This window comes from Pseudochaenichthys georgianus, chromosome 4 (assembly GCF_902827115.2).
Source record: "Pseudochaenichthys georgianus chromosome 4, fPseGeo1.2, whole genome shotgun sequence".
NCBI lineage: Eukaryota > Metazoa > Chordata > Actinopteri > Perciformes > Channichthyidae > Pseudochaenichthys > Pseudochaenichthys georgianus.
In genome coordinates, this window is record NC_047506.1 from 31707628 (window position 1) to 31833042 (window position 125415).

A 125415-nucleotide genomic window follows, 5' to 3' on the forward strand; every position below is an offset into this window, starting at 1 on the left:
CCTTAGGAACAGCTGACTGGCAATTCCACAAGCCGCCTGAAAGTAGATGTTGGATATCAGTGGAGCATGTGAGATAGACGAGAGCAGGCCGGTTATATCGATTACGAGATACACGGGGCCAGTGATAATTACGAGAAGACACATAAACAGGAATGGAGAAAATACACATGATTATAGCCTGAGGGGCTAAACAACCAAATAAAATAAAACACCAGCGATACTTAGCTCAATCAAAGTAGGATTTGCCTCCTCTTTGCCACCCTCGTGACTCCAGCAGGACTCCTTTGTCTTTGTCAGTCTTTGTCAAGCTGACGCTCCAGGAAAGTGCTACCTAAAATGGACACCTGATTGCTGAGTTCTCACAGCTGTGGGGCCACGTCCCTTTAATTAGTTAACTCTCTGCAGCTGGTGGCCCTCAAAAGGAAATCTAGACTGGCTCCCTCCTGAGTTGTTATTGTCTTTTCAGTGGCCCAATGGTTCTATTTCGTCCCTACTGACCGCCAGAGGCGGTGCTTTAAGCACTGGATATGTCCATCGCGAGCATGCGCAGCTCGAGTACCAATAACAACAAAGTCACCTGTGACCCACGTGACACCGGCTATATCAGGTGTCGTCAGAGGATCTGTTATTTTCATCTTCTCGCTGCGCGAGGGTACCGTGGCTACATTTTTGTAGCCTACAGCGTTCAGGTTTGAATGTTTGATCTGAGGGATTTCTCTGCAAGCAGCTGGCCGCGTGCAGCTTCGCGACTGACAGTCGGAGTTACGGGTTGTTAACGCGTCCTCCAGGAGCTGTGGCCGGCTGTGCGCTGTGCACAGTGATGTACCTGAACGCGTCACAGTGATGTACATGAACGATCGTTCATGAACGCGTTCATATTTTGGGCGAACGTGAACTGAACGTACTGTATTTCCGCTAGATGAACGTAATTGAGAACGCGTTCATTCTCAGCACTGTATAACGGCGTTCAAAAGTGCATTCATTCTCAGCACTGTATTATAACGGCAAGGCAAGGCAAGTTTATTTATATAGCACTTTTCGACGCAGGGTAATTCAAAGTGCTTTACAAAAAAAAAAAAAATGAAAGACATTAAGCATTAAAAAAGAAAAGCTAATAAAATTAACATTAAGGAAAAATACATGGATAAAAGTTACAGTGCAGTCTAAAATATGAATAGTTCAATTAAACATTGCAAGAAAAAGTACATGGATAAAAGTTACAGTGCAGTTTAAGATATGAATAGTTCAATTAAAAGCAGCGACAAAAAGAAAAGTCTTCAGCCTGGATTTAAAAGTAGTAAGAGTTGCAGCGGACCTGCAGGTTTCTGGGAGTTTGTTCCAGATATTTGGAGCATAATAACTGAACGCTGCTTTACCATGTTTAGTTCTGACTCTGGGGACAGAAAGCTGACCAGTCCCTGAAGACCTGAGAGATCTGGATGGTTCATAGTTTAGCAGGAGGTCAGTAATGTATTTTGGGCCTAAACCATTCAGTGCTTTATAAACCAGCAGCAGTATTTTGAAATCTATTCTTTGACACACAGGAAGCCAGTGTAAAGACTTCAGAACAGGAGTGATGTGATCCACTTTCTTAGTGTTAGTGAGGACTCGAGCAGCGGCGTTCTGAATCAGCTGCAGCTTTCTAATAGATTTTTTAGTGAGACCTGTGAAGACACCATTGCAGTAGTTTAGCATGTGAATGCTAAACCAATCCAGAGTTATTCATCAAAAACCAAAAGACCTAACACAGAACACACTGAACTATTTGGGGCCAAAAGGACGTCAGTGCACTTACGCCCTTTTGGCCCTGAGAAATGTATTATGGGTAAAGCCTTTGGATTGCACTTGAGTCAAAATGGCTGACACCATATGTAAGCAAGCTAGGTCAACCATGAGAAGAAAGCTTTTCACTGCTGAAGAAGTGTTACTAAGCTTATTTCAAGATGCAGAAGAGCTTGATGAAGAGAATGAAATAATCCAGGAATCAAAGTCAATGCTGAGTGACAAAGGAAACTTAGTTTCTACAGATACATCTTCAACAGAGAATTCAACTCATCAGAGATCAGCACATGCATGTTCCAGTATCTGTCAACTCTTTCAGGTACTGAGCATGTGGTGCTGTACTCTGACACATGTGGTGGGCAGAACAGGAATGCTGGTTTTAGTGCCATGTGTCTCCATGCAGTTAAAACCTTGCCCATCTCCATTATTGACCATACATTCATGGAGTCTGGACACAGCAAGATGGAATGTGACAGTGTTCATGCAGCCATTGAGATCGACAGAAAAAAGGCCCTTTGTATAGTTCGGAGGGGTACACTCTTGTGAGGATGGCAAGGAAGAACAGGCCATAGAAGGTGATTCCAAGTCCTTCTCACAACACATAGGGACGGGTGGCGCAGTGGTCTGTGCATCTGATCATCAGATCAAGTGGGGTGCTGGGGAACTCCAGTTTGAAACCCGCTCCTGCCGCCACTGTGTCAGGCCGTTGTGTCCTTGGGCAATCAATCAATCAATCAATCAATGTTTATTTATATAGCCCAATATCACAAATGTTACATTTGTCTCAGTGGTTTTCACAGTGTGTACAGAATATCAGTATGACAATACGACACCCTCTGTCCTTAGACCCTCACATCGTACAAGGAAAAACTTCCAGAGAAAACTTCCAGAGAAAACCCACTTCAAGACACTTCACCCGGATTTGCTCCTGTGGATATTGTCCACAGTACATGTATGATATCAATGTGTACTTGTAAAAGTGCCTCGATGACTTCGAGGCGTGAAGATGGATGGTGTGGCGCAGTGCGCTGTGCAATGATCATCAGATCATCATCAGGTGAAACCTGCCGCTGCTGCGTCGTCTGTAAAGCCGTTGTGTCCTTGGGCAAGACACTTCACCTGAACTTGCTCCTGTGGGTATTGTCCACAGTGACCATTGCATGTATAACAAATATGTGTAAAGCGCTTTGAGCTATAATAAATGCAAGGAATTATTATTATTATTATTAACACACTAGGGATGCTCAATTATGGCAAAAATCATAATCACGATTATTTTGGTCAATATTGCTATCACGATTATTAAATATGATTATTCATTGACTTTGAAAACATCCATTTATTGAACTTAAAAAAGAATAATAATAATTTGAACAGTATCTTTTTAACAGTTGATTACCCTGAACTTTAAGTATAACTCAACTGCAAAGTATTCAGCTAAAGCCACATCTTTTTTAACTTCCCCACGACATTTGTCATATAGGGCAGGCAGTGCAGATCTGGTGAAATGATGCCGAGATGGCATCACGTAACGCTTGTCCATAGTGTTAGCTAGTTGCTTAAACCCCTGGTTGCTAACCATGCTAACTGGGCACATGTCTTTAGCTATGTAGAATGTGATGGCATGTGTTATATCTTTGTGTCCTTGCGAGCTGCTTGAGTAGGCCGTTGCACTGTAAAGCGCGTCCTTAATTGATGACTGTGATGTGGTGAATGAAGTTGAGGGGGCACGCTCGTGAACTGTCAACAGGGGGGCGGGGGGGGGGCCTCGCTGCGGGGAAACTGTGGACCTCGTTGCAAGCCAACATCGTAATCGAGATTAAAATACGATTAATTGCACAGCCCTACAACACACGGTCCGAAACAGAACCAAAGACACAGAGGGACAAACAGTTATTTGGCAGAAAAGGAAATGGCTGCGCCTGTGCTACACAAAAGAGGATCCGAAAAGGACTCAGTTCAAATATGAGCTGTCCGACCAAGCTGCAAGTTGGAAAGCAGGAGACCAGAGGTGCTCATGTAATTGAACCAAAGAAGATGCACACAGGTCCACCTGGGACCACTGCTGTGAAAAAGAAAGACGTACTCACACAAATGGGAGTATCCCTCACTCTTATGTGGACTTCTACCATTCTTTGCAAGTCATTCAGGCAGAGTAGGCTAGTATGTCCTTTCAAATCAATCTGAAACGTACATGATCTGCATGAAATATGCTGTTGTCGTATATTATATTGCTATATTTGACATTCCCAATGTTCTAAAGTAGTTTTTGATTTGCCAAACAGTTATTAGGCCAGGTTTAATGTAATTGATTGTTATTCAGTGAACTAATGTGATATTGATATGTTATATGATCACAATGGACTCTGTAGCCTATTTTCAATCGGTTATTTGGGGAAATGGCTAAATAATTAACTATTTGGCATAGGGCCGGGACTTTAACGCGTTAATTACGATTAATTAATTACAAAAAAATTAACGCATTTTAATCGCACTTTAATCGCACTTATTTTTGCACAGCGGAACGTTTCTCACTGGATGAGTTTCAGGCGTACCGATTATACTGGAGCACCAACTAACGTTCATGACTTCAGCATGGGACTTCAAACAACAACAAACCACGGTGAACAATAGTCAAACATGAACGAACAAGCTGATGAGACCGCTTTGGTCGGCCCCGTGGATGGGACATTTTGTTTTAAAAAACGGACGGATGGAAGCGTCGATAAGAGCACGGTTGTGTGCAAATTATGCAAAAAAGAATGTGCATATCACCGCAGCACATCAAGCCTAAAGTATCACCTAAATGCAAAGCATGTAGCAGCTAGCGTGGACGTTAGCCCGACTCCGAGTGCAAGGAACCACACCCTGACCCAACCCACACTCAGCCAGATGACTGGTTTCAGGGCCAGGATAAGTAAGTCCACGTCTGAGAAAATAACCAACTCACTAGCTCACTGGATGGGCTCGACATTAAGGACTGCCCGATGGCCCGGGGCCATCTAGTATTTAGCTCGGGCAATGAAGCCTCACCTGCTGGTTGCCCGATCGGGCAACCTATTATGCCAGTATCATGCAGCTCGCGGATCCAGTAATGAGTGACCCGACAGTAAAACTAAACATATCTACAGTATAACTAGTTTAGGTAGTTTGAGAGGTAATTAAAATAGCTACGTGTGATATTCTAACCTGAAGTGTGTGTTACTTTTGTTCCGCTCACCGCTGCAGCTGATCTCTCTCTCCCGTCAGATTAGACTTCACTCGCGTTTATGTCCATATCGATCAGATCCAGCTAGTTCTAGCTAATGATAGACTACCTGCTTATTAAAAGACAACTACACAATAAGTGTCGCTATGCAACTGGATGAGGCCACAAAGTATAGCACAGCATTATGCATTTGTTTACATGCCCACCGGAGCCCCGAGGCATTACCAACAGATCAACGCACAATCAACCCACACAGGACATCTCTCTCTCCACATTAAGTGTTAGACATTAGAGTTGACTATTCTTGTCTGTCACATACTCTTCTTGTCTCTCACATAAGTGGCGCAACTGAAGCGGTATTGCTCTAAAGGGAAATGATTTTGAAGGAAGATATTTAGATTTGCCGGCTAACGGGAACTCTGACGTGTGCTTCGCGGATGCGCTCGGCTCCTCTCGACTGCTGCTCGGGTCTGCTCGGTCAGCTTCCGGATGAGGAGGCATTCGTTCGACCAACTTACAGTAGTTAACATTACAAACATTTTTAACAGGGGCCATAATAGTGTAAATAATGTTTGTTTTGGCAGTTATAACTGAATGTAATGTTTTCTACTTTTTTCCATCTGGGAAGGCATTTGCCTTCATCAGATAGAAAGTGTTTTGACCAACAACTTAAGTGTTTCTTATAGCTATGCAGGAAGCGAGCAAACACAAACAAGAACAAACAAACAAGTGAAATGAAGAATACAATTGAAATTGTACAATATAATATTGTGGTGGTTCATCTTATAATTCAGTCTAGAGAATGCACCAGACAGCATCTAAGACCTGCAAAAATAAAAAAATGTCTAGGGGGAGGCCCCCCAAACCCTTCGTGCCATTTCGTCCGCATGCATTTTTCAGGGCAATCTCTATTGGGCTCAGGGCCATCTGTAAATTAGCTTAGATGGCCCTGTGCTTAAAAATGCGATTTTAAAAAATGCGATTAAAAATGCGATTAATTTCGATTAATTAATTACAAAGCCTCTAATTAATTAGATTAATTTTTTTAATCGAGTCCCGGCTCTAATTTGGCAAAATGGTTATTAATGTTTTTTTTTTTTTAAATAATTACATTCAATGAACTAATATGATAAGGATATTTTCATATAATATTGTTATTATAACAATTGATTACTGTTACTTTTGACCTCATTAATATAAAGCCTTTTTCCTATTTTTATCAGATACGCCCTTTTTCTTAGTTCATATGAGATAAAATCTTAGTTCCAAAAAGGCGCATGTGACTTTATTCCGAATAAAAAAAAAATAGAAGAATATTTTTTTCAATGAAAGTCAAAATATTGTTCATTAAGTATATTGTCATCCACATGTTTATGAAGTTTTCATATTAAAGATTGAATTTAATAAACAAAGTCAGGACAAAGTATTGTCATTTTTTGTTTTGGCTCTCCTGTAAAGTTGGTCAAATGTCACTTACGCCCCTCTGGTTCTCACCCCTCGAAATTATCTTTCTGTTTTGGTGGTCACGCCACACCCTGCACGTGCATGCATACGCGAGTCATGGTGAGATATCTGGATGAAGAGGTTGCTTTTTCTTTGCACAGAATGAAATGAATGGGCTGTGATTTTAGTTTTTTTAAGCAGAGGTCAATAACTTGTACGGCCCTCTGAGGATATTGTAAGAATTGAAATGGCCCATTAACATCGTACAGGAGACAAATAATAGCTCGCAGCAACGTATTGAAAAAAGAACTATGAACTATAAATTAGTTCATTTTTGAAACCATGAACTTTAGTTCAACATTTTGAATTATGAACTATGAACTGAACTAGTTCATTTTAAAATGTGTGAACTGTGAACTGAACTAGTTCATGTAGAAAGTGAACTTTCCCAACACTGGCTGTGCAGAGCCTCGACAGACAGATTTGTGTCAGCTTGTTGCTGGTGATGGCTGTGTCCCCGCACCCTCTCCCAGCCAAGTTGTCCTGATTGCCGTCTTATTTTTTGTTTGGCTTAGACTTTCTGGTGACGACAGTGTTCCCGCTTCCTCTCCCATAAAGTTGACCTTATGCTCTTTTGAAAGTTCTGCTTGTGGCATTGTGCCCGAGCTATCATTAGCATTTGAGTCCCAGCTTTGGCTGTGTCCCTCATTCAATTTACTATGGAAAGCCCAGAGTATCATACTTTAAACCCGTTTTTCGTTTAGATGCAGAGAGTAAGGTAAGTACTTTCTATTTCTTAGAAGCTATTATCTGGTCTTAACATTTGTGTTCTGACTTGGTCGCTTGATTGTTAGCAGCAGCCGCTTGGCTAACACCTTGCTGTTGAGCTTAACTATTAACTCAGGGCAGTGCTCCCGCTCCCGGTAACATAGGGTTTGATTGCAGTAGCGCTAGATCGTTGTATTACTGCTCCTAGTACTAGACTCCTAGCACTAGGATGATATGCAGAGAACATCTTCACTGCGGGTGCTGTGTGCTCTGCATGTGCGGAGCATGGTACTGTAACCATGGCGGTTCTATGCGGGCTGTTCTCTTTCTTATAAGCTAATTATCTGGTCTTAACATTGTGTTCTGACTTGGTTGCTTGATTGTTAGCAGCAGCCGCTTGGCTAACACCTTGCATGTACTGTTAAGCTTCATTATTTAACTCAGCCGGTGAGGGCAGTGCTCTCGCTCCCGCTCCCGGTAAACGCATGGTATGGTTGCAGTAGCGCTATATCGTTGTATTTACTGCTCCTAGTACTAGACTCCTAGCACTAGGACGATATGCAGAGAACAATCTTCACTGTGTGTGCTGTGTGCTCTGCATGTATGGCCATTAAGGAGGATTTCATCCTCCCAATATTATATTGTCTAGTGGGCACTTTTAGGCACCGGCCACAGTTACTACTGTAACTAAGGTTCTAAGCCGTAAGTACTGGCCATAGTCAATACCGTAACTACGGCTCTAGGCTGTGTAAGTACTGGCCATAGTTACTACTGTAACTACGGGTTTAAGCCGTAAGTACTGGATATAGTTACTACTGTAACTACGGTTCCAAGCCTTGCAAGTACTGGCCATAGTCAATACCGTAACTACGGCTCTATGCTGTGTAAGTACTGGCCATAGTTACTACTGTAACTACGGTTCTAAGCCATGTAAGTACTGGCCATAGTTACTACTGTAACTACGGTTCCAAGCCGTGCAAGTACTGGCCAGAGTTACTACTGTAACTACGCTGTGTAAGTTCTGGCCATAGTTATCATGGCTATCATCTACATGCTCCACAGAGCCTACACACAGCTGGAGAAGCCGCACAGCTCACTGAGAATTATGTTCTTCGACTTCTCCAGCGCCTTCAACACGATCCGGCCACATGCAGGTGGATCGCAGCCTGGTGGCCTGGATCACAGACTATCTCACCAGCAGACCTCAGTATGTCAGACTGCAGGGCAGCGTGTCTGACGTGCTGCTGAGCAACACCGGGGCCCCCCAGGGAACTGTGCTGTCACCTTTTCTGTTCACCCTCTACACCTCCGACTTCCGCTTCAACTCCGGCTCGTGCCACCTACAGAAGTTCTCTGACGACTCCTCCATTGTCAGCTGCATCACAGATGACGATGAGGAGGAGTACAGGGCCCTGGTGGAGAACTTCATAGGCTGGTGTGACAACAATCACCTCCAGCTCAACATCAGCAAGACTAAGGAGCTGGTGGTGGACTTCAGGCGGAGCAGCAAGAGGCCTCTGACCCCCATCACCATCAGGGGGGAGGATGTGGAGGTGGTGAGCAGCTACAAGTTCCTGGGAGTGCACTTGAATCACAAACTGGACTGGACAGACAACACTGATGCTCTCTTCAGGAAGGGACAGAGCAAGCTGTTCTTCCTGAGGAGGCTCAGGTCCTTCAGCGTGTGCACGAGGCTGCTGCAGATGTTCTACCAGTCTGTGGTGGCCAGTGTGCTCTTCTTTGCCGTGGTGTGCTGGGGTGGAAACACAAACACTAGGGACACTGGCAGGCTGAACAAGCTGGTGAGGAAGGCTAGCTCTGTAGTTGGAGTACAACTGGACAATCTGGAGGAGGTGGCAGAGGGGAGGATGTGGAGGAAGCTCGACAGCATCCTAGAGAACCCCTCCCACCCACTCCACGCAGAGCTAGTGAAGACTAGGAGTACGTTCAGCCACAGACTCATCCCTCCACCACAACGCACCAAGCGCCTCGGACAGTCCTTTGTGCCTGTAGCCATCAAGCTGCACAATAAGGGGTTAATGATGAAAAAGAAATCAAATTAAATCACTGGTCCATAAATATACACTGTTTTCACAACCCATGCTAACTTGTCACTTTAACTTATTATGCACTTTATAACTTAGATGATGACGAAATATGTATATATGCTGACAGTTATTTTACTCTTATTTATCTCCTATTTTTATAGTCTTTTATTATTATTATCATTATTTCCTTGATTTTATGTTATTGATTTTAGATTTTATTGATCTGTGTGAATCTTTGCTGTACTGTTTTTTTTCACGCTTACTCTGTTGCTGCTTTGTACAACTGAATTTCCCCTCGGGGATTAATAAAGGTTCATCTTATCTTATCTTATCTTAGTTACGACTGTAACTATGGTTCTAGCCGTGTAAGTACTGGCCATAGTTACTACTGTAACTACGGTTATATGCCGTGTGAGCCCTGGCCATGGTTACTGCTGTAACTACGGCTCTGTGCTGTTCTCTTCTTTAGAAGCTAGTTATCTGGTCTTAAACATGTGTGTTATTTGACTTGATCTCGCTTGATCGTTAGCAGCAGCCGCTCAGCTAACGTCTTGCATACTGTTAAGCTTCTTTATTTTACCCAGCTAGGTGAAGGCAGTGCTCTCGCTCCCTCTACCGGTAATGCAGATGTAGCTACACCACTTTCTCTGTTCGGCGAGTAGTAGCACCGCTCTACTCTTCCCGTTCAGCAGGTAGCTGGTGAAGGCTGTGTTCCCGCTCCCGGTTACGCTGCATCTGGCATTCGTCTCTAACTCAACCAGTGAAGGCAGTGTTCTCGCCCCGGCTCCTGGTAGACGCTGAACTGCCTTGTTTTTCCGTTAAGCAGGTAGCCGGTGTAGGCTGTGTTCCCGCTCGCGGTTAGGCTGCATCTGGCGTTCGTCTCTGAATCAACCAGTGAAGGCAGTTCTCGCCCCCACTCCTGGTAGACGCCAAACGGCCTCGTTTTTCCGTTAAGCAGGTAGCCGGTGAAGGCTGTGTTCCCGCACCCGCTCCCGGTTACACTGCATCTGGCATTCGTCTCTAACTCAACCAGTGAAGGCAGTTCTCGCCCCCGCTCCTGGTAGACGCCAAACGGCCTCGTTTTTCAGTTAAGCAGGTAGCCGGTGAAGGCTGTGTTCCCGCACCCGCTCCCGGTTACACTGCATCTGGCATTCGTCTCTAACTCAACCAGTGAAGGCAGTTCTCGCCCCCGCTCCTGGTAGACGCCAAACCGCCTCGTTTTTCCATTAAGCAGGTAGCCGGTGAAGGCTGTGTTCCCGCTCCCGGTTACGCTGCATCTGGCATTCATCTCTAACTCAACCAGTGAAGGCAGTGTTCTCGCCCCCCACTCCTAGTAGACGCGGAACTGCCTTGTTTCTCCGTTAAGCAGGTAGCTGGTGAAGGCTGTGTTGCCGCACCCGCTCCCGGTTACGCTGCATCTGGCATTCGTCTCTAACTCAACCAGTGAAGGCAGTGTTCTCACCCCTGCTCCTGGTAGGCGCTGAACTGCCTCGTTTTTCTGTTAAGCAGATAGATGGTGAAGGCTGTGTTCCCGCACCCGCTCCCGGTTACGCTGCATCTGGCATTCATCTCTAACTCAACCAGTGAAGGTAGTGTTCCTGCCCCCGCTCCTGGTAGACGCGGAACTGCCCTGTTTTTCCGTTAAGCAGGTGGCTGGTGCAGGCTGTGTTCCCGCACCCGCTCCCGGTTATGCTGCATCTGGCATTCGTCTCTAACTCAGCCGTGTTTATTAATCCAGCCAGGTGAAGGCAGTGCTCTCGCTCCCGCTCCCTCTGCCGGTAACGTGGGTATAATTACATCCCTCTTTCTGTTTGGCGAGTAGCAGCAACGCTCTACTCTTTCCCTTAAGCAGGTAGCTGGTGAAGGCTGTGTTCCCGCACCCGCTCCCGGCTACGCTGCATCTGGCTACCTACAGAATGGTTTATTCATGTAGCGCCTGTATGGCTTCTCTTGAGCCCGAGGACGGCCACGACCGCTGCCCCTCCTTCCTCGGCCGCCTCTGGCGGTCAGTGGGGACGAAATTCGAGCATCTGAGGGAGGTTCTCACGGTAAACGCCTGCATGAGCTGTAGCTGCATGCCTCGGGCGCTCAGAGTGGCTAGAATCACTGAGGTGGAACGTCTGGCAGCAGCCAACAGACACCTCTCCTTGTCATATCCTCCTCCAGATCAATTTGGCCGTTCCCGGCGACTTGAGGGAGCGATGGCTATGTGTGCTCCCCCCAATAGAAGGACTAGAAACAGGCTGTCCTCTAAAGTGGATCGGCTAGCTGCCGATAGGGGCATGATGAAGTCGGTTGGCGCACCTCCTTCGGCTGACGCACCCGCAATATGTAATATTTAATGCATCTGAACTGTGTATTACAATGCCGTTATGTGATGACTTTCAAAGAGAAAAGCAAGCACACTCGGAATAAAGTGTTTTCGGTCTGTTTCCGGTATTTGTTTATGACGATGTGATGTGAGATGTGAGACTGGAATTGCACAGGGGAAAATAACAGACTGCGGATTTTGTTAAACTAATACTTTGCGCTGTGGACCAACACTATACATTGACGGGGAAGGGGGTAGCAATAAAGATTACACCATTAAACTGTTACACAACATAACAGAAATAATATCGATAGCAGCGTCCCTAGCAACCACCTTGGTAACAATGAAAACGTTGTATCGACACAATTTCCTGAAGTAATCTTCGTAATAACTAACAAACTAAAGATCATGTGCATCAACTGCACACATAATCTGAAATAACAACTCATATTTCTCGCATCAAATGACATCAAAACGCATTTTAATGGCCAAACTAACTTTAAAATAGGCATTTTACACCGAGAATAAAACGAAGTTCGGCCATGTTTTTTTTTTCTGCAGGGAAAAATGTGAAGATCACGTGACAGACGCCAGCCATTGGAATGAATGGTGAAAAAAAACGTAGGGATCTTACAATTTCAGAGGCGTTTTTGTAGAAATACTACGTCCTACGTTGTGGACCAACGTAGTTATTACACGTTTTTTATGAGACTGGGTTGGACTCCATTTGTCTTTGCTGCAGCTCAAAAGACTAACCACTCTAATCAGACTGCCTGCTGGAGGTCCTGTTGGAGCGCAGTGGCAAACCACTTTCACATTTTCTGGAATCGTCCCTCCTTGGCTTCATGTAGGTCAACAGTGTCCTTGAGGCAGATTTTAAAACGAAAATCTATTTTAATTTCAAAATGAAGTACCTTGGTGATCCAGAAGGGCTTCACTGTGCAAAGCGAGATAAATACTTGTATCGGTGTTGATGGAAAAAGGATTTGACTGACAACATATACACAAGAGAAACAGATATTTAAAAAACTTGCTTTACGTCTCTGATGACAATTGGTCAAAATGACTTACCAATGTGGCCTAATGCAGGTAATTGTTAGCAGTAACATACAGTGCATACATTAAGGGCTTATTGTATAGGTCAAAAGTATTAAAACAATTATATAAATAGGTATGTGACAGCACTTTGCCAAGACATATCAGCTTAACTAGACAGCATTAAAACATGTTTCATGCATGTGTTTTAAGTTTTGTACTGCCTGATTTTAACGTATTCCAGCTTAAGCCTTACACGACGAGAGATAGATTTCAATTAAGATAATTATTTGTATTTGTTTTGCCTATGTTTGTGTGGCATGTTCAATCTGAAACCAATTTATTATGCAAGGCTGAATATGTGCAATCCTTTTTGTTGAAGTATATTTAACACCTTCCCCTTGTAACCCCTGTGCGCTAATAAGCTATTCATTGTGGGTAATTTTCTCAGACAAATTTGACAGGAATGCGAATTTACGGAGGGGGCTACAAATGTATGTGAGAAGCACTTGATTGACAATTAGACAGTGGTCAGCAATATATTTCACGGACTTTGCGGAAATGCACCTCTGACAATGGATCTATGTTCTTAAAAGGAAAACTTTATAATTGTAAATAACCAACACATATATATTATTTGAAGATAAGGTTAACCTTTGTTCAAGTTTGTATTAAAACAATACTCGCATGCAGATCTGTACATTAAAACAACAAAATAAGTGGTACATTTGAGGCCCTATGGAAAGAACAGCACGTTCCTGATATCACTGATGAAAAATGTGATAAATGAATTAACCTAAATTATGTAATGAAAAAATCTACTTTTAATATTTTCGAATTAGATCTGAATCACTGGCGGACACACGAATAGCAAGAATCTGCTAAACCAATTTGTGGATCATTCATATTGTTTTCAATTAGCTTAGCTTCTCCACAAGCTGTCCATGTAGCCCCTGGTAATCAGCTCAGGGTAACCACAGAGTACCACTGGTTGGGAATCCCCGCAATACATTAAAGTCCCACAATGCACCTTCCCATCTTCAGCAAGCAGAACAACGCCTACAACAGAGAACATAAAGAGGACTTAACATTAATAAACACTCCTACACTTCTGCCATCACCACCACACTGAAGTGTTAAACTCTGATCCTTTGTGATTCAGACATGCAGATTCAGAGGAAGCTCTGCAGAGACACTCCTCGGTTTTCAAGACTGCATATTTATTCATTTCATATGCATATGTGGTTTGAATCAACTCCAAACCTCAACATACATGTGACAAATCGTCTCCTCATGACTCAGGGAGTGCACAGTCACTGGTCTCCCTGGTTTTACTGGAGCGTACTCACGCCCACTGGAAGGCATCATATAGTTTTCACCACGGTCCATCAATTCAGACAACACTGAATTAATACACACACACACACACACACACACACACACACACACACACACACACACACACACACACACACACACACACACACACACACACACACACACACACACACACACACACACACACACACACACACACACACACACACACACACACACACACACACACACACACACATCCTTCAGAAATATTCTTTTTTTCCCTCCTAAATGTAGGTGTAATGGCTTTCAAAGCAGAAGCTAAACACTGCCCCCTACAGTCTGATATGCAGTATTCATTCAATGAAAAAGGATTGATTCAGTTGTCCAACAAGTGTTCACATTTAATCCATAGCTTTTACTATCTATTAATGTCACTCTTTAACATGTCCTTTTATAAACAGCACAGTTAATCATTATGCTAGGAGTCAAGTTTCACAATTATAACTCTTAAACCAAATTCTGCACATGTCAGCACAAACCACTAGTAGTGGGATTCAGCATTTTAGCATCATTTGCTCCATTATTGAACATTCAATGCTGGAAAACATGTCCTCCAATCAGTTTAATCTTTCCAATTTGTTTTTACTTAAAGGAAAGAAGCAATGATACAGGAGTAAAAGTAATCATTATGCAATATGGCCCATTTCGGAATACAATATTAAATAATTATATTATAAATATTGATGATTTAATGTGTTCATCACTTTAATGTGTTCATCACAACTGAATCTGCAAAGTAACTAGTATTTAAAACTATAAAAGAAATGTAGTGGATTAAAAATGTCACTTCTGCCCACAAAATGTAGTGAAGTAAAAGCAAAAAGTAACATCATGTGAATTCAAAACTTTACTAAAGTACAGTACTTGCGTAAATGTACTGTACTTGTGTTACAATCGACCACTTTATGTGTAACTGTTTACAATATAGCCCACTTACTCTTTATTGTATATTCTATCAATTTATCAGCAGAAACAAATCTTTGTCTTGAACCCCGTCTCCTCACATTATATTATTATTTTTGGTACCAATAAAGTCCTCCAGTGTTAGACAGTCTGGTCTGTGTGCAGCTGATGTCCGGGACTCATTTTAGTTCAGTCTCGTGGCGTTCCAGCGCGGGGGGCAACGTGGTCCCACAGGGGCCGTGGAAATGGAACCTTAAACAGACAGAGAAAAAGAAACTTGCTGTGAATTAAATCAGTGATTATTAATGATGTGAGTGTCTGAGTTGGTGACAGTAAATGAAACACACTTGAAGCGCATGGTGGCCGGCGTGTCCTCCATGTTGAATTCGGCCACAGGGACACCTCTGGCTGCCACCTGAGGAGCAAACATGGCGGCTGGATACACAACGGATGAAGTGCCAACCTGCAGGGGCAGATTTTATTGAAAAAGTATCAAGAAAGTGAATAACTGCTTTTTTTTAAGGACACAGCTTTTATCATTTTCAAAAGACTCTGAGAGTCTCGGAACAACCAGTCATGTTTTCAAAGCATTTTTATGACATATATAAAACATTTAATAATTACATTAGTGATTTTGGCAGGAGTATGTGATGCACATTAGTTTTTGGTTGTCTGCACGCACGCGCACACACACACGCACGCGCGCGCACACACACACACACACACACACACACACACACACACACACACACACACACACACACACACACACACACACACACACACACACACACACACACACACACACACACACACACACACACACACACACACACACACACACACACACACACACACACACACACACACACACACACACACACACACACACACACACACACACACACACACACACACACACACCACACACACACACACACACACACACACACACACACACACACACACACACACACACACACACACACACACACACACCACGAGGCAGAGGTCACAGCTGTCCAACACTTCCTCTGCACGGGAGAGGATGTCTGAGTCCAGAGTCTCTCCAAACCAAACCACAGCTGGTCTCAGGAGACCGTGACAACCTTTCTGCTCACACCTGAAACACACACACACTTTGTCAAGACAAATAACCTCATTTGAAAAGAGCACAGCATGAGAAAAAAAAACATGAGTGTATCTCTTACCTGGGCAGCTGCTGAACAGGGATCTGAGCGTCCTCTGTGTCGGGGTCTGGTGCTCTGAGGAGGCCGATTGGTAAAAAGAAAGGGTGATTACATCAAAATACACCTTAAAATTCTTCCAGGCAAAGCATGTTTCTGTATAATGAGAGCATTGCTACTAGTACGACGGCTGTCTTTTCAAATGTTTTCCCTTAGTTATTGACACAATAGCAACAAAAATATCGGAAGGTATCATAAAAAATACTTGAAAAACTGAGAAAAATAAGTATAGCCTGAAAATGTTATTACTTACATTTATTACATATTCATCGCTTCGATACATGCGTACGTCACTTATATGATCCAAAATATACATATCAGTTTTAACATGATCTGCTATGATAATTATGTTGAATTGTAGCCCAGCACTTGCGTCATTGTATCCACAAAAAAGACTAAATTGATTGGTCGAACATTTCAGCTTTTAAAAAACATCCATTTTAAATGTCAGATAAGTGACAAGTGACATTTCATAGCGTTCACAGATTTCCCTTTCAACGCCTCATCAGGTGTTATTTAGCTGCTGACATCTGACAGGCTGAAATGGGCCTTTTTTCCCCTCTGGCATTTAGTGCTCAAATGATTATGATCAATATCTCTTCTAACACATTTTTCATATTGTTGAGGAAAACAATCCAATGATCCAAACAACACGAGATAAAGCTCTTACCCTTTGCCCTTCAGAGCGCCACAGATGGGGCTATGGTAATTGGCGGCTTCATGACCGCAGCTCATACAGCGTGTTTTAAACAGACTTCCTGGATTAACAAAACAAGAGACAACAGATCAACGCCGAAACAAATTGTCAATGGATTACTCAAAAGACAGCAAATTACCAAACACATTTTTTTAATTAATAGTTATTACTAATATGTCAACTAAAAATGCCACATATGTGTGAGTCCAGCTTCCCCAGTCTATTCATCTTTAAAACCTAAGCTATGTTTTTTCCCCTAATTTGTTGACATTTTAGGGACTCGTAAACATTATGTCTTTTTTTAAAATAATAACCGGATATACTATTATTGACAATAATCAAGTGAACAGATGGAAGGACAAATAATTATTCTCTTAATTTGTTAATTAGCCAATAAAATGTCAGATTACAGTAAATACATGAACATTTTCCAACAGGGGATCAAATGTCCTGTTTATCGTCTGTCAGACAGGAAAAGCAAAAAATCCTCAAAACTTAGAAGCTGAAACCAGTTAATGCTTGCCATTAGAAAATGTTTGCAGTAAAAAATACATACATTTTAAGTTAAGCAGTTAGTATAGATTACTGAATCCATGCTGGCATTCGGTGTCTTGAGGGTTTTCTACTTGCCGTGGAGCTCCAGGATGTTTTTGGATCCGGCACGGCGGTGGAGCTCGTCAATATTTTGAGTGATGACTGTAACGTTGCGTCCCTGTTTGATCAGTCGCTCCTCACACTCTGCGATGGCCAGGTGGGCGGGGTTGGGATCTTTTGTCAGCATGACCTCACGGCGGTAATGGTAAAACTCCCAAACACGGGAGGGGTTCCTGGAGAAGGCCTCTGGAGTGGCAAGTTGCTTAAACATAAGAATAAACTGAATGTTAATAAAGGTTTAATAGTACTGACAAAAACTATGTGCTGATCGATCGTCCCTGGGAAAAAATATTCCCACCAAAAGTACTTTAAATTGTTTTTGCTTGTTGAACATTAATGCTAAATAATGGAAAGTCGAAGTTGTGATGTGACAGATTTAAGATTATTGACAACTTTACAAATTGTACAAAGAATGTCTTCTATATGCTGCAATTTAAGCTAGATTGATATACACAACGTGATGCGGAGGGATACAAAAAAGTGATAACCTCAGGTGGGCTGTCAGCTGCATAATGGGTAAAAACATTGGGGGCTAGTTGGTCACATATTTGAATACGAGATTACATTTTTTCCCCATGTCTCCTACCCTACTTTTGCCGGTAGTGGACTCAGAAACATAAAAACTGATGGAGGACATTTCAAATAACAGTTGTAGAGTATGCTCGTTTGCAAATTAATATGCACACTTCGCTAAAACTAATGCAGTCTAATACAAGAGTTCTGCATTGAATCACCCCTTCATGAAGATAAGTTTTCAGTTTTGGATGAAAAAGAGTTTCAACTTGCTGACATAATGATTTGCATTATGACGTTAGGTGTGTCATCCCAGTTTATATCAATAAAGGAGGGCTAAATAGCAAACACCTATAACTTAATAGTATACTTGCATACCTGTGCTTCCCATGTTCTCCAGTAGCCTCCTGCTCCTCTGAAGGTGGGGACTCCGCTCTCTGCACTCACCCCTGCTCCGGTGAGGATGGCTATATTCTTGGCCTTGGAGAAAGTCTTCCTGAAAGCTGCCAGGTCTGCACAAAACAAGCACAGAAATATAATATATAAATGCAAAACGCACTAAACTACTGTTACATAGATTTGTGGATGACTATATAAATAACACATCAGGATAAGAATGTTAATAAAGACTACCTGAACTGGGTCTGGCCATATTTTGCATGGCCCTGGGTATTTTCAGGTGGCCATGCAGTTGAGAGTTTATCAAACCTCTGCAGGTGAGCTGGAGCACAATCATTCGGTTTGGCTTCTAAGAAAGACAAGGATGACAATATTCACAATATAAATTGAGCCTCATGTTATCAAAATGTAAACTTTTGCAATAAACGCTTTATACTTCAAATCCTTTCAAATTTAGCAAACTTTGACAAACGAGCAATGGGCTATAGGCTATATCAGATATGTCACTTCAACACATCCTCACTCCCAGGTCGGCCTATGTTGACGTTATGTCAAGTCCCCTGTGTCGGCTTTTTCCAACGCAAGGGGGGGGGGGCCTTAGCGTCCATTTTCAGCTTTCCGGGATGTCCATATGCTTCTATGGACGCTGGAAGCATTCGTTTATGCCGGCTGCCCTTAAAGGCAATGTGAGCGTCCATTCTCATTGGATAACGGAGAATTGTACACCCGGAAGTAAGTATTCCCCTTACTGTCGATTGATTTTACAGTGATATCTGCACTACTCATCGACTAGAAAACACCAGATTATCCTTGTTAATTACACAACATTGATTGGTTTAAATTGTGTGCAATGCATGGCTCAGCGAGCGGGCCTGACGCCGTGGAGTCAGCACTCATGGCCTCCATCCACGACGACGCACGGGAGCTCGGAGCCGTCTCTTGGCCCCTCCTCGCACGGGAGACAGCGGCTGACGGATGCCTCGGCCACCTCCTCCAACTCATCGAGCAGGAGGGTGGGATTGACGTAAATGACCCTGCCCTGGCGAGTCTGTCATCGGTCTGTGAGTCCATCTATGCACAGGACGGCGTTCTGCTCTATCGGGACCGCGTCGTGGTCCCCCCATCCCTCCGTGGGAGAGTCCTTCAGCATCTCCATGCCGCCCACCAGGGAACCTCAGCGATGGGGCAGCATGCCCGAGCCATAGTTTACTGGCCCGGGATATCCGGGGACATTCAGGCCACCAGGGACGGATGTACAGACTGCAACCGCAATGCTCCGTCACAGGCGGCTACACCCCCCTGCCGTCCTCACCCCCGTCCACGCCATTCGAGGCGGTGTTTGCTGACTTCTTCGACTATGGGGGCCACCACTACCTAGTTGTCGGGGACCGTCTCTCGGGCTGGGTAGAGGTCCTGAGCTCTACGGCGGGTACTGCCCTGGCGGGCTCAGCTGGCCTGGTCCAACACCTCCGTTCATTCTTCGCCACCTTCGGCGTACCGGAGGAGCTCTCGAGCGACGGTGGTCCGGAATTCATGGTCCGCTTATGGCACGTCAAACACCGTGTGTCGTCCGTTAGCTTCCCGCAGTCGAATGGGAGGGCAGAAGTTAAGACCGCTAAGCGCCTCCTGTAGTCCAACACCGGCCCGTCGGGCGGCCTTGATCAGGACCGCTTCCTGCGTGCTATGCTGCAGCTGCGAAACACGCCTGACCCCGACTGCAACCTCTCGCCAGCGCAGATCATCTTCGGCCGCCCCCTTCGTGGCTCGCTCTCCTTCGTGGCTCGCTCTCCTTCGTGGCTCGCTCTCCTTCGTGAACCGCCTCGAGAAGTTCTCGAACCCGAACATCCGCCTGCTATGGCGCGAGGCATGGGCGGTGAAGGAGGACGCCCTTTCGGACCCGTTTGTCCCGTACCACCGAATCCCTGGGGACTCACTCAAGACCGCTCCGCCCATTGGCACTCGGCGAAAGGGTATTCCTCCAGAACCAGCAAGGCCCGAGCCCCCATAAATGGGACAGGTCAGGGATCGTGGTGGAGTCGCCGGGCCACGACCAGTATCGGATTAGGGTTGACGGTTCGGGACGTTTGACACTGCGCAACCGGCGCTTCCTCCGTGCCTATATGCCGGCCACACCCTGCGCCCGTGAGCAGCCGGCTGCGCCCTTGCCGCCGCCCGCTGCTCTGGACCATCAGCCCCCACCTATCCACCCGGGCTGGGCGACGCCCCAGGGGATCGCTCAGCAGCCGGCTGTTGGACCCCGCGATTCGGCTATGGGCGCTTCCCCACCGGCACCTGCTGGTGAGGCGTCCTCTGACCTCACCGTTCCTACGGGTGCCTTCCTGGGCGCACCGGTGCCGCAGTCGCCGCCGATGCTGCCCCAGCCTACTCGGCCAGGCCGCGTGAGGAGGCCGCCTGCACGTTACGAGCCCGAATCCGGCAGCTGGATTTAGACCGTTAACCTATTCCGGCCCATAGTTTTCCGGTCTGGGGGGGATGAAGAGTTTATCGCCGGCCACTAGAGGGCAGCGTCACTGCTGTCGCTGCCCGGATATGCCGTGCTTTGACCCGATAGTGCCTAGCGGCCATTTTAGTTCACATGTTGTTCATTCACTCCGCCTCGAGTTGAGACGTTCATCCACTCACTCATGCAAGACTGTTTCCACTACTGTTTAGTGTGTCTTTAATATATGTAATTGAATATATGTGTATTGGTCATGACATGCATGTATGTAATACTTTGTCAGCTTATCCTGCGGCATTGCTCTGTTTCAGGGTGTCGTGATCTTTGTCATTAAAGTACCAAGACTGACATTGAGGAGTGTGTTTCTTCATTAGCAACCTCATGATTACCTCATATGTTTTTAACTTAGGATCAAACCTGTGTTTAATATAGAAAAAGGTAAATGTGTGCATTTTATTATAAAGCTGTGTATATTGACAGACCGTTGCAAAAACTAAGAAGCTTATAAACATCAGGTTTAAAACTAAAAGAACTTTGAAACACAATGAAAGATGTTTGGAGTTTTATTTGAGTTATTCATTTAAACTTTTTGTCTAAGGGTAATTTTGTCTAATTTTGTCTAATTTTGTCTAATTTTGTCTAAGGGTCACACCTAATAGTCCGCTCTCTGGTGCGCACCAGACTACAGTTTGTTACATTGTTTCATTTTTCAGAAGGTTCGGTTTGCGTTCACACGGGCAAAACTCAAACGGACTATACACTTTAAACACAAGTCATGTGCTCGGGAAATGCTGTTCAACCATTGGTCAGACATTAAGGGGGTACAAACGCAAATCCCGGCAATTTCTAGCGGAGCCTCCGCCATGGAGCATCGGCACTTTCGGCAGGTTATTCTCATACTTCTGTTAGTCTGGAGATCAACAGACATATGATTATATAATCAGACAACGTCCGTTAAAAAACATTATTACATGGCTTTGTTGACTGTATACAGTTTGGCTGAAACTAACTGACAAGACAAGAGCGACAAGAAAACAGCGGAGAAGTAACGGGCTGAAACCCTCCTTTTTACGCAGCGGTCCAGACATATTCAGTTCAGGGTTTCCGTTAGCCGGTAATTACCGGTTTTTAGCTGGTAACATTTATTTTAAACCGGTAAATTCAAAACCTGACGGTCAAAATGTCTGGTAATAATTAGGGAGGCTCCGATCGATCGGCCGCCGGTCATTATCGGCCGATATTCACTCTTAATAGTTTGATCGGTGCTCTCTATAAAGGCCGATCAGGAGAGCTGGATCTGATCGATATGGACATAAACGCGAGTGAAGTATAACCGGACGCGAGAGAGAGATCAGATCAGCTGCTGAGTCTGACCGAGACACGCAGCTCTGCATAATCACCTGAAGCCCCGCCCTCTGTTTAACGAGCTGCAGGAGCTGCATGAGAAACTGACGGGCTGTCAGGAGAGAGAGAGGGGAAAAGAGAGGATCCGTTTCTCCCGCGTTATTATTCAAATGTAATGTAAACTTTTGAATAATGTACGTTATCTACTACAAGTAGTTTGTTTGAATGTAATAATTATGTTGTTTGTTGTTTGTGGAATAATTTATTGAAAAATGAATCTGAATTTTTCGATCTGTTACGATTATAAACTGAAGCAATATAAAAATGAGCCCCGTGAACTGAGTTTTAAACTGAAGCATATCTGCTTCTGCCGGTAATTACCTGCTAACGGAAACTCTGCTACACAACTCTTATTATTATTATTGAAATATGACCGGTACGTTTCAAATTTGTCCGGTAAAATAAATTCTGCCCGGACATTTGACCGGCGAGAAAAAAATCCTAGCGGAAACCCTGATTCAGTTGCCAGTTACTTTGGCATTAGGGCAGGGATATCTAAATACTTCCTAAGGTTTGACATAATGAATTGTGCTACTTTTAAAGCAAGCAACGATGTTTTTCAAATTTGTAATCATGAAGCTCCTCAAAAACGCTATCGAAGCAGTTCCTGCCGTGAGATGGGTCTGGCTGCAGACCGCAGCAAGGAGGCGGATCCTATAGGGGCGTTTCCTATAGGGGCGTTTCCTAACTTTTTTTATCCAAAAGCAATTTAAGGGATTCCAGCTGCTTTTATAAATCCTCGCAGAAGAAGTCATTGTTCTAGTGATGGGAATTCCGGCTCTTCTTGGTGAGCCGGATCATTTGGCTCACCAAGAAGAGCCGGCTCTTTCGGCTCCCAAAGGGCTCTTCAGTTTACCACATATTATACCTTTTAATTAAATCAAATGTAGCCCTGTTTTGACTAATGATTTATATGTCTACACATATATCACTTAAATTATTCAAGACATCCTTTGTACTAAAGTATTCAAAAGTAAAAATTACATGTTTAATATAAATTATTTGCTGTGGCCAATTGTTTTCATTGCATTTACAGACCTGTGTAACTCTCTGATACCACCCAATGAATGCATTGACTTGCTTGTAGAACCACGCTACACAAAACAAATGGCAACACCTATAAAAACTATTTTAAAAAAGGGGCTACTGTATCAACCTATATAAAGTATATAAATATAGTTTTTCTCCCTGCAGGAGAGGGGAGCGTGCTTTGAGATCAACTGCTAGGCTGCAGCGGGGAGAATAGGGGGACAAAAAGAGATCTCCGTCCTCCGTGTTTTATTCTTATAGAAGTAAGAAGAGAAGTAATGGGTCAGAAACCCTCCTTTTTACGCAGCGGTCCAGACATAGACATCATAGCTACGGCGACACATATTCAGTTGCCAGTTACTTTTGGCATTAGGGCAGGGATATCTTTCAAGGTTTGACATAATGAATTGTGCTACTTTTAAAGCAAGCAACGATGTTTTCAAATCTGTAATCAAAAAGCTCCTCAAAAACACTATAGAAGCAGTTCCTGCCGTTGTTACGTTAGTTCAAACAGTAACAACGGACTACTTTTCTTAGCGGATGCATGTCAATTTAAATCAATACATAAAACTATTTTTTAAATCAATAAAATCTTTTTCTAAATCCATAAAAGCATTTCAATTATTATTGGGAGTCATGTCGTTACTTTGTTGAGAATGTGGCCATGTGTAATAAGCGGGATAATGTCCACATTGCACATTGCATAATGTGCCTTCATGCCGATCTAGATCCCTCCGCAAAAACAAAACAAAAAACGGCTCGTTCTCGGGCGAGAGCCGGCTCCCGTCGTTCACTATAGGAAACGCCCCTATAGGTAACGCCCCTATAGGATCCGCCTCCTTGCTGCGGTCTGCAGCCAGACTCTATTGCCTGCCGTTGCTACGTTAGTTCAAACAGTAACAACGGACTATTTTTCTTAGCGGATGCATGTAAATGTAAATACATGCAACTATTTTTTAAATCAATAAAATAATTTTCTAAATCCACAAAAGCATTTCAATTAATATTGGGAGTCATGTCGTTACTTTGTTGGGAATGTGGCCATGTAATAAGCGGGATAATGTGCAGCAGCGCGGTCATTATGGGGAAAAGAACACCTTCATGCCGATCTAGATCCCTCCGCTTCGCGTCGGGCTCCTGATCAGCCTGTCGGTGTTCTTTTCCTGCTTATCCATGAGAGACGTTCTGCAGAGGAGGGGCGTTTCACCGACGACAGGTGTTCTTACTTTTATGTAGCTGACGGAGAATTTTTACTTTACACGACACTATTCAACACTTAATTCTGCTTTACGCTTTAACTAAACAACCGCGGATGTCTTGAAAGACTCTTTCGCTAAAGATTTTTGAAGATATCCGCGTTCTTGTGACACGTAAATACTGCTCTTCCTATGTTTTGGTGCGGACTGCGTTCACACCAGCAATGAACCGCTCCAGAGTTCGCAAGCAAGCGCTCCGAGACCACCTATTTTAGCGGACCAGAGTCCGGTTGTTTAGTTCACTTAAGAGGTCTCGGACTGCGTTCACACCGACCCAAATGAACCGCACCAAGCGGCTAAACGCACCAGGGTTAGATTCAACCGGACTATACAAGGCAGGTGTGAACGCACCCTTACTATACCCTTACTATACAAGGCAGGTGTGAACGCACCCTGGTGCGTTTAGCTTGGTGCGGAGGGAGCCTCGTTGAGCTGCGAGTGTGGCTTCAGACGGAGTTCACTCCTGAGTTCACTCCGTCACGGAGGGGTAGGGTCGAGGGAGTGGTTTGGGATTGGGCCGTCCTTCAACATGGCGCGCTGAAATTCATTTCCGGGTCACTACCGGAGGACCGAGGAGTCGAGGAGGGGGATTTGATGAAATGAGAAAGGGCCAGGCCCGGACTGGCCATCGGGAGGACCGGGTGGTTTCCCGATGGCCTGGCCTGCTAAGTGGCCTGCTGGCCTGAGGATTTTTTTGTTTGGATGTATGTATTGTGAATGCAACGCTGCACAAATGTGAGTCTGACTCTGCCTCACAGAGGGTGACTGGCTGTCTACATGATGTGGCCTGCCGACATGGCCACGATCATACACTATGCCCTCGATTGGTCTCTGTCTGTGTGTCATTCAAGCTCGGGAGGGTGTGTATGTGTGGCGCGAGCGAGAGAGAGAAAGTGCGCGCACCGGTTACGTGTATTGTTGTTAGCATCTGGTGCTAGTTAGCTCCGCTAACGGATATAATGAGCTGTCAACAAGGTGGAGGAGAGTCCTCTCCAGTCAGACTGAGAGACTGATAACTACAGGTGAGGTAAAGGACTCTCTGAGTGTTTAGATAATTAACTTAGTCTAAGTTATCTCAGTGGGTCTCAAACGGTTTGGTCACCATGTTATGTAAACACATAGTTCCATTTGAACGGGGAGTGATTAGTAAAATATGCATGAATAATAAAATATGCAAATAACTTGTTGAGAGCTAAAACTAGTCTTTGCTTCTGCCTCAAAGATGAGCAGGGGGCAGAGGGGGGAGACAGGAGAGGCTGGTTCAAGAGCCCAGACACACTCACAATTATAAATGAACCAAAAACAAATAAATAAAGAAGTTTCAATATTTTTTCATATTGGATATGGTATGTTATTGGTTATGGCCATGTTCTTATGATTTTATGATTATTTAAATGTATACAGTTCTGTTTCATATGGGTGTAGTCTCTTTATTTCCCCCTCAAAGTGCACCAGATTGATGCATTTAAGTCCAACAGTTAAAAAAAAAAAAATCTTACCGGGGGAGCATGCCCCCGGACCCCCCTAGAGGATTTGAGGTCCACCTCCACTTAAAATATGTTAACATGGATAGGTTAGGTTCCTAAATAGATTTGCAATTTTTTTTTAAATAGTAACCCATGTCCATATGTTTATTCTGGGGTAGTAGATTTAAAGTTTAGGGCTATCACTATGGGCAGCAACGCTGTAAATATTGACAAATAAATCCAGCAAAATGGCACAAAAGAAAACTGGTAGTGGCCTGGCTGGGTGTATAATTCCCGGCCTGACTTATTGTCCCAGTCCGGCCCTGGAAAGGGCCGAAGTGTGACTACCGTAAACAACATGTTTGTTGTGCAGCTGCTGTTTCAATTTAATAGAGGATCATTCGGTCAAGCTTGAAATGCATTTAAAACTAATGTAAGTTTCATCAACTGGCAACATGAAGGGTTTCTTCAGAGTTTGGCTAGTTTTATCTTTGACTAAAACATTTGCTTACGTCTGCCAACTCAAATGTACAAACGATCAGTGGCTAGTTTACACAACGCTGAAGTTGGCTTCCGATTCAGAGCATCCGATTCGGCAGTTAAGGGGAAAGTCAAGGGACATTTAATTTACAGCGAAGAGCGATCAATCCTCCGTGTTTGAACCTCTTAAATCGCTGCGTAGCCGATTTATTTGGACTGGATTATCCCAGAGGGTCTAAAGATTCTTTATAACCCAGTTTGAGATTTGTGAAACCTTTATTCTATTTGTGAAAATACAAAAAAGGGAGATTTCAGTGCTTTTTTCACATGTAGACCACATTAGACCAGGTCCTGATCTAAAACCACTAGTCCTAGACTCATCAAATCTGGACTGGATTATCCCAGAGACTCTAAAGATTCTTTATAATACAGTTTGAGATTTGTGAAACCTTTATTCTATTTGTGAAAAATACAAGAAGGCATAAAGGCTTGCCCAGCTGGGAGGTTCACTCTCTGATTCTGATCCTGGCCTGCTGCAGCAACCTCAGCCTTCCACCTGTGTTTGTATTTTCAGAAATAGAATAAAGGTTTCACAAATCTGAAACTGTGTTATAAAGAATCTTTAGACCCTCTGGGATAATCCAGTCCAGAGTTGATCAGTCTAGGTCTAGTGGTTTTAGATCAGGACCTGGTCTAATGTGGTCAGGATGCGAACAAAGCACTGAAATCTCCCTTGTTTCTATTTTCACAAATAGAATAAAGGTTTCACAAATCTCAAACTGTGTTATAAAGAATCTTTAGCCTCTCTGGGATAATCCAGTACAAATAAATCGACTATGCAGCGATTTAAGAGGTTAAAACACGGAGGATTGTTCGCTCAGCGCTGTAAATTAAATGTCCCTTAACTTTCCCCTTAACTGCCGAATCGGAAGCCAACTTCAACGTCGTCATATACAGCTAGCCTGCTACTTAATTGTATTATGACAATACGTGTAGCCCTACTACATGTCGCAATACTATACGAAAGAAGTCATGCACTATAAGCATGGACCCTCCTGAGTCTGTTATTAGCTGGCATTACGTTATGCTAGCTAAACTAACAGCCTGTCAGCATGTACAATGGTAGTTAGCTAGCAGGCTAACGGGCTAGCAGTAGTATCCAAGGAAACAGCAAAAGCTTCCCAAGCTTGACAATACGCTGTGAAGACAAAGTGGCGTGCACATGGTTTTATATTTCCCTGAACAAGTTTTGCAACATCCTGTTAGATCTGTAGGTTGCTAACTAACTAGCTACCTGAATCCAGAACCATCAGCTGGAGGAAGCAGGAACTCAGTCGGTGTTTTGTCAGCAGCTGAAGTTATTGGATTGGTTTGGCTATGAGGGAACGAGCCCATGAGAAGGGACAGCGAGGTAAATAACAACCCACCTCGACAGGAAATGACCAACAGAGGGAGCATTTGTACCACAGTAGAACTTAACTGTAGGCATATGCCTATTTATGTTTTGAAGCTGAAAAGTCATGCATTGAAATGTTCGAAAGTTTAAAGTAAGGGAAAAAAATAAAAATACTGGCCCATTGTTGTTTATTATATCGTTGTTTTGATTATAACTTTGATATTGTAGCTGGTAAGGCTTGGCCTATATATATTTAAGTTGGCTAACCATTGTTATACATTTATATGAATATTTTTGTTTAATGAATCAGTCAATTATTCTGTCAAATAATAATGATACAATGCTATTCCAAGTTCCCAGACTCATAATTGACATCACATTTCTAAAACCTAAAGGTATTATTGAGGAAATAATATAGAACGGAGACAATAACACAATCCAAACATTCAAGAAGCTGAAATTGTTTTGCTTCATTATTGCCATTTTAATCAAACATTCATATTCATTACATGTCTGTAATTTACTTGTATTAATTAATTGTATGTCATTATGTTATGTCATGTTACGTCATATCTCCTATGAGACGCACAGAAGAGTTTACATTTAGTTTTAAATACATAGTATCAGAACACCTTCATTATCCTCGGGGAAATTGGGTTTTGTGACAGTTGCTCCTTTTTAGAATGAAACAAATACGAATTGATTTTTGTGAATGTGTTTGTTATAGGACAGTGTGCTCTTATTTGGAACTTGATCAGGTGAAGCATGTCCTCCTACCTAGACCTAGAGGAAAATAAAAGAGAAAGATGCTCAACCATCCTCCCACCTCTCATTCTCTCTCCTCCCTTCTCCCCCTCCCTCCTCACCCACACAACAGCCCGCCCCCCTCCCACACCGTCTACCCGGGCGGGTGCACGAGTGGCTGCTGCTGCGGCGCCGTCTCTCTCGCAGTCCCGCCGGTCGCCAGTGGACGCTGCCCGGCTGGCCTAACATGGCAGCGGCCCCGGAGGAGGAGGTAGACCGCAGAGCGATACGGAGGGTCCGCTCCAAGAGTGACACGCCTTACATCAACGAGGCGAGGATCTCTCTGCACCTGGAGACAGGTAGGCAGCCACGGATGTTGTTCTCTCCTTGTCTGGGTGTGTTAGCAGGGGGGGGGGTAATGTAAGGACTCGGTGTGAGAAATTGCTTCATCGAGTGTAGTGACAGTTCCCACGCAGCAGCATGACTTTGGGCTTTCATTGTGCAGCTCTGACCGTGTACCCATGGTGCTTAGCTGCACCTTGACGGTAACCCCACTGTGACTCAAGCACTGGGAGATTAGCCGTGAAGAACGTTCCACATAGGCTGTCTTTCAGTATGCATGTGTGGTAGGCTATGTGAAAGCTAATTAACCCTTTATTGGACTATTGATGGCTATTACTCCAACCAGACTCCGCCTTGATCGTCAGCTGCAGTGAAATGCATGCGAACTTGGACGCCTCTGGCTACTCATTTAAAATGCAATTATTGATGGTATTGCATTTTGGAGAAGGGGTTAGGAATGGCAAGCGAACATCCTTGCCAAATGTGGTGGCCTTATACAATCCCAGTTTGTGTGCACGCAAACACGGTCAGATAAGTTATTGTTTCCTTTGTTGCCATGGTCACAATGGTATGCTGTCACGAAGCATTGGATGATTTGAATGGATTTACTGCTAGATCTATTCATTAAATTGTGTTCCTTTTTGTGTATAATAAGATGATCCTGCTATGACAATCCCTCCTCGTCCCTGAGGGAGGTTTCTTTAATATCGCATCAGTGCGGAGCTGTCCACTGCCCCTCGGTGCTGAAAATGCCACCGAGCAGAACACGCGCACAGAACCCAGAGGATCTGCATGGAATCGACATTCCTCTATTACTGATCATCCATGTTACATATATCAGTGACGTTTCTCTTTTTCTTTAATGAGCTACTGCATTTGGATTGTGGTCGACCCTCCCCCAGAATTGGCCGATGTGACACATCCCAGTCACATGGTAGCCTGGCTGGCTAGGCTAGACTCGAGTATACATTTCCCATATCCGGCTGCTCTTTTGCTTTACTTAAAATCCCACAAATGTCAACAAAAAAAGTTTGCATCTACTCTGTTTTTAGCACTACATTGCAGGTTAATGTGTGCAATATTCAGATTGTATTTAAAGCTACTCTTGTTTTTGCCTGCACATTTGAGAAGTGTATGAGAACAAAATCGCCTAACATAGATCCTAATGAGCTCAGGAATGTGCTCACATGCTTCCTCCTTTGTTTGTTGCCGGCTTAGACCTTTATGACTCATGGTACAGACCCACCTACTTATAATCTCTCTCAGCTGCCCTCTCCTTGGCCTTCAACATTTCCCCTCTCCATTTTGTTTCCTTTAAATGCAGCTCCTTCTCTTAGCAGAGTATCAGAGCCGGCCTGATTTGAGTAACATTATTCTTTCTTGGAGCTTTGTGTCAGGCATGGCTTGAATCTGAAGGAGGTGGTGGGTGGGTGGATGGGGGGGGGACTCTGCTGTGTCTTGCTCACAGTGCTGCTCCTGGCTACTTGCTGAAAACAGAGGCAGGTTGCTCACGGCTGATGTGGCATCGTGCAGAATGCAGTGGGCTCTGCCAGCTTTGCTAAGAGAGGGATATTTGTCGTCAAACCTTCTATGTCATTGCTTTTGGCCTTCCCCCCCAAAACAAATAGGTCTAATCTTGCATTTTCCCTTCAGCCATCTGCCCGCCCACTCCCTTGATTCCCCTTGACTTTACGTGTGTGTGTTTGGCTGCTGTTGTTTTGCATAAATCCAGCCCACACTTTTCTTAGACGCGTGTCACCATTTATATGTGACACATATCCATGCCATCCTCAGTGTGCATGTGTTAATATGCATGCTTGCCTGGTGTACGTGTGTGTGGGAGGCTGTTTGCATATGAGTCTTGGATTTAGTAAACAAGAGTTTATCACCAGGCTTTTGGCAGCTCTCTTGAGCTCGACCTTCTTCGGCCACTTTCAGATCCGAACCGTCATGAGATCATTTTACTCCAGTTTGTTTATTTGCCATGAGTGAAAAATAATCCCTCTTCTACTTGCTCTTGTTGTACATTACCTGATATTTTGTATTACGAACAGCCAGGCGAGAATAATTGGACATTTATTGGCACTGCTAGAAGTTGCATTTGTTACCCTCTCAAACCCACATTTAGTATTCACATTTTCCCTTAAGTGGCTTTGAAGATAAGAAAAAGAAAAAAGTTATTATTTATCTGCTTGTAACATTATTTCATATGATCTATATTTAGACCTTTAACTTAAAAATACTGTTTATTTTTCTGTTTTGTACCTACAGTCAACATCTTTTTATTTTCACCCCAACCTCTATTCTCCCTAACCTTACCAAACATAATGTTCTGCCTCAGGTTTTGCAACAGAACGTAACCAGACTCACATACTCCCAACACAGTAATATGAATCCCTCTCAAAGCAGATGGTGATGGATGGGGTGTCTGATCAGAGGCACTGTCAAATCAAATGAGATTTAGGTAGAGATTGTTAAGCTGTGACAATCTATTTGTATACAAGATGAATGTTTAATTTGTTGGCAAAGCCTACTACCACACAACATGAGTCTGATTCTCACCTTACTTCTGGCGCTGTCCTCCACCAAAAAAAGACCTGTCTCTTTAGCTGTTAGACATTCCACGTTCTCCCCCAGAGAGTCTCTAATGTTGTTTGTCCACTGTGTGTTGCCGGGCAGGCACACTGTGTGAGAGCTTGTTTTCGAATAAAGATATTCTTCCTGTTGTTAAATGTGTTAATGAAAAAATACCAGCCATTTGATCTGCCCAGAGAACTAACCAACATTTTTTAGTTTGTGTACATTGTTACTTTTGCCCCCAAAAAAAAATGAAATTCAGGAATTACACTACTGTATGCTTCTGGTCTTCTTCGTCGTGTTTTTAGTTTGAAGCATGACGGCCCGTCCACACGACGGCCCGTCCACACGACGGCCCGTCCACACGACGGCCCGTCCACACGACGGCCCGTCCACACGGCGGCCCGTCCACACGACGGCCCGTCCACACGGCGGCGTGCGTTGAAGCTTCAACGCTTCTGCCCATTCACTTTGAATGGGGTGACGTCATGCTTTGCCGAACTGCATCGTGGGAGCGTCGCTTCGCTTTGCTCGCTTCAAAAGTTGAGCAATGTTCAACTTTTGAAGCTTCGGCGGAAGCGTCAGCCAATCGAATCATATGCCAGTACAAGCTCTAGCCAATCAAACCGCGTGCTTGTGTGTCCGGGGCGGGGGATTCATGTGATTAGTTGTTGGTAATAAGACTGTTAAACACCTGAACTGTTGTAACAACATCCATAACATTCATCTGCTACTTAGTAATTATTTATCTATTATCTAATTTATCATTCCAATAACTTGTATATAGACTCGTATTGCACTATTCCACTTTTCTTTTCTCACTTTTAAAAAAAACTATTTGTCTTTTTGTATTACTTTTAATATAGTATATTTTAATATTGCTTTAATCTGCTTATCTGTATTATTGTGTTGCATAGTTGGAGAAGCCTGTGACCTAAGATTTTCAACGACATAATTACTCTGTAGCTATGTTAGTTTGACAATAAAGAACCTTGAACCTTGGTCGAGCCTCAGACACGCCCGCCGGCAAGCTTCAACGCACGCCGCCGTGTGGACGCTGCGTAATGGACTCAGCTACAACAACATTTGGTTGTGTAACTCTGTGTTGCATAACGGCAATTAATGATCATTGAGTCCTTGAAAACATCTGCCTGCTTCTGAAAACAAAGCTGATGAGATGGGCTGACTGATGTGAAACCAAAAAAAAGAGCTCAAAGAGGCTAACAAGCTCAGTAGTGCTCACAGGTGGGAGAAAAGACTATGGGTTTGAAAGTATGCAGTTCATGCCAATTCATGAGACCAGATCCATTCCTGTTGCGCTCCGTTGTTTAAAGCCAGTCCAGATCCCAGGCAGCACCGCTCTGCTCCTGCAGTGTACATCCAGGTCAGCTCAGTTAGAGCTGAGCCCTTCTCACAAAGACCAAGACGCAGGCATTACCACGCTCTCATTCAAACACGGAGAACTCTAATAAAGACCTGAATGAGAGGCAGAGACAGAGGAGGTGGAGAAGGAGCAGGAAGAAGCTAGGGAGGAGGACAGGGTGAAGGATTTGAAATGATGGCAACATGAAGACTGAGGTGTTGTGCTTAGAATATGGTGGCAACGCTGCACAAACACACCACCTCTCACTATCTGAGTGATACTCTTTTGTCTCTCTCTGATACACATAACAATGCTTTCTGCATACATAAGCCGAGGCCTTGAGCAGCAGGAAGGTAGAAATACCTGGGCAGAATACAAAAAGGGAGACAGGGAGGACACTTTAAATGCAGAGGAGTACTTCCTGTCTCGCTGCCACCCAACAAAAACTCCCTCACTCTTCCTCCGCTGGCACACACAGGTTCATCCATTCAGCTCAGACAAGCTAACCATTGTGCCAAAGAGAAAAGCTGATCCAGGGAAGAAAGTGACAATGAAGACAGTGGGAAAGTCTCCCTGCTGGTGTGATGTCACAGGACAGAAGTGTATATAAGCGGGGGTTAAAAGGAAAACACTTGGCACAGTTTAGTTTTAGTGGTCAGTTTCTGTATATTGATCTGGTTTATCCACTCCATGGAAGTGTATTCTTATGTATCATTTGGTTGTACACACTTTCCCTCTCACAAAGTGTTTACAAACCTACTAGGAAATAGTATGTAATATACACTATATTTTAATAGTCCACTGCATTGACTGCTTGTATGAAAGAAATAATAGTTTAACGTCTGGATAATGATGCAATGTTTGTGCTAACAGATGGCAATGAAGTCAATGGATTTTTCTAGCAAACAAAGTTTCTGTTTACATTGAGTCTTACTCACCAAAACGCACTTTATCCGATGCAATTCCTTCCACTATACGCATGCATTGTTTACAGCCACGTTAGTAAGCCAGCAGTCTTCCTCATCTTTTTTTTTTTTTGGCACATTTGTTTGCCGTTTGCGCTCTTCCCCCACATGCCAGAGAGGGTAATACAACCAGTGGCATATGAAGAGAGGACATCATTACTTTAACATTGCTGAAATGTCCTAACAGCGAGGTTTAAGTGAAGACTTGTTTTTAATAGGAGTGAGATCCTCATATTTGTCAGTAATAGATACCAAATACCTAAATGTATCCCAACTCAGTGTTGATCGGCTGTGACAGCTGATACCAGTACAGCTACTGTAGCTAACTTCAGCCAACTTGGCTCGAGGGTTAGCCCGGCTGTTTAATCTATTCTTAAAACAATATATTTTTAAAATAACTTTATTAGCATGTTAAACGCTAATGCGTGTTTTGAACGCATTAGCTTGGTGGCTGGCATGTGCCACAGGTCGTAGTACAACTCACAGTAGCAAGCTTGATCGATACTGAAATATCCAACACACTCTCACTCCCTAAGCGTCCAATAGCGACGTTTGGTCAGTGTCCGTGGCGTCCAATTGTGACGCTCCTATGCTCCTTCAGCATCATAAAGGGACGCAAATAGCTTTCAACTGATTGCAATGTATTCCCATCTGCGTCGGGATTTGACGCTCATGGAAGCACGGCATTCGTTTATGTCGGCTGCCCTTAAAGGCAATGTGAGCGTCCATTCCCAGGAGTAAAGGATGGCAGAAGACACTACACTACCCAGAATCCCCAGCTATCGTTTGGACTACACCATGTGCTCTTGACAAACCCCGTGATAGTCCTCAAGCTCTGTGATTGGAGAGTGTGCTCCGAGGGTTAAGCCGATTCTCGAACAGCACTTGAAATGGGATGGAACCACGGCAGACTGTCCAAAACTGGATTTGAACGGGTCCACCGCGTCCCCCCTCCCCCACCCCGTCCCCAGAACTACACATGCTGGCTATTCTGTTTCGCAACTTGTTCTCTATGGCACGTCTCTACTGGGAGTTGTAGTTTTAAAAGACGTTTTCGTATTTCCCATAATAAGAAGTTGCCAGTATTAAACTGTGTACATCCCTGGAGGTTAAGGGGATAGGAAACACTCACATTTAAAACATATAATTAATAAATGGGTGAAAATTGCTTGTGCCCATTATGGGCAGTATTAATATATATACACACATGCCAGCTAAGGTCAGAAGAGCTTTATTTAACAGCTGGTCTTATGTGTGTGACCCCTGTGATAACATTACATTACATTAATTGATAAGCCTGAAACATGTTTTTATTATATATATATTATATATTATATAATATATATACTTTATAGGGATCGTATTAATATCTAATAATAAAAATATTGAAATTCAATAACATGCTTTAACCACCAGGTGTCCCTTTATATCAGCTGTGCACCTTTATGGTGTAAATACAGCCTATCTACCAATTGGATCAAATATAAAAGTGAGCCGAATTAGTGTTGATACTGCAAGGAGACGTATTGTGTGAAAATAAATGTAAGATGTTGTTTAATGGCTGATATATTTATGATCCACGTCACGTTTTCAGTTCCTCATGTTTGTCTTCTCATCAGGGCTCAATACATACAGAACTACGGCAGATATGTAATATGTAATGCAGCCGAACCGTGTATTACAATGCCGTTATGTGATGACTTTCAAAGAGAAAAGCAAGCACACTCGGAATAAGGTATTATTATTATTTTGGTCTGTTTCCGGTATTTGTTAATGACGATGTGCTCTGTGAGACTGGAATTGCACAGGGGGGAAATAACGTAGGCTATCTTTAGATGCGGATTTTGTTAAACTAATATGTTTAGGCTGTGGACCAACACTATACATTGACGGGGAAGGGGGTAGCAATACAGATAACACCATTAAACAGTTACACAACATAACAGAAATAATATCGATAGCAGCGTCCCTAGCAACCACCTTGGTAACAATGAAAACGTCGCGATTTCCTGAAGTAATCTTCGTAATAACTAGCAAACTAAAGATCATGTACATCCACTGCACACATAATCTGAAATAACAACTCATATTTCTCGCATCAAATGACATCAAAACGCATTTTAATGGCCAAACTAACTTTAAAATAGGCATTTTCCACCAAGAATAAAACGAATTTCGGCCATGTTTTCTTTTTCTGCAGGGAGAAATTTGAAGATCACGTGACATAGACGCCAGCCATCGGAATGAATGGTGAAAAAAACGGGGTTTGTCAAACAGAGCACATGGTGTAGGCCAAACGATAGCTGGGGATTCTGGGTAGTGTAGTGTCTTCTGCCATCCTTTACTCAGAAAACATATTTGTTTCTCTGAATCGAAGGGGAAAAATACAAAAGCATTGCACACAATTTAAACCAATCAATGTTGTGTAATTAACAAGGATAATCTGGTGTTTTTTAGTCGATGAGTAGTGTAGATATCACTGTAAAATCAATCGACAGTAAGAGGAGTACTTACTTCCGGGTGTAAAATTCTCCGTTATCCAATGGGAATGGATGCTCACATTGCCTTTAAGGGCAGCCGGCATAAACGAATGCCGTGCTTCCATGAGCGTCAAATCCCGACGCAGATGGGAATACATTGCAATCAGTTGAAAGCTATTTGCGTCCCTTTATGACGCTGAAGGAGACTAGGAGCGTCAAAATTGGACGCCACGGACACTGACCAAACGTCGCTATTGGACGCTTAGGGAGTGAGAGTGTGTTGAAATATCATATATCTACTTTGTGACATCTGTCGCCTTCATGGTCGTCTTAACTGTGTTAACCTGTGTTGTATGTAGAGATTTCCCGATCCGATCACGTGATCGGGGATCGGAGCCGATCACGTGATTTTAAAAAGATCGGAATCGGGAGAAAAAAATCGGGGATGGGGAATTTTCTTTTTTTTTTTTTTTATAAAATATTTTTATTATTTTAATGTTACAAAACAAAAATGACCATGTTCACGTCTTAAAGTCATCCTGAGGCCTTAGTTTTGGTCATCACATCATGTATGTGTTGCTTCTTTTGGGCTTGTTTTCATAGACCTGGGGGGTATACTGCGAAGCAGGATTTTCGCTTAGCCGGCTAAATTCAGGGAAAACTCCGGCTTTCCGGTCATCCGAAGCTGGTTCTCTTTTTAGCAGGCTAGATCTCCATGGTAATATATGCTAAGCAGCTAACCTGGTCGGGACCAGGTTAGGTTGCAGGCTAAGAGCTCAACTCAGTGAAAGCACCGCCTGCTGACCAATCAGAGCTCAGTGTGCGGAGTTTAAAGCGATCAAGTCATATTACAGGAGAAAGGAAATACAGAAAAACTGCCGTCGCAGGAAAGACGGCCGGCAAAAATCACCGACTGTGTGAACGTGAACATGAATAGAATATCACCTCCATCTTCAGAGCAATCTGACTATTATAACATTAGCGTTAAGAAAGCTTACTTAAATATCGGCCACAACATAAGTAACCGGATCAGAGTACATTAAGTACAGTCCGCGACATATCACTTCTTAATGTATCATATATCTCCTTATCTGAGTCAGCTGAGCCGTATCTGGCCGTGCAACACTCACAGTGTCACATACTGTATGCAGAAATATTATTTTAAGCAACACATAAGTTGACGAAACACTCGAGACAAATGTAATTGAAGTCAGATCGTGTTTTAGACGGGGCAGTGATATCATAAACCTGTTAATGTATGCATTCAAACACTTTTTCTTTTGCCAGCTGTATTCACCTTGCAGGTGCAGCTATGTGGCTTTGATCCTGGATCAAGTGTTTAAGTCATGGATGTTTAAAGTTTAACTTCTTCATTTTTGACTAGTATTAAAGTTCACTTTTCATTCAGGAAGTATGACGCTGCGCTGTCAGTATGCTTGTCCATGTTTGTGATTGGTCGAATGCTCCAAATACCACCCCTTTCATGTGAACGCGCACCTAACTAGATAGGAAACGGCTGGCTTGAGCGATCCACTTGATAACCAGCGTCGTAGTACAGTTTAGCGAGAGCGCGTATGTTTTGGATTAGGCCAACCGGCTAACTCAAACATATCCAGGTTAGGTTGAACCAGGTTCATAGTATAGGCCCCTGGTTGCTTATTTCTCTCAAATCTGGCAACAGAGTGGGCGCGGCGCAGTGTCTAATAGTATGGGCTCAGAACAGTCTCCTAATACACACATGCACACAGAAGGATTCAAACTTGTATTTCCGGATCCATACTTGTGTTTTTCAATGCACACACAAATGTATTCCGTTTCATAATACATGTAAATAAAATCCAAATACAGAAAAAAGTTTTACATATGTATTTTTGATCCTCACTTATTAGTTTCCCGTTTAAATCCCCTGAACCTGCAAACACAAACCGCTTTCTGTGCACGGATCGCTTTGCATTCGTGTGTGGGTTTTTTGAGACTCCCCTGACGGTCAGCCGATTCGTACTTGTAATGTTTTCTATCTATAGCCAATCAGATGTCTCCTTCATTCTAAGCCAATCACATGAGGGGAAGATTACTTCATATACGCATTTTGCGCAGTCCGGTCAGCTCGCTAAACAGAGGGCGCAGCTTCAGGTGATCATGCAGAGCAGCGTGTCTCCGTCAGACTCAGCAGCTGATCTGATCTCTCTCTCGCGTCCGGTTACACTTCACTCGCATTTATGTCCATATCGATCAGATCCAGCTCTCCTGATCGGCCTTTATAGAGAGCACCGATCAAACTATTAAGAGTGAATATCGGCCGATAATGACCGGCAGGGCTCCCCCCCGTTGACAGGTCACTGTCTAGCACTGGCTTCGTAGTGCACTGATCGATTAGGCTAAGCTAACCTGTAGCTGCTCCCGCCACACTCACAACAACTTCATACAGACATAAATAAAGCAGCTGTATTCGCCACACAGGAAACACACATTTAAAACCGGTTTTCCTGCCGTTTTTGTGTACACAAGCATGAGATTAGCGCCTGCAGGCAGGCTCCATGGAGCTGGCAGCTCCGGACTGCGCAAAATGCGTACATGAAGCGCTACGTCATGAACGCAAGAAATCTACCCTCGTGGGGGCGCGCTCATGTGATTGGCTTAGAATTGAGGAGACATCTGATTGGCTATAGATAGAAATAATTACAAGTACGAATCGGCTGACCGTCAGGGGAGTCTCAAAAAACCCACACACGAATGCACAGCGATCCGTGCACAGAAAGCTGTTTGTGTTTGCAGGTTCAGCGGTTTTAAACGGAAAACAAATATGTGAGGATCAAAAATACACATGTAAAACTTTTTTCTGTATTTGGATTTTATTTACATGTATATGAAACGGAATACATTTGTGTGTGCATTGAAAAACACAAGTGTGGATCCGGAAATACAAGTTTGAATCCTTTTGCGGATCATGAAATACAAGTGTGAATCCTTCTGTGCGCATGTGTGTATTATGAGACTGTTCTGAGCCCATAAATAGTAGCAGTAAGCTAACGAGAGGCTACGTTCAGCTGGTGACTCGGGAGTCGGGACAGAGCAAATGTCAGGAGTTTGGAAGTATTATAAAATTGAAAGCGAAGGCAGTGTAACAGCCATATGCAATGTTTGCAAGGCAGAGGTTCCGCGTGGTGGAAAGAACAGAGCTACGTTCAACACGACCAATCTAATATGCCACAGAAACACACATCAACAACAACAACGACGAGTACACAGCGGCCACTCAGGCAACGGCACTGAAACAACCAACACTTTCAGAGACTTCTAAAAGGAAAGAGAAACTGCCCCAGAACAGTGAAAAGGCCAACACAATAACAGCCAAGATAGCTGAATTCATCGCGTTGGATGACCAGCCGTTATCTGTTACCTTTTTTTCTCTTAACGCATTGCATAAAGATCGGTTCGGGAAAAAATCGGTATCGGCAGATTGTCAAAATCAAATGATCGGATCGGGAGCAAAAAAAGGTGATCGCTACAGTTGTGCGGTTGCTCTGACGTGATTGGCTGCCATCTCCTGGTCCGCCCCCTGAAGATTGTGATTGGAGCACGCCGGGCCCGACGCACTCCAATCGCAGCGCACAACCGGCGCACACCTGCTGGAGATACAAAGCCTGGGGACACTTATCACTCTGGAGGCTCTGACATGTGGACAGACGCCTCTCGCTACTTGCTCTTAGAGAATTATGTTAACTGTGGTTAAACTCGTGTGATTAGTCGTGTCTAGAGTAGCTTAGTTAGAGTGTAGAGTAGCTTAGTTAGTGTTTAGAGTAGTTTAGGATTTTGTGACTGTTGCCTTTTAGTTTAGCTGTGTTTTTGTACAGTCTCTTTTTGTTAGTTGTACCACTTTTAAAGTGAGGTTTTGTTTTGTTTCTTATTTAGTGTAATAGTGTTTATTCCCCTGTATGCAAAGACTCCTTTTTTAGAGTCCTCCTTTTGTTGGTACTTTATTTAATTCTGCGCCCTTTTTGGCCGTTGTTTGTGCCAGGCTGCCTTTCCTATTATTGTGTTACCCTGCTATCTAGAAATAAACCCATTATACCAATTCCAACTGGTGTGTGTTGTTTTCCTCTACCACTAGAGGGGGATGTAACAACTTGAATAAGTGATCGTTTTAAATAAAGATAATTTTTCTTCTGTATAATTGTGTGACATTGTTTAATTAGCGCTTATCATAGGACAGGGGTGTCAAACTCAAGGCCCGGGGGCCACATTCGGCCCGCGACTTCATTTCATGTGGCCCCACAAGAGCTTGCAAAGAATATAAAATGTTTATTATACGGTTACATGCTACAGAAGCACGTTGCCCATAAACTACATGTCCCACAATGCATCTCAAATATGACTTTTTTCTCAGAATTTGCCTTTTTTTCTTCAAAAATATGCATTTTTTCATAGAATTCCTTTTTCTCAGAATTAGATTTTTATTTCAAAATGATTCTTTTTTTTTCTCCAGAATTTGGCTTTTCTTTTTAAATCATTTTGGGACATAGGCACTGAAGAGACTTGCAATTATTTGCCCTAGAATTCTGCTTTCAGACGTAGTTAATTATGAAGTTATTACCCTATCCGATGATAATCCGATGCAGAGGCAATGATGTAATATAAAACATTATTTTATATATATGATATATTTATATATGTATTTTTATATAGTCTTAAAGTTACAACCGGCCCTTTGAGTGCAACCATAATGCTGATGTGGCCTGCGATGAAATTGAGTTTGACACCCCTGTCATAGGACATGCGTAGCTAGTCTAATCCATTCATATCATCCTGTGTTTCCCTTTGTTTAGAGCAAATAGAAGGCGATATGACAACAACAAATGAAATGCACCAATACCTTGATTAATATAACATATTTTCTGGGTTGGAAAATAGTTTGAAATATTTGGAATAATGTGGATCTTGTCGTTTTTAGACATTGTAAGGCGGAAATGTTACATATTATACCTTTTAAAGTACGCAGTATGTCTGTATGGCGAAGGCGACATACAGGAGACAGAGAGAGAGGAGAGGGGTGAGTCATTTCCCGGTGATATGCCAAGTCTCATATTCACACATTTGCAGGAAGGTACACACACACACACACACACACACACACACACACACACACACACACACACACACACACACACACACACACACACACACACACACACACACACACACACACACACACACACACACACACACACACACACACACACACACACACACACACACATATAAACACACGCACAAACAAGCAGACGCACAAACAAGCACACACACAAGCTCCTACAGGCTCTACTGTTCTGTCGCATTGTATTAAGGACAGTACACAGCGGCTCCAATCACTGAGACGAGGGGGGGGGAATAAAAGGAGGGAGGGTGTTGAAAAGTGAATGGCAGTGAGCAAAAAGTAGATAAAAAACGGTATGAAGATGAGAAAACCTTGAACTTTGTGTTGCCTTCAAACTCCTAGACTTGTTGTGTCTTTCCTCATCTCTTCATAATTCATTCAGCGCTGTAGCTGTGTGTTTGATGCTGCTTTCATACTAAAAATATCTCCAAACAGGCAGAGAAAGTAAAGAGAGCATGTTGTCATAAGACACATTTCAAATGTTTACTTAACCTGTTCAGTTGTATTTATATTGCCCTAAATAGCATTGTTCCCTCTGTCCATAGCCCCTTGATTTGGACAAGGGAACACGGTTTTTTTTACATAAAAAAAAAGCAGTACAGAGGATGAAGGGTAGTAAAATGTCTTTGATTTCACTCAAGTATTTTCACTCTTCAGCCCTAGACTTTAACGCAAGATGTACATTCTGTGTGTATAAGGTCGAGGGCTGTCAGGAGACCTTATACACATTACATCTACAAGTGAGTACTACAGTCAGCACTTTCAGACCTGTAGCAAGCACTGTTGCTTCTGCAGCCCACTGTCCTAACGGGCAAGTGTCAATCATAGCAACACATCAAATGAACCAAATTGGATTAGTCAGTTGTTAATTGGTTAATCCATCCATAACTGTTCCGCCGCTTATCTGGGTCCGGAACATGTAAATGTATTGAGTAAAACACAAGGAAGTCTTGTTGTATATGGCTGTGAAATATTGATAAATAATGTTAGGCCTCTTTGTCCCTACTGGTTTCCCATCAGTCTTTGAACTCTATAACTGTGAAAAGGGATGACATTATATTAATAGGTGTTAGGAAAGAAGCTACATCGCTGAGACAGTTTTGATGTTTATGTAATTTACCTCTTCTGAAGTGACGATAATAATGATTATCGAATGATAATTTTGTCAATTTTAGTGAAGTTAGAAAGCACTGCATCATGTTAAGACTCTTCCATCCACTCGAAACAATGAACTTCTGTCACCCAGAAACACCCAGAGCTTCAGATTTGCCGAAGCAAGTCCTTGGGCAGTGAAGCCTGCCAGCATCTTAATCAGGGAGTGAGTGGGTGGACAGACGAGCTAATGGGAAAACAGAGGTTAAAGTAGCAGAGTGATGAAGATTAAATGGAGAAGGGAGCCTGTTTTGGACTCCAAACAGCTGGTCTCCACCTCTCCCGTCTCAGTGGCAGAGTAGCACATTCACTTTGAACACTAAATCTTTGTCAGGACTGTAGTCTCAGTTCGGGGCCAAAATTAGCAGCATCATCATCAGAGGCCGGAGGATGATTCATATGTTTTCACTAATGGAGATAGAAGCGCAGATGGAAAGAGGTGGTGAGGTAATGGATGGTCATCAGATATAGAGAAGAGGGGGGGTTATTGTCCATTATGACATTAATCAAGCAGACACTAATGACCAGGAATTAAACCTCTTAACACAAGAGGAGCATAGTTAGAGCTTGAGATGGAATTTCATATTTAAACCCTAAAGTGTCTTTGGGTTCAAGAAATAGAAATAAAATATATTATTAATATTATTACAAATAAAAGTGAATATTGAACAAACAGTGATGTGGTCTCTCAGGATACTTGAAAGACTAGTGTTTTGGTAGGTAGTTGTTTCTTTGAAAACGATCAAGCAATGGGTTTTTCTAATAACTGCGATCTTGTTTCAAAAGTCCCAAATCTAAAAGTAGATATAGGTCCCCTAACGTCAGCCATTATTTTTGTAAAATGTTGTTTAGGAGCCTTGAGTATGACAATGTGAGTATGACAATCTTCATCTTGGTTTTCTTTATTGCAGCAACAAAAAACATATTTGGGTGAAGCTTGGGAGGATCGAGGCCCAGCGTGGTTAGGTACCAGCTAACACTAATGCTAACTAGCTAGCTAGCTAGCTCATCTTGATTAGCAGTGTGCATCCGCAATTCACGCTAGCTGTGATATTAGCGAGTGTGGTTAGGGAAAAACATATTTAAAACAAAGAATTCTTACAGGAAAAAAGAGCTACATGTTTTGATACTACTTATACTCTGATAGTTGTAGTAACACCAGGGTAGCAAATTGTCAATCACAGGGTAGGCACGCAATGAAACATGTCCTCCTTCATCGTCAATTCAACTCTAAATGACACCATGATTTTGTATAAGTGATCATCATGCTGGAGACTGACTTGAAATGAAAACCCTTTACTCTTTAGGAACATTTTTACTGAGGTAATTACGAGGATAAGTGAGAAGTCGTGTCATTTTCTCAATAACTAATAAAATGCAAAAATATGTCCATCCTTAAAAACAATCCCATGCTGTACACATATTCAACTCTGTCATGCATTGTTTACATCCTTCTCATAGTATAAGAGTTAGTGGACACATTTGGTGTGTGAGTTTTCAGGCTGACTTTAACCACCATGGAGATGTGACTCGTTGCTCAGGCAGATGAGATTGATTCTTTCAAGCCATCTCCGATAAGAAACTCTGAGGGTTTGCTGTGTGCAGCTGTGATAAGCTGAGAAGTGGACGCTTCATGAGAAAGACACGCCTAGAAGATAGATACTGTTGGACAGGATGATTTATGGTGAGACAAACGTAAGGAGCTCAGTTGCTCACAGATAGAAAATAATGTGACAGCTGTGCCACACACCACAGGCCGTCTCCGTGACGATGAGCTGACATCTTTGATGTGACAAGCACACCTGTGGTCTCATGCGAGTGCTTGCCTTCACACATGTATTTGTGTGTGTGTGTGTGTGTGTGTGTGTGTGTGTGTGTGTGTGTGTGTGTGTGTGTGTGTGTGTGTGTGTGTGTGTGTGTGTGTGTGTGTGTGTGTGTGTGTGTGTGTGTGTGTGTGTGTGTGTGTGTGTGTGTGTGTGTGTGTGTGTGTGTGTGTGTGTGTGTGTGTGTGTGTGTGTGTGTGTGTGTGAGGTCACCAGCACATTGAGCTGTAACCTGCCAACCCTTGTGCCCCCACTTAAAGAAACAGCCTTTCTGGGTTTCATAATCAGATTAACAAAGCAGAGGCTGGGATCAAATGAGACAGAGTTATCGTGGTATGAACGAATATGACAAAGTACAACAAAAACAACTTCATCTAATTGTACTGCCATGTAAGCCTTTTTATTTTAAATAATGTGATGGTTTGAAACACTGGTGCTGATTTCCTAAGGATATAAGTTTGACATTCCCTCAGTCATGACTGCATTGATTTATGCTCCAGCATTTAAATGAATCATCTTGTGTGCCACTTACCTATAAACTCACCCTGGATATTATTATTTGAAGACATATTGTACATAACAAGTTATCGCTTCACGAGACATTTAAGGAATAACTGCAGTATGCATACTGGGAGCTTAAACCTTAGACCTTAATGTTGCAGTCTATGTGAACAAAACTCTAAAGTGATTTTAAATAAAGGGGCTCTATAAATGCAGTCCATTTACCTACATATTTACATTGACAGTTGTAAATTGACTTTATTTATAAAGTGCTTTTCTAGTTAACCGACCACTGAAAGTGCTCATTAAAGGTATCTCAGATTGGGCCTTTTGTCACCAATTGGGTGTGTGGTAATTAAAACTCAGGAAGTCTCTGATGAGAAAATGCCAACAGATCCAAAAGTATGGGTATCTCGGCCTCTGCTGCTTTGATGCAAGTAGTCTTTTACATACAATTGGTTGATAGATATATATATATATTATATATTATATATGTATTTCCAAGTCACTTCCTTCAGAAACGAAGCAAGTATGCTTCCAAGCCACGGCTTCGGAAAACGAAGAAGAATGGAACAGGCTAACAAGTGTGCCACTCTCTCTAACGGTTTCAACATAAACTGTACCGAAAATAAATACGTCACGATGTCTATCTAATTATGAACTTGCTTTACTTTCACAGAACACATTTTTGGTGATAACAAACAAATGTAACAAAGTAACATATTTACCAACACATGTTCTACTCCACTACATACTTACATTTAAATGTGTGCTGCGTCGGTTCAGCCATTCTCCGCAAGGGTTTTTGAAATTGGTCCGTGCGCAAAGCATTGTGGGGACTTTAAGGACGCAAAGTCTACCCATGTGCAGCCTCGAAATTTCCCCCAAACCAAGGACGCGGCCTCGGTGGAATTCCAAGTATGCTGGAGATTGGAACAGCCCTTCGGCGGCACTCGATGACGTAGCATCCTTGAAATATTGGCTTGGAAGCCAGAATCCTCGAGATTGAGAAACGGCCACATACTCCTCCTCACCAGTCTGCACCCTGTGGCTCAGTCTGTCCCTGTTTGGAGACACTGGCCATTTCTCAATCTCGAGGATACTGGCTTCCAAGCCAATATTTCAAGGATGCTACGGCATCAGGACCTCACCGTTCCAATGTCCAGCATACTTGGAATTCCACCGAGGCCGCGTCCTTGGTTTGGGGGAAATGTCGAGGCTGCACATGGCCCATGGGTAGACTTTGCGTCCTTAAAATCCCCACAATGCTTTACGGACCAATTTCCCCAAATCTGTGGCGGAAAATGTATGACATATGACGCACACCTGCACACTTGCTAGCCTGTTCCACTCTTCGTTTTCCGAATGCCAGGAAGGATTCTTGCCTAGCTTCTGAAGGAAGTGACTCGGAAGACATGTGCTACCAAGCAAGCGTACTCGCGATTGAGAAACACTCACTGACTAATTAATTCCCTTCTTATTTCTTGTGAGTGAGCTCCACCTGCTGTCAGAAACATCTAACTGCAAACTCTGACCCTTTGTTGGCCTCCGCAGAAAATAACCAACAATGTCTCACTAGCATATTGGCTTGTTCAGTCTGTTGTTCTTTTTATGACTTTCCAAATTTGACTTGCTTTTATCCCTCAAGAATCTAGAAGCTGCTTTCCATGCCCTCTGACATCTTTTAATTTTTTTTTTTGCATTTTTGATTTAGCAGACGTACAAACATGATTCAATATGTGGATTTAAGGTGGATGAAGGATGTTAACATTGTCAAGTATTATATTAAGAGTACTGCAAAACAAATGAATCCACTATGTTTTACCCTTGCCTTTCTGTAGTAAAAGAGTGTATGTCCTCTTTTTCATGGAGCACATAATAGTAAACTCAAAACACATGTCAGACTGCTTACTCCTCGGAAGTGTGAGATCATTGCTTCAGCTGATCCTCATTGATTTCCAATAAAGCTCAGACTTGATTTTAAGATCCTATTGATTCCTTTTAAGACTTTCTGTTTGCTTGTGATCTCGTTATATAATTGAGCTTTTAACCCGACATGAGTCAGAGTACAATTTAAAGGAAAGTGTCCTTAACTCATTTTAATCAATCCCTTTTTTTTTAAAGATATTTGTGCCATTCTTTCAATATTATCCTTCCATCCATCTTCTCCCGCTTATCCGTGGTCGGGTCGCGGGGGTAGCAGTTCCAGCAGAGAGCCCCAAACTTTATTTTCCCTGGCGACATCAACCAGCTCTGACTGGGGGATCCCAAGGCGCTCCCAGGCCAGCGAAGAGATATAATCCCTCCACCTGGTCCTAGGTCTACCCCTTGGTCTCTTCCCAACTGGACGTGCCTGGAACACCTCCTAGGGAGGCGCCCAGGTGGCATCCTAACTAGGTGCCCGAACCACCTCAACTGGCTCCTTTCGATGCGAAGGAGGAGCGGCTCAACTCCGAGTCCCTCCCTGATGACCGAACTTCTCACCTTATCCCTAAGGGAGACACCAGCCACCCTGCGGAGAAAACCCATCTCGGCCGCTTGTATCCGCGATCTCGTTCTTTCGGTCATGACCCATCCTTCGTGACCATAGGTGAGAGAAGGAACGAAAATGGCCCGGTAGACAGAGAGCTTTGCCTTCTGGCTCAGCTCCCTTTTTGTCACAACGGTGCGGTAAAGCGACTGCAGTACCGCTCCCGCTGCTCCGATTCTCCGGCCCATCTCACGCTCCATTGTTCCCTCACTCGAGAACTGTTTCCGACTTCCACGCAACGTTGATGAGACGTGTCAACCATGACAGTCCCTCAACACCCAGAGCCTTCAGCATTTCCGGGCGGATCTCATCCACCCCCGGGGCTTTGCCACTGTGGAGTTGTTTGACGACCTCAGTGACCTCCCCCCGGGAGATTGGTGTTGATCCCCCGTCATACTCCAGCTCTCCCACACCCGCTGCTTTGCCTCGACCACGGATGAGGCTGCTGCCCTTCGGGTCTGTCGGTACCTTGCAACTGCCTCGGGAATCCCCCGGGATAACAAATCCCTGAAGGCCTCCTTCTTCAGTCGGACGGCTTCCCTGACCACCGGTGTCCACCAGGAGGTTCGAGGGTTACCGCCCCTTGAGGCACCTAGGACCTTGAGACCACAGCTCCCCGCCGCGGCTTCGGCAATAGAGGCTTTGAACACCGACCACTCTGGTTCAATGTCCCCAACCTCCACAGGAATGCCCGAAAAGCTCCGCCGGAGGTGTGAGTTGAAGGCCTCCTGAACTTGGGCCTCCTCCAGACGTTCCCAGTTCACCCGAACTACACGTTTGGGCTTACCAGGTTTATCCAGAGGCTTCCCCCGCCACTCGACCCAACTCACCACCAGATGGTGATCAGTTGACAACTCCGCCCCTCTCTTTACCCGAGTGTCCAAAACATACGGCCTCAGGTCCGATGATAGGATAACGAAATGTATCATGGATCTTCTGCCTAGGGTGCTCTGGTACCACGTACACTTATGAGCATCCTTATGTTCGAACATGGTGTTTGTTATGGCCAATCCATGACTAGCACAGAAGTCCAGTAACAAACCACCACTCCGGTTCAGATCAGGGGGGCCGTTCCTCCCAATCACGCCCCTCCAAGTGTCTCCATCATTGCCCACATGTGCATTGAAGTCTCCCAGCAAGATTAAAGAGTCCCCTTCAGGAGCCCCATACAGGACTCTTTCCAGGGTCTCCAAGAAGGCCGTATACTCTGAACTGCTGTTGGGTGCATAAGCACACACAACAGTCAGAGTTTCCCCCCCATAACCCGCAGGCGTAGGGAGGCGACCCTCTCGTCCACTGGGGTAAACTCCAACAACGAAGCACCTAACCGGGGACTTGTGAGTATCCCCACACCCGCCCCGCGCCTCACACCTTGAGCAACTCCGGAAAAGAATAGAGTCCAACCCCTATCCAGAAGTAAGGTTCCAGAGCCGACGCTGTGCGTAGAGGTGAGCCCAACCAGATCCAACTGGTACCGCTCCACCTCCCGCACAAGCTCCGGCTCCTTCCCCCCCAGAGAGGTGACTTTCCACGTCCCCAAAGCCAGCTTCTGTCGCCCGGGTCTGGTCCGTCGAGACCCTCCGCTTTCACTGCCACCCTTCTGGCAGCGCACCCGACCCCATCGCTGTTTCCCGTAGGTGGTGGGCCCGCGGGACGGAGAAGCGGAGGTGTTTCCCACGTTGCCTTTTCGGGCTGGGCTCCGTGGCAAGCCCGGCCACCAGACGCTCGCCGACGAGTCCTCCTTCTGGGCCTGGCTCCAGAAGGGGACCTCGGGCTTCCTCCGGGCCGGGTATCCTCACTTCTTGTGTCGTCTTTCATGAGGTCCATCTTTCAATATTATGATTTTTGTATTTACCTTGGAAACATTTAGATTAAAAAAAAATAGTGTATAATACATTGAGGGTGTTGAGCTGGTGTATGAAAACAATAATGGTGCCAACTGTGTTCTTTTGGTAAATATATATATCTTTAAAAGGAAAAAAAAGAGCAAATATATTGAAAAAATATACAAAACAAAAATGATATTTATATATTATTTACATATGTAAAAAGATACTATGATACAGCAATTGAAACTTCAAGCATTACTGTATTTTGTTACATTTTTTTCTCAGATTAATCATTGAACGACGGTTTATTCAAAATCCCTCTATATTCCTCATCCCCCGGTGCTTCCACCTCATTGGCTACCACTGCGAGGTTGAAGAGCAATAGCGATCCATCATTGGCTGAATCTGTAAAGGAGATAAAGTTCAGCCAGGTTCAGCCAAAGAGACAGATTAAAACCGGAAAACAAGTAGGCCTTCAAAATAAAGGATTAGTTTTGACTAGATGGTGTGTCAACATGAGATTATTCTCATTGGCTAACCTATATTTCATTGTAAATTACTTTGAGTGCTGCATGTTTTAATAATGAAAAGTGATTTAAATGTAGAAAACATTATTTTATCATTGTACATTGCACTATTCTCTTTAGGCAAGGCAAGTTTATTTATATAGCACTTTTCAACACAAGGCAATTCAAAGTGCTTTACAAAAAAATGACATTAAGAAAATGGCATTTAAAATCAGTCATTAAAAATAAAAGCTAATAAAATAAACATAAAAAGAAAAAATACATGGATAAAAGTTAAAGTGCAGTCTAAAATATGAATAGTTCAATTAAAAGCAGCGACAAAAAGATAAGTCTTCAGTCTGGATTTAAAAGTAGTAAGAGTTGCAGCGGACCTGCAGGTTTCTGGGAGTTTGTTCCAGATATTTGGAGCATAATAACTGAACGCTGCTTCTCCAGGTTTAGTTCTGACTCTGGGGACAGAAAGCTGACCAGTCCCTGAAGACCTGAGAGATCTGGATGGTTCATAATTTAGCAGGAGGTCAGAAATGTATTTTGGGCCTAAACCATTCAGTACTTTATAAACCAGCAGCAGTATTTTTGAAATATATTCTTTGACACACAGGAAGCCAGTGTAAAGACTTCAGAACAGGAGTGATGTGATCCACTTTCTTAGTGTTAGTGAGGACTCGAGCAGCGGCGTTCTGAATCAGCTGCAACTTTAAACTATAATATACAGAGCAATTGAAAGTGGGAGTATGAGCAGAGACTCATAACTGCAGCACTGACCTAAAGTAATTGCTATCTAGTTGTTAAACTAAATGAAGGAATCCGGAATCAATGGGCATGCAGATTTTCAATTGAATTTACAGAATAAGAATCACAGGTCAAGTGTCAAATAGTTGATGGTTTGCACTGCTGCGTCCATTTGCTTGCAACATAGCTACTGAAGGTCTTTTTCTCAAAACAAATGTTCAACTTGGTCGACAATAACGTTTTAATCTACCCCATTTTATGAACGACTGATTTTTGATTGCCATTTCAATGTAGGCTACGCCACAATGAATAAGAAGACAGTGCAAATCAGTGCTGTGGAGAAGAAATTGGGAATGAATACAATTCAACAATACATTTCTGCTAGACTGTGAGGCCTGTTTTCAGTCAATTGTGCATTACAGTTTATATAAAGTTCTTAAAAATATCCGCTCTGCATCAGCCAAACGGCTCGCTGCACCCGCACTGCAAGGGGGACCCAAGTTCCCATCAGCAAAAACACATCGGTTTGCTATCCTGGCTCCAAAATGGTGAAATGAGCTCCCCATTGACATCAGGACAGCAGATAGCTTGCACATCTTCCTGCGCAGACTGAAAACTCATCTCTTTCGACTCCACTTGGAGCGATAGAATGACTAAAAAAGCACTTATAGGCTTATACTAATAAAGGACTGGCTTATCTAAAGCCAGTTGAGCTCATTTGAAATGTGTTGGCTCTATGAAACCTGATGTACTTATATGATTCTGTTTTCTTCAAGTTTGTATCTTCTTGGTCGAATGCACTTATTGTAATTCGTTTTGGATAAAAGCGTCAGCTAAATGCAATGTATTTTATGTAATGTAAAATATAGCTCGATAAAGTGCTTTTATTTTGTTTGCCCAAACCGGAAGTCGTTTTCATAATGGCTGGCTTGTTAGTAGTAGACAGAGCTGTAAACCAGTTGAAATCCCTCTCCACCGGAGCAGAGCAGAGGGCGAGAGGGTCCTGCCCTGCAGTACAGCTGGAATATGGCGGGCCGTGGAGGCGACGTGATGTGTTCACGGTCCGGATCTGCTGCCAGCGAACAAACATGTTCAGCGGCGTCCGAGGAGCAGCAACCAAAGAAGAAGAGCAAAGCTTTCTCCCTGACCAGGATGAAGTCCCGCAACATCTCCGGCAAACAGCTCCAGCATCAGCCCGCCGTGCTAAACAACAACATGCCGTTCACAATCCACTGCCAGATCGGGAAAGAGATCAAACACATCTGCAGCAACTGCCGGGGAGCCGAGCAGCGGCGCGGTGAGAGGACCCGGTTCAGCTGGCTGGGTGAAAGGGGAATGTTGGGAAGAGGGGGTTCTTACTGTACTATTTTAAAATGATTATTGTCATATGCCGGTGGCCGCTCCCTGCCTGCCTGGGGGAGATCCAGTAGTACCGGGATCAGCACTCAGATTAACGTTAGCCCTGAACGTTGCTTGTAAATTACTGTATTTTCTTAATAGTGACCTCTAATGAGCATTTTGTGATTACTAAAGCATGTTGAATCAATTTAATTTCTGATTTAATGTTACTTTGAAGCACGATTTATTTTGTTATTGTTATTTGGTCCACTTTTGTAAGACACTACTGCAATATTATTACTTTAACAACAAGTAGGGATGAAAATGATTGTCATACCATTTCTTATTAATTCAACAACAAACAACATGTCCACAGTCTTACTATATGTCACGTGGAAGATCAAACTGTAGTGCTTGGTGCAGACCACGATTGTAAGAAAACATATTACATTCAAAATATTTCAGTAATATTAGTTACATTCCCCCCTACCCCAAAAAGACGTCAACCTGCCAATTTAAGTTACTTAATTACTTAATGAAAATATTGATTAGTTGTTCTTGTCCATGAACCACTCTCTTTTTTTAAATTAACTTATTATTTTTTTGCCAATAAAATGTCAGAAAATGGCCCCAGTTGCTCGTGGTGACCTCTTCAAAATGTGCTTTGTCGAACCAACAGCATCCCAAAGATAGTCTGTTTATAAATGTTCAAAATGAAAGAACTGGAACAAAGGATGGATGGTTTGCTTTCAAAATGGCACAAACTATTATTAGATTATCAACAATGCCGTCAATTCCTTTTTCTCTCAATGGACTAATCAATTTATAGACTCGTTTTTGCAGCACTAGTGTCGTCATGCTTGCACTATCCATGGCTACCCTCACCAGCAGGTTGTAAAAATGGTCGAGTCAATCAACTAGAATGATTTAATTTGAAAATGTGTTTCCAGTATTATGCCGGTCAACAGATCAATACCGTCATTTATGAGATTGATTAGAATGAACTGTTGATTGAAGATCTACGATATGTTTATTATAAGCTCGTCTTCATACTAAACTATACCCAATCACTTTGTCTCATTCAACAGGAGCTTAGATGGGGCTGCAACTAAGGGTTATTTTTCTTTATTCTTTCTTCTATAAATTGTAAGGATACTGTGGACACTCCCAGTTCCCACAGCCAAAGGTGACATCCTCAAATGGCTTATTTTGTCTAAAAAACGAATTAAAGCCCTAAGATTTTCAAATTAATATCATTTAAAGAGTGAAAAGATGCAAAATGTCATTACGTGAATATGCAGTTATAAACATTGTCTCAACATTTCCTTTTTAAGAAATTGTGTTGGAACTAGTTCTTTCGTACTCAATCATAGTAAACTGTTAAGCTATAGATGCACATTATTTTTTATAAATTGACAAGTAGATTTGATTTGAAAATCCTGCTCACCATTTTCCACCACAGATCAATACAGACATGTTTATTATTTATGACCTAGTCGCCTCAAAACCCTGTATTGATTTATAACAGCTCATTCCCAATAATAAGATCGTAAACAAATCTAAATAATGAAAAACATGAGCATGTCTCTTGTGTTTCTGCTCTGAGCTTATTCTTGAGTCAGTCTTGTTATGAGGCAGCGGTAAGAAACACAGGCCCGGGGTCTGACTGAAAGAATGTCTCCCTGCGGAGTGAGGACGAGCCCCCTGACTCACTGCTGCTGCCGACCGCAGCTGGGGGGAGGCGAGCAACACAGACGGGAGGTCTTTCTCATTTCTCCATGTTGTGCTTCCTCAGTCCTCACAACTTGCTCCACGATTATCTGGCTCGTGACCCACGCCTTTTTGAAGGAAATCCAACTCCAAAATTGGATCTCGAGTAGTAGAGGAGAGGAAGAAAGGATGCTAAAACTAGAAATTGAGAAAGACCTAGGGAAACCTGTAGTCTGCTTTGAAGAGGACTATTCATGCTAATTGTGAGGTTCATATTTCTATGTTGTGCCTCGGACATGCTTCCATGCTTTAATGTTCAAAAAGCTCTTTCTTGTTCTCATGCTGCCTGTGCTGCAGCACCTCTTTTCACCCTCTGTCTGAAACCAGAGCCCAGTCTGCTCTGATTGGTTAGCTTGCCTGCTCTGTTGTGATTGGTCAGCCGCTTGGAGATGTGTCGGTAAATGTCCGGCACTAGTATGTGTACAATGTGTTGGAGCACCAACCATAGAAGTGTTATATACTGATGTCATTATGTTACAGAAGTAATAAAGGAGGCGTTTCAGGCAGGAGGGTTGTGGGAGAGAAACTCCTTCTGGAGGGAACTTTGGGATGTAAGCCTTTGCAGACCATTTACATGCACACAAAAACATATATAACACACCACAGTAAAGGGAAAACCCCCAAAAACACAACAGGACCCCTTTAAGTGACGAATATGAGTTGGAAGGATTAAAAACGTGACTCCCAAAACACCTCGGCAATGAAAATCTCCTCTCCCCGGAGGCTTGAAACACATATTGACTGTTTTAAAACCACTTGACCCGAAGAGACTTATTTTTTTTAATATTGTAGGTATTTATTGCTTTAACAAAAACATCTCTTTATTTATGTGTCCAGGAAAGGTGTGTGTGTCACTCACGGGTGCTACACAGATCTGCCACGGGGACAGCTGAGGAGGGGAGGGTGTGGGGGTGATGCTGTTGTTGTGGGAGGGCCTCTCAATGGTGGTTACAGATTAGAACTGACATCCCACTTGTAACAAGGCCACCTCAAGGCTGACATCTCCTCCTGTCTGCAGCTGCTCACTGCTTCACTTTGATTTGTTTTGACCGTCCAGTCTAACCAAGCATGCCGTGCTGCCAGCTCTCAGTACTCCACAGTTGTTGATACTCTGAGCTGCAAATACATTTTGGTCTGATCCAAATGACTATTGATTCAAAGCCCAGCCACAACCCAAGTCAATGTGTCTGATTATTGTTATGTTGGTTCAAATGGTGTTGCAAAAAAGATTTGATGGATTTTATTGAAACTAATTGGCTGGTACAGGAATACTTTAGTCATGTTTGGTGCATAACTCAGTAGTGTTACCATTTATTCTTTAATTATGGATTTAAAAAGAAAAATGGTACTATTAAGTGCAAAGCAAAATAGTGTTTTTTTGTATTTCTTGTTTTTTTCATGCCAGTTTTCTACATGTTTCATCCAAAAGCCCAGTTGCAGCTGTTTTTTGATATTCCATCCATGCCGTCTTTTTCGAATTGACCGCCATGTTCTTGTAGCCATTACTTATTTTAAATACATTTCCTTAAACATTATAAATACCGTTTCATATTTGTTGGTATTTGTAAGTGGCAAAACAGCAAAGAAGAGACTGATTTACTTTAAAATGTGCTGACAGTATTAGATATTTTTCTCTAAAATCCAAAATCAACATGTGCATTTTGATGCAGTTCAGATTTGAGGATTGTGTTTTGTTATTTTCTGCTTACCTAAATAACCACTGTAATAATGACTTAAGTATTTTGACTTTAATACTGTATGTTCTCTAACTTCAGTGTGCATATGAGTCAAGTTGCGGGATAGACATTTCATGTAGACACTGCTTGCAAAGCTGATTGAACCTGTTTCTGCAATGTATCTGTCTGTGTATGTGTGTGTCTGTTGATGCTTGTGTGTGTTTACATCTACAACTGCCAGCTAAAATGCTTGCTTCCTGTTTATTATTCATGGCCTCTGGCTCAGGCCTCCTGCCCTCGTTGCGTACAGTCCGTCTCGTACAGCAGGATGTTGCGTGTAATGGGAAAGGTGTCATTTCAAATGAAAAACAGCCCACTACTGTGATTACTTTAAAAAAACTCCCTGTCGGGCCAAGAACCACAGTTCAGAGACAGAGAGTCAAATGGAGGAGGGAGAGAATTGCAACAAGGGGAATTGTCTTTTATTTCAAGCAGTAGAAATGTGTCGTGGATATTTATTGTGACACATGTTGTTTACCCACTGTTTGTATACCGCTTTACTATCTATTTTTAGTTCCTCTCTGTCAGGGCTGTCCGGAGGTTTTTTCTTCATTTTGTTCAATGAAGCTTCTCTGCGGTAGTGTTCTCCTGATGTCTGACTGTGATGGAGAGAAATCCAAATAAGCTTTACCTGACTTGATTATGCACCGGCCCCTGGAAGATGTGTCCCTTGACATTTGATTAACAGACCGCAGAGTGATCTTCTGTTTTCATTAACTGTGTGTGGATTACAGAATCACAATACTTTATTTATCCTGGGTCTCTTGGCAGTTGCTGCATTTGAAATTAATACAACCCTTAGATGCATAAGTGGGTTTTTTTTGACCCGGTGAGGTGGTTTTCTTAGAGTATCTTTTTATTATTTCATATTCCAGCTATTCCTCAAAAAACATGTTTTGGATTTTTTTTTTTTGATATACTTTATTAATCCCCGTGGGGAAATTGTTTCTCTGCATTTGACCCATCCTAGTGTTAGGAGCAGTGGGCTGCCATTTTGAACAGCGCCCGGGGAGCAGTGTAGGGAACGGTGCCCCATATATATCATGCCATTCACATTTTTTATTTAAATTGTATACATTTTAAGAAATTGTAGTTTTTGTATGGATTTTTGTAGTTTAAAGATGAAAGCAGCTGCAGGTCAAATTGTCATTAGATGAAATACAGCAGGAGAGAGCATATTGGTTTATTGGTTAGATTATTTATATTATCGATTAGACGCTTAATCGCTTGGTCTTGATTTTTGTTCCATGTTAATCATTGAAGCGATATGTTTTTTGTAAATGATATGAAAAAAACTCGATACTCTGGTATATATTTATAAAGTCTGCTGTAACATGGATGAACGAGAAGTGACCTCCACTCAATTCCAAAACACATTTGTGTTAGTGTTGTTTACCTGCTTGTTGATGACCTTGATGTCCCTGTTGTGTTTTCTAGCTGAGGAGGTGGAGAGGTTGGCAGCCATGCGCTCTGATTCGCTGGTCCCCGGCACACACACGCCCCCCATCCGCCGGCGGAGCAAATTGGCCACCCTGGGACGTCTGTTCAAGCCCTGGAAATGGAGGAAGAAGAAGAGTGAAAACTTCAAGCAGACTTCTGCCGGTGAGAATCAAAACACAAAATCACAGAGGATAAATGTCTCCCCGTGGTGCCTCTCAACAGGAGCATGGTGGGTTGGGGGGGGGGACATAGGGGCTGCAGCAGAGATCTATTATGTCTGATTATGTTATGGAGGCTTCTGATAAGCTGGTCTTGGTTTTGACTACATGGTCTGGTTTTTAAATGATCTTTTATTAGGTAAGATGTCCACATTGTATAGATGTGAAACAGTAATGGACACCACAGGTTGTTTAGGATGACCCTAAGATGATGTATTGTCTTGTTCTCCCATTAATACTATATAACCTAAAGCTAAATATCTCATCTAACATGGCATTTAGCAACATCTTATAAACGCCAAATACTTAGGTCTTTTATTTGAATGTGTTTATACCTGACATCTCAATTTATTTAAGAAGTACATTATAACAAAACAACGTTTAAGAACGCCTTAACGGGAGGACATAAATAATATCTGATATTAAAATGTATTTTTAGAGGCATATACACAGAACCACATGGAATAATAAACACATCATATGAACAATCATGTAGTTTAACATTTAAATTATTACATGATTTAAATGTAATTTAAAGTAAAGTAATCTACTTGACAAAATGACATATTATGCTAATTTTCCAGTTCATATGTGTGCATCTACTGTGACATGTCGCCGTGCTTTAATGTTCAAAAAGCTCTTTCTTGTTCTCATACTGCCTGTGCTGCAGCACCTCTTTTCACCCTCCGTCTGAAACCAGAGCCCAGTCTGCTCTGATTGGTTAGCTGGCTGGCTCCGTTGTGATTGGTCAACCACTTACAGATGTGTCGGAAATGTCCCGCCCCTTATCCTTTCACATACGATGTGTTGAAGTGCTAGCCAATAGAAGCGTGTGTGTTACATAGTGATGTCACTAAGTTATTGAAGTAAACAAAGGAGTCCAATCGAGGCGTTTTTGTACTACACTTAATTGATACATCTAGTAGTTACTCTACAGATTAAAATGATCATTATAAAATACTATAAAATATGATGATGTATTATAATGGATGAGGCTGTCTTTAAAGTAATTCAAATAGCTGCAACATTAAACGGCGGATATTAATCAATATATATATATATAATATATTTAAAGTCCACTAACAGTAATATTGTGAAATGGCCAATGAGTACTTTTGATAAAACCATAGAGTCTGTAGAAGCTAATTAACACAACGTACATTTGCTTGATACTGTTTGACGGCTGTTTATAACAGTATTTCTCAGCGATGCAGACAGCTGTGGAAGTGCGTTGACAGTTGATTCACTGCAGCAACACATTAGCTTTAAGTGGTTGTTGTCAGTGTGCCACTGTGTTGTCTCTTTTACAAAGAATGATCTAGATGTTCTGAGGAAATGTGGATGTTAGTGCATATGTCTGGCTCTCATCTACAATCTGCGTCAGTGGTGATCTGTGAATCAGAAGAAAGACTTTGATTAGCTGGAGGAGATAGAAGCTGTTGTTGTTTCTCAGCCTTTTACATCCTGTTGTCAGTGAGAGACACAAACACTCGGCAGAGGGGAGCAAGGGGCCTCCTGCAGACAAGCTGTTCTCCCAGCTGTCTCTGCAGGGCGCTTCCTTTTTCTGTATGCTAATAAAACACAAATGCAGTACAGGGTTAAAGTGTATGAGTTATTGGAATATCATGTATTTCTATGGGGCTGGGGGTTATGTAGGCTTCATAGCAAGCAATGCAGTAATCTATAAGCCTTTCTATGGATTCTGTACGTTTTACAACATACAAGGTAACTGCATCATTGGGCACCAGGAATAAGTAAATAAGCACTTTTCATATTTTGTTGTTTATTATTTACTAAGAACATTGATTAAAACATCCTCTGTAATGCAGCAGCCTAGATAATGTAAGTAAAATATGTAATGAAAAACATTACAAAGATTGTGAGCATCATATGTTACTGCTGGCAATCATCTAATCTACAAGTAGATTAAAATGTGGTTTATTGAAAATCTATTTTTTTGATGGGCCCGGGGGGTTATGTAGGGTTCACGGCAAGTCAAATACATCTTAAAAATTCACAACATTTTAAATTCAATATAAACATAATTCATTAGTTGCCTTATGATGCATATTGTGAGTTTTACAACCAACAAAGTAATTGCATGAATGGTGCAAGAGAATACAAAATAAGTAAATAAAAATTCATTTGCACACAAAAAAAGAAATTCCTTATAAAGGCAGATACTTATGAAGACATATTGACAAGCTTTCCACCAATGCTGTACTACATGACCTGAGGACAACACCCAGTGAGCAGATGCAGTGGATGATTGACAGTCATCACATACAAAGCATCAACTAGTGCTCGTGTTCGCTTGTCGTGTGCTGAGAGCGGAGGAGGATTGTCACGGAGGAGGGCCCGTGTTCTGCTGGATCGGAGGCCTGCTCTGGTGCCATCCACCTGTCTTGGTTCCGGTGTGAAGGCCTGCTCCTGCCTGTTTCTGCTTCTACGGGTGCGAAGGCCTGATCTGAGATACTGCAGAGAAACCTGGAGAGTTGCTACGCTGCTGCCTCCCTGCCTGGTTCTTGCTGCTGTCCTGGCGTGGTTCTTGCTCCGGGAACAGCGTGGATACTGTTGTGCTGGACTGGGAGAATGGCGGGTGTCGTGTTTCTGCTGTGCCTTTTCTTGGCTGTGCTGGACAAGGAGAAGATCGCTAGTCGTCCTGAACAATCTACTGGATTCGGGTATGTTCTGCCGCCCGCAGTGGACATCCCCTGTACAGTTTCGGAGGTGTTGCACAAACAATTGCTGGTTGCACTGTCGCGGACATTCATTTCGGAAAATGTTTGTCTTTCTCACATGCCTGCCACGATGGTCCTTCAGAATTGTTTTTTAAATTCTAATCTCACTTTCGCGAAGTTTGCTGGTGACTCTAGAACAGCTGACAATGTATGTGTGTTGATTAAGAGGAAAAGGTGCTTGGTATTTTTATTGTTGTTACTATCAGGAAATGTACAGCCAAATCCAGGTCTACCGAGCAGTATTAGTCAAATAGCTACTCCTGCTGATTTTATATCTAGATCTGGGCTAGGTTTAATTCATTTAAATGTGCGTAGTCTGTTACCTAAATTAGATTTTGTCCGTATTTGGGCGAGTTCGACTGATGCTGATGTCATTGTCTTATCAGAAACGTGGCTAGATAAATCCATTTTGGCCTCTGACATTTACATAAATGGTTACAGTGTATATCGTACTGACCGCCCTAAAAAAGGTGGTGGCGTTGCCATTTATGTGAAAAATAAGTTTTGTGTAACTAATATGGTTTCCAAATCTGTTGGTAAACAGCTAGAATTTTTAGCCGTGAATATTGAGGTAACAAAGGGTCAACAGCTCATGATGGTGGGCTCCTACAGGGCCCCTTCGGCTGTCAAGGACTCTTTATCGTCTTTGGCAAAACTGTTATCGCAACTTTCCTACAAGGAAATAGTGCTGCTTGCTGATTTTAATTGGGACTGGTTAACTTCTGTGTCAGAGGATTTTAAAAACCTGTGTACCTCTTTGAATTTTACTCAGATTATAGACAGTCCTACTCGCCCAAATATTAAGTCCCCAAATAAATCCTCCTTAATTGATCTAATTTTAACAAATGTTCCACATAAATACTCATCTGTGGGAGTATTTGCTAATGATGTGAGTGACCACTGTGTTGTGGCCACAATTAGGGACACTAAGGTCCAAAAGGTTAAACCACGTGTCATCACAAAGAGAGACAAAAAACACTTTGTGGAGCAGGGTTTTTTACATGATCTGTTTGATTTTGATTGGGGTAGAATCAATTTGTGTGCTGATGTAGAAACTGCATGGTCTTATTTTTATCTTGGTTTTATGAAAATTATAGATAGACATGCACCTCTGCGTAAATTTAGAGTGAAGGGACGAAACAATCCCTGGTTTTCTGCTAAGCTGTCCAGTCTACTACATGAGAGAAATAATGCTTGGGCTAAGGCTAGGAAATCAGGCTCAGAGGTAGAATGGCTATGTTTTAGGCAGCTAAGAAATAGCTTCACATCTCAAATAAAAGTGCTAAATCAAGTACTATTTGTCAGTTACCACAGAAAACTTGAATAATCCAAGGACATTTTGGAAAGCCATAAAATCGATTTCCACTGGTGATATCCCAAATGAGCTACCTCCGTGCCTCACCACAGCATCTGGCATTATATCAGACAGGGCTACTATGCTAAATTGCTTTAATAAGCATTTTGTGTCTTGTGGCTCTCTGTTTGATTCTGTCACTGACTGTACTTCTGCTTCTGTGAACGCTCCAATCCGTGACTCTGAACAATGTGGTCTGGAAAACCCTTTCAGTTTACTCCTTTAACTATTGGTATTGTTCATGAAGCATTATCCAAGTTAGATCCTAGGAAACCGGCTGGCCCGGACAACTTAGAACCTTTCTTTTTAAAGATAGCTGCAGATTTATTGCTCCACCTCTTACTTCTCTTTTAACCTCTCCCTCAGCACCAATACAATTCCAAAAGTTTGGAAGTCTGCTTATGTCTTGCCTTACTGAAAGGAGGGGAGGCCACTATTTTAAAATAACTATAGGCCAATCTCTAAATTGTCAGTTCTGGCTAAGGTGCTCGAACGACTTGTGAGTGAACAAGTAAGGAGTTTTATGTATAAATGATAACCTGTCAGGATTCATAAAGAAACACAGCACCATCACTGCGACAATGAAAGTGGTGAATGACATTACTAGTATTTTATATAATAAGCGTTGTGCAGCTCTGTTTATGACCTTTCCAAAGCGTTGGACCCGTTGATCATCGCATTTTAAAGCAAGGCTACTCAGTATTGGCATATCCAGCCATGCAGTAGGGTGGTTTGTGAACTACCTCTCTGATGTTCATTTTGATGGGACTGTCTTCGGAGTGGTTAAACATTTCTAATGGTGTACCACAAGGTTCTGTTTTAGGACCACTTTTATTCTCCATATATATTAACAGCGTAGGTGATAATGTGGATGAAGCTACTTTACATTTTTATGCGGATGATACTGTGATGTATTGTGCAGGTCCCTCCATTAAAGAGGCTGTTGTTAAATTACAGGCTGTTTTTAACACTATTCAGACTCAGCTCTCTGAATTAAAGCTTCTTTTAAATGTGGATAAAACCAAGGTAATGCTCTTTTCAAAAGCAAAAAAGACACCAGAGTCTGTTTTTAGATATTGTAACTACGCAAGGAACAAACTTGAAGTTGTTGCCTGTTACAAATACCTTGGTATCTGGCTTGATGATTGTCTCTCTTTTAAACTTCATGTCAATAACCTGCTTAAAAAACTGAGGGTTAGGCTAGGGTTCTTTTTCAGAAACAAGTCCTGTTTCTCGCTTGAGGCCAGGAAAAGGCTAGTCACTGTGACCTTTTTACCTGTGCTGGACTATGGTGATTTGTTGTATATGAATGCACCTGCCAATTACCTGAGCAAATTGGATGCTGCGTATCACAGTGCTCTGAGATTTGTCACAAATTGTAAAGCGCTTGCACATCACTGTACACTGTATACCAAGGGTCTTCAACTAAAATTCAACGAGGTCCAGTTAGAGAAAATCTCCCCATGCAAAGGTCCGGAACATCAAAATGTCTAAGTTGCTTCATGAATTAGTGTGATATATATTGAAGTGACCTGTAGCTTTATCAACGTCTGCATGTAATCAACAACTGACTGCCAATCAAATAAAGAAAGTACAATTCAAAAACAACAATATTTATTGTCAATTAACATTACTTAAATACTGTGGATATGTGTCATGTTTAAATATTGAAGTTAAATGCATCAATGTGGTGCACTTTGAGAGCAACATTAAGAGATCTATGGATACATCTCTCAACACCCATATGAAACAGAACTGTAGCATATTTTCCTTTTTGGATATTTTACAAATCACTCTCCTTTTAAACTCTATTCTTGTTATTTTTAACAACTTTTTTGTTGCTGTCATATGGTATTTTATACCTGTTTTTCATTTAGTCTCATTAATAACTATAATGATCATATCAAGGTGTGCCTTAACCTCACTGAGCTGAGGTTATTTGAGCCTCTCAGGAGAGAGCTCTCTTCCACCTGGTTGTAGAAAAGCTATACGTTAGCATAGCTAGCTAACCAGATGCTAATAACAACAGATCGCCACTGTGCTTACAACTAAAGACACAGCCACGCAAACACTGCGGCATGTGTACGGCTCCTTATGGGTATTGCAATATTTTAAGGGCTGGAGCGGCGTTCCGGTGCTCCCAGCACTCCTTTCAGACGAGACATATTCCACGTGAAGACACGTTACGCTCGTGTTGTGTTCATGAACCTGTCCTTGGCCAGGAAAAACAGGTACTCGCTTGTTTAATTATTTTTGCGGTCTAGATTTCTTCTTCTTTTTTGAAGTGAGAAGTTGTCCGTCTGTCGGACTGACTCCCTCCCCCCCACCCCCAAAACGAAAACTCTTCGGCTCTCCATGAATTACACAAGTCACCCAAATCAGCGTTAAAAAAGCGGGAGGCGCCGAAAAATCCCCTATTAATGTATTGATTATAGCTCCGGGTCCGTATAGGTCGGCGTCTGGGTCCGGATCCGGACCGCGGTCCGCCTGTTGCCGACCCCTGTTATACCAAGGCAGGTTTACCATCACTCTCTGTATGGAGGCTCAGTCACTGGTACACTTTTATTTATAAAGCTATGTTGGGCAAACTCCCGTATTACATCTGTTCTCTGGTAAAGCAGAAAGTTGCGGGCAGCTATTGTCTGAGATCGCAGGATGTGGTCTTGTTAGATGTGCCAAGAGTGAGGACTGTCTTAGGTAAGATGGCTTTTATGTGCGCAGCTCCACTTGCTTGGAACAGCCTACAGTCCAAATTGAAATTGAGCAATTTTATTTCTCTGACTGTTTTTAAGGCACGTCTGCACGAGATGCTTTCTGACACTATGGGTGTTTGTAAGTGTTGGTGAATATGTAAATATGATGTCCTCTATTGTTTGTTTTTATGTTTCATGTGGAACTAAATTGATGCAGGTCTCTCTTGTAAAAGAGATCCATGATCTCAAGGGACCTATCTGTCTAAATAAAGGTTTGAAATGAGTGATGTTTTATTTGATCATAACATATACAAATGGTTCTGAGCACAGGTGAGTGTTAGTAGTACAGAGTTATGGTTAAAGAAGTATTGATCTGGCATTTCTTCTGTGATTTAATCAAATCTTTTATTACCACAATAGCTTTTTTCACCTTTTGCATTAAGCTGAGCACTTTTGGTAATTGGCTGATTGTTATCACCCGGTATTTCTGAAATGTGGATCACTTTCCCATGTTCTGCATTCAGTTCATGAAATGAAAAGTACTCCAGGCATAGAGAAACTGTCAGAGGCGAAAGTGATTAATGAGCATCTGAGATCAAAGTAAAACGCCTCCTGACGGATTACTGTCAGAAAAAGAATCATTCAATTTATAATTATGATACTTAAAGGCAGTGCATCCAAACTTGACTAGAGATAATAGCTGTTGAACATGTTATGACGAATAGAAAAAAATAGGAAGACAACAAAGATGTAGTCCGACCCTTGTCAATTAACTACACGGGTCCCTCAGGGCTCTGTTCTTGGTCCCCTCCTCTTCTCCTTGTACACAAACTCGCTCGGATCAGTCATTAGCCCGCATGGTTTTTCATACCACTGCTACGCTGACGACACCCAATTAATTCGGTCCTTTCCCCGCTCAGAGTCCCAGGTCGTCGCACGCATCTCTGCTTGTCTAGCTGACATCTCTCAGTGGATGTCTGCTCACCACCTCAAGCTCAACCTTGACAAGACTGAACTGCTTTTCCTTCCAGGAAAAGATTGTCCCACTCTTGACCTGACTATCAACATCGGCACCTCTGTTGTTTCCCCGACTCAGACTGCAAGGAATCTGGGTGTTATCCTGGATAACAACCTGTCCTTCACTGCAAACATAGCTGCTACAACCCGCTGCTGCAGATACACGCTTTACAACATCAGGAGGATACGTCCCCAGCTGACCCAGAAAGCGACGCAGGTTCTGGTCCAGGCTCTCGTCATCTCACGCCTAGACTACTGCAACTCCCTCCTGGCTGGTCTATCTGCATGTGCCATCCGACCTCTGCAGCTCATCCAGAATGCAGCGGCTCGTCTGGTCTTCAACCTTCAACCTGAATTCTCCCACACCACGCCGCTCCTCCGCTCCCTTCACTGGCTTCCGGTAACTGCTAGAATCCACTTCAAGACAATGGTACTTGCGTACCATGCTGCGAATGGATCTGGCCCTTCCTACATCCAGGACATGGTTAAACCGTACACCCCAGCACGTGCACTCCACTCTGCATCAGCCAAACAGCTCGCTGCACCCTCACTGCAAGGGGGACCCAAGTTCCCATCAGCAAAAACACGTGGGTTTGCTATCCTGGCTCCAAAATGATGGAATGAGCTCCCCATTGACATCAGGACAGCAGAAAGCTTACACACCTTCCGGCGCAGACTGAAAACTCATCTCTTTCGACTCCACTTCGAGCGATAGAACTATTAACAAAGCACTTATATACTAATAAAGGACTGGCTTATCTAAAGCCAGTTGAGTAGCACTTGAAATTGTTTAGCTCTATGAAACCTGATGTACTTATATGATTCTGTTTTCTTCAAGTTTGTATTTTGTTGGTCGAACGCACTTATTGTAAGTCGCTTTGGATAAAAGCGTCAGCTAAATGCAATGTAATGTAATGTAAGGAAAAGAATGATCTAAAAGTATGAAGAGGTGGTGATAAAAAAAAAAAAAAAATGTGAATTTGTAGTTTCCCGTGAAGAAATATGCAATCCATATCCAACTCTCTATTGTATTAGAATGAAATGTCACAATATCAAAAACAAGTAATGATTTTCATAGAAACCCAACACCTAAATATTTAGTATGGCACTGTCATGTAAAGGGAAAATAATTTGGTAGAAAATGTGATTTTCTTTTGAGAGTTGTATCTTTATATGTGTAGACGTAATGTTTGGTCCAAACATCGGCTGCTGCTGCCACTTCCCTCACACTGATGACGCTCTGAGTGTTCAGTGCACAATTGGCCTGAAGGCCTTTTCAAAAAAATATTTATCTGTTTGTTCAACGTCATGTCTTTCTGCTCCCTCAGTGTTGGAGAGGAAAATGTCGACTCGCCAGAGCAGAGAGGAGCTCATCAAGAAAGGAGTGCTGAAGGAGGTTCATGAGAAAGGTGAGGGCGAAGCATAAGGTGGGACTAAAGTGTGAACATGTTTGAAGTGTTGAGACAGGCAGTTGATTAATCCATGTGTTCAATTTATATATAAAATACTGTCTATAGCTTTTCCAGATTTGATTAGTTTTACTCCGTCTCATATCCATTTTGTAGTGGCCGTGCAATAACCCAGAAATGTGATTTATAATGACACTTTATTTTAGACATGAATGTGGATATGGCAACCTTATACTATAAGCATTTCAGAAAAAATATGTTTATTGGGAAAAGCTCTGTCAAGGATTTTTTTTAATCCTTTACAGAGCAAAGCCTAAAATATAGTGTTGACATTGCGTTTGGGCTTTTGGTCGGACAAAACAAGCAAAAACGTGATCATCAACTGCATTGATGAAGTAATTATAGAAACTGCTGGTGGTTGGTCTTTAATTTTTAATGTTAGCTGTGTCGTCACATATTTATCTTGTAATCATATAACAATAGACAGTAAGCTGCCGCCATTTTAGAAAAATCTACCTGTCTTCCATTTCCCTTTTTTTGACCATCTTCCACCTGTTTCCTGCTCTCTCTCTGCACAGACGGCTCTTTGACGCTACGTGAGGAGGTGAAGATGGAGAACGGCCCGTCAGAGTCTGAAGGTGCAGAGCAGATGGAAGGAGCCGCTGCAGCTGTAGGTAGGAAAGAGAGACTTGCCTCCCTCGTCGCCTCGTCTCTCACCTCGTATTGAAGCATCTCACAGATTTGATATCTCTTTGCTTCCTGTCCTCAGGCTTTCTGGAGGTTCAGATGCCCAGTGAAGGTTTGGGTCAACAGGACCAAGTTCAGAAATCCACTAAGAAGCCCACTGTGTATCCTGCTGACAGCGCCGAATCATCACCACTGTCAAGACCTCCAACGCTACACAAACAACCTCCTACACCACCGCCCAAACCCTTCAACAGGCTACCCAATCACATAGCAGGTACGTTGTTTTTTGTGCACACTCTTATCTGCATGTGCATGTTTTTGTTTGTATCTCTAATCCTTCCACTTCCTTCCTCTGTGCGCAGACGGCACCCCGGTGAAGTTGCCGTGCATGTCGTCCAAGTTTTCTCCTCCTCTACCTCCAAAGAAGTTCCTGATCTCCGTACCTGCAGGGGGCATGGAGCCCACTCTGCTCGCCTTCCAGAAGTGCCCCCCTCCCAGCCATGCTCCAATGGGCGGGCACTCCCTGCAGTACGGGCTGCTCCACCCCCCCAGGCGGATCATAGAGGAGCTCAACAAGACCCTGGCCCTCACCATGCAGAGGTTTGAGAGGTGAGGATCAAGTGGAAATCAAAACCCTTGGCTTTACTGTAGATAAATAAAGCTGTGTGTGCGTGTATTTGACGATATATACATTTTGAGTGCAGCTATTTCTTTGAAATCCCTTTTTTAAAACACTCTCATTGCCCAAGTTTCACAATAAGAAACATATGTTACTTTTCATCCCCCTTGGCTCGGCGATGTACCAATATTTTTGCAATATTAGACAGGATATTGTGGGTTTTTTTTGCCACTTAGTCAGAGTATCACATTTCTGATGATCCCTTGATCAAAAATCTCATTGTATCAAAATGTTGAGGCAAGCACTGATACTCAACTCAACAATATAATCGCAATATCGATATCTTGGTATTAAAAGTATCTTCCCCAGCTCTACCCTTGGTCTCTTATTAATGGACGCATTAAGCTTACACCCCCCTCTCCTTTCACCAGCTCACTCCTCCATCATCCATCAATATGATTGGTTGTATGTCTCCTTGTACATTTGCTACGAGCCAGCCTCTACTCTAGGCAGGTTTGTGGAAAGGTCCTTAATATGCTTTTGGGGTATACACCTGTTTGTTTTCACAAAAATTGACCATGAGGATCAAAATGATTTAAAAGCTTTCTGTTCCATCATGACACGCCCTGGTCGTAACACGCCGGCCATTTTGAGACACTCACCATGAACGTTGTTGAAACTTGTGCATACAATCTCCAACCTGCTCCAAATTCCTTGTGCTTGATAAGAGTCGCAGCCTGATGACATTTACAGGTCTATTATGAGCCTTAGTCATAGCACCACCTGCTGTTAACAGGAAGTCAGCCTTATGTGACAAATATCATCCAATATACATGACAATTACAATGTGTGGTCGACACGTGCTAATGTGCAACATACTGTTTTTTAAGCGTGGTTTTTCTAGCACCACACACTGGACTCCTAAGGTAGGGTGACCAGTTGCCACATGTGGTTGATTTGGTGGCACACACACAGGTAAAGAAATCGTTTAATATATAGTTCAACAGATCCTTTTTTCAGCAAACAATGCAGTTATCAAAGGATGCCTACGTTTCACAGTTCTTAAGGGATATGCTGCTTTTTAGTGCATCACACTCCATGCAGTACGTTATGGGTATCTATGGGTCTGGTCTCCAGTGGTCATTTCACAGCCAGTCGGAGTGACTGAGAATTGTGTGCTGTGAGCTGGTGCAAAGCATGCCATGTGCTCCTGTGTGTGATTGTGAAGGGGAACTGCCATGATATACATCATGTTTAGACATCCAACTTGGCAGGAGAAAAATGGCAATTCCTGGCAAAGAAATGCCCATCGACACTGCCCAAAAGAATGGGAATAACTCATGAGCAGAATAAGATGGCATTTTCTAATCACTTCTGGCCCAATTCCAACAGATGTGTGCAATTTTCTGTTTAGATTTTTTTTTTTCAATAGTATGGTTAGCAGTTTTAATAAAATAAGTTAAAAAAAATTACAGTATGGGCAAATATTCCCTATTATAATGTTTATAAGTATTTATTGAGTGACATTAACCGAGGTTGTGCTGATTTCTGGGATGTATACAACTGGATTATACTGTAAAAAATTATAATTTATATGGCAAAACACAAAAATGGAAATGTCCTATTGTGGGTTTCAGAGGGTGAACTGCCATCCTGTAAATACCCTAATGTGCGTGGATGTGCGAGGGTCTGTTCATCGCTGCTTGCTGCTTTCATTTTACACTGTTATGACTTTAACTGTGTTTCTTTACCTCCTCGGACCGAACGACCGTTGGTTTGCTTTCAGACTTCAAGGCCAATGTTAAATGTCCAGACACACATGATTCATGGTTCATGGGCTTTTTACACGTGTCACACTCATCCGTACAGCTGCTGTTATTTCACACCTTCAGGCTACATTGAGCACACACCTCTGACCTTTGCCCTCTTCCCCCCACCTGCAGTTCCATGATGCACTCTGTTCCCACGGTCATGATCGAGTGCGACGACGACAAAGAAAACCTGCGCAACGAGGGGGTCTCTGATGACCTGCCTGAGGAGGAAGAAGAAGATGACGAGGAGGAGGAAGAAGAAGATGAGGAGGAGGAGGAGGAGGAGGAGGAGGAAGACGAAGATGACGAGGAAGATGATGATGATGATACAATGTTTACAAGTAAGCTATTTTTTGTATGTATTTGGAAGACATCCACCTTTTCATTGTTCGTTTTAGCTCACATTATTCAAACACATCACACTGAGCTTTGAACAAATAGTACTGTAACCAGAAATGCTTTTACAGAGTCAATTTGAATAATTTAACAGTAAGCATAATGTATGGTGTGTGTGCATATGCATGTTTGAGCGTGTGTTATCATATTGCCATACTGTATGGATGAACAAGTGCATTTGTCGCACATGGCTTGAAGCACTCTGAGCTGCAGTTTGTTATCATAGATGTGAATTATGCATCACAGAAGCAATGTGTATATGGTAGGGATGCATATCGTTGACTTTTTTACGATACCGATACCACTGAAACAATTTGAGAAAATAGAAGATAGAACAACTGCTTTTATTTAGCCACTAGGGCACAGAAGAACTCCACAACGAGCAGATAAACACACAGTTACTATGGATAACGCTACAAACTGTCAACAGTTGTTTTTGTTTCCACCAACTCCTGAGAAACATCAGTTTTATTAGTTGCTGAACATTAGCATATGTTAGCCAGCTAACGGCTAACTGTTTTTATCAGTTAAAGCTAATATTTTGCTAATATTTTGAATAATACTTGATGAAGTAATGTATACATGAGACCTGACAAGACGGGGAGCAGTTTTTAGATCGCAAATTAAGTGCAATTTAAGAGTGCAAATTAGGAAAGTATACTGCCGAAATATAAAACAAGTTTTGTTATTTTAAGAGTTTTTATGAGTTTTTCTAGTCAAGATTTTTTGTACTGAATGTTGAGGAAATCTTTTCCTAGACCCATCATTTGACCCAGTTGATCAGTTTGTACTGCCTTCACAGACCAACCGTGGCTGCTGTGCTCTCAGTGTGTTGTCTCCCTGTTCCTGCCTGTTGGCGTCAGCTGATGGAGGTGTTATTGTGCTTTGCCTGTTTTATCTTGCTATGCACAATGTTGATTATTCTCTCAGAACTAGCCGAGTACAGGGGTCTGGGGTACTAGCCGAGTACAGGGGTCTGGGGTAGAGATCTTCAGAATTGGTTGGGCAATTGCTGCGTCACCTCGTGGCACAGCACACGTCTTGGGAATTCTCTGGCTGTCACGTCAAAAAAAACATCAGTGTTTGCCATCAAGCTCCAGCTCTTCCGTATTTCATTGTGTTTCGACTCCAGAAGTTTGCGGCTGATAATTGTTTGTATGCATGTCGTCAACCCAGCTCTATCGTGACGTGTTGGCTTGAATGCTGTACACTTCAAATAATGGGCTAAAAGAGGCTGAACAACCGCATTGAGCTGCAGGGTTCAAATGATCCGTAGGACTGTGACTTCCAAGCGACTCGACTCCTTTAACATTGCCGATGTTGGATTCTTTGTAACCTTATTGTGGATTTTAGGGGAAACAAGCACTTAGAAGAGTGAGCTATCACATCGTTATCCAGCATCTAAATTAATCAAGGGGCGGATACGTTTCTGCTTTTTTTGGGGGGAAATAAAACAATAAAATCAAAATAAAGAACAGTGATAAACAACCAACAAAAGAGTGTTAGGAACTGGAAGGAAATCTATACAGGCTCCTTCCAGTGAGCTTGTGATACGAGTACTGATACATCTCATCATACACAGACTCTTATTTCACTTTTTTTAAACTATTTTTCTTTTTGTATTTACTTTTTAATATTTACTTGTACTATATTTGTCTGTATTATCGTGTTGCACTGTTGGAGAAGCCTGTGACCTAAGATTTTCATCGACATAACTACTCTGTAGCTATGTTCGTATGACAAATAAAGAACCTTGAACCTCATCCATGTTGCTCCATTGTAGGCACACTGGCCATGAAGGTGTTACGAAAGGACTCTTTAGCCATCAAGCTGAATAACCGTCCAACGCTGAGGGACCTGGAGGACAAAAACATCCTGCCCATGCAGTCGGACCAACAGAGATACGAGTCTCGACAACAGACGGCCACCAAACTGACCAGGTGAGCTGCTGAGAACAGTGGTTCTAAGAGATATCACAGGCCCTTCATCATGTGACCAACATCACCCCACACGCAGGCCGGGCCCCCGCAGACTGCTTTAACCCATATCCACTGTGATAGATGTGACCTGGCTCCTAAAGGGAGCAGATGATGAGTCATAATGCAGGCAGGAGGGAGGGGGGGAGAGAGAGAGAGAGGGAGGGGGGGCGGGAGATTAAAGTTGAGGAGCAGCTACAAAACAATTATATGCCAAGACAATTAAAGTGGGGTATAGTTTGAATGATGTATGAAAGCTGAAAAAAAGTGTACATTTTTTGTGAAATAAGCCAGTTTGGATACAAGAATGTTTCCATATCTAACCACATAACATTAACGCTAATCATTCATAATGGTACATTATTAAAGCTCTTCAAAAAAAATATTTACTTTTAAAAATATCTAAATACTTTAATACACATCTTATTCAAGGATTCAGGAACATGTCAAGTTCCAGTCAAATAAATTCACATTACATTTTACAAGAGCATAATTTGCTTCTTTGGGTAAAATAAATGTTTATATGTTATTATTTTACATTTTAGAGCACACTAAAGCAGCATATCTGCACATACAGCATACCTTTACTTCTCACTCTCTATCAATCATCCTACCCACTGTCTGAATCGCTGCTCCACCTTAGAGATAGATATAGACGACTTGTAAATCCACAAAATACTACCTCATGAAAAAGGACATCCCATGCAGTCGGCTCCTCTGCTTGTGTAAGATAATGCGTACATCTCGCACAGTGATGATGATCTGGAAGCACACACACTCCTGACATCGACACGCCTTTCATGTTTTCAGACGATTAAGTCAACGGCCGTCGGCAGAGGAACTTGCGCAGAGGAATATCCTCAAACGTAAGTACATGTACACACTGTAAGAGAAACTAGTAATAATAATAATCCCAGTGTGTGATGATGACCCTCTCTTTCTCCTTCCTTCCAGCTCGAAACGATATCGATGAACAGGAGGAGAAGAGGGAGATCAAGAGACATCTGTCCAAAAAGGTAAGACAGAGGTGGAGATGGACACCTCAGTATACATGATGGGAGTGTTTGTTTATGACCCCAGCTAGAAATATAAACATGGTTGCTGTGGTGACTACCACCCATCAGAAGCCCATTTTGAAAGGATAATATCTATTGCATCACCCTGTTATTGTGTGTGACCATTTCACAAATGATATGTATTGATGGATAAAGCCACTTATCCATAGATTTGATGTTATACAAATGTTTTTCAGCACATTGTGTTGTAAATAACAATTATTTCAATAAATAGTGTTTTTTTATTATTTGGTTTATTTTCTTCCATGGCCATAGTGTTTTTGTCCAAGAAGATATCTTTAAAACTACTTAACAGATATTGTCATAAAAGAAAGAAGATGAAAGAAGTGTGCAACATCTGAGTGCTTTGTACTATTTCATTTAATATTTAACTTTACTTATACAAAGAAAGAAATTAGATTCACTTCATACTTACATTTTATTTATTAGAAACTATCATTATTTTTGAACATACAAAAACAAAGCTTTTCCCTTTCTTTATTTTAAATCGGCCAGTTAAATGAACCAGTTAGTTTTCAGTCACAAACCTGGCACATTAGAGCACACAGATATTCTTCAACATGTTGACAAACCGCCTCCTCTTTCTTTTTGCACCCTGCAGCTCAGCCAGAGGCCCACAGTGGAGGAGCTGAGGGAGGCGAAGATCTTGATCCGCTTCAGTGACTACGTGGAGGTCGCCGAGGCTCAGGACTACGACCGCCGAGCCGACAAGCCGTGGACCCGGCTCACTGCTGCTGATAAGGTGAAACTAACAAACATGTCAATCAAAACCAGCTGATCCTTTACTCTGGATTCAAGCTGTCTGTGCATAGTTTATACTGTGGGTCCATGAGTGTTTCCCTGTGTTGTTCAGGCTGCCATCAGGAAGGAGCTGAATGAGTTTAAGAGCACAGAGATGGAGGTGCACGAGTCCAGCCGTCATCTGACCAGGTAACAGTTTAGTGTTTATGCATATTTTTGAACATGCTTAAAAATTACTATTACTACTATTTATACCTTTTTGACATACTATAGTATTACTTTTGTATATTTTTCGCCATATAATACCATGATTTTTTTCAAGTTTCTCGACACACTATGACATTTTTGGCATACTTTAAAATGTTCAATATACTCCACTATGACATTTTTGTATTACTTTTCAAAAAACTAAACTGTTAGTTTTGAAATGCATATTAACTTAACAAGTCTATCATGATTAGTGGTATGGTGAAAAACCACAGCATTTCTATGAAGTTCCTCCTTTTCTCTGCAGGTTTCATCGGCCGTAAGATGGGTCAGTCTTGTGCTTTTATACTCACACCATGCCTCAAGTGTCCAGACTGCCACCTGCTGCCCTCACACTGACGGACTGTACCTGAAGTACAAATGGATCAGTCTCTCTTCCGTGGAGATTTTACACACTTCTTGATATTCAAAAGGGTTTCATTTATTTTAAGATGAAGCCGCAACTTGTTTACTTTGCAGCACTTTTGTTTCTGAACAGGGCGCTTGAAATGAAACACAGAATCTGTGCCAAGGAGTTGAAGAAAGGACTTTATTTTTCTTTTTTACACATGGATTGTTTTCTTGCCTTTCACCATAATGTCACTCCTTAAATGGACTTTATATCCTTTGGGTTTGTGTTGGCACGGTATTATTCCACAGAAGACATCTCAATGGGGCGGCTGTGGCTCAGTGGATAGAGTGCTGGACTTCGAATCAGGGGGCAACAAGTTCGAGTCCCACTGCAGTCAGCACGTCGTTGTGTCCCTGAGACACTTCACTACAAATTGCTCCTGTGGGGATTGTCCACTGTATTGAGTATGTAAGTCGCTTTGGATAAAAGCGTCTAACAAGTTAGTGATCGTTTCACATTTTGCCAGAGGAATTCATATCTGTAGGCATTTTAAGCCAAAATGACCTAAAATATAACATAATTCTCTTTTCAAGACAGTAACAGAAACAAATGTAATAAGTTAAAACACATTAACTGAGCAATAACTTCACAGCCTGATCGTTTTGTGTTAATGGTCTGCATTCAAGAGCTCAATGTGTTCACACTTTTGATCCCCACTTTAAGCCAAAGCAACTTGACTTCCTGTTGAAGTTGCGATCTTGAATGCATCCCAGAATGACTGTCACTGTGCCTACCGTATTGTTTACAGGGATTTGAACGTTGCCAAATTAACTTGTTTCGTTGATAGACTGTCGACACAGTACAAAGTTGCAGAACTTCAAAAAAACAGACTTTCTTTTTTTATTGTCAGTGGTGGCACAGAAAATGAAAACCTGCCAGCTTACTTTTGATGGTTTAGGTCCACATTAGATAATTGCCAGTTTTTACCTTATTATTGGGAGGACTTGATCTGTGAGTGAGTGTGTCAGTACGAGCGGTCTCTTGTACGTTTAAAACTGTTCTCAGAATTCTAAGACTTGTAAATACTAAATAGCAAAGAAAGTAAACAAGACTTTTCAAATGTTTTTTTGTAAAGCAGAACAACTGCATGTGGGTATTAATTTATTGTCTTCTATGATGTAAGATGTTTCTTAAAGAAAGAAACTTATTAAAGAAAATAAGTTTATGAATCCGTGCCTTTTTTCTAAACAGATGTTGTGCATCCTCTGTATAGCAGCTGTTTTCAGTGTCCTTTCCACAAACAGTGGATCATTCTTTGGGGAGAGCTGGGATGTATTGGATTGGCTCCTAAATCCTGGGGCTTATTAAAAGCAGCCCATGATGAGATTTCTGTCCAGTCATGCGGAGACAAATCCGTAGTCTCAGTGGAGTTAAGAGTTTGTGCTCTGTCCTGGGACAGCACCTTATCTTTTCACACGGAGAGAAAGCATGCTGAGAGGAAACTGCATTTTCAAAAAGCCACCCGTACGAACAAATGGCAAACTGCATAGCATCTCATCAAAAGATGTTAGTCTGTGGAATAACTAACGATGCACTGAAATATTGTACAAGTCTATCTAAACTGAAAGTATTATTTAAGTGCCAAATCATGACTGGTTATAAACAGGACCTGTACAATCCCATTTGTTATTTATTGTAATTGTAAAAGTAATTTCTTTCTGATTGTTTTGTAAAAAACAAATTAACTTATTTATAAGCAAAATGTATGCTAGAGGGGGTAGGACCAGAACAGTTTTTTAAGCTTCTTCTTGCCCCTGTTGAACATGACGGACTATTTGAGAATTATTCATTTATTTGTATACTTTGTTATGAGTGAGAAAACAAAAAGAAAGAATATATATATTATTGTAAGCAGTATTTGTGCCACAAGTCGATGGCTTTAGTTACGATGGCGTCCGTGTTCTCCTGCGGTATCTGGAAGAGAAAACACATGGTGAGGGTTTTCACCTAGAAGAGGACAGTGGTGTTGGCTGTGGTTCACTCACATTGCACAGGAACCTCACCGCGCCTTCAGGCCGGCTGATTCCCATCAGCATGATCTTATAGCTGAGCAGAATCTCCAGGGCCACGAACACCAGGATCTTACACGAGCCGCTGATCACCTTGTCCCACACCCTGACAATCATCAGAGGGTCATTCAACAAGTAGATGTAAGGTCAAGATGTAACGAAAGTCTACTCATGTGGAATTAGCAAACGGGCTTAATAAATAGAGAGACAAATGTGAGTTGGGCAAAATCTGTCATTTCATCTGACATCTTTCTAGAACAGGCACCAAATGAGGCAGAAATGTGTAGAGCATTTTTACTCTTAAAGGTGGGGTAGGTCATTCACTTCAGAAACACTTGTTATATTCCATGGAACGCTCTTAACATCCCGATAGCAAGGAATTCATTAAATGCTTTGACAATAAATACATACAAAAATGTCATCTGTGGAAGCCGTAGTAGCCTACTGGAAAAAGCACGACCTACCCTACCTTTAAGTACAATTTGAGGTACTTTTTCTTTGTATTCATTTCTATTATAGCTTAATTTATAACAATGCAACTATAAAGTACCAAACAATGCGGCAAGTATTTTAATGTATTATACATTTTGCATAATACATACAGTACTTACATTAGGTACATGTTGAGGCTTGTTTGACTTGATTAGGAATTTGAATGCAGGAGTTTTAATTATGAAGCTGCTAATTTTACTACAAGTACTTCCATCAATAGAAAACATGTAGAATGTCTCATTTTGAAAATATGGTTTTCACAGGCTTAAGGTTCATTAAATGTTCTGATTATTAATGCAGAATATAAAATATATTAAGTGTATATGATTATTATAGGTCAGACAGAATATACATTTGTTGAAAACAGGTCCACCTTTACCAGCTGTTAGATCGAAGTGATAAACTTAAATATATAAATATTGGATTCATAATTATAATCAATGCATAACATACACATTTGCACCTTTTTAAGTATATTTAGTCGTTTACCTTTACCAGAATATTTTTTTAACCGTAGCATTGCATCTTTTACTTAAAAGATCGGAATATGTTCACCACTTGAAATGTGGTTCAAAGATCTTTCAGAAAAGCCTGAATAATATAATACAGGTTTTGCACATATCAGACTGCTGAGGATAGAAAAGCGTGTGCCGAAGTCAGGCGTGCGCTGTGGACAGTGAACGCACCTCTGCAGGCTGGACTCGGGCAGGCAGCCGGCGAAGCAACGTCTGAACCAGAGGCCGTAGGGCAGCTGGGCGAGGGTCCCACTGGTCTTCAGGTGGGTCAGCAGCCGAGGCTCCTCCTGACTCAGATAGTGCTCCAGGCTCTTCGGCTGCACCGCAACAGGGGAGACAACAAACCTTCATTCATAACGCAGGTATAACAATAAAGTAATTTAAACTCCTGAGTCATGACAGTTTTCATTAAAGGTCCCATGTCATGCTTTTCGGGTTCTTTCCCGTCCCCTTGTGTTATGAAGGGGGCATGCGGCTCCTTTAAGACTAGTTGCGGCTCTTTTAAGTCCCACTTATAATATAAAATAAAAAAATAAATAAAAAAACATTGTCAGCAGAATTCATCAACATTTCATTATCACTCACAAGTCACACATCAGTCATCACACACATCAGTCTATTAAGCCGCCCCCCCCATCCCTCTGAACAACCAATCACAAATTATTTCAGGTTTCGCGCTCTGATTGCAGGTGCGCGAGATAATTGCTCCGTCACACTGGGAAAACTAGCTTACAGCACTATGCAAAAATGGCAAAGGAATATAGGTAACGAAAATATGAAGAGGAATATCGAACATTTAAAGAGGACTGGGAACTCGAGTTTTTCTTCGTCTCCACCGGTTCGGGAAAATGCATCTGCCTGCTTTGTGACAACGTCATTTCACAATTTAAAAAGGTCCAATTTGCAGCGCCATCACGACACAAAACACCCGAAGTTCAGTACCGACTTTCCGAAAGGTGGAGAGCTGAGGGCGGAAAAGCTGGCGAGACTCAAACAGAACCGAACTGCTCAAAAAAACTTGAACTGATGAAAAAGATGAAGCCATATACTGATGGAGAAATGGTGAAGGATTGCATACTGCTGGCTTGTTCAACGTTGTTTCCTGAGAAAAAAGACCTGGAACGAGAGGCAAAAAAAATTCAACTGTCGGATTCTACTCTACTCTAGCTAGGAGGGCATGCTGTCTGTTATCTGTTGTTATGGGCAGTCAGCAATGTGTGTTTGTGGTTGCAGTGAAAATAATAAATCACAGTTATTGCACTGTACATTATGCTTTTCATTCCTTAGTAACATATTACCAGGGGCGGCGCCAGGGGGTATCTAGGAGTTGCTATAGCAACTCCAACAATTGGCCTAGCAACGGCTTAGCAACCCCATTGTTTTGATATGAAAATGTATCATATTTATACACATTCTCGCAGCCCGCGAGAATGTGTATAAATATGATACATTTTCGCGGGATCTATCAGGGGCGGGTCGTTGTAATTTACTGCGTGAACTGTTACTTTGCTAATTCTCAGTAGATCGAAAATGGAAACATTTCTCACAGTCACAAGTCAGCGTAAACGACCGCGATCTCCAACGGAGCCGGTCCAGACGGACAACCCTGCTATCCACAAGGATCCCGATGTTCACTATGAAAACCGGAGGATTGGGACCACGAAGACCAGGTGCCCCCCGCCAACTGACCCACTGCACCCGCAGCAGCAGGACCAGCTAGCTGCTACCACGAGCTGCAGTGGAACTAGCGCTGCTCTCCGCACCGTGATGATCCACTGCCCTCATTTCCTCCACCCTGCTCTCTGCAGAGCTCCACTCCAGAATATACACATTCTGCTAGTCAGTGATTCTCAGACACAGCGTCTCACCCTTTGAGCATCTCGGCAGAAATGAGCAGTCACTCCTCTCAGTTACAAATGGTCATTTTAAATGAATCAAGAATGTGTTATATTTTCCGACATGGCGCATTGTTCGAGGCGTGCTGACAGTGAGATCTAACACGGGGAATTGTGAATGAGGAGAAGAGAACTGAGAATGAGGAGGAGGACGAGGAGGGAGAGGAGGAGGAGGAGGGAGGAGGATGAAGGAGTAGGAGAGGAAGGAGGAGAGTCCAAATAATGAGGCCAGAGAGGAGGAAAATTGCGTTATTAGGCAATGTTTGTTGGTGGGAGTTAGGGAGAGACCGCCCCTTCCAGGTGTTGTGTTGTGTGTGCGTTTTCCGGTGTGTGTTACGTGAAAGTCATGAGTGTTACACTATTGAATTGGTTCTGTAAATAAAGAGAACATTTTGACATTGAAGGCTTGAGTGATCTTGAATAGCGGTGAATGCTACAATATGAACAGGCTCGTGCTTGGCCCACTGGTATTGTTGTTTATTTTGAAAATTAACTAGCAACGCCGTGCTGTCATATATAGCAACTGCTAAGCTCTGCAGCAAAAACATCCTGGCGCCGCCCATGCATATTACTATTATCCATATTCTCAAATGCATAATGGTTTCAGGGAGGAAAGGAGCGTTTTTGGATTGTGGCTCTTGCAAAAATATTTTTTCGTCAATGTGGCTCCTGATTAGGACAAGGTTGAGTACCACTGCTGTAGAGAGTAAAACTAACACAGAAAAGACCTGTCTGTGCTGCCCCAGAACCCAAATGGACCAATCCGTGGACACACACACACACACACAACACACACACACACCACACACACACACACACACACACACACACACACACACACACATCACACACACACACACACACACCACACACACACACACACACACACACACACACACACACACACACACACACACACACACACACACACACACAACACACACACACACACACACACACACACACACACACACACACACACACACAGCACACACACACACACACACAGCACACACACACACACACTACACACACACACACACACACACCTCCCTTTTTTTTACTATTTTATCCTCTCATTCTTCATAACTTTTTCGTTCTTACACTTTATTTTTTCTGCTTTTTGTTTTCTTGTGCTAGTGGAGCCTCGCAGATGGGGGTGCTGCAGCCCCCCTCAGCATCCCGTGTCAATTCGTGATGTCTCGCAGACCCCAAGCAGCAACCAGGAAATGAATCCAGCTCACACTGTCCGCTCCAGCAGCGAGCCCCGCAACGTCCCGCCAACACGGCACCCAGACCCCACGCAGCATTCTCATCGGTTTGTCATTACTGGTGTCATGTTCTGGTTGCTAACAAACGCCATTGTAACACATAATCACTGATGTTCTGCTGTAACGGTGGTGGACTCATCAGAACACGAGCTGACCAATCAGAGCACAGTGGGCTCACAGGGAGGGGGGGCGGCAGGAGCTCCAACAAGCCGTTTAGGACAGAGAGTGAATACACACACTATACGGAGAGGCTGTATGAGAAACCAATGTGAGTTTGGAACAATGTAAATCTATTCTAGTCAATGGAATTATGACCAGTAGAAATGGCCATGACATGGACCAGGATACCTCTTACAGTATGAGTGTCATGTTCACAACTTGACAAGGAATATATAAAAAATAATTATCTTATACATTAAGAACATTGAACATACCAAAGACTTCCACTAATATTGCTTTAAAAATATACAAGAGACGTGAATTTTGTAAACAATTACATTACAACTAGGGTAGCAATTTGAAAAATGTACTTATTGCGATTATTTTTGACAGATATTGCAATCGCGATTAGATTTGTGATAACAGAGGGAATGATACAGTTTGAAAAATATATTAAAGCAATCACATTTTAAGGGGGTCTGTAGCAAACAAGGAGATTTCTGTAGATTTGGAAATTGTACTAGCCCATATTGATATTTTGATAACATGTTGATGAATTGTGTAGCCCTTATTACAACCCTTGTCACATTACGGTTTGGTAGCAGTGAATAATATAATCACTGAAGGAAGCAAACTCTTTTTTTTGGCTATTCAATTCATTTTCAAACAAAAAAAGTGTTACTTTATGCTTCAAGCTAAATGCAACACTCACAAGGTGGGGTACAGAGTCTCCAAACTTCGTGTTGAACTGATGGATGAAACACTTGATGAGCCAGTAACAGTCGATAGGATCGTCTACGATCTCCTCCATGGCTCGACTGATGGAGAGGAAGTCCTCGTTCTCTTCATCCTGAGAGGAGAAAGCAACACACCCCGTCATTATTAACACACATTTTAAGAGGTGGCAGCCACAGGACACACATCAACACCCAAGTTTAGACAGTTGTAAATACAACTGTATATATATATAAAAATGTAAACCTTTTTTTTAAGGTACCCATGCTTAGAAAAAATTAAGAAAAGTGACATTCATAATTCAGTTTGAAACTTTAGTTCTGTTCAGTGGTTGCGTTAGACTTTTTCGTTGTCCGTCATTTTGACGGACATGATCGTAAAATGTCCGTCATAATCCATTATTACCCGTCATTTTATTTTTCATGTTTTAATGATGAGATGAGACATAGCCTATTTAATATTTATGTTTGGGTACTGAGCAGCAAATGTTCATTCATTCTTTTAATGATTCATACAGAACTTTTAAGGGCATGGAGAGAAAAAAAGATGAACAGAGACACCGACCGTGTGGTCACTTTTCATGTCAACACGAACATGAATGATTTATTTGTTCCTGCACTGACAGCACAGCAGAGGGGGGCAGAGGCCGCTAAAAACACCACGACCATTGTGCCTAAACACGCAAATATGAACAATGCCATCTTTTAAATGAGACAATTACAATCAAAATATGAACAAAACATTTACAACAACTCAATTGACCTGCTGTAGCCTAGCCTGAACGCTGATTTCTGCATCGCTGTGCACCCTCGGACAAATCTATTACTCATCTTAGCTTTTCTACAGATGTCGCAGAACATTTTGCCATCTTCCCTCCTCAGCCATATTAAACTCTTGCTCCCACTGAACCCGGTACTCCCGCTTGAACTCCTTGCCACTTGCTTGCCCCTCTGCCGCTGGCTGAACGTTGTCAGTTTTAGTCTTACTGGCTTGTCCTTCATCCTCCACCGCATCAATCCCTCTTTTCACCTCATTTATCCACACCATTTACTGGGCTTATTAAAAAAGCTTCGGACGATCAGCTGCCGTAACATTTTGCGACTGCTAAAGCCGGTTAAACAACGAGGTCAAAAACAAGACTAGACAATAGCTACTTAATATACACACACGTCACCAACTGGACAGGGGTGTGAATGACTAAATAATATTTACAGACTACAGTAGAGTACAGTAGATCGCCCTCAGTGGACCGGGCCACTAATGTAGGATGTAATATAATGTGGGCCGCTGGTGGGCATTTTGGCGCTGTTCCGAGTTGTGTTCTAATCTGTCAAAATGACGGACTGCTTACAGATTTTTCCGTCATTGTTAGAAAAAATCCGTCATTGACGAAAGATATTCGGTTAACGCGACCTCTGGTTCTGTTACATGTCTCATCCTACAACCTCCTATTTGTGATGCATCAGTACGACATTCATACTTTCTTCTCATTTTAGTGCCTTATTAGTCCCATATATGGACATGTTTCTCCCTGTGCGATCCATCTTACCGGAGCGGAGGTCTCGGAGCACCGTGGGAGCACCAGGGTCTCCAGCTGGGACATGCGCAGGTAGACGTGGGTGGAGGGAGTGGAAGGGTTGATGTATCTCATCACCTCCAGAGCCTCCAGGATGTCCTGGTACTGCTCCTTCCTGTAGCCTCCCACCAGAGAGTGAGAGTCATTGTGGGGGGGTAAGATGCCTGCAGGAAAAAGGTTTGGCATTATAGGTTGTGCGAGCACATTTGGTAGTGCGTGCCATTACTGTGATATGTGTTTGTCTTACCTAGCAACACCTTCCACACATGGATCCTGTACATAGAGGGGAGGGGGAACCTCTGACTGAAGGTGCTCAGCTTTTCTAGATCTGTTAGGAAAAAAAAAACAATGGTAAAAAGACAAGGACTGACTTACTGCCCCTAGAACCTAACCACAAACTAATGAGAAATAATGTTATGGCAGTGGGTGGAAATAACAATATGTGTCATCTGGTTCAACTCTCGTACATACTACTGAACGAGACCTGGCGTCATGGCACCTCGATCCAGGAGTTTGGCTCCCCCGGGAGAAATCAGTGTTAATATTGTCAATGTGCAGGCCATGGATGTATATTTAAAGAACGTGTAGGCCTGAACATATTTTTAAAAGTAAGCTGATGGGAAGAAAATAAACGTTATGTATGCGAATGTGAGATAGTTGTGACATAACGCAGGTCTTTGAGCCAACTGTGTGTGTGAGTCTGGTGGTCAACCCTGAGCAACACAGGCATCAGCAGATATGGCAGAACGTGAATAATTGTTTTCATCACAATTCATATTATACTATATTGCTCTGATGGGCCGAAACTGGGTCAACATATCGCCTGAAAATCGCATTTTCATTTCTTAAATGTGAATATGTGTCTTTAACTGTGTTTTTCAGGGGAGTGAAATTCAAGATACACTTATGTTGTTAAAGATAGGCAGACATGTTTGTAATTAACCTAATATTTTTACCTGGGTCATGGCCCTCACTAATAAAATTCCAACCCATGGATTTAAGTCTTCCGGGTCTGAACTGAACGAATCAGGCTTATCTTTTTTTCTGCTTATTTATAGCCGTTTGGAACTCTCGTTGTCTTGGTTAGTTACAAGTTAAAGAAAAAAATGAAATATCAAAAACATCATTGAATGCTTATTTCTCATTGCAAGGAGCCAAACATAGCAGACTCGCTCCTTCAACATCTTCCACATGCCTCAGCTGAAACTGAGAGGGGCGGGTTTGCAACTGTGCGCCTATATAGGACAAAGTGCTTTATATTAACTAAATATAAATGATACAAAATAGCAGTTTCATCAGAAATAATATGGATTATTTTAAAATTAATCCAAGTGTGAATTTTTTTATATGGGGCTATCTAAATAGATTTAATAACTTATTTCCTCGACATTTTGTTGGTATTTTTATCATGCCACAAACAACTATACATGAATCGAACAACATTATCATTTTTGGGACATTCACTTGGTGATGGTTAAAACATTGTTTGTAGTGGTTCGAGGACAGTGGTGAAAGAGTTTGTCGAGATCTGCACTCTTCTGAATGCACCAATTTCAGGCAGCGTGGATTGGAAGCAATGTTTAAAGACTAATATTGGTGATATAGAACTGTTACCTACCGAGGGGATTGTCCTTGAGCAGTATTTCCAGAGATTTCTTCTCCTCCACTCCTCTGAAGCCCACTTTCTCATAATATGCGGAGCGGAAATTTCTCTGAGGGTCATCAGCCATTCTTTTACCTGGTAAATGACACCTACACAACATTTCCAAAAACCTTTAGCGTGCACTTTTACATGACATTTTCTGTGGCATATTAAAAGGGAAACAAATTAAACAGTCGACCAAATGTTGTGTGTTGTGGTGGAGTGAAACTAAGTATATATACGTACATACTGTACTTATGCACCAATGTGAAGTACTTTTAGTTTAAACTTGTTACCCAAATATTATATTTACTTTTATATAGACTCTTCTTGCACTATTTCTATTTTATTTGTATTTACTTGCACTATCTATTTTATTTGTTCCATGTCCTATGTTGCGCTGTTGAAGGAGCCAAGACCTACGTTTTTCATACGACATATCTACACTGTAGCTAATGTACAAATTACAATAACGCCTTGAATCTGGAAATACTACAACTACAGGGGGAAATCCAAATCAAAGAGAAATTGACTTTTTACTGAACTACATTCATTCGTCAGCTTTAGTACCTAGTAACTTAATACACGCAAGCATGCAATGAAGACACATGGTTCCAGCTTTAAATAATATATGAATGTTTACTGCTTTTTCTATTGCTTATTTAATTCGTTGTATTAATCGTTGTCACTTAGTGACAAGCGAAATGTGCCGAACTTAATTTAGTACATCACAACAATTTAGCATTTTACAACAGAGTGATACATGTTTGTCAGATAAATAGTACTCCTACCTTGCACAGGTGTGTTCAGACGACTATAAAGGTTAGCTTTACGCTAGTAAGCTAACTTCATAGCTTCAGGTAACGAGCTAACATTAATGCTAGCTACAGATACAAGTACGACGCGTTTGTATCTGTAACATTATCGACAATATACATATGTTATTAGATATGTAGGTGCACGTTGTCGAGGCACTGCAGACAAATGCTTCATGTCCACAAGTCACATTTAGGACTGCTAGCTACATGCTAACCAGAGTTGTTATTATCAGGACACTTCCGGTTGGCACTGTCGAAATAAAACGCGAGACTCACGCTCACTTTCCCTACGACTGATGGCCTTTAAGGATCCCAATTATAAGTCAATGTTCTCTTTTATTAATTATTAATTAGCAATGTTTGTACTCTAAATGGTTATGGATGAACAATTGTTATGTCTTCAAAAAGAAAATGATTATATTGACCCCAAAACATTTGTGTTTGTAATATTCCCAACATAAGGCATTTATGAGTTAAGATCGAGGGAATATGATACAACCTTGAGAACAAAATACTGTGGTCACTACCGAAAGAGTGGATGTTTTGTAAAAAATAAAGTAGCCTATATTGAGTCATCAACTACAATGATACTGATTGGTTTAATGTATGTTCAATTTCAACAATCATCAACTCTGGAATCAATATGATCAGTATTATGCATTTTACAAAGAAAGTTTGCGTTAAGATGTTAATGAATTGTATAAATGTAACTTTGAAATTTGATTAGAAATTCACTTTTATTGATTTCATTGTGAAAACCCTCAAGAAATATTTGTTAAAATACTATTTAGAGAAGGGAAGGTAAAACAATCTTAACAGGTTAATATAATACTTTTTTACAGTATATTGTGGTGACCACCTATTTAACCACTGGGACATAATTCAAACTTGGAACTACAGTTGCGGTTATTGTTCCCACACGGACATGTTATGGGTTACCTATAAATAGTGTGTGCCCTCTTAGCTCTGTCTCTTGTCGACCCGGGCTGCGACCCGACAACATGTCCTTTTCTGCTCCTCATTAAAGTTCCCTTTTGCACCTTCGATGCACCGCCTCTGACTCCATATCTCTCGGCACTACAATATGTACTATATTTCGGTAGTGAACATTTTTGGTAGAGGATGAACATTCCAATACAGTCTGAAAATATGATATACAATGTACGGTTCTTTTACTAGATATGTGTAATTTAGATGTGTTTTGTCATAAGTTTTGGGAAAAAAACGTACACAATTTCAAAACATTTCCATCCTGACTTTGAACCAATTCGGTAGAATGGCCCATACAGTGTATGGTCAAACCAGTAAAGTAAATAATAAAGGTCCCAAATATATATATATTTTAAATATATTCTTGCCCATGTCCACGTCCCACCACTGAAGAGTGCTCAAAGGGTATAATTGAACCAAATGGATTTGTTGTACTTCTGGACTCATGATAATACGAACAGACCTTGTATAACATTTTTAGCAAATAAAAGAGTGCTTATCTAAGAGGTGATTTAAACTATTTGTTCTCTGCTATGTCTCCTTAAAATGATAATTAAATCGGGAAACCCTACGGATGTAAACAATGCACTTATTGGACACACAGGAAAGACTACATGTCACTCAGTCACTACCATATTTCGTTTGAGACAAGCTAAAGATTGATAATGGTAACAACCTAAAAAAGGTTATGGAATTTGAATTGAATGTATCCAATTTGGCTCAATCAGAAATTTAAAACATATGGCACTGACATTTTGGTCAAGCATTATTTAGTTTCAGTTGCATCTTTAACTTAACAATCATTAACTTGTAATACTCTTTTTATTTTTGAATGCAAATCTTCTTTTTTTTCTATATTGTATAATTTTTGTATTCTACCTTTAATATTTGTTTCTGGAATGTTCAGTACTTTCATCTTAAATTTCTCTTGCTCCAAAACAGCAAGCAAATGTCTTGCATGAGAAAAACCATCTGGGTAATAAACCTGATTTTTTTAAATAAAAAGTGTTGTATGAAAACAGACCATGAACAAGAACAGAGATGAGTCCATATGAGCAAAAGACAAATGTTAGCTTTTATTTTTGATATATTGGGAAACTGTTATAAAACCAAAGCACCAAGGAAAAAAAACCCAATGGCTGACAACTGATAAAGTGAAAAAAATACTTAAGTCAATATATGTAACCAAACCTTGCATCCCTGCCTTCACAAAATAGGTATTTAAAAAATGAATGTATACAGAACATTATTGTTTTACCAATGCAAAGCTTGAAAATAAATGAGTATTCTACAATGAATAAAAAAACATATCTGTAATATGTGTATGCAAGAATATGGCGATAATTTCTAAGCCTATTTTAGGGGCAAAAGGGGGCAATAGTGCCTGTCAATTGTATTAACTTGAAACAAATCCAAATACCTTCAGAGGCCCAAAAATACTTGAGTCAATTTCTACAAAAAATGTCTTGACAGTGTTCATTTTAACCATAACTTGTACACAAGCATTTTAAAAGCATAGCAACAACAGAGCTAAAACAATGCAAAGAACAAAACGAACCTTTCAAGGAAAATAGTTAGAATTATTCTCCTCATATACAACACACAATTATTTTTTTAAACAACCAGTATAGTTTTAACAAACTGCCTAATTGGTAAGAGAATTATTGCGCCTGATCTTTCATTTTAATAAGTAGATCTTGGGGAGAGTGTATTGAGAAAGAGTGGATGTTTTGTAAAAAATAAAGTAGCCTATATTGAGTCATCAACTACAATGATACTGATTGGTTTAATGTATGTTCAATTTCAACAATCATCAACTCTGGAATCAATATGATCAGTATTATGCATTTTACAAAGAAAGTTTGCGTTAAGATGTTAATGAATTGTATAAATGTAACTTTGAAATTTGATTAGAAATTCACTTTTATTGATTTCATTGTGAAAACCCTCAAGAAATATTTGTTAAAATACTATTTAGAGAAGGGAAGGTAAAACAATCTTAACAGGTTAATATAATACTTTTTTACAGTATATTGTGGTGACCACCTATTTAACCACTGGGACATAATTCAAACTTGGAACTACAGTTGCGGTTATTGTTCCCACACGGACATGTTATGGGTTACCTATAAACAGTGATGTACCTGAACGAGTTCAATGAACGCGTTCATATTTTGGGCGAACGTGAACTGAACGTACTGTATTTCCGCTCGATGAACGTAATTGAGAACGCGTTCATTCTCAGCGCTGTATAACGGCGTTCAAAAGTGCGTTCATTCTCAGCACTGTATTATAACGGCGTTCAAAAGTGTGCCAGATTTCATATGCCTTTCAGCCGAAACCCCAGTTAAAACACACAGTAAACAGGCTTCAAAATAATGCGGAAAACCACCCAATCTGGCAACAGCAAGCTGCCTGTGACGCGTACGCGCCTGTCACCCGTGGCTGTCGCACTAAAATATAAATATACTAAATATATCAGACTCCTCACAACAAACAGTGTGGAACCGCGGAACCGGCGAGCATTGAATGAATGAATTAGTATGGACGAAGCCGAGAGCAGCTGGAGCAGCACTCGCTCAGAGTGAGACTCTACGGCAGGGGTGGGGAACCTCCGGCCTCCGGGCCGTATACGGCGTGTACGGCCCTCGAGGTAATTTATAAACACACGGAAAAAATAAAAAAATGAAAGAAATCTCGACCGCAAAAAAATTAAACAAGCGAGTGCCTGTTTTTCCTGGCCAAGGTCAGGGTCTTTGAACACAACACGAGCCTAACGTGTCATCACGTGCTATATGTCTCGACTGACAGGGGTGCAGTTCTGACGGAGAGCACCAGAACGCCACTCCAGCACTTCAGAAATTGCAGTACCGATAAGTCCATACACATGCCGCAGTTTCTGCGTGGCTGTGTCTTTAGTTGAAAGCCCAGTGGCGATCTGCTCATCTGTCATACTGATCAGACAGTCAATAACTGTGTTGTTATCATTAGCATCTGGTTAGCTAGCTATGCTAACGAATATAAGAAGCTTTTTCTACAACCAATGAGGTAAAGGCACATCTTTATATGATCATTATAGTTATAAAAAAATAAGAGAATAAAGTAAACAGGTATAAAATACTATATGACAGTTATTAATAAAGAAGAATACAGTTTGAAAGGGGAGTGATTTGTCAAATATCCATAAATTAAAAGAAAATCTGCTTACAGTTGTGTTTGGGTGTTGAGAGATGTGTCCATAGATCTCCTAATGTTGCTCTCAAAGTGCACCAGATTGATGCTTTTAACTTCAACATTTAAAAAAAATCTTCCCAGGGGAGCACGCCACACCCTGCACGTGCATGCATACGCGAGTCATGGTGAGATATCTGGATTAAGAGGTTGCTTTTTCTTTGCACAGAATGAAATTAATGGGCTGTGATTTTAGTTTGTTTAAGCAGAGGTCAATAACTTGTACGGCCCTCTGAGGATATTGTAAAAATTGACATGGCCGTTGAGAGGAAAAATGTTCCCCACCCCTGCTCTACGGCGTCGGCGTATGAGCATTTAAAAGAGTTTTACGTTAAAGTCAGTACTGACTCAGACGGAAAAAATCAAACGTTTGCCTGTAAACTGTGTCCGCCCGGTTTGAAAAAGCAAGTCCGTACATCGACGACGTCGACAACAAACCTTAAACGGCACATTGAGAATAAGCACACGACTAGCCTTTCACGGTATGTGTGAGTGGCGAATAAAAAAGAGAGCCAAAACAGATCCACTACCACCCAAATCCCATTGACATCGTACAGGAGACAAATAATAGCTCGCAGCAACGTATTGAAAAAAGAACTATAAACTATAAATTAGTTCATTTTTGAAACCATGAACTTTAGTTCAACATTTTGAATTATGAACTATGAACTGAACTAGTTCATTTTAAAATGTGTGAACTGTGAACTGAACTAGTTCATGTAGAAAGTGAACTTTCCCAACACTGCCTATAAATAGTGTGTGCCCTCTTAGCTCTGTCTCTTGTCGACCCGACAACATGTCCTTTTCTGCTCCTCATTAAAGTTCCCTTTTGCGCCTTCGATGCACCGCCTCTGACTCCATATCTCTCGGCACTACACTGGTGACCCTGACAAGTCTCGAGAAGTTTCCGGGACGGACCCGAACACGGCAAAAGGAACTCATGTTTCTTTCTCGAAATGCCGGGGATTTTTGGAATCGTCCGTGGCTGCCACCGGCACGCGGACTGAGGCTCGGTGCGCGCCCCGCAGAAGAGCTGGGACGTTGCTCGCCATTCCCGCATCAGCCTTCCATCCAACAGGGGGTCGATGCACGACCTGCTGGGTCGCCCAGCGACTCGATTGCTACCTCGTGGGCTTGTTTCTTCGGGGCGTGCGGCTACACGTCCTGGCTGCGCGGGCTGACGACGACTAGCGGCTAACCACGAGGGGCTAACGACGGCTAGCAGCTACCCATGGCAGCCAGCTAACGGCTTCCGGCTAGCGGCCGTCGACACCAGCTAACAGCTAACCACTACAGCTAACGGCTAGCAGCTACCGACGGCTAACAGCTAACGACAACTAGCAGCTACCGACGGCTAACAACGACAGCTAACGGCTAACAGCTAACGACAACTAGCAGCGGCAGCTAACGGCTAGCAACTAACGGCTAGCAACTAACGGCTAGCAACTAACGACGTGTTGACATCTGACTGTTAATAATTTTTTTTCCGGTGCCGGAGAGGAGGTTCGACCAGCCGGTTGACCTCATGTGGACACTCATTTTTCTCACCACCTCGACGGCGGTTACAGACGCCACTCACGGTATCATCGACGCCTGGGTGGTGCACTCCTGGACCCCGTCTCGCCTCAACGGTTTTGGACGTCGCCCATGCTGCCATCGGCCCGTGGGTGGCGCGCTCCGGAGCCTGTTTGGCCTCTCCTGCCTTCCGGGGATATCCAGACGCCACTCACGTTCATCGACGCCTGGGTGGCGCACTCCTGGACCCCCTCTCGCCTCGACAGTTCCGGACGTCGCCCATGCTCCATCGGCCCATGGGTGGCGCGCTCCGGGACCCTGTCTGGCCTCTCCTGCTTCCCGGTGATGCCTCAGCACCTGCTGAGGACTTCATGCCCGCCACCGCGGCACGTCTGCCTGCGGCCGGGTTGTGCTCCTTCCTCCCGGGGGGACTGCTCCTCTCTTCCGGGGATACCTCGACGCCTGCCGAGGACTTCATGCCCGCCGCCGTTGTGCGTCTGCCTGCGGCCGGGTTGCCCTCTCTTCCGGGGATACCTCGACGCCTGCCGAGGACTTCATGCCCGCCGCCGTTGTGCGTCTGCCTGCGGCCGGGTTGCCCTCTCTTCCGGGGATACCTCGACGCCTGCCGAGGACTTCATGCCCGCCGCCGTTGTGCGTCTGCCTGCGGCCGGGTTGCCCTCTTTCCTGCTGGGTTCTCCGCAACACCTAGTGCGGCCCCCTTACGACAGCCCGCCCCCGGTGTGGGTGCCCTCGCCCTCGTTAGGGCCCCTGCCCTCTCCTGCGGCCCCACCCTCCTCGGCCCTTGTGATGTTTCCTCCACGGACGTGGGGATATATTTTTTTGCCATGTTTGAATTCTGGGGGGGCTTGTGTGGTGACCACCTATTTAACCACTGGGACATAATTCAAACTTGGAACTACAGTTGCGGTTATTGTTCCCACACGGACATGTTATGGGTTACCTATAAATAGTGTGTGCCCTCTTAGCTCTGTCTCTTGTCGACCCGGGCTGCGACCCGACAACATGTCCTTTTCTGCTCCTCATTAAAGTTCCCTTTTGCACCTTCGATGCACCGCCTCTGACTCCATATCTCTCGGCACTACAATATGTACTATATTTCGGTAGTGAACATTTTTGGTAGAGGATGAACATTCCAATACAGTCTGAAAATATGATATACAATGTACGGTTCTTTTACTAGATATGTGTAATTTAGATGTGTTTTGTCATAAGTTTTGGGAAAAAAACGTACACAATTTTAAAACATTTCCATCCTGACTTTGAACCAATTCGGAAGAATGGCCCATACAGTGTATGGTCAAACCAGTAAAGTAAATAATAAAGGTCCCAAATATATATATATTTTAAATATATTCTTGCCCATGTCCACGTCCCACCACTGAAGAGTGCTCAAAGGGTATAATTGAACCAAATGGATTTGTTGTACTTCTGGACTCATGATAATACGAACAGACCTTGTATAACATTTTTAGCAAATAAAAGAGTGCTTATCTAAGAGGTGATTTAAACTATTTGTTCTCTGCTATGTCTCCTTAAAATGATAATTAAATCGGGAAACCCTACGGATGTAAACAATGCACTTATTGGACACACAGGAAAGACTACATGTCACTCAGTCACTACCATATTTCGTTTGAGACAAGCTAAAGATTGATAATGGTAACAACCTAAAGGTTATGGAATTTGAATTGAATGTATCCAATTTGGCTCAATCAGAAATTTAAAACATATGGCACTGACATTTTGGTCAAGCATTATTTAGTTTCAGTTGCATCTTTAACTTAATCATTAACTTGTAATACTCTTTTTATTTTTGAATGCAAATCTTCTTTTTTTTCTATATTGTATAATTTTTGTATTCTACCTTTAATATTTGTTTCTGGAATGTTCAGTACTTTCATCTTAAATTTCTCTTGCTCCAAAACAGCAAGCAAATGTCTTGCATGAGAAAAACCATCTGGGTAATAAACCTGATTTTTTTAAATAAAAAGTGTTGTATGAAAACAGACCATGAACAAGAACAGAGATGAGTCCATATGAGCAAAAGACAAATGTTAGCTTTTATTTTTGATATATTGGGAAACTGTTATAAAACCAAAGCACCAAGGAAAAAAAACCCAATGGCTGACAACTGATAAAGTGAAAAAAATACTTAAGTCAATATATGTAACCAAACCTTGCATCCCTGCCTTCACAAAATAGGTATTTAAAAAATGAATGTATACAGAACATTATTGTTTTACCAATGCAAAGCTTGAAAATAAATGAGTATTCTACAATGAATAAAAAAACATATCTGTAATATGTGTATGCAAGAATATGGCGATAATTTCTAAGCCTATTTTAGGGGCAAAAGGGGGCAATAGTGCCTGTCAATTGTATTAACTTGAAACAAATCCAAATACCTTCAGAGGCCCAAAAATACTTGAGTCAATTTCTACAAAAAATGCCTTGACAGTGTTCATTTTAACCATAACTTGTACACAAGCATTTTAAAAGCATAGCAACAACAGAGTTAAAACAATGCAAAGAACAAAACGAACCTTTCAAGGAAAATAGTTAGAATTATTCTCCTCATATACAACACACAATTATTTTTTTAAACAACCAGTATAGTTTTAACAAACTGCCTAATTGGTAAGAGAATTATTGCGCCTGATCTTTCATTTTAATAAGTAGATCTTGGGGAGAGTGTATTGAAGGTTGTACGACTGTAAGAAGTTGATAAGGAGAGGGGGGAGCCTAGGTCGACACTGCTCCGGCGGGAGCCGCGTCGTGAACCACTCCTGGAGCCAGCAGCGGATCCTGGGGCAGAGGAGGCATTGTAGGGACTGCTGATTCCTCTGGAAGACTCAGATGATGCCTGGAGCATTTTCATCCCATTGCTTTCCTCCACCAGACAATTATCCAGAGCCTCCTTGTAACAGATCTTAAGTTTGGTCTTTGGGCAGGTCATGTTCTTTGTGTGGTTTCTGAGGTCTTGGAGATTCTGAGCTGCTCTTACAGTCAGCCAGCCCATTTTAATGGCGTCTTCCATGGTTCTTCGACAGCCCATTTCTGGGTCATAAACCCCCCCTGTGGCAACCTGGAACTCCAGGAACCTATTCCCTGCCTCATATGGCAGCCACATTTCCTTCATGGCCTGAGCAGCAGACATCTTCTTCTTGGTCTTTATGTCCTCAAAGCCAAAGTAGGCTTTTTGGGCAGGCTTGAGCTTATGGGCCATGTCGTCATTTATTATGCCTTGCCAGGTAGCCTCTTGGATGCTTAGCCTACGGCCATTTGTGGGATCAATTATTCCTCCAGTGCAGGCCTGAGCCTCCAACAGTCTCTGGGCAGTGATGGAATCCAACAGACCACAATTTAGAGCCTCTGTAATGGATATTTTCTCCAATGTATCTGTGTGAAATATGGCACCCACAGGTTCCTGTTCCCCCGCTGATTCAGCAACAGAGGCTAGGGTGAGAGAAACACTGGATATACCCCTTAGAGAGTCAGATGAGTCATGAGCTGTACTACTGGTTGAAGCGCTTCGCTCTGTGAATGTGGTAGTTCTTGTTGTGGTCATCTTGGCGAGGGTAGGTGATAAGGGTCTTGGGGGGACTGACTGTGAAGAAGATAATTTCCCTGAAAATGGAACCGAGACTGCTGATGTTTTTGAAGTTGAAGATGATGTAGTTGAACATGTAACTGGGGCCACTGATTTTGATGATGATGATGTTGATGTTGATGATGATGATGATGATCCACGTTTGGTCTTGTTGGTGAGGATATCTGCAAATTGGGTAAGAGTGATTTTGCGCGATCTGTAATCATCTAAATGGGACTGACTAATAATTCGCTTTTCAATCAGCTCAAATATATCATACTTTCTTCCAGACTTCTTGTCCATGATGATAATCAACTCTACAGAACCATCTGGAGCAGTGGTAGTTATCTCTTCCCACTCACACTCCTGATCGGACAGCTCCAGGAACGTGTCATGGTCAATATAACCTTTGTCATATGCTTCACGTACTGTCATCTCTTTATTAGTCTCTGGGTCCACAATAACCACTCTCCTCTTTCGTGTGCGGTTACTCAGAGTTGACTCTAGCTCGTCCTTGTCCATTATAGGCAAAAGGATGAGGCCCGTCTTCTTATCTGTGATACAGCGTTTCTTAAGCTCCAGATAGGTTATGTTTTCTTCTGTGTTAGGATCAAAGTAGCCCAGAGTCTCACCACTCTGAGCAGTCAGGGTCTTGTTCATTTCTTCATTAAAGCAACCTCTCTTGTAGGCTACTTTAACGTCAACACGATGGCTGTGTTCAGGATCAATGATACCACCGCTGGCAATCTGGGCGTCTAGTAGACGGATGCCATGACCTTTCTCCACTAGACCTCTCTCTATGGCCTGAACAAGGGAGATCATCTTGTCTGTACCCGGCAGTTTGTAACCAGTCACAGCCCTCTCTGCTGATAGCAAGTTGTCTTTAAACTCTGGCCCAAACAGTTTTTTATTGTAGGCATCAGTTACAGTAAGGTAGTGATTGTTGACAGGATCAACTATAAAACCGGAGGCTGCCTGGGCCTCAAGCAGTTCCAAGGTGGTCCCAGGTTGCAACAGTCCAGCTTTCATTGCGTGATAGACCGGCATCACCTTATCCGTGGCCTCATCATAAACTCCTGCTATGCATGTGGAACCTTTCAGGTAGGAGTGCAGGCGGTCTTCAATGTCCTTGCACGTCAATCTGCCATCCCCCAGTTTGTCCACATCCGACTGATTTAATAGGTTTGCATCCACTAGATCTATGACCGACACCTTGCCTCTGAGCCCCTGGAAAGTTATTGGCTTCTTCGGCTCAGGGAGGAGCAAGAGACCTGTGCTTGGATCAGCTTTGCATTTTTTCTTCAGAGATACATATGTAGTTGCTTGTTGGGAGTATGGGTCCAGATAACACTTAGGAGACTTATTCAGGGCCTGATATAGGTCGTCATCTATGAGATTCCTATCCTTAGCAATATCTTTGGGAAAGAATACGCTGAGGGCAGGGTCCAAAATACCCCCTACAGACTCTTGAGCCTGAAGTATACGTAGAGCTGTGTCCTTGTCAATTAATCCCTTCTTCATGGCCTGGCCTGCTGACAGGAGCTTGCTACTATTTGGGTCTCTGTAACCTATAGCAGCAGCTTCAGCTGCAAACAACTTTGATTCATCCTCCTTATCCACTACTCCTCGAGCACATGCTTCTTTCACTGTCAGTCTTTGATTCGTTTGGGGATCAATTATTTTTCCAGTGGCTGCCTGAGCATCCAGAAGCATGTTGGCGCTGTTGGATGACATAATGTTCTGTTTCTTGGCTTCTGTAAAAGACATTTTTCTTAAAGGTCCAGCTGCAACACCGGCAATTGACCCCGTCCCCTTCAGAAATACCATTTTGTCCACAGACACCTCTGCAACATTTTTCTCCCCCTTTATTAGTTGAGTAAATGTTGATTTGTCCAGGATTCCACAATCAAGCAACTGTTGTGCTGTGACGGACTTACGAACACCATCAAAGAGAAGTTTGGAGGGGTCGCATTTGTTAGAGACTGGCAACAGTTGTAGGCTTTCTTGAGGCTCTGTCATGCATTTCTCCTTCAAAGACATATAGCTGATATTTCGTTCAGTTTCTGGATCACGGTAACATTCCGGACTCTGGTTTAGAGCTTGACGGAGGTTTTCATCCAAGAGGTTGCGCTTGATAGCTGTATCTTTAGGGAGGAACACACTGAGATTGGGATCTATAATACCTCCCACAGATTCCTGGGCCTGCAGCAGGCGAAGCGCACTTTTTTTGTCAATGAGACCCTTCTTCATAGCCTCAAACACTGAGAGAATCTTGCTTGACCTAGGTTCCTTAAAGCCAACAGCAGCAGCCTCTGCTACCAATAATCTGTCTCGATTTTGAATGTCAACCACCCCTCTGGTGCACGCCTCTTCTACCGTCAGCTTCTGATTAGTTTTCGGGTCAATTATATAGCCTGTGGCAGCCTGAGCTTCTAGTAGAAAATTTGCACTTTCTGGTTGCAGGAGCATTTGTTTCTTGGCATCTAAGAAAGACATTTTTATTTCATATTCAGCTACCACCCCAGCAATGGGTCCAGTACCCTTTAGATAGACCATTTTTTCAATAGACACATCTAGGACAGATTTCTCCCCTCTCACAAGCTGATTAAATGTTGGTTTGTCAAGGACTCCACATTCAAACAACTGCTGTGCTGAGACTGGCTTGCGGATTCCATCAAACATCAGTTTGGAAGGGTCTTTCCTTTCAGTTATTGGCAGAAGTATCAGGCCTGTGTGAGACTCTGTTTTGCTTCTCTTCTTTAAAGACCCATAGCTGGCCTCGCGCTCGGTGTCTGGGTCAATGTAGCACGAAGGACTTCGGTTTAGAGCCCGATAGAGGTCCTCATCCAAAAGGTTACGCTTGATAGCTGTGTCTTTAGGAAGGAACACACTGAGATTAGGATCTAGAATGCCTCCGGCAGACTCCTGGGCCTGCAGTAGACGAAGCCCAGTCTTCCTATCAATTACACCCTTCTTCATTGCCTCAAACACGGACAGAGGTTTTGCTGTGCTAGGATCCCGGTAGCCTACAGCCGCAGCTTCTGCTTTCAAGAGTCTATCTCGATCCCTAATGTCCACCACTCTTTGAGCACATGCTTCCTCTACTGTCAACTTCTGATTGGTTAAAGGGTCAATGATGTGACCCGTGGCAGCCTGTGCATCCAGGAGCAAATCTGCACTCTCTGAGGGCATGAGCATTTGTTTCTTAGCCTCCGATAGAGACATTTTCCCCATAGGTCCAGCTGCTACCCCAGAAATTGATCCGGTCCCCTTTAAAAACACCTTCTTATCCAAAGACACCTCTGGGACAGTTTTCTCTCCCTTTATTAGTTGGTCGAATGTTTGTTTGTCCAAGACCCCACAATCAAGCAACTGCTGCGCTGTAACTGTCTTACGGACACCATCAAACATCAGTTTGGAAGGGTCTTTCCTCTCAGTTATTGGCAGAAGTAACATACCTGTGTGAGGCTCTATTGTGCATCTTTTTTTCAATGCTTCATAGCTGTCTTCAATCTCAGTTTCTGGGTCAAGGTAACACTTGGGACTCTGGTTTAGAGCTTTTCTGAGGTTTTCATCCAAAAGTGTGCGCTTGATAGCTGTGTCTTTAGGGAGGAACACACTAAGATTAGGATCTAGAATGCCGCCCACAGACTCCTGGGCCTGCAGCAGACGTAGTCCAGCCTCTCTGTCAATGACATCCTTCTTCATGGCCTCAAACACTGAGAGAGGCTTGGCTGTACCATAATGGTTGTATCCCACAGCAGCAGCTTCAGCTGCCAATAATTTGTCTCTATCCCTAATGTCTACCACCCCTCTGGCACATGCCTCCTCTACAGTTAGCTTCTGATTAGTTTTAGGGTCAATGATGTGGCCTGTAGCAGCTTGGGCTTCCAGTAGCAAATCTGCACTATCTTCACCAATAAGCATCTGTTGTTTGGCTTCTGTGAAAGACATTTTCCCTCTAGTCCCAGCTACAACCCCAGCAATAGGCCCAGTCCCTTTCAGTGACACCTTTTTGTCATCAGACACTTCCGGGACAGTTTTGTTTCCCTTTTCTAGATCTTTAAACGTTGGCTTGTCCAGGACACCACAATCCAGCAGCTGCTTGGCTGTAACTGTCTTACGGACACCATCAAAAGTCAGTTTGGAAGGGTCTTGCTTCTCAGTAATTGGCAAAAGTAACATACCTGTGTGAGGCTCTATTGTGCATCTTTTTTTCAATGCTTCATAGCTGTCTTCAATCTCAGTTTCTGGGTCAAGGTAACACTTGGGACTCTGGTTTAGAGCTTTTCTGAGGTTTTCATCCAAAAGTTTGCGCTTGATAGCTGTGTCTTTAGGGAGGAACACACTAAGATTAGGATCTAGAATGCCGCCCACAGACTCCTGGGCCTGCAGCAGACGTAGTCCAGCCTCTCTGTCAATAACATCCTTCTTCATGGCCTCAAACACTGAGAGAGGCTTGGCTGTACCATAATGGTTGTATCCCACAGCAGCAGCTTCAGCTGCCAATAATTTGTCTCTATCCCTAATGTCTACCACCCCTCTGGCACATGCCTCCTCTACAGTTAGCTTCTGATTAGTTTTAGGGTCAATGATGTGGCCTGTAGCAGCTTGGGCTTCCAGTAGCAAATCTGCACTATCTTCACCAATAAGCATCTGTTGTTTGGCTTCTGTGAAAGACATTTTCCCTCTAGTCCCAGCTACAACCCCAGCAATAGGCCCAGTCCCTTTCAGTGACACCTTTTTGTCATCAGACACTTCCGGGACAGTTTTTTCCCCCTTTTCTAGATCTTTAAACGTTGGCTTGTCCAGGACACCACAATCCAGCAGCTGCTTGGCTGTGACAGGTTTCCGAACACCATCAAAGACTAGTTTGGAATGATCTACCTTCTCAGGGACAGGAAGCAGAAGAAGGCCTGTGTGTAGTTCTACCTTGCATCTCTTCTTCATCGACATATAGGTTACACCATCCTCACTTTCTGGGTCCAAGTACAGCTCAGGCTCCTGATTCAGAGCACGTTTTATGTCATCATTAATTAGGTTACGCTCAATGGCTTTGTCTTTGGGAAGAAACACGCTAAGTACAGGATCCAGAATGCCCCCCACAGACTCCTGGGCTTGTAGCAGACGCAATGTTGTGTTCTTGTCAATCAGTCCTTTCTTCATGGCCTGAAATACTGATAGGGGTTTGCTGGTGCCAGGACCACGATATCCTACCGCTGCACCCTCTGCTGCTAGCAACCTCTCCCTTTCCTCTTCATCAACCACACCTTGAGCACATGCCTCTTCAACTGTAAACTTCTGATTAGTTCTGGGGTCAATTATGTGGCCTGTTGCAGCCTGTGCATCCAATAGCAGGTAAACGCAATCTGGTGGCAGAAGATTCTCTTTCTTGGCTTCGGTTAATGTCATTTTGTATAGGGGTCCAATAATAGACCCTGGACCTTTCGGACCTTCAACCACCACCCCAGCTATTGGGCCTGTACCTTTGAGATTAACCTTTTTGTCATCAGACACCCCAGGGACAGTCTTTTGTCCCTTTACAAGCTGGCTAAATGTTGGTTGGTCCAAGACTGCACAGTCAAGCAACTGGTCAGCTGTGACTGGCTTACGGACTCCATCAAAGACCAAAGAGGAGGGATCCACGGCTGGCTTCTCTCTAGCTTTTGTCAGCTGAGTTTCCATGTTTTTTCTGACAATGACCACATCCCTCAGTTCCTTCTCCTTGTCTGACAGCCTACTTTTATATGTCTCATCAAGCTCCTTGAGTTCCCGCATCAGCCTATCCATCTCACTTTTCAAACTCTTCTTTTCACTCTCCATACGATTCTTATCTGTATCATATTGCCTTATCATGTCCTGCATACTTTCATACTGGTCCTTCCAGTAATTGAATTCCTTCGTCACCCTCTCGTTATCCTCTTGTAGACGACGAAGCTCAGAGTCTTTGGACGATTTAATGAGCCTGAGTTCCTCTTCCAGTATGCGGCAGCTATCTCTATCCTTGTCTGATGATTGTACTTTCCTCAAAAGATTATCTCTCTCTATCTCTATCTCACTGTACTGGGACTGGATGGTTTGCATCGTGACTTTTGTCTGTAGAAAAATAGAGGGAAAAAAGAGAAAGATTGATAAATACATTGATATATTTACTGCATATCCAAAGCATTGTTTTATGCATTTTACATCACAGTATACAATTACACAACCAATGACACTGGGACAGAACATGTTCGAATAGAATCAGAAATGGTCATGCTACTATCAAAATTAACTACGCACAAGTTGTACTGATGCTTGATAACCTTATTGTTAAAGTTAAGTACTATAAAGGAGGACAGCACACATACTTGATCTATTCATGCAGCAGGAGACTGAAAGGAGGTCTTACATTGAGCTCATAGCTTCATTAAAAGCGACAGAAGGGATGTCGCAAAATGTGTTGGTTCTGTTCTGCTGTAGTTTGTGTCCCTTCGTCCTGCTTCTATGTTCATTTCAAATGGGACAATGTATACTAAACCATAACATGCCCAAGTATTTAATCTAAAAAAGCAATTGAATGGATTTAATCCATTTGAACGATTATTAAAATAGAAAAATAAAAAGTAAGTATGTGTGTGTTCCGCCAAGATATAATTAGCCTTTTTAAATGACCAATATAATATGTAAACTGATTCCCTTCAGAAGAAAGGTGCAAACAGCACAATGTCTAACAAGACTGGGAAGTGTCACTATATAACAATGACATTACAGTAGTGTTCTCTTTTTTAAATGATCAAGAAGCAAAAACACATTTTCAAATTTAAAAAGTAATGGATTTTCATTGTAAAATCAACCTTCCCAATCCTGAAGACAAACTACATTGTATATAACGACTTTAAATACAAAAAAGAGAGCAACTATTTTCACTACTATGAACATTTTGTAAATTTGTAAAACAGCACATGCATTAATGTCAATAGATGGTTCCATCTTGATGTAATGGCCTAACAAGAAGAGGTGCCTCTCATACTGTAATAACTTCAATGAATAGCAGTGCTGTTTTAACAAGTTTGCAAAGAGTATCTTAAAGTACATCAAGATGCTTCAGTGAAATGATAAACAACATCAAACTGTGGACGACTGGAGGTAATGATGTCATTTTTGTTGTTGATCATCCTGGGCGAAAAAAGAAAAAAGGCAACAAAGCATGCAGACGGCACATCGATGCACAGTGTGGGCAGGGAGGCGGTTGTTTGGGAAGGTCGGCAGGCAGAAAGGCAGAAATCTATGCAAACACATACAGACATATGTGCTCAAATCAGAGTGTCCAAGTGGGAGGCGTCTACAGAGGAACTAGAGGTGTCCCAGCATGCAAGCGAACACTTCAATTAAGCTACTATTAGCTACTTGATCCAAATTGGGACTCTGATTTGGAAAGCGGAGAGCAGTCCACGACTTAGTGCCAAACGTCGATGTACCTCGGTGGCCTGCTTTCGTATTTTCTCAGTCTCCAGCGTGATTTTCTCCCTCTCTGAGGAAAGCTCTGAGATCAGGTTGTGGTAATCTACATTGCTGCGCGCACTGGCCTCCAGCTGCAGCTCCAGGGCACTCATCTGGGAGGAGAGCTCATCAGCGCTTCCCCGTTGGCTTCTCAGGAGTTCCTCTCTGTCATGGCGTGTTGCCCTTAGTTCCTCCTCTAGCTTGAGCCTCTCTTTGGTCTGGGTTTCTGTCATCTCCTTTAGCCTTTGAAGCTCAACAGAGTTCGCATTCAGAACCTTACTCTTGTCTTCTATAGTTTTGTAAAGGCTCTCATTCCTGAGGTTTGCCTCCTTGCCTCTGGCCTGCTCCTGGAGGAGTTGTTGCTGCAGAGCCTTCAGCTCGGCACTCATCTGTGTCATGCGCTCTGCAGATGCCTTGTTTTGTTTTACACTTCTCTCCAGTTCCTGCTGCAACCTAAGACGCTCTTCTTCACCTTTCTTTTCTGACACGCTGGTGTGTTCTTGGCTCTGGCGTAGAGCGGTAAGCGTGCTGACGTACTCTGTCATGGCACTGGTGGTGTTCTCCAGCTCTCTTTCTACTTGCCTTCTTCTGGACACTTCCTCCTGGTTAGCCTTCCTCAGATTCTCCACTTGGCTCTCCAGCCCATCTCTAACATCCTGGATGTCTTTCATTCGTCCCTGTAACGTGCTTAAATTCTGTTCTACTCTGATTCGCCCCCTGCTCTCCTTATCCAGATCGGAGCGGATCTTCTGAAGCTCCTCCTCGCACACGCCCAGCTGGGTAAGAGCCACTGATGAACTGGTGAGCTTCACCTGCAGCTGGGCCAATGTCTGTTCAAGCACAACCTGCCCTTCCTCTAGAGTTCTCCTCCTGCGGGTCTCCTCCTCCAGACTGTGAGTCATGTAGGCCAGCTCGTCACTCTTCTCCTGCAGTCTCTTCATGACCTCCGCCAGCTCCTTTTTATACCGGCTCATTTCCTCCTCACTCTGACTCCTCAGCTGCTCCAACTCAATTTCCAGATCTCTCCGCCTGCACCCTTCCTCTTCGGCGACAGAACGCTGGCTGTGAGCTTCTATTTCTGCCCTTTGCCGTTGTTCCTCAGCCTTGCTCATAGACATCCTGAGCATGCTGAGCTGCTCCTCCAGATCCCTCCTCTCTGCCTCCACGGCGTTGTACTGCAGCTGGAGATCTGCTGTGTCCTCCTCCTTCTTGGCTGACAGCCTATGGGTGTCTGTGCGGCTGACGTGGATGTGGGATTCGTAGCTGAGCTTTAAATTATTAATCTCCGTAGTGCATTGGCTCCTTACCTTTGACATCTCCCTCTGAAGCTCCTTGATCCTGGCGGCCTCCTCAGCCAGCTGCCGCCGCAGCTGTTCCATTTCGTGCTCCTTAATCGACACGTTCTTCTCCAACTCCACCTTGGACCAGCTGACCGTCTCCAGCTCCTTCTGCCTCTTCCTCAGCACCAACTCGTACTCCTCCTGCTGTGTAGTGTAGCGCTCCTCTGCCAGCTTCTTCTTCCTCTTTTCTTCATCAAGCGTATATTGGAGACGAGTCACCTGATCGTTGAGGTCTGACATTTGGCTCTGGACGCCGTCCAGGCTGTCCTGGCTGGCATTGCACTTCTGCGTGGTTATGTGCTTCACCTCCTCCATTGACAGCAGCTGGTCCTTCGAGTTGGACAACTCCAGCTGGTAACGTGTAACGGCGTCTTCCAGAGATTTGTTCTTGGCATGGCTGTCTTGCATGTTCTCTCTCAGCTGGCGAAGTTCTTCTTCCAGCAGGTCAATCCTGGTGTTACGAATCTGAAAGCAAGATGAAGCAAAGGTGAATGCAGAGGTCGTTTACAGAACTGTGCGACCGGCACATCATCACCTAGATGGGGTTTTATGAGACATTTGGCTATTTAAATATTGACCGCACGCAATGTTACATTTAGCTTAAGGTCAATATCCTGCTCCTTTGAGCTTGCTTCAGATTGCCACAGTCTTCGGAGGAAAACATCTGTCTCTTTAGCTTCCAGAAGCTACCATTTCTTCAACAGCTTGACACTAACTTGCTCCATCTTGAAATGTAAAATAATAATAATACTGAAGCGTGCTTTAGAGCTGAGAATAACTGCTAAATTGGGTATAGACTTTTGAGTTCTCTGCTAATTAGTGCACCTTTAATATTACATTTCCAACACCTAAGTGTTCCCTCAGTGTAACTCAACTTTAATCTTTCAACATCGTGTACAATGAGCATTCATGTATTTAATACTGATCACCTACTGTGTATGCAACAGATTAAGCCGAATACTAGTCTGCATAGTCCCCTGGCAGGATGTTAATACAAGCTGATCACAAACAAACAAACAAACCTGCTAACACAAGCTAAAACATTCAGTAAGACACAACATTTACAACAGTACCTTGAGCTCCTCCATGTTTTTCTGCAGCACTCCCAGGAATTTGGAGTAGTCATCAGAATGGACGAGCAGCTCCATGTAACGGGTTTGCAGTTGTGCAGCCTGGAAGAAACAAGGCAAACTCAAGGATTAATTTGGAAAGAACAAAAGTCAACTTCACAGTTTCTGAGAAATGTCACGGATCCCCTTTTATAACATTCATTAATAAATGCACAAAATGTTGTTTCAGTTTTTAATGATAGACAACTTTTCCAGTTTTATTACTTCCACATTGAGATCCATCGTTGGCGACGTCAGCATTGTCCTTTTGACGGGGATGTTGAGCAAAGTGTCTAAACCAGAGCTGTAAGCTGCCAAGTCCGTCTCATAGTCCTGTAAAACAAACGGTGATGTCAGGAGCACACCAACACGCATTGTAGTTTCATTCAAGTGAAGTGATCTGGGGAAATGTAAGAACAATGTACAAAGGAAGTAATAATGTACTTTAATAACAATACATTTGCAAAACACCACGAATATTAAAAGTGTGCGTATCAGTCAGTGAAATGATGTTGAAGAAGGGGGATAGTTGGTTGAGTTGATTGTTTGAGTATTGATCAGTTAGTATCGAAAAGCAATAATAATAATTACTTTTTTGTGTTTCACATATTTAAAAATGTCTCTGCCGATGCCGATTTTTGCTGTTATTTTCTTATTTTTAAAACAAAAAGATATTACAACAACATATTTGTCTGCCCTTTATAACACTATCTTTGAATGAGACCAAAATCTTAATAATATTTGTTACGAAATCTCTTTGGTCTGCTGTACTATTGTCTCCTCCGTGAGGAGACTTTAAGTTCCAAAAGTCAGTGTTTTCATTTGATTCCTTTTGTTTTTGATGGTGACTTTTTGAGCGCTTGTCTCAGATAGATGACTTCTGCTCCGCTGCGCCGGAGTCTGAACGAGCGGTGCCGCTTTAGACACAGTTTAGGTGTCGGGAAACTTCTTCCCAGCATGTCTGACCGATGCATCGATACATCCGTATTATGATTTGATTTAAAAGAGTGAATTTGTATCTATGAAGGTCTTCTCACCTTGATAGAGTTCACACAGGCCTCGTTGTCCCTCAGAACTCGCTCCACTGTCTCCCTCTTCGCTTTGATTTCTGAGTTCAGAGCCTTTAGGGAAACAACAATATAAAGATGTCAGATGAATTGAAATCATAGTGTAGAAGTTAACGAATAGAAACAAATGGCTGAGCGGGCGGGACACCTTCTGTTTGGTAATATGCTCCGTCAGTGCAGGGATGCTCTCGATCTTGGTGGCCTGCAGGCTGTCTTGTTTCTTCCGTGTGGTATCAATCCAGTCGATAATGGAGGTGCTGCTCTGCTTGTAGTGCTCCAGCTGAGGGTGATACACCTGCAAATCCTCGACTCTGTGCAAGTAGGAGAACACAATTGAAATAAAGAAACGTCTTCATGTTTTTCAGTATAAATGAAGATTACTATGAATTCATGTGCGATACGGAGACAGAAACTAGGAGGAATGCGTTCCTGTTCACACAACACTCTAATCCGATGCAAGCCGTCCTGTGTCAAGGGCTGCATTATAGGATTCTTTTATAGATTGCAGATTTTCTTAATTCATTTATTAACTGCATGTTTAAAAAGTCAAGAAATAATGAAAAATGCCCATCACGAGTTCCGAGAGCCCAAAGTATCCCCTAAAAATGATTTGACCCGATCAGCATTCAGAAATCAAAAGGTGTTCGATTTACAATTCATAGAAAATAAGCACCAAAGAATAAGCTATAAAATGTTAGCAATTGTGCCTCATAGCCTGTGTATTTATCAACAAATAGTTAAAGTAACAGAAATATTCAACATTAGCTAATCTCCTCTTACATTTAATTTGACGCGTCTCACTATTAAAAAGATGCCATACATTCAACAAATACATGAGAATGCTTGAGCCTTTTTACATTCTTAAATCTGTCTTGAATGCGCATGCAACAACCAGTTGGTGGTGGCATGTGTATGACATGTATATGAAAGAGAGAGGAAGCCATACCTGGTGTCAATCTGAGCTTGGATTCGCTTCCAGCGGTCAGTCAGCAGGCCCACCTGCTCACTGTATTTGGACAGCATCATGTCACACCTGTAGAAGGGCCCGCCCACCTGGCCGTTCCAGTGGTTGGCCTGGGATAACTTCGCCTCCATGGAGGCCAACACTGACTTCTTCTGATCCAGCTCTGCTTTGATATTCTACACATCAACAACACAGAACAAAACGTCAAGTAGCATGGCATGCACCATATGTAAAGACGTCAGAAGCTGGTTGGTGCAAATTGCAGCTATTGTTGCAACAAATGTGTGAAATTGTAAGATGTTCTATCAAATACCTTGAGGGTCGACATGTAATCCTCCACCTCACTGAGCGTCAGGGAAGTGGTCTCTTTTTCTGTTAGCCTGGCTTCATGAACTTTCACTATGTCTTCAGCTCGTGCCACACTCTCCAGCATGTCCCTTAGAGCCTGGAGCCTGAGAGACAGGGAGAAATACAATGGACATATTATATTTAGTGAGAGTAATGAGTCAGAGTAGCTGATTTTACATATTTATTGGTTAAGTAACATATACAAAATGTAAAAAAGTGTCATTAATATACTAAGTAACGTTGGGACATCTTAGTTTGGGATCTTACCGCTGCAGGTAAGCTGACGAGCTGCTCTCAAGACCGCCCAGTCTCTGGTTAATAATCTCAATCTCACTGCGTAGGAACTGGGCTTTATCCGGGTCATTCATGCCCTCCAGCTCCTTCAAGATTTGCTGCCTCAGGCGTACGTACTCCTCGTTCATGAAGTGGACATCCTGCTGCACCGTCTGTAGGGAAACATACAATCAATCACAATTATTGCAATGCGTACGTATTTGGAACAATACTAGTTTTCTGTAACCAGTTAATACTGTAAACGGTTCTTCTTGTGTTCATGAGTGTGCGTGTCTACCTCTAACTGAGAGATCTTGAGGCCACAGTCACGTATCCCGTCGTCTCCGAGGCAGATGTGAACATGCTGACTCAGCGTGCCCTCGGCGCCCTCCAGCTTGAGTCTGAGCGTGTGCAGCTCAGATAAACTGCGGGAGGAAGAAGAGGAGGACCCTTTCCCCACCTTCTTCACCACCTCTGGCTTGGTGGCTTTAACTTCTTCCTTCTTATGTACTTTATTTACCACTCTGACCTCCGTTTTCTTCACTTTCTTAACCTCTTCTCTTCTTCGTAGTTCTTCAAGTCTCCTGGCCTCCGCCTCTGCTGCAGCCTGTTGCTCCAGTAGCAGCTGCTGCTCCTGCTGTTGCTGTATCAGGATCAGGTACTGTGTGTTTTTCTGATCCGCTGCTCGTTCGGCTTCTAATTTCCCAGCTGTGAGAAAACAGATGTGTTTTTTAATAATTGGTTGTCAAAAACATAATTAGCTGGTTATTGTGATTAGGGGACTTCAAATGAAAAGAACAGAGGGTGCATTATTATTAAGATCACAAATAGTTTAGTTTTAGTTAGTTAGTTAAATCAATTGTGATTCGTGGCCGTTGCTTTCATTGGCGTCTAATCATTATTTGTTTCATTATCAAAACAAAATGACGCAGTTAACAATCAAAAATCTAAGATGTAATACATTGTTTTCATGCAGAGGAGAGCAAGGTGTCTATGTTGTGTAATACTGACCGTAAGCAGGCAGCTGAACCACCAGCTCCTCGTAGTGGGTCTGGGCTCCGGTGAACTGGTTATCCAAGCCACTCTTGTCATCGCCAGTAAACATCTCGGAGCCGGAGCTGCAGGATTTGAACTCCTCGAAGTGAGTCTCCATGCGCTTCATGAGTTGTCGGTATTCCTCAGGAGGCATGCGGGACAGCTGAACACACACACACACACACAAACAGTACGTTTGAAACAGAAACCAAAATGTAGGGAAATGCACTTCATTTAACATACTAAAGACAATAATACTTTAGGCTAACTTCAGAGAGTATTCATCACTTGCCATGGTCATGGTGAGGGAGTTGATTTGTCTGATATCAATGAGGCAGTACTGCCAGGCGATGAGACTCTTTATGTTGATGTACAGCTGATTCCAGATTGACATGATGGCGTCGTAGTACTGCTCATTCCTAAGGACAACACAACATATTAACCTTTACCTCACAACAACATGTATTGCACCTACTTCTCTACCAAAGAAACACTTGTTGCCCCTTACTTGTTGGCCAGACTCGTGCCGAGTGGGTTGGGGGGGGGTACGATCAGGCACACAGAGGGCACCGACATATCCAGGCCTCCCGGACCTATAATGTCCCACTTACTGCGCTGACTGTTGTTGTTTAGGATCGCCTCATCTCCCTTACAGATCACCTTCTGTGGAGTCCGAACAAATGAAATTCTTCAATAAAGACGAGCTTTTCTGGGAACATAAGATAGAACATAAGCATTCATAGAAGCTGTCATGTATGTGTGTCTTCTGTATTTGTATGTATGCCCTCTATTTTAAAAGGCCCTATTATGCTAATTCTTCTGTTTCAATGTGTGAGCGTGTGGGAGAGAAACTCCCTCTGCAGGGAACTTTGGGATTTTAAATGTTGCAGACCATTTACATGCACAGCAACCTAGATCAGTGCTTCTCAAAGTGTGGTCCGCGGACCACTGGTGGTCCGTGAGCGCCCCCTAGAGGTCCGTGTGTATATTGGTACAATTTCACATTTGAAATCAATTAATTAATTTGAGTTTTCCGCACTCTCGCGGGAATATCTCCGCAATGGAGCGAGCTTAAGTTTAACTTTTGATTGCATGATATAGCCCAGCGCAACACCTTCATCACACATGTTGCCACTTGTTTGTCCCATTGTCAGGCGATTTGTAAAAAACGATGTGTTTTTGGATATTTGTGGAGTTAGGTGGTCCGCGGGTGTTTTTTTGGTTAAGTGGTCCTTGGTATGAAAAAGTTTGAGAAACACTGACCTAGATAACACACTACAGAAAGTATAATAGGGCCCCTTTAAAAAGGTGCTATTTAAATAAAAGATCCCTTACTTACTCAGAGATTAGATTCTTGATGCATATTAATGTATTCCCAAGAGTGTATCATACTTAAACAACGGACCTGTTCTCGTTTGAAGTCACACAGGGCTTTGACGATGACTTGGCCGTTGCTCTTGTCTTCGGCGTTTCTGGGTTTCAGCCTCACAATGCTCCTGGACTTGTGGACCAGATGTTGAACCTGCCTCTTGTTTTCCATAATGATCTCTTTCTCTTTCTGAAGAACATAAAACAAAAACAAGATCAACAACAATAATAATGCAGATTAATAATAATAATAACAAACTGTTCTGTGGCTTATTCAAACAGAAACAGTAATAATACCAATATCCTATTCAACACACAATGAAAAAAAGGCAGGTAAAATGCATAAAATAGGAGGTAGACTATACAGCATGTCTTAACAACTTACTCCAAAATAAAGGTCACATTTTAAAGATGAGTTTTGGCTACATCTACAGAATCAGATATTTGTATTAAAGGTGAAATTGACAAAATAACAAGCTGTTCTACCTCCAGCCCATTGAGGATCTCCCCTAGGTCCTCCAGAGGAGTGTTCTTGTCGCAGATGAAGTTCTTACGGACCGTCTCGTGTTCCTTCTGCAGCTTGCTGTACGTCTCATTGGCCTCTTTAAAGAACTAGGATGCATAAAAGGGATAATTAGTATCAATGGATCAAAAATGCATCTTTTTAAGTTGGGTTTTAAGTTTCACCATTTTTTTTTTGTTGCAATTATTTGGCCTGTATTGGATATTTGAACGTTCAGGGGGAGACAGGAAATGATGGGGGGAGAAAACAATAAAAAAATATCAACAGCTTACATCGAACCAGTAACTGAACCAGTGGAGCCCCTGCTATATAGAAATGTAATCACCGGCTTAACAGTTTCTTACTCTTCTTTTAGCTCAATGTTTGGTCACCACCACCAACCCAAAGAGAAATACAGTATCAGCCCCTTAGCACTAACTGCTTCACTGTGTTTACCAGCCAGTCTCCAGTTTGCTAGTTGCTTCGCATGAAATGCTTATTTAAAGCAATGATATCTGTTGCTATTATGTTGAGTCCTTCTACCTGGCTGTAAGCGCCATTTTCCTTCAGATGAGTAGCAATGCACTTGGTGATTTGAAGGAGCCAACTCCACTGAGTCTGCAGAGTGTCACTGTAAGCCTGAAACACACAAACAAAGCAACAAATAGAGTCATATTAGATAAGGCCCCTACACACACATAAATGCATGTAAACACTGTGTTGGTCAAATGATGACGGGTTGGTACACACCTCGATCTTGTCTGAAGCCGGATGGTTGTTCTTCAGGAGTGCATCAACTTGTCCTTTGAGTTTATTCAAGTCCTTCTCTTTTTCCTCCAGGGCACTCATCAGTTTCTGTGATGGAAGAAGAGTTTCAGTACTCACAGGGGGCACCGGGATGCAGCTGGAGGAACTCTGTGGCTCCGCTCTGAGTGGACGACTGACTGCAGCTGCCCAGCATCTAATGTATCCCAGGTGATTGCTCCCTCATGAAATGCAGATTACATTCGTAAATTCAAGTATTTTAGATGTACAGGATTGCCAAGAATGTTAATAGACTAGTTAGATGCTCCTAAATATGGATTTTCATTGGACCAATCCAATTCTCTCCTGGTTCTCGCTGAACTTGTACTCTTTGAGTCATTGTACTAACCGAGTAGCCCTCCTGCTTCTTCGGGATGTATTTGTCGATGTTCTTGTCTCCCCAGTCGAACATCAGCTCCTCCTCCTCCCGTTCGTTCACCCACATGATCTCTCTGGAAATATCCTGAATGATTTTCTTGAGCTCCTGCAACTGCTCGGTTCGACCAAAGGACATTTTCTAGAAAGAGAAAATAAGAGTATGTTTAAATACAACAATGCACCTGAAAGCACAAGTAGGCGTGTCAGCCACTGTGGTAAAGTGCTGGGGTTCTCCCACCTGCAGACTCTCCCATTCCTGATCCAGAGCGTGAAGATTCCCCTTGTCTCCATTCTTCATCTGTGGGGAAAGAACCACACTCTAGTGAGGAGACAGTGATTACACAATAACCCTCTAATACTATCACTTGGGAGTCGGGACAGCACCATACACAATTGTTTTCTTATTCTTACTTATTCCTTGTAAGAATATCAATTATTAAACATATCCAAAGTAATTAGTTAAATATGTAAACTTAATTCCTAACAGTGGAAGAAGCTAGTAAATAAAATGTATGAAATGGAAAAAATAACCATGAGAATAACAGACCTTGATAAAAGATTAGAAACGTGATGATAGAACACTTGAATAATGACCAGGTGGTAAGATGTGATGATTAATGTATGCATGAGTAATAATGTTGAATTCATTATGTGTAAGCAATATCTTATAATTAATTAATTAATTAATTAATATTTACACACGGCATCTATTGCACGTCTGTCCGTCCTGGGAGAGGGATCCCTCCTCTGTTGCTCTCCCTGAGGTTTCTCCCATTTTTCCCTTTAAACTGGGTTTTCTTTGGAAGTTTTTCCTTGTACGATGTGAGGGTCTCAGGACAGAGGGTGTCGTATTGTCATACTGATATTCTGTACACACTGTGAAGACCACTGAGACAAATGTAACATTTGTGATATTGGGCTATATAAATAAACATTGATTGATTGATTGATTGATTGATTGATTGATTGATTGATTGATTGATTATAAGTTATTGTCAATCAATGTTTCCCCGTTTAATATAATTAATTTGTTTGACTTGTGGATTGTTTTGTAGTTGTTTCATGTGTTTAACGGTTCATTTTATTTGTAACACAATAATCCCTAAAATGCTGATAAGAGTGAAAAATATGAATCACAGTTTCTCAAAATGTCTTGTTTAGTTTGCACAAAAAAAACATATTTAGTTTAGGGTTGGGGTTATATGATATGCTATATATAGAAACGTTTCCATAAACGCAAACTTATATAAAATACAGAAATCTCCATATTGAAGATTGTGGAGATCTTCATATTTGCGGCTTGAATTTTGAAAATGATTTCTTCAATCTGAGTCCCTCTAGTTGTATGATAATAATTACTATATTAACCCCCCGTTTTAGTGTTTTCTATGATATATAAAAAACAAATGAAAGGATATTTAATTCATTTTCAACATATTGAACATGAAAACGAACATGTATTAGTCAATGTAGGTTGCTTGTATGTTCTCTTTTCTTTTTTTACAAGATTTGTTATTTTGGTTTAATTTATAGTTGAAAAAAGATACATAATGTCATTGTGTGTATTGAGATGCCAGTCTGAAATCCCAATGAAAATTGAGTAAGTAGAATATAAAGTCTTTGGGTAGGTATGTTATGTGCTCTCAAAAAACTGGGATCACTGGGACTTCTGTTTGCAGCACTAATACATTTGGCATTGTTCCAGCTGAACCCACCAGGTCCTCTCTGGCCTGGTCCACCTCTGCAGACCTCTGGTTGACGCTGTGGAAGCTCTGGTGGCTGAGGACATTCTGCTCGATGGATGCAGGGTCGTCTCCCCAGGAGGCCGTTTCAATCAGACGCTGAAACACAAACATGTGTTTACATCAGCAGAAACACACATTGTGTTTCAGACACGAGAGGGAGTGCCTCTCACCTGATATGCATACTCAATGTGACCAGCAGGTGGCGGCAAGATTTATTTTATTTTATTTTTTTGAATTTTACGAGCCTTTCACCAAAACCCTCAGGAATCTACCAGAAGAACATTTGTCAGAGAACTGAAGGCAAAACAAAACCATCTTTCAAAAATTCAACTGTGTCATCTTAAGTGTTCTTCTTACATTCCACAATAACTACTTACAGCAAAGGAATGCATAACAGATGCTTTTCAAGCCTTTCAATCAATTAAAAACATAAACAAATATAAAAACATGTTCAGCCATATTCTAGGGGCTGGTTCAACTTCTACAAAACAGGTCACCAAGGAACCACATCAGTGTACGTGTAATTAGGATGCTAAACAGTTTTTTATTAAAGGGGCAATTTAAATGTGATTGAATCCCCCGCCAAAAGTCAAACGCCAGAATTGGAACTTCCTATCACTCTTATATTGACTGCCATGGCTTTAAATAAAGTGACCAAACCTATATCTAAGTAATACATGTTCAATTGTGAACATCTTTTATAAATAACCTTATCTCTTCAACTAAATATATAACAATACTGTAGCCAGTTATACTGTATACTGTATGGTCAATCGAATGCATGTATGGCCTCACTTTTTTACCTCACCTGAGAGGTTTGTTTGTTTGTTTGTTTGTTTGTTTGTTTGTTTGTTTGTTTGTTTGTTTGTTTGTGTGTGTGTGTGTGTGTGTGTGTGCGTGCGTGCGTGCGTGCGTGCGTGCGTGCGTGCGTGCATGCAAACCTTGCGTTGTGAAATCCATCCAATAGCATCTTGGAAGCTCCTTCCAGGCTCCTCCCATCCTCCCGTGCTTACTCTGGTGCTCCTCCTCCTGTTCAGGCTGCCCGTCATGGCCATCTGGACTACCTTCAGCTGATCTTTACATACCTCCAATCTACGAGTAATGAAGAGAGTAAGGAGAGGTAGGATTTAAAATAAAAGGCTATTCAGAGGAGGGTGAAGGAAAGCGAGAAGTCTTCCTTACGTCCTCACTACGTTGTCATTGGGCTGTCCCAGTTGTCTCAGGTCCATGGCGCAGTTCCTCACGTGCACTATAGACTCTTTAGCCAGCATCATGTAGCGCTCGACATCAGCCGGGGAACCGCCCTGTAAAGCATGACCCAAACAATCAGGGAGGTGTACAAAACCACAGTGCAGAGGCCAAACATATTGATACAGAAGAAGTGTTTCAGTCTCTAGAAAATGTGAAAAATGTTGGATATTTCTGTTTGCAAAATGAGTAATATCTAAGAATTGTTCACCATTTTTATCTAATTCATTCAATGTTTACCAATGAAAGTTTTTTTTTTAAATGTTTTTATGTTGTTGGATTATTTGGATATGCCACGGAGCCATAAATCACACACCAATGTTATGCATTAAAAACAATTGGTTTAACACTAATTTACTACTTTAAAAAACAGGCAATTTCTTTGACAACAAGTCAATCTTTCCACGTCTATCGATAAAATCTTACATAATTCGATCTGACTCAGACAGGATTGTATTGCATCCCTGAAGGAAAGCAGCCACAGTAACGCAATAACAACCATGACTCACAGATTGAAGGGCGTATTCGGCTTTCTTCAGGTAACCCTGGCACTGGTTCTGCAGCAGCACGGCCCTCTGGTGGATGGTGCTGAAACCACAGCAGGGTTAAAGGTGTCACTATCGAGCTCATTGTTATAATAATCTTCAGATGCATATGTAGTAAATGCATAACCACCAACAGTTTGGATCAGCGGTCACAAACGTTCGTATTATGTAATGCAAGGAGAAGTGAGCATTTTACATTTTGTTCACCACTAAGACACACAGTTTTGATGTCATGTCCTGTGCATCACTTTAGGCTCTGTAGTATGTAACAGTAACACAGTAATACACATATGTTTGTGTTATCCAACATTTTTGAACGAGCAGTCTACTTATGTTAACTGGTATGATTCAATTTCGAACACTACATTTTTATTTAGAAATGTGCACTTGCATGGCTCCATAATAAAAACATTATCATTATCATCACATGCAGTGCATGGTTACACTAACAATAACAAGTCTAAAGTTGGTGTCTCTGGCAAATAAGGGATTTGAAGCCGATACTGGAATTGAAAATGAGTTATTAAAAAGGTGATTTCTACTTTCTTTTATTTACATAATATTTAGGCACATTTTTTATTAAAATATTTAATCAAAGCCAACAAAACTATATCTTGCCAAGAACAATCGCGCACTTCCAAAAAATAAAAAAAGGTAGTTGAATGCAAAAACTGCAATGACAAATAAAAAAACAAAGATGAGGACAATGGTGTTCCTGCCAACATGCTGCTGATCTATGGGCCAGGTCAGGTTGTCAGTCAAGTAATACATTTCTGAAGAATTGTGAGGATTTTAAATTTGAAAAACACCACCACTAATTTGTTGAGGCCTCTACCAAACCTGCTCAGATATCAGAAACTACATGATATTAATTCTTAACAAATAACTGAACCAGAAACTACAATAGATTTCATTGTGTCGACATCTTGGGATTGTGTCAGCCAGATGGCCTGTCTGCACTTCTCCCAAAGTACCACAGTGCCACATTTCCCCTGTGGGTGATAGTGGAAGGTCTGAAAGTGATACACATGTTTCTGGAACAAGTGAGTAGAGCTGTCACAGCAGAGGGAATGTAGCAGCTCACTAAGAGCCATACATTAAACTCAGTTATAGGGACGGAAGAATCTCTTTGGAATTAGCAGAACATCAGCTTTAAATCATCATTGAGACATTGCCGTGCAGCTTCATTTTATTATCTCAGTGTGTTATCAATGCAATAAAAGAGTCAGGTCAAACGATAACTCCTTCAACAAACAAACTATGACACACACACTTTGACATGAATCATGCAACTTCCTTTGGAATCGTATGGAGACCGGATGACTTTGTTAAACCTTAATTCATTAAAAACTGTTCCAAAACGTAAACAAACCGTAGTTGTTTCAAAGTTCAGATTTGTATTATGCAGAAACATTTCACTTCAATCATGGTCCCTGCACATATTATCATGCGTTGTTTGGGGAAATGTGTTTATAACCTGCACATGACAGGACTTGGAAAGGAATGTATACTGGGACGAAAGAGCCTGCCCTGTCATCTTCAATCATCAATATTTAATGGCAACCAGCTTGCAGGCGTACATGCCTCCTCGCTGCAGAGAGGACCACATCATGTTCCCCTGCTGCAAAGAAACTGGCAACAGGTGACTGTGAGGAAAGCGCAAATTAATTAATTAAATAAACAAGAAAATAGAGCCATACCTCGATCCGCCTCCCATGCCGCCTCCGCCTCCTGACATTGACATGCCGCTTGCCATGCCGCCTCCGCCTCCTGACATTGCCATGCCGCTTGCCATTCCGCCTGACATTGACATGCCGCTTGCCATGCCGCCTCCCATTCCGCCTGACATTGACATGCCGCTTGCCATTCCGCCTCCCATGCCGCTTGCCATTCCGCCTCCCATTCCGCCTCCCATGCCGCTTGCCATTCCGCCTCCCGAACTGCTCATCATGGTGCTTGTATGTCCGTCTTTTATCCCCATACCGTTGGACATTGTGCCTCCCGACATCATTCCGTTCATCATTGCTCCACTCAGCATGCCGCCTCCAGAGGACTTTGAAAAGGTGTAGGTGTTGTTGTATCCTTCCTGGTAGGGATCGTATCCATTACCACCACCGTGCACGACCTCGCTGCGTGCGTAATTGCCAATTGTCAAGTCGCCTTTGGAGGCCGAACTCTGGTCATGGTACATGCGATTCTGGGACCCGTAATGACTCATTCTAGCAGTGATATGCTCACCCTAACCCTACTGGGGGAAAGTCATCAGGGAGTTAGTCTCTCGGTGCGCTGGCCCCGGTCCCTCGGTCTCTCCGATCCAGACTGAACTCAGGCGTCAGGGAATGATCGTTTTTGGAGGCTGGTGACCACACCTCTCTGTCCCTCCCCAACCACCTGAGCCAAATAACGTTTCTCCTTAGTGCCACTCCCCTCCAAACTCTGCTGGAGGCAGAGTGTGTGTGTGTTCTTGCAGTTGTGTCGTTGTGGGGACCATTTTCGCTTGTGACACAAGTTGGGACACACTTTACAACTTGTGAAATGTATGCCTTTGCATACTGTTTCTGACATATTTTGATATATTGTGTGTTATTGCTTTAAGGTGTTAAAGCAATAACACCTTATTAGATGTTATTGCTTTCTCTCCTGTTAAGCCACAGCTGTAAAGGTCAAAGGCTGTCGTTTCTACTGAGACAAGTCACACACTCACACACACTACTTAAACACTTGCCTCCAGACATTAGGTGGGACGCAGAGTAAAAACAAGTTTGACAGCTGTTCCTGGTTGACAGCAACGTTTGTTGAATTTATTATCATAGACTGCTATCCTTTTAAATATGATAAATGGAGAAAGACACACTTGTGACAACTCCTGATTAATGTGACTAATGTCCTACTTATTTTTGTTAAGATTTATTCTGTTATATAATGTGTTATGCACATCGTTACAGTTACAGTATCATTCAAAGATGTATTTTTTGCAGCATGTGCTTACTGAAATTGTCCAAAGTCAATTTTCTTGAAAGACATTATTCATTTTTGAATGTATCACGAATAGTGATATTCTGAGTCTGATTTTGGCAAATCAAAAGTATTTCCTGACCTTGAACAGTTGCAGAGTTTTTGTTTGATACTATATACGGTTACCTCCTAACACTGCTTACAATTAGCTGGCAGCATGGAAAATCTTGAGCCAAAAGTGCTGAGATAATGTGTTTTTAAGTATGACACACACCACCATAGACTTTAGAGTCATACCACACAAGTGTGTTTGAAGCCGACGCACACTTTGATAAGCTCCCCCCTTAAATCTCAAACTCTGCAGATGCAAATCTATTTCTAATATATTTCCACAATTACTTGATGGAATGTAATGCCTTTTTTTTTTTAAAAGGAAGAGAGATAAGGCCATCCCACAATTCCATGTGACACATGCTATAGCATTCACTGTTGCATAGTTATTTAGCGTAGTGTAAGTGCAGTCAGATTCTTTTAGGACCGGTTGTTTTTTTCGGCCCAAAATATTTCCATTAGGGGAACGCGCTGCAGTTTAAAGAACGATGCACATCAAAACACACATAAAGATGAAGTGTTGACAACACATGCGCAGCATTTATTAAAAGCAATGCATAAACAAAATGCCACAAATACAAAACGCTACAAATACAAAACACTGCAAGAAGCTCAAAACACAACGGAAACAGAAGTGTTTGGGGCCGCTGAAGCATGTTTGCAACTGTTAGCCACCGTACTGTGCAGTCCACTGGCACGTCATTATGAAAATCATCATACGAATGAGAACGTGTTTGCTTGAGCCAAGACCTTACAGTTCAAGGACCATCTCCCTACACCATCTTACCAAATAAACCCACCAGCAACTGAGGAATGTAGCGTGCGTGTGTGTGTTTGTTATTGTGTGGGATTTGGAGTTATGTGAATCAGCATGCAAGAGGGAAAGTATGAGAGAGAGGAGAAGCGGGGGCAGATAGGGTTATGGTACGGCTCATAATTTATTGCCAACACTTGTTTGCCATTCCCATAATTGCAGACCTGTTTTGGATGACTTGTTGCTGAGGAATTGTTTACCATAATATCCTGGCTTATGAAACCAGCAGCTCTGCTCTTTTATTACTATGATCGACTTAGTTTTGCAGCTTGTGTACTCGATATGAGTGATTCATGCAGACAATAAACTGATCCAACATATGGTCCCACCTTCACATCGTTTTTCCCCTGTGGCAGATGACAGTCAAGAACACGCCTTTACATAACATACCTGTACGTACACTCACACTGATACACACCTTTCACCAAAACCGCATCACACCCCTGGTCTTCCCTTTTTTAAAGCTACACTTAGTTCCCTAATTTGCTTCTCTGGGATTTCTGGTTGCAGAAGATAGTATTGAACCATTTTGGGCGTGAATGAGCAGGATTTAGTAGGTTTGTTTCACTACAGGGGAGGGGACACACTAAGTTAAGACAGAAGAAGAAGATACAGTGTTGTGCAATCTGATGCAAAAAAGCCTTCAAAATCGTTTTAATGAAAAGCATTTACTAAATGTAGTTTTTTTTATCCTCTGCTTGAATGCATTTCATATTTTAGGGTGTGTATCTGAGGCGTTCCCTGATACCCCACCCTCTCACTGCCGTTCATTCCTGATCTCTGCAGACACGATTAGGCTTGCACATTTGTATAGGTTTGTCAAAGATTGTTGTGTGATGGTGCGTTTGTGCAGCAAATCCAAAAACAGGTACATTACATTGCATCTAGATTATGTCCAAGACAAGGCACCTCCTCTAAATCTTGTTTCTGAGAAAGTTATATTCCCATCGGAAGTTCCTAAGCTTTGTAATGTTTGGCACCTTTATTTCACTTTCAAGTGATTCAGAATCCGGCTGCAAGATTAATGTCAATAAGACCTTTTTAGAAAACATAAGAATTCCCACAATATTTACTCTAAAGCAACACTTAATTCTTAGGTTTTACTGAAAAGTTCAAATAATTATTAAAATATAAGTATTTATTTTAACAGGACAGCAAATATATTAAATTAAAGGTGGGTAAGTTTCAGAAACCGGCTCGAGATACACTTTTTGTTATATTCCATGGAATGCTCTTAACATCCGGATAGCAATGAATATCTTAAGTGCTTTGACAATAAATCCATAAAAAAATGTCATCTGTAGAAGCCGTAATACTGTAAAAAGTACAACCAATCCGATTGGATGGCCTACCTCCCTGTCAGCCTTCCATCGGGGCACAAACTTCTCTCGTGCCCTCATTGGTCATGTGCGCGTTCGTGTGTGTTGGAGGAGGTGCTCTATAAGGAAGTGGCAGATTTTCTCCGGTTGTGTATTTTCAAATTCTAGCGATCTCGAGACGGTTTCTCAAACTTACCTACCCCACCTTTAAAGGGGCCCTATTATACTCATTTTCAGGTTCAGATTTGTATTATGTGTCACATTATGTGACATCAAAAAAGGGATATGTTGAACTTTTTTTTACGATTGGTTTGCTCAGGCTGTTGTAATTGGTAAACAGTTGAAGCGCCAGCCAATAGGGTGCTGGGGAACTCCAGTTCGAAACCCGCTCCTGCCGCCACTGCGTCAGGCCGTTGTGTCCTTGGGCAAGACACTTCACCCGGATTTGCTCATGGGTATTGTCCACAGTACATGTATGATATCAATGTGTACTTGTAAAAGCGCCTCCAGGCGTGAAGATGGACGGTGTGGCGCAGTGCAATGATCATCAGATCATCATCAGGTGAAACCCGCCGCTGCTGCGTCTGTAAAGCCGTTGTGTCCTTGGGCAAGACACTTCACCTGAACTTGCTCCTGTGGGTATTGTCCACAGTGACCATTGCATGTATAACAAATATGTGTAATGTGTATCTGTAAAGCGCTTTGAGCACTGGAAAAAGCGCTATAATAAATGTAAGGAATTATTATTATTATTAATAGAAGCGCGAGTGTTACAGAGTGATGTCACTAGGAGGTAACTTTGGTAACTCAGCTTTTGCAGACCATTTACATGCACACAAACCTATATAACACACTACAGTAAGGGGGGGAATTCAAAATGCATAATAGGACCTTACGCATTAGAGAAATACCTAGATATTTGATTAAAGTATAAACAGCAATACCACAGTGTAAACATATTTCAAGATAAGTAAAAGTCATGCATTAAAAAGTACCAGAATTAAGTTAAATACCAAACATCAAAATAACAAATGATGAATTAATATGTACATCACTTAGATGTCGCAGCTGGTAACGATTACTTTACACAGTGCTAGTTTTTGTAATCCCCCAGTTTGTAACAATATTACAAAGTAACACAAAATATAAAGTATTGCGCTTTTTGAGCCGTTATGACCTTTCGGATTGAATTTCACAAGTTTCCCGCCCCTTCGATCACTTCCAACTACACTTTATCCCATAGGGGAGCCGAGAGGAGCTCCTGGGCGAGAACAAGCTCCACACCCACGGACACACCCACGATCGGGAGGAGTGCCTTTATTAATCCTACTATCAAAGGATTCCCCTTATTGACTCTCTCTCTCACACACACACAGAAACACACACACACACACACACACACACACACACACACACACACACACACACACACACACACACACACACACACACACACACACACACACACACACACACACACACACACACACACACACACACACACACACACACACACACACACACACACATCACACACATGCACCCACACGTTATCAGTGCTGTGCTGACTCAGGCATCCTCGCTGCATGTACAAACAGCTACTTTTCTTTTTCTTTGACACTCTATTAGAGGAGGAACCGTATAATTGTTTTGTCTAGTGTTCCTCTGTCTGAAGGGTTGTCTCATCTTGTCAGGTCCTTGTCCTGAACAATGTAGCTACAGTATGTGTGTGTCGAGGGAAAGTTTTCAGTCATTAAGTGAAAGGATTAACAGTGGTTGTGACTCACGGTGAGATGAGCCGGAGTTCAGGGTGTGGCTGTTTGTCAAGCATTGTTCTCCGGATTGAGAGGAGACAGGGAACATGGAGAAGACTAAATGTCATTATTTGATTGAAACCTGCATACCATGGACACAGTGTCCTAGTTTTTAACGACAGTGTGAACAAGTCAAAAGATAACACACACTTGATTGGCATAGTTCACACTCCAAAGCAAAACGAATGCCAAATATCTGTTATGATTGTTGATGGAGGAGAGCACATAACAGGCTCAAGGCAGAGCCGGTTATACCCTGGCGTGGGTGCGGCCTCAACGTGTCTCCTCTGCTCCACGCCCTAGGGGTTAATGGCATGCGAGATACAAATCCATGCCTGTACCTGTACGAACAGCTGGTGCAGAGGACAGGTGCAAATATAGGACATTATGCCCATAAACAAGGAATACTATATCGGCAGGCTTGAAATAATGTCTACACAAAGGTTGTGTGTCTAGTCAAGTTCAGATTGCCACTTAAGTCCTGTAGGATGACTTATCCTCTTTTAAGAACATCATTTCTTATCTACACAGCTTTAGCTTTCAACACAACAAGTTGGCAACAATGCAAAGTAACTACAACTCCGAAAATACCATTGCAAAAACTCAATATATTCAAACGACATATTCCTAATTGCTCTGTGCTAATGTGTGGTGCGTGCTCATGGCGAGGAGAAACCAAAAGAGAGGGAACGATTCATTAGACTCCGAGCTTGAGTTTGGTTATTTTGACTCGTTTGGAACTGGATTCAAAATCCGACCGGCTGTTGGAGCCAAAACCCAGCAAGGGGAGGCTGAGCCAGGAGGGAACGGGAAATGAATTCAAATTTGCTTCAAATAAATCATAAGAAGGAGAAAAACAACCTAAAAAATACACAACAAGTCCTTGCAGCTACAAAGATACCATTGATTGGCAAAACATGGCAGAAGCTACTGAAAACTGTTCTTTATATGTGACTCATTTGATTTTATTTAAATACATTTGGCTGTGTAATCATAATTTGTTGGACATAGAAAATATTTGCATAAACTTTAAATGTTCTGATACTAACTCTGCGGTGGAGGTTAGGGTGGAGCTGAGAATATGGCAACCAGAAACCAAAAAAAAACACACACACACACACGCGCACACACACACACACACACACACACACACACACACACACACACACACACACACACACACACACACACACACACACACACACACACACACACACACACTAGAGGGCTTAACAAGCGTGGATTTTAATAAAGCACCCTCATAGGGAGTGAGAAGAGAAAGCTATTGTGTGTGTGTGTGTGCGTGTGCGTGTGCGTGTGCGTGTGTGTGTGTGTGTGTGTGTGTGTGTGTGTGTGTGTGAGAGTGAGACAGAGACAGAGACAGAGAATAAGCTTCTGAGAAATACCAGACTCAGTCATTGCCGGAGGGAATTTGCATCAAAGGTGAAAGAAGTGACTGTGCAGGTAACATGAGCACTGAGAGGAGCTCTGTGCTCAGTTTCAACATGCATGCTACACGCATCTCCCACCTGTCTTTAATAGCATGCTTATATTAAACCTACGTACAACCAGGATGCTGTTTTATAGAATATCTCACACATATAGAATATATGCGTGTACTTTGTGCAGCGCTGTCTTCTTGATGCCGGCCGACAGGAGACAGGCTGTTGTGGCTCAGTGATCCTGTGCAGCAGGGTGACATGGATATGCCTCCTGGGGGTGCAGAGACAGAGCCAGGGAGGGGGTGCATGGGAGGGAGGGGCTTTTCGTCAGTGCGTCACATGACACCTGAACCCATCTGGGTCACTGGTCTCATGGAGACAGAAAACGCTGCTCCACCTGATTGTGTACAGAGGAAACCCTTCACTCCAGGCCTGTCATTGGAGCAGGTTGTACGGTGGCAGGTGCAAAAGAGTTACAACAGCCCAAACACTTCAATTAGAGTTAAAAAAAATGCTAATTAGCCAAAACACATGCAAATGAAGAAGGAACTCTACCAATTTGACAACACATGCGCAGCATTAACTAAAACTGCTGCATAAACGAAACGCTACAAATATAAAACACTACAACATTAGGACATTGAAAAGTGATGCACACCAGCTGTCACAGGATACAGACCGAAAATGTCAGTTTTATTGGCTAGTTTTAACCATGCATGATTACTTCCTATATTATTACAGATCTACTGTAAGCTAGCTGGCTAACGTAGGTCACTTAATTATTTCAAATATTCTGAAAAAACACTGAATTATGCAGCATGTTTTTGTAGCGTTTTGCTTATGCAGCGCTTTTAGTTGATGCTGCGCATGTGTTGTCAAGTTGGGGAGGATTTTCTTAACCTGCATGTGTTTTGCATAGTTTTTGAAAGTGCAGCCCATTTCTCCTTCTGGAATTGTTTTGGGCAATTGTAGCGAGTTCTCACACAGTCAGGCCCGCCTCAACCTGCCATCAGGCCCTGGGGTTTTGTAGGCCCCCTATTTAAACAACAAATGAAAGTCATGTATAGCCTCGGTAGGCTCTGTGATCGCACTTCTCCACTCTGCTCTACGCGCCTGGTCCTCTCCTCCAGATGAGTGACGTATCGGGCCTCCCTCATGTATTTGTCCGGTTGCCGTTGGCTCCCTCACGTAGCAAGTCCTCGTCATCCTCTCCATCTCCTCCAACAGATAATGTCCCTCCTGTCTGTTTTTCCTCTCCCGCTACTCCATCGCTATCAGAACCAGACGGCCTACTTGGCTCCGAGGCCCTGCGGCCGGCACCGCTGCCGCTCGGTACAGAACTCATCTGTCCTTCCTCCTCATCCTGGCCTACAGGTTTAAAATAACCTGTAAGCTTCGACATTTTGTGTAATAGCTGCTTGTCTCGAAACTCCTTTTCCCTCAACAATTTCCTTTCCCGAGCGCCACTCTCACACTTTTTCTTCTAAACAACTTTCATCAATCACTCGCAACTTGAATAAGTCACATGTGAAACATATTCTCATTCTGATTGGCTGTGAAGTGGTGCCCACTGATTGTTTCGGAGTCATCATGTTTGAGAAAAATCTCTGGAATCCATCGATCTGATTGATTAGCGGAGCAAATGATCTGGTCTGGAGGAAGCTCGCGAGTGTGTGTGTTTGTGTATTTTTGCGTTTGTGTGTATTGTGTTTGTTTCCCGGGGAAAACACTCACGAGAAACACAGGCTGTTGTTGTGCCTGCTGTGACGTCAAGTTACTCCGTTCTCCGCTTGTAATTATGCCGTTACAAGCTTCAACGTTGTATTTATCACAATTTTAATATTCTGAAAGCCAAGACTTTGTTTATTTGAAACCAGATGAAAACAAACTGTAACGGACCCTGCCGTGTTATCTATGATTACTAAACGCCTTACATTCATAATGTCAGCCGGAGGGAGAGGGAGTGAGTGGCGAGTGAGAGCTGTCATCTTCCCTTTACAAGATTCAAAAATGT

At 42.4% G+C, this 125415-nt stretch overlaps 4 protein-coding genes across 5 annotated transcripts; 1 reads left to right on the forward strand and 3 right to left on the reverse strand.

The window, feature by feature from the left end:
• Nucleotides 1–14290: 14290 nt before the first annotated feature.
• On the reverse strand, nt 14291–27889 carry sirt5 (sirtuin 5). Its single transcript, XM_034081072.2, has 9 exons — nt 27779–27889; nt 18623–18737; nt 18368–18501; nt 17453–17678; nt 16796–16883; nt 16090–16143; nt 15878–16001; nt 15226–15341; nt 14291–15130 (listed from the first exon to the last, which is right to left on the reverse strand). The coding sequence occupies exons 2-9, from the start codon at nt 18723–18725 to the stop codon at nt 15058–15060; spliced, it is 918 nt and encodes a 305-aa protein (XP_033936963.1). The 5' UTR covers nt 18726–18737; nt 27779–27889; the 3' UTR covers nt 14291–15057.
• Nucleotides 27890–28793: 904 nt separating this feature from the next.
• phactr1 (phosphatase and actin regulator 1) lies at nt 28794–75445 on the forward strand. Of its 2 annotated transcripts, none has more exons than XM_034081022.2 (13): nt 28794–28983; nt 56882–57046; nt 66236–66316; nt 66895–66990; nt 67086–67277; nt 67366–67612; nt 69566–69774; nt 71613–71769; nt 72616–72671; nt 72760–72821; nt 73483–73623; nt 73735–73811; nt 74137–75445. In XM_034081022.2, the coding sequence occupies exons 1-13, from the start codon at nt 28872–28874 to the stop codon at nt 74150–74152; spliced, it is 1611 nt and encodes a 536-aa protein (XP_033936913.1). In that variant the 5' UTR covers nt 28794–28871; the 3' UTR covers nt 74153–75445. The 2 variants fall into 2 exon arrangements, with proteins under 2 accessions (XP_033936913.1, XP_033936912.1); XM_034081021.2 differs by lacking the exon at nt 28794–28983 and adding an exon at nt 51587–51897.
• On the reverse strand, nt 74398–85646 carry tbc1d7 (TBC1 domain family, member 7). Its single transcript, XM_034081023.2, has 8 exons — nt 85366–85646; nt 84551–84684; nt 83180–83260; nt 82906–83096; nt 81334–81471; nt 77468–77613; nt 76266–76395; nt 74398–76194 (listed from the first exon to the last, which is right to left on the reverse strand). Exons 2-8 carry the CDS (start codon nt 84660–84662, stop codon nt 76123–76125), a joined length of 870 nt encoding a protein of 289 aa, XP_033936914.1. The 5' UTR covers nt 84663–84684; nt 85366–85646; the 3' UTR covers nt 74398–76122.
• A 7380-nt stretch (nt 85647–93026) lies between these two features.
• LOC117444990 (desmoplakin-B-like) lies at nt 93027–116774 on the reverse strand. Its single transcript, XM_034080383.2, has 27 exons — nt 116647–116774; nt 114911–114989; nt 114336–114457; nt 114095–114245; nt 113124–113249; nt 111647–111706; nt 111380–111547; nt 110977–111081; nt 110770–110865; nt 110211–110336; nt 109762–109914; nt 108865–109019; nt 108649–108775; nt 108333–108519; nt 107620–107807; nt 107316–107494; nt 107014–107152; nt 106683–106876; nt 105885–106047; nt 105707–105790; nt 104895–105002; nt 104634–104732; nt 102199–104025; nt 100329–100834; nt 98039–98168; nt 94790–96580; nt 93027–94684 (listed from the first exon to the last, which is right to left on the reverse strand). Exons 1-27 carry the CDS (start codon nt 116769–116771, stop codon nt 93818–93820), a joined length of 8055 nt encoding a protein of 2684 aa, XP_033936274.2. The 5' UTR covers nt 116772–116774; the 3' UTR covers nt 93027–93817.
• Nucleotides 116775–125415: the final 8641 nt, after the last annotated feature.

Bases quoted from the DNA above. Each gene is read 5' to 3' on its own strand.
- sirt5 (XM_034081072.2), bottom strand. From the start codon at position 18,725: ATGATTGTGCTCCAGCTCACCTGCAGAGGTTTGATAAACTCTCAACTG. The intron at 18,502-18,622 runs GTAGTCTTTATT...TGTTTTGTGCAG, and splicing joins TATGGCCAGACCCAGTTCAG to ACCTGGCAGCTTTCAGGAAG. The intron at 15,131-15,225 runs GTGTGTTTCATT...TGTCTGTTTAAG, and splicing joins CCGGCCACCATGCGCTTCAA to GTTCCATTTCCACGGCCCCT.
- phactr1 (XM_034081021.2), top strand. From the start codon at position 51,627: ATGGCGGGCCGTGGAGGCGACGTGATGTGTTCACGGTCCGGATCTGCT. The intron at 69,775-71,612 runs GTAAGCTATTTT...GCTCCATTGTAG, and splicing joins TGATGATACAATGTTTACAA to GCACACTGGCCATGAAGGTG. The intron at 72,672-72,759 runs GTAAGTACATGT...CCTTCCTTCCAG, and splicing joins GCAGAGGAATATCCTCAAAC to CTCGAAACGATATCGATGAA.
- LOC117444990 (XM_034080383.2), bottom strand. From the start codon at position 116,771: ATGGCAAGCGGCATGTCAATGTCAGGCGGAATGGCAAGCGGCATGGCA. The intron at 111,707-113,123 runs GTGGGTTCAGCT...CTTTCCCCACAG, and splicing joins ACCAGGCCAGAGAGGACCTG to ATGAAGAATGGAGACAAGGG. The intron at 100,835-102,198 runs GTACATCGACGT...ATTTTTCTACAG, and splicing joins TACGAAAGCAGGCCACCGAG to ACAAAAGTCACGATGCAAAC.
- tbc1d7 (XM_034081023.2), bottom strand. From the start codon at position 84,662: ATGGCTGATGACCCTCAGAGAAATTTCCGCTCCGCATATTATGAGAAA. The intron at 83,097-83,179 runs GTAAGACAAACA...TTTTTCCTGCAG, and splicing joins TGTGTGGAAGGTGTTGCTAG to GCATCTTACCCCCCCACAAT. The intron at 76,396-77,467 runs GTGCGTTCACTG...GATGATTGTCAG, and splicing joins CCCGAGTCCAGCCTGCAGAG to GGTGTGGGACAAGGTGATCA.